General features: G+C 41.9%; 6 protein-coding genes across 7 annotated transcripts in view; 2 read left to right on the forward strand and 4 right to left on the reverse strand.

Annotated features, from left to right (window-relative positions):
• mpnd (MPN domain containing) overlaps window positions 1-18,726 on the reverse strand; it is a 20,694-nt gene extending 1,968 nt beyond the window's left edge. Inside the window, exons 1-12 of the mRNA XM_017725461.2 lie at window positions 18,251-18,726; window positions 14,489-14,691; window positions 12,856-13,077; window positions 11,293-11,404; window positions 11,061-11,142; window positions 7,424-7,520; window positions 6,337-6,409; window positions 5,848-5,924; window positions 4,156-4,324; window positions 2,378-2,448; window positions 2,154-2,243; window positions 1,312-1,404 (exon numbers count right to left, since the gene is read on the reverse strand). Coding sequence (XP_017580950.1) covers window positions 1,312-1,404; window positions 2,154-2,243; window positions 2,378-2,448; window positions 4,156-4,324; window positions 5,848-5,924; window positions 6,337-6,409; window positions 7,424-7,520; window positions 11,061-11,142; window positions 11,293-11,404; window positions 12,856-13,077; window positions 14,489-14,691; window positions 18,251-18,257 — 1,296 coding nt within the window. The 5' untranslated portion in view covers window positions 18,258-18,726. The remainder of the gene's footprint in view (window positions 1-1,311; window positions 1,405-2,153; window positions 2,244-2,377; window positions 2,449-4,155; window positions 4,325-5,847; window positions 5,925-6,336; window positions 6,410-7,423; window positions 7,521-11,060; window positions 11,143-11,292; window positions 11,405-12,855; window positions 13,078-14,488; window positions 14,692-18,250) is intronic.
• A 654-nt stretch (window positions 18,727-19,380) lies between these two features.
• Window positions 19,381-51,328, forward strand: stap2b (signal transducing adaptor family member 2b). Its single transcript, XM_017725443.2, has 14 exons — window positions 19,381-19,799; window positions 28,929-29,000; window positions 29,902-30,021; window positions 32,072-32,128; window positions 34,733-34,929; window positions 36,192-36,323; window positions 37,205-37,274; window positions 39,261-39,363; window positions 45,229-45,339; window positions 45,439-45,489; window positions 46,419-46,484; window positions 46,747-46,800; window positions 48,191-48,301; window positions 50,889-51,328. Exons 1-14 carry the CDS (start codon window positions 19,707-19,709, stop codon window positions 50,942-50,944), a joined length of 1,293 nt encoding a protein of 430 aa, XP_017580932.2. The 5' UTR covers window positions 19,381-19,706; the 3' UTR covers window positions 50,945-51,328.
• A 4,853-nt stretch (window positions 51,329-56,181) lies between these two features.
• fsd1 (fibronectin type III and SPRY domain containing 1) lies at window positions 56,182-84,634 on the reverse strand. Its single transcript, XM_017725462.2, has 13 exons — window positions 84,476-84,634; window positions 82,410-82,505; window positions 80,944-81,075; window positions 77,962-78,063; window positions 75,497-75,519; window positions 73,278-73,399; window positions 71,419-71,628; window positions 65,696-65,794; window positions 63,799-63,952; window positions 62,437-62,519; window positions 59,571-59,822; window positions 58,740-58,828; window positions 56,182-58,105 (listed from the first exon to the last, which is right to left on the reverse strand). Exons 1-13 carry the CDS (start codon window positions 84,608-84,610, stop codon window positions 57,995-57,997), a joined length of 1,608 nt encoding a protein of 535 aa, XP_017580951.1. The 5' UTR covers window positions 84,611-84,634; the 3' UTR covers window positions 56,182-57,994.
• A 1,331-nt stretch (window positions 84,635-85,965) lies between these two features.
• ccdc181 (coiled-coil domain containing 181) lies at window positions 85,966-100,781 on the reverse strand. Its single transcript, XM_017725444.2, has 8 exons — window positions 100,594-100,781; window positions 97,701-97,830; window positions 96,391-96,547; window positions 95,566-95,798; window positions 93,735-94,223; window positions 92,232-92,378; window positions 90,274-90,431; window positions 85,966-90,023 (listed from the first exon to the last, which is right to left on the reverse strand). The coding sequence occupies exons 2-8, from the start codon at window positions 97,800-97,802 to the stop codon at window positions 89,852-89,854; spliced, it is 1,458 nt and encodes a 485-aa protein (XP_017580933.2). The 5' UTR covers window positions 97,803-97,830; window positions 100,594-100,781; the 3' UTR covers window positions 85,966-89,851.
• Window positions 100,782-104,393: 3,612 nt separating this feature from the next.
• Window positions 104,394-121,424, forward strand: cpox (coproporphyrinogen oxidase). 2 transcript variants are annotated; one of them, XM_017725449.2, is made up of 8 exons: window positions 104,394-104,785; window positions 105,438-105,642; window positions 108,589-108,732; window positions 110,232-110,342; window positions 113,253-113,394; window positions 114,393-114,611; window positions 118,260-118,364; window positions 119,766-121,424. In XM_017725449.2, exons 1-8 carry the CDS (start codon window positions 104,525-104,527, stop codon window positions 119,848-119,850), a joined length of 1,272 nt encoding a protein of 423 aa, XP_017580938.1. In that variant the 5' UTR covers window positions 104,394-104,524; the 3' UTR covers window positions 119,851-121,424. The 2 variants fall into 2 exon arrangements, with proteins under 2 accessions (XP_017580938.1, XP_017580939.1); XM_017725450.2 differs by having other exon boundaries at window positions 104,525-104,785; window positions 105,441-105,642.
• Window positions 121,425-128,899: 7,475 nt separating this feature from the next.
• Window positions 128,900-137,243, reverse strand: prrg1 (proline rich Gla (G-carboxyglutamic acid) 1). The gene is made up of 4 exons (XM_017725459.2): window positions 137,186-137,243; window positions 136,570-136,611; window positions 133,933-134,093; window positions 128,900-131,448 (listed from the first exon to the last, which is right to left on the reverse strand). Exons 2-4 carry the CDS (start codon window positions 136,577-136,579, stop codon window positions 130,975-130,977), a joined length of 645 nt encoding a protein of 214 aa, XP_017580948.1. The 5' UTR covers window positions 136,580-136,611; window positions 137,186-137,243; the 3' UTR covers window positions 128,900-130,974.
• Window positions 137,244-142,790: the final 5,547 nt, after the last annotated feature.

Raw genomic sequence — 142,790 nt, forward strand, 5'->3', positions numbered from 1 at the left:
GGACAACCAATAGCTACTTTCCTTACTGGGGAGTTGGCAACACTGGCTGAGATTTGTTTTTTGCTGTTTTTACCTGATGTATTCACAGCATAAACATCTCTTAAGTAAAATCCCTGATTGTGTTTCATGAGGGAGGGCGCTGCGCGTGTGGAAGGCTGCAGCACGGCTTTATCGACAGTGGGTGATTTCTACCTCGGACTGCTAAAGAAGGTCCTGAAGTCAGAGAATCAGGGCTGGTTTCCAGACTTCTGGTTGGTAGCGTATGAAGAAGAGTAGGCAGCCACGAGCTACATGCTAATTATAAGCTGAACCAAAGTGGCCACGTGGTACCACATTTGCCATGAAACAGCAATAACACACACCGATCAGGCACAACATTAACACCACCTCCTTGTTTCTTCACTCATTGTCCATTTTTTCAGAACTTTGTAGTTCTACAGTTACAGACTGTAGTCCATCTGTTTCTCTGATACTCTGTTACCCTGTTCTTCAGTGGTCAGGACCCCCATGGACCCTCACAGAGCAGGTACTGTTTGGGTGGTGGGTCATTCTCAGCACTGCAGTAACACTGATGTGGTGGTGCTGGTCTGAGTGGATCAGACACAGCAGCGCTGTTGGAGGTTTTAAACACTGTGTCCACTCACTGTCCACTCTATTAGACACTCCTACCTCGTCGGTCCACCTTGTAGATGTAAAGTCAGAGACGACAGCTCATCTGCTGCTGCACAGTTTGTGTTGGTCATCCTCTAGTCCTTCATCAGTGGTCACAGGACTCTGCCCACAGGACGCTGCCCACAGGACGCTGCCCACAGGACGCGCTGCCCACAGGACGCGCTGCCCACAGGACGCGCTGCCCACAGGACGCGCTGCCCACAGGACGCTGTTGTCTGGATATTTTTGGTTGGTGGACTGTTCTCAGTCCAGCAGCGACACTGAGGTGTTTAAAAACTCCAGCAGCACTGCTGTGTCTGATCCACTTGTACCAGCACAACACACACACTAACACACCACCACCACGTCAGTGTTACTGCAGTGCTGAGAATGACCCACCACCCAAACAGTACCTGCTCTGTGAGGGTCCATGGGGGTCCTGACCACTGAAGAACAGGGTAACAGAGTATCAGAGAAACAGATGGACTACAGTCTGTAACTGTAGAACTACAGAGACCAGCTATACAGTAAGTGGAGCTGATAAAGTGGACAAGGAGAGTAGAAACAAGGAGGTGGTCGTGATGTTCTGCCTGATCAATGTACATATACAGCATAAGATGTACTGTTGTAGATCCAGTAAGAACAGATGTTTGGACAGACCTTGATTTTGTCGAGTATTGAGGTATCAGGAGACCACATCTGACTGAAGTTCACCAGGTCAGGAGCCGCTCGATAAAACTCCACCAGCAGCATCTACAGAGACCACAGAGTGAGATTACACACACACACACACACAGACACACACACACACAGTGCTGAGCAGAAGTCAGAGACCACCGTTCATTTATTTCATCTGCAGTCATACAGCTGTTATGCGCAAGTTGTTCCTAATAACTTGTAATGGCTGTATGACTCCTCACATAGTCTACAAGACACATATAGCCATTTTATTTAATAACCAAAAGCACCAATAAACCTACACGTGTCTTCTGAGCTTTTATATGGAGTGCTGATGATGGTGAACTAGTGGAACATCTGGAAAAAAAATGCCTGGCATGTATTCCTAAGCCATTATTTGATTAAAAATGTTTTAACATTTTAGGCCTAAACCTTCCCTAAAGCTCTCATAGAAGATGTCATAGACATCAGGCAGCATATTTCTTTTCATGTAGGACATTTCTGTGAGGGAGCTTTTAGAGGAAGACGTCTGGTTCCTGTCACCACCACTGTGAATAACTGTATCTCTGTTATGATGGAGTGTTTCACACCAAACCACTCTGAATGACTCTGTTGACACCTTAACCATTTAATTATGCTTTTACCCCTTTAAGAAAAAATGTGAAAACTCTTTTTCCACAGAATATGATGGAATAATAACCAACATGGACTAATTTAACATCCAGTAATGATTACGTTACTAACCCTGTCTGAATACTATGTGGTGACACTAGTATTTTAAAGATGCAATAAGCATTTAGTCTCTCTTCCTATTTCTTTCCTACCATTTCATTGAGGACGTCTGTAGTGAGGAAGTTGTCTTGGACGTATGTCACCTCCACAGCCACTGGGATGCCGTAGTCGTTCGGCCTTTGCTGAGAGAGAAAGAGGGAGGACTGTATTTCCACACAGATGCTGTCTCTCACGTAAGGGAAGGCAGAAAGAGACCAAACTGCATTTTGTCTTTTGTGGGTTTTTTTCACAATTCTGAGATGATCGTGTTAGATACCTCTGGAGGAGGGACCACCCAGAACGGAGTGATGGTTGATGCTACGCCCTGGTTGCCATGGTAATATGGTCCTGTAACAGAAAAGGTAAAACCTCAACAGTCAAACAAGCTTCTTTACAACATTGTTCAAAAGAGAAAAACTCAGAAATTGGAGTGACTGAAATCTTCACCAACAGCAGGTGCAGAAAATGTTACAGACTCATTTATACCGAAGTTACACTTCTTAAGCCCTATTATTCAGTCACTACTATGAATTCTACTATCTACTATGAATTATTCAGTATCCACCATGAATTATTTAGTATCTACTATGAATTATTCAGTATCTACTATAAATTATTCAGTATCCACCATGAATTATTCAGTATCTACTATAAATTATTCAGTATCCACCATGAATTATTCAGTATCTACTATGAATTATTCAGTATCCACCATGAATTATTCAGTATCTACTATGAATTATTCAGTGTCCACCATGAATTATTCAGTATCCACTATGAATTATTCAGTATACTATGAATTATTCAGTATCTACTATGAATTATTCAGTATACTATGAATTATTCAGTATCCACCATGAATTATTCAGTATCCACTATATTCTGTATCTATTATAAATTATTCAGTATCCACTATGAATTATTCAATATCCACTATGAATTATTCAGTATCCACCATGAATTATTCAGTATCTACTATAAATTATTCAGTATCTATTATAAATTATTCAGTATCCACTATGAATTATTCAGTATCCACCATGAATTATTCAGTATCTATTATAAATTATTCAGTATCCACTATGAATTATTCAGTATCCACAATGAATTATTCAGTATCTACTATAAATTATTCAGTATCCACCATTAATTATTCAGTATCTACTATAAATTATTCAGTATCCACCATGAATTATTCTGTATCTACTATAAATTATTCAGTATCCACCATGAATTATTCAGTATCTACTATGAATTATTCAGTATCCACCATGAATTATTCAGTATCTAGTATAAATTATTCAGTATCCACCATGAATTATTTAGTATCTTCTATGAATTATTCAGTATCAACTATAAATTATTCAGTATCCACCATGAATTATTCAGTATCTACTATGACTTATTCAGTGACATCCCTGTTTACACCCTGTATTAAGATGCTTTGAGTGCAAACAATATCTGGCTTACACTTTCAGCAAACTGCATTTCCAGTTTGACCAGATCAGATCTGATCGTTTCTGTTCTACTGTTGTTTACATCTCGCCTTGTTATGAGTCGACAAGCTCGGCTTGGAGTCTTTCATCAGCCCACAGTGCCTGGAGCCTATTTGTTTGGGGAACTACACACTTGCATATCCTTCTTCTTTCAATCCCTCACAGCAGACGCATTTCTCAGCCACACAACCGTATCCGGATAACGAAAACGCATTCCGCCTACGTTTGCGTTAAATGCGGAAAAACATCAGCTGAAAGTAGTTTGAGTGATCCGGTTGTAATTGGGGTGTTTACACCTGGTTTTACATGCAGTCAAGTGAATAGCAGTCCTGCAGTTCTGAGCGTGAGGAACTAAAGTGTGGATCCACACACACCCTCAGAGGTTAAGCGGTTAAACATGCATGTTGCGCATTGTGTGGAAAGCCTTTTTCTCTTCCTGTCAGCGCGGCCAGAGTGAACTCAGCAGTGCTCTGATTCAGCAGCTGGTGTTTCTCACTTCTCACAGCGAGATGAACTCCTGCTCCAGTTTTTTTTCTCTAATTGGAAAATCGTGTCTCACCGCAGATGATGCCCAGGCAGGGCTGGAAACCATTGCTGCTTCCCTGGAGGCGGAGCTGATGGTCCATCTGTGAATCGATATCCTGTAGGGACGGGAGGGCGGGGCCTCGAGGGTGACTGTGGTACCAGCCCACCAGTGACAGCCCTCGCATGAACAGATTCTGACAAATCTGCAGAGACAGACACGATTACACTGCCTGTGAAGAGACCTGGAAACACGTTCCTTCCTTTTTTGAACTGAAATTTTGAATCTTCTCAGTTTTACTTCACACAACACTATTAGTTCAATAGTAAGGCCTTATGCGCACACACACACACACACACACACACACACACACACACACACACCCACACATTTTTGAGAACAAGCGGCACTGGGCTGCTTTTATAGAGCAACGACAAAGTACAATAGGATAAAAAGCACTGAATGAAAACGAGAACTTTCACTCACGCTGCAGTCGTACAGTCATGAACACATAGTAATATAATAAAACAATGTTTAATGCAGAAGCCTACGCCTTTTACCACCACAACAGTACTGCTATCATCTCTATGGGATTTCCTATGTTGTGTTAGCATCACACTAACAGTGCCATGCATTTTCCCGACACTGATTTTAACAATACCTATGGAAGATTGACTTAAAAACACTGACATTTGGACCTTGTCGGACATTGAAGACATTGATATATTCTTTACTTTTTCTTTCGCAGTTTTACCATGACTCCTAGTAAATTCAATGCCTAAGAAATAATGTCAATAAAGGAGCCTGTTAGCTCTCCGCTGAGTTGATCAGACTAGCTCTAGTTGTTAAGAAAATATATTTAACCAGAACCGGGTTCTTATATGGCATATGTTTAGTTTTGAGCTGATTACACAATTACACTGTCTGTAAAAAGATCCTTCTTTTTTTTTTTTTTACGCTGAAATTTTGAATCTTAATAGTTTCACTTAACGCTACATTACTAGTTCAATTCATTAAGCCCTGTGCATAAATATACACATATCTAGCATCTCTATGGGATTTCCTGTGTTGTGTTAGCACCACCCTAACAGTGCCGTGCTTTTTCCTGCATTGGTTTTAACGCTATCTATGGAGGACGTACTAAAAACACTACATTTGAACCCTGTAAGACATTCAAGTAACATATTTTACTTTTTTCTTTTGCAGCTTCACCATGAATCCTTCCGTAAATTTAATTCCTAACAAAGAATGCCAACAGAGGAGCCTGTTAGCTCTCCGCTGAGTTGATCGGACTAGTTCTAGTTGTTAAGAAAGTATGTGTAGCACTGTTTTGAGCCATTTTCTTCATGCACATGTTCACTGGTCCATGCAAGCAACAAAACGGTGCATTAATACAGAATCAAACTGTAGTGAGGAGGTCGTAGACATGCGTATATTGAGTTTAACAGCTTAAACACAGATCAGCCCATCAGATTTTAACGTGTATTATGGGTTAGTAGCACGAGGCTGTTATATGGGTGATGGGTGCACAGACCTGGTCTAAAACCGTCCTGGAGATCTGTCCAGCTAAAGAGATTTTCAAATTAAACACACTAGGCTGCAAACCTTCATAAGGCAGATCAGCTGTGTTAGAGTTCAGATTAGACTCTACAGGACAGAGCACTCTTAGACTCCCTGCATTACCCCATAATAAGGTCAGGCATGTCCAGGTGTGGTATCTGAACTGACCTCTTCCTCCACAACAGGTGCTGCTTCTCTGTCGGCCAATCGCGTGCGACACGGGAAAGCTCGCAAGACGGTGAGCACTGAGGGAGACAGAGATGAGATGATATCCGGACCATGAAAGGAGTAAACCAAAATAGTGGGGGTGTCATTTTAAGCCCGCAGGGTCTGGGTGAAATTCCACATTGCAATTATAAAGCTAAACTTTACAACATGTAAAAACACAATAACAGTCAACCTGTACTGTTTCAACATTCTGACAAAATGAACTTCTGCTGGATAACGGGTTCATCCAAACACACAATAAAACGTTCCGTGACTGGTTTGGAGGCCTGTTTGTCTTCTGCTATATCAATATTCTAAATGGGGCAATATTAGGATAACAATTAGTGCTGATAGGAAGATAAATAGGGCTGTATTATTTATTGTTTACATCATGTAATCCTAGTTATCTTACTAGCTGCACTGGAAAAGTCACTGAGAGGTAAAGCCTACGCTGTGTTGTAGTGTCCCATCGGCCTCCGAGATAGCCCACCACCTCACTTGTGGTCAAGTGACAGTGGAAATCCTGAGGAGGAAGATTAGAAAGGGGTTTAAATTTCTGTTTTTTAGAGTTATCGTGAAATGTTTAATTTCTTGAACTGCAGGCTTTTTTCAGTTTCCCCTCTTAATATGTATTACTGAGTATTTACTATGAAGTATTTGCTAACTACTATGAATTATGCACTAACTACTATGAATTACTTAGTATCTACTATGAATTACTTAGTATCTACTACAAATTACTGAATATCTACTATAAATTATTCTGTATCTACTATGGATTATTCAGTAAATGCAAATGGACTAAATACAAATATTATTCAGTATCTATAATGAATTATACAGAAACTACTATAAAATATTCAGTTTTGACTATGAATTATTCAGTAGCTACTAATAATTATTCAGAATCTACTATGGATTATTCAGTAAATACAAATTGAGTAAATATTATTCAGTATCTATAATGAATTATACAATAACTACTACAAAATATTCAGTTTTGACTATGAATTATTCAGTAGCTACTAATAATTATTCAGTATCTCCTATAAATGATTCAGTATCTACTATGGATTATTCAGTAAATACAAATTGAGTAAATATTTTTCAGTATCCATAATGAATTATACAGTAACTACTATAAAAAATCCGTTTTGACTATGAATTCTTCAGTATCTACAAAAAATATTAACTAATTATTCAGTACCCACTAGGATTTATTCAGTATCTACTATGAATTATTCAGTATATGCTACAAATTATTCAGTAAGTACTGCAAAAGTAGTATGTTCTGTAATAGTGAGACAGAGGAACTGAAGTGTGGATCCACATGTAGACTGTTTAACAGGTTACAAAAGCGCAGAAGAGCTAAATACGATTCATTTTCAAGCATATTTATTCTACCAAACTAACAGTGCTAAAAAGTAAACAACAGAGAATGGAAATGAAATCCCACGATATCAGCGGAAATATATGACCAGAGTATGTCACTCATACTGTATGTTCCTTTCAATCTCTGAACAGAAGCAGTATTTACCATTAGCAGCAGGACGTTGCTGGACACAGCGACGTTAAACGGCTGGAAGCGGTTGATAGCGGAGAAGGCAGACAGCTCCACGAGCGTGTGAGGATCTCTGAGGAGAGGAAACTGAATTTAAATTTTAAAAATGTACATTTTCTTATTATGTGCAAAACAGACATTGTCAGAACGACACACCCTGTCCACTCTCGCTCTGGACACTCGGTAACAGACTGTATCCCAGCCACAGTCAAGGTACACACTGAGATTCAATCCTCAAGCACTTGACTGAAGTTGAAAAAAAACGATATTAGGCCGATAAAGAGCTCAGCAAGAGCCTCTGCACCTTTTTTAACTCTGCTCTTCTATACCTGCTTGTGTTTTAGCGTAAACACTAAACGGTCATGGTAATGGTCAAAACACCAAATCAGTAATCAGCAAATTTATTGTTTTTTTTTTGCTTTTTCTAGTTTTTTATGGGTTTTTTGCTATTGTTTTGGCTCAGACTGTCCTTCTTATTATTTTTCCTCTCCTGAGAAATGTGCTGTGGAGAAGAGACCGTAAGTCCTAGAGACACCAAACTTGGTGGGTAGGTGTAGTCTGTGTGCACATAGTCAGACAACAAATATTACCCCGATTGCCCAAAGGCAGGTGCTACAGCACACCAAAATAGGTTTTGCTTCATAACTCCTAAACCAAATTTTTTAGAGACAAAATTCTTTTTTTTTCCTGATTTCTTGCATCAAAATGAACAACTCTGCAATCTGACGTGTTATGTCAGAAATATCACTCCTGGTCTGGTATTGTGGCTTAGATTTGTGTGGCACACTGTACTTTTCACCATGGTGGCCTATTAGGCCTAATTAGCCTAATGCGCGCTTGGACCCACTCATTGCTGCATGCAGCTATATTTTAGATTGATCTGTGATGCAGTTTTATGACGTAAATAAGGTGAGGCAGGTAATTACACTCACACTGTACTGTATTTGAGTGCTGCTGCTACACCTGCACCTGCACCGAAATGTCATAGCACTGTCAGTTCCTTTGGGGAAATACCTGTTACCACTGCATGCTGATGAAGCACAACTCACACAGTAATCTCTAATGCATGATGTTCTCAGCTAGCAAACAGGCTTTCAGTCAGCACTTCTGCACAGTATAGTGGTGTTATTACAGCCTTTATTACAATATCTGACCCTTCTACATCCCTAACAGACATATATGCCATATGGGTATGTAAGCATATGCCTTATACGCCTCTTCGAATACTTTACGGGAACACCCACACCGTGTTTGTGTTTTTAAATAAATTCATAGGGAGGATTCTTTGTGCTAAATAGCCAGTTGCCTCTTATTTTCAAGATAGCAGTGTAAGTCATGTTATTTAAATAGGCAACTGTTTTCACACGGACACAGTGTGAGCCATGGGTTAAAAAAGGCTAAAATGACCAAAAAATGCCAGAATCAGAATCAGCGATAAAAAATGAATGATCGGTGAATCCGTAACTTAGTGCATAGGTGTTGCAGGTTTGTTAAAATACATAAATAAACAGAAAATGTCATGTTCCGAGCAGTTGCAGTTAAATAATCCTAAAATTTAGGGGTGCTGCAGCCTCTCCCTGGTCCCTGCCAGGCTGCATGCTGATTAAGCAAAAAGCACATATTTATCTGTAAAGCGTGATGCTCTGAGCAAACAGGCTTTCAGTCTGCACTTCTGCACAGTATAGCGGTGTTATTACAGCCTTTATTACAATAGTCAACCCCCCTACATCCCTTATAGACATACATGTTTCATAAGTATATAAGCATGTGCCTCATTGACCGATCAGGCATAACATCATGACCACCTCCTTGTTTCTACGCTCACTGTCCACTTTATCAGCTCCACTTACTGTATAGCTGGTCTCTGTAGTTCTACAGTTACAGACTGTAGTCCATCTGTTTCTCTGATACTCTGTTACCCTGTTCTTCAGTGGTCAGGACACCCATGGACCCCCACAGAGCAGGTACTATTTGGGTGGTGGATCATTCTCAGCACTGCAATAACACTGACGTGGTGGTGGTGAGTTAGTGTTAGTGTGTGTTGCGCTGGTCTGAGTGGATCAGACACAGCAGTGCTGCTGGAGTTTTTAAACACTGTGTCCACTCACTGTCCACTCTATTAGACACTCCTACCTCGTCGGTCCACCTTGTAGATGTAAAGTCAGAGACGACAGCTCATCTGCTGCTGCACAGTTTGTGTTGGTCATCCTCTAGTCCTTCATCAGTGGTCACAGGACGCTGCCCACAGGACGCTGCCCACAGGACGCTGCCCACAGGATGCTGCCCACAGGACGCTGCCCACAGGATGCTGCCCACAGGACGCTGCCCACAGGACTCTGTTGGCTGGATATTTTTGGTTGGTTGACTATTCTCAGTCCAGCTGCGACACTTCTTCTTCTTCTTTTCGGCTGCTCCCTTTAGGGGTCGCCACAGCGGATCATCTGCCTCCATCTTGCCCTATCCACTGCCTCCTCTACTTTCACACCAACCATCTCCATGTCCACCTTCACTACATCCATAAACCTTCTCTGAGGTCTACCTCTTCTCCTTCTACCCGGCAGCTCCATCTCCAACATTCTTTGCCCAATATATCCACTATTCCTCCTCAACACATGTCCAAACCATCTCAACCTGGCCTCTCTGGCTTTATCTCCAAACTGCTCCACCTTCACCGTCCCTCTGATCTGCTCATTTCTAATCTTGTCCATCCTTGTCACTCCCAACGAAAATCTCAGCATCTTCATCTCCGCCACCTCCAGCTCAGCCTCCTGTCTTTTAGACAGAGCCACAGTCTCCAAACCAGACATCATAGCAGGAAGCACTACTGTCTTGTAGACCTTCCCTTTCACTCTTGCTGCTGTCCTTGTGTCACACATCAGCCCTGACACCCGTCTCCACCCACTCCATCCTGCCTGCACCCTCTTCTTCACCTCTTTTCTACACTGTCCATTGGTCTGGATGGTTGACCCAAGATATTTGAAGTCATCCACCTTTACGACCTCTACTCCTTGCATCTTCACCTTTCCACCTGCCTCCCTCTCATTCACACACATGTATTCCGTCTTGTCTCTACTGACCTTCATTCCTCTCCTCTCCACTGCAAACCTCCACCTCTCCAGATTCTCTTCCACCTGCTCTCTACTCTCACCACAGATTACAATGTCATCTGCAAACATCATGGTCCATGGAGCCTCCTGCCTGACCTCATCCGTCAACCTGTCCATCACCATTGCAAACAAGAAGGGGCTCAAAGCTGATCCCTGATGTAATCCCACCTTCACCTTGAAACCATTTGTCACTCCAACTGCACACCTCACCACTGTCTCACTATCCTCATACATGTCCTGCACCACCCTGACATACTTTTCAGCTACACCTGACTTCCTCATACAGTCCTGCTGTGACACTGAGGTGTTTAAAAACTCCAGCAGCACTGCTGTCTGATCTACTCAGACCAGCGCAACACACAGTGGGGGCTAATAAAGTATGTAGAGAAACAGATGGACTACATTCCTGGTCAGTGTACATTTATGTGTATGTATTCCGGTTCTAGAGAAACGTTAATAAATCTAATGGACAACTATCACCACACCTCACATTAGATGTTCGTTACCTGGCCACGTCTCTGGTCCCGAGTGTGCAGTATCTGACGGGGATTCTCTCCCGGTCTCCTCTCCTCTGCACCAAGCTGATGTCTGTCACACATTAACAGTCCAGCCTCCTATTAGTGACCACTCACTCACACCATCTCATTCACATAAACCTGCCTGTCTGCTTTTAGCGCACACTTCACTCTCTGATACGGGACGAAACTGAGGTGTGTATGTGATCCAGCATAGCCCCACCGTGCAGTTCTGTTTTGGACTTCCTGTTTTTCTCCTCCGCTGGAACAGCTGTCTTCCCTTCCTCCTCTTCGTCCTCGCCCATCTCATCTTCCTCTCCCTCACTGGCCAGGCTCTGGAACCGCAGAGACAGAAGTAGCTGATCAGTACGTGTAAACATGCTTTCAGTAACATTCCCCCCGATCCCCATGACGTACACGCCTCGTCCCACATTAGTCCTGGATCACAAACACCACGCCAGTTCATTCCTTCTATTTATTTGAATTGTACACACATAGATATTTACATAGGTTAAGATGCAAACAAAGTTCAGAGAGGTTTGGTGTGAAACGCTCTGTTCTAGAGAAACTTAGTCTTGTTCAGCTTTATTACAATATTCGACATATTTGCTTAGAAGCTTACAGTACTGTGTGAAGGTTTTAGGCATCTAAGCAAATGTTTAACCAGTTGACCTCAGCAGTGAGTTTATCACAATATACATTAGAATAAAGTCGTATTTATAATTCAGATAAACAGAAAAACAATAAAAGTAACAAGAATTTCTTGGGTCCATATTTTTCCTGGACACCTTCACAGCCGCCACAGAGACTCGTTAATATCATCAATGACATCATGAGCTCAATTTACTGAGCACTGATTGGTCAAACCAGGAGCTGCTTTATAACTACATATAATACTGTAATACTGGGCTTCCTCAAGGAGCGGCTTGGAAATGGGTAAATAAACAAACAGAAAATCCAGAAAATGTTATATATATATATATCATTATTAATTAATATTCTCTAAATTTTATTCAAATATTAATGCTTTTCTCAGCAAATAAACAGAAACTACACAAATAAATAGATTTTGAAAATGTGTCTTGGGTACCTAAGACTTTCGCACAGTGCTGTATAAGCCTCATGTATGTCTCTTCTTATATTTTATATGAATTATTTCTCACTCGTTAATTAAAACAAGCTGTGAGATTGTGTGGAAAGTGCAGTTGCTCAGTGTTCAACTCACACTGTGTGTGTTTTTAACTAAAAGAGGTTTTTTTTATTTCATAATTCATAAATATTAAAGTTATTGTTCTCTGTACAGCCTTGTTTCGCAAATAGAAAAACAAGTTTGGTTTTTTTTTTTTTCATTTTTGCTGGTTTTCTCATTTTTTTGACATTGAAACAAACAGAAGAGTCAGGTGTGCAGACTCGAGTCCGTCCATCAAGAATGGACATCAATCGTAACCGTAATTCATTATGTAACTTTACATTTATGTCATTAAAAACAAATATTTATGTCAGATGCACACAGTGTGTGGAGGAACAGCATTAATAACTCTTATGGTTAACTAAGGCCACACCTCATATTTCATGTGTGTAGCATGGCCACGCCTCTGGTCCCAAGCATGCAGCATCAACACAAGCACAAGCAACTCAAAGGCTAAAGAAGTGTGTTGTTATAACACATTTTATTGATGTGTAACAATCGTGTAAGTTCAAAGCAATTTTTCAGTGTAGATGTTAGAAGTCCTGCTTGTTTCGTTCGTGTTCTGCTTGTCTTTACTGTGCTGTTTTTTTCTCTCACCATATCAGCAGTGGGCTGGTACTTGCGGAGCCAGCTGGTTTTGTACTGGACCAGTTTCTCTCCGCGGTAGCGCACCGATGCCCAGCCGCAGCCGGACTTTTTGGCTGGATTCACCAGCCGCTTGCAATGTGTGGCCCAGGCACTCGGAGAGTTGAAGATTTGCCCTGTTTCCACCCAGCGGATTTTTCCGTCTGTCAGTAAATCACCCACAAAATTCTTCCCCTGGGGAGAGAGAAGGAGTGCGAGAGAGAGAGAGACAGAGACAGAGAGAGAGAGAGAGAGGGAGAGAGAGAGAGAGAGAGAGAGAGAGAGAGAGAAAGAGAGGGGTCAGGGCTGCAGAAGTGGAGAAGATAATAACAGAGCAGGAAATGGGAAAAGCTCTAGGAATCACTTATAATATTCAATGTAATCATTCATTTACAAGCAATCGCAACATAAAAGCACAAGCAAATAACCTTTATATGTCAGATTTAGCCCCTCTAGACCCCCACTGACTTCTACACCATGAAACACCTCTTCTTAGAGTTTGCGTTACTGTTTGTCACTTGTAGCCCATTGAAACAAAAGAAGCTCTAAGCTTTCAGTCCATACCACTCAAACCTGTCCATATAGAAAGCAAATATCATTTATTAAGTAATTATATAACTACATTTAATTAGTTTTGCACTGCATAACAAAAATGCAATCATAACACCACACTTCAAAGGGTTTGAAAGAGCAATAAAGAGACTCACAGCTATCAGAAAGGTTAAATCAGGTGTTTTAGATCAGGGAAAACGCTAAACTCCTCTGACATTTCTGTCATTTTACATGGCCGACCACTTCGTGGCTGAGTTGCTGTCGTTCCTAATCACTTCCACTTTGTTATAATCCCACTGACAGTTGACTGTGGAATATTTAGTAGTGAGGAAATTTCACGACTGGACTTGCTGCACAGGTGGCGTCCGATCACGGTACCACGCTGGAATTCACTGAGCTCCTGAGAGCGACCCATTCTTTCACTAATGTCTGTAGAAGCAGTCTGCAGGCCTAGGGGCTCGGCTTTATACACCTGTGGCCACGGAAGTGACTGGAACACCTGGATTCAATGTTTTAAAAGGGTGAGTGAAAACTTTTGGAAATACAGTGTAGTTCCAAACTACCTCTGGATTCACATCAGCACAAGAACTGAGCGTCAGGAACTTCATGAAACAGTTTTCAGTGGTCGTGCAGCTACACACATGCCTAAGATCACTATGCGCAATGCCAAGTGTCGCCACTAGACTCTGGAGCAGTGAAAACATGTTATCTGGCAGTCTGATGGATGAATATGGGCTTGCTGGACGCCAGGAGTACACTACCTACCTATAAGATTGACTTTTGATAAAATTGTGAAATTTTGGACTATTGGTATTGATCTATTTATCATGAGAAACAAAAAGATTTTAACAGCAACAAAATATATAAACGCAAAGAATTGAGACTGGACTTCACTTGGCCAGGACATGTCAGCAGGTCACAGCTTCTATTCCTTAGTCCAGAACTTAAAAATAACTTGGTTCAAACTGTTTTGCATGTAAATGCCGAATAGTAAGTTTTGGGCTGAAACACGACTGAGAATATCAGGGGTTTATGAACAGACGGTCAGCAGTACCAGGTAGTGAATGGACAGAACTCCGTCTCCAGGCTCCACCAGGCCGTCCTTCAGCAGCACTCTGAGCGTGATGCCCCTGCGGGTCAGAACGGACCCCCGTCCTGCAGATGTTCTGAGCTCAGCATCTTCTCCTCCACTCAGTTCTTCATCCTCCTCATCACCTCCCTCCTCCACCACCTGAGGAGACGAAGGTGGCTCTGAACCTGAGGGAGAACGAACACAGACACTCGTGAAGCTGGATACTCACATTATCCTGGTTACAGATTACAGTTTTTCACATTAGAGACACTATATGTGCAAAAGTATCCAGGTGGTCCTTCTAGTGAGTGAACGCACGTCCACCCACTGCTGATACAGCCGTTCCGTCCTTCCATGTCCAGTGGCCAAGCGTGGGCTAGAGGGTTATAGAGCCCTCAGCGTTGGGCTTTGGAGCAGTGGAGCTGTGTTCTCTGGAGTGATGGAGCTCCATCTAATACCACTGGGATGAGAGAGTGATCCAGAACATCACCTCGCTAATGCTCAATCAACTCCTTACAGCAATGTTCCAACATCTAGTACAAAGTTTTCCCAGAAGAGCAGAGGCTGTTACTGCATTACCTCTCCATTAATACCAGGGCTGTCGCTATTGATCAAATTAGTAATACATGTAGTAATCTAAATTATTATTATATTTGTTATTATTATTATTTTAATCACTTAAACATGTAAGCACATTTAAAACAGAGAACAATTAGTTTGACTTTATGTACATAAAATGTGTAACAACAAATATGAATGCACCTGCTGGTGTGGGTTTCCTCTCCAAAGCAACCTGAATGCTAACAGCACCCTCTTGTGGAGAACTTTCAGACTCTTACTTTATCGCTCAAACTAAAACCTAACCAACACGTCGATTCGCATAAATGTACATTTTAATCTTTTCATTCTTTCGGCGAGTGCTCGATTTTAATCAAGTAATCACGACAGCCCTAATTAATAACCATCACTTTCAGACGAAATGCTGGACAAGCAGGTGTCTACAAACCTTTGGACATACAGGGGTCATTCTACAGTAACGTCCACTGTTGTGTCCCTACCCTTTATAGATATATTACACTTAAACATGTTATGGTTACAATTTATTTATATTTTAAAATAAAACATCTTATTTTAACAATTACAGCTTGTTGAGCCTCAATTTAGCAACACTGGTTTATAAATCAATCATCTAGAACTCCAAGCACCACAGAAGAGCTCGTCCGCACAGTCAAGTGTGAAGGCGGAGGACATATTTTGAAAAAAAAAGAAGTTTTTCTTCAATTTTAACTACAATAATTCTCATATTCATGACTATGAAATATAGTATTTAAATTACATTAAGAAAACAAAAGTAAATAAATAATATAAAATATTGAATAAAAGTCCCCCAGGAGTCGTGTCACTGGTGTCACCGCGTAACAAAAAATCTCTTATTTTGAAATAAAAGTCACACCGATGACGTCACTCGACCTCCTTTGACCTGTTTTCTGAGGATCTATGGAGAAAAGCTCATGGTGAGTCCACTGCGTCTCTCAGTTCTCAGAGATCTTCTCACTCAGCTCATGATCTCATATGAAGCTTCTAGCTGACGTCACTGGTGTGACCGACTTTATTCTCATGGTAACTGTGAAAAAATAGAAACTCAAATGGATTAAATTCCACATTTTAGTGGAGATTTCATGACTGACCACATGTGGTCTGATCCTCTCTTCGTTAAAAACGTCCCTGGTGTTTCCTTTATTATGTGTAACGCCAGTGAGGATCAGTAACACCAGTGACTCCTATGGAGAGACGTTTCTGTAGAACGACCCACAGTTTAGAATGGGCCGAGCCTCTGTGCTGTAAAGTGTGTGAGAGCAGTAAATGTTGAAAACAGTGTGAAAATGAAGAACGACTCAACAGGAAAAGCCACAAATGGAGCAGGAGATCGGCGGAGCAAGAGAATCATGGAGCAGGAGAATCACGGAGCTGGAGATTGGTGGAGCAGGAGAATCACGGAGCAGGAGAATCACGGAGCTGGAGATTGGTGGAGCAGGAGAATCACGGAGCAGGAGAATCACGGAGCTGGAGATTGGTGGAGCAGGAGAATCACGGAGCAGGAGAATCACGGAGCTGGAGATTGGCGGAGCAGGAGAATCACGGAGCTGGAGATTGGCGGAGCAGGAGATCGGAGCAGACCTGCAGCTGGACTGACGGCGCGTAAATGCAGTCTGCTCTGTAAAAGTGCACTGAATAAAACGTGTTACATCCACTAAACTGCTGTCTTTCTTTTATTCGTTCATTTTGAAATAAAAGTCACACCGATGACGTCACGTGACCTCCTTTGACCTGTTTTCTGAGGATCTAACAATAAACTGACAAAAATAATCAAATAAATAATAAAAAACTAACTTTTCCAAAATTTAAGAAGATAAAAAGAACGATAGATAGAACGATGGATGGATGGATGGATGGACGGACGGACGGACCGACGGACGGACCGACGGACGGACGGACCGACGGACGGACGGACAGACAGACAGAGATATAGACAGAGAGAGAGAGTGAGACAGACAGACAGACCGACCAACCAAGATATACAGAACAATAGAACGACAGATAGACAGATAGATAGACAGACAGACAGACAGACAGGCAGATATAGATACAGACAGACAGATATAGATGGATAGACAGACAGACAGAGATATAGATAGACAGAGATAGACAGATACAGACAGACATATAGATAAACAGACAGACAGATATAGATATAGACAGACAGACAGATATAGACAGACAGACAGACATAGACAGACAGACAGACAGACAGATATAGACAGACAGACAGACAGATATAGATATAGACAGACAGACAGACAGACAGATATAGATATAGACAGACAGACAGACAGATATAGACAGACAGACAGCCAGACAGATATAGACAGACAGACAGATATAGATATAGACAGACAGACAGATATAGACAGACAGACAGATATAGACAGACAGACAGCCAGACAGATATAGACAGACAGACAGATATAGATATAGACAGACAGACAGATATAGACAGACAGACAGATATAGATATAGACAGACAGACAGATATAGACAGACAGACAGATATAGACAGATATAGATATAGACAGACAGATATAGACAGACAGACAGACAGACAGACAGATATAGACAGACAGACAGATATAGATACAGACAGACAGACAGACTTTATTTTTCTGATCATTTCTCTTCCTTTAATTTTTTTTTCTTTCTAACAAAAACTAATAATTAAAGGGGAAAGTCGCTTTTCTCACTCTGTACCGAACACACCTGACTCGCGCCCTGACTCGCACTGACTCGCGCCCTGACTCTCGCCCTGACTCGCGCCCTGACTCGCGCCCTGACTCTAAAGTGGGCGCTGGAAGTGGAAACAATAAGAGAAACGCGGCGGTCTGGAAGTTGGGAAGTTGAGTCGGGCTACTTTCCGATCTGCCCCCCGCTGCATGAGCGCGGGTGGTCGCGCCGGCGAACTTCGCTCAGCCGCAGAATAACGCGGTTATTTTTATCTCGGAGCGGCACGAAAACCCGAGAAACGCCCGGAGCGCGCGCGGCGCGAGCTTTGTGTGAGGAGCTCCGCGGTGCCATCTTTGTTCTCCTTCCCTGCTCGCGCTACTCCTCGCGCCCCGCGCGGCCTGCTGATCATTAATTTCGTCCGGTCATCAGAGAGAGCCACAAAATCACTGAGTCCGCGGTTCTCACCCATCATCTCCCGCGAGCCGTCGGGCGGCGCTTGGACGTGTAGGAGCTCCACGGCTGGGACGCTGTTTCGGCCACTGTGGTCAGCGCGGCCGCGGATTTCGGGGCTTTATTTCTGCGAGGACACTTCGCTGAGCTAGCCAGCAGGCTATTATTCAAAAGCATCAAATGCAGGCGTGTGTGTGTGCGCGCGCGCGCGTGTGCGTGGAGTTTCCTTGTTGTGTCAGTGTTGCTTTAATGTCACTCTCCTCCCCTTTTCTCCCTCTGCCCGTCCCTGTCACCCTCGCCTCAGCGCACGGTCGCTGCTCGCGCGTCTTCGCGGCCGTTCTTAAACCCTTCCGCGTTGACCAGCCCCACTTAAGCGTGGACATTATGTGCTCGTGAGATAAAAGCATGAAGCAGATTTAGGATCCTGCGCTGTGTCTTCTCGCCAGCGCCGTTTTTGTCGCCCTCCTTTCCCGTGGTTAAATGAGCAGCCGGACGGGAGAGATTAGTAGAGGGATTACGGTAATGGCGCCAACGCGAGTGCGGCCGCTAGAGGGCGACAAAGCAGCGCATTTTATATAGTGTTTACTACACACGGGTAGAAGCACAAACTGGGCGGAATGTTAAAAGGCCAAACTGTCCAAATGTTCTCACTGTTTGAGGTGTAAACAGATGGTTCTCCACTCACTGTTCACTCTATTAGACACTCCTACCTTGTCGGTCCACCTTGTAGATGTAAAGTCAGAGACGACAGCTCATCTGCTGCTGCACAGTTTGTGGTGGTCATCCTCTAGTCCTTCATCAGTGCCCACAGGACGCTGCCCAGAGGACGCTGCCACAGGACGCTGCCCACAGGACGCTGCTCGCTGGATGTTTTTGGTTGGTGGACTATTCTCAGTCCAGCAGCACCACCCAAATAGTACCTGCTCTGTGAGGGTCCATGGGGGTCCTGACAACTGAAGAACAGGGTAACAGAGTATCAGAGAAGCAGATGGACTACAGTCTGTAACTGTAGAACTACAAAGAGCTCCTCTACATCATTAAATAGTAAAATAAAATGTTTTTTTGTGTTTTCATTTTTCTGTCCACTTGGTTTATTTACGGTTTCCTCATAACTAAAACAGTCAACAGTGAATTTGGGGACGTCTTTCTTACTCACCTCTGTCTCGTAAAACCACGCCCTCCTGCGCTCCGATTGGCCAGAAGTTCATTCTCAAAAACAGCAGCCAATCGCCTCACACAAGGGGGCGTGGTTAGAGCCTTGCGTCACTGCCCGCTGCCGCCTGACTCACCTGCGGTGAGAGGTGTGGGTTCAGCGCAGAGCAGCTCAGACTACAGGACCTGCAGACGAGTTCCTCCACAGAGAACCACGCAGGTCCACGCAGAGAGGGACTGGCTAGCATGTGATACTCAGCGGCGTTTGTGTTCCTGACCATTCAGCAGTGAAGTCCCACAAGAGCAGCGGTCAGGTCAGATGGCGACCCCCAGGAGAGCTGGACGCCCAAAATCTCTGCTGCCCACCTGCTATCACGAGGGCTTCCTGGAGAAGAGGACGGCCAAGGACAAGGTGAGCGTTTGTTCTGCTCTGATCTGAAGCCACTGATTCACAGGAGAGAGCTCTATTAATGCTGTATTAACATTATTATTAATATTAATAATAACACATCACTGGTATTAATGAACATTAACAGGCATTGTTGATTCTTCACTGTTCGGCTCTGGTCGCACGTGAATAGTTTGAGTGACTCGGTTCCAGATACATTCAATAACATACGGTTCTTCAAGGGTTCTTTAGTAAGGACAATGGATCTATATAGAACCATGAAAAGGGTTCTCCTGTTGTTACAATGTCCAGCTTGTAAGGAGAAGCTTTTTTGATGGTAAACAGAACCCTTCTCAAAAACGTTCTGCACTCTTAAAAGGGACGGTTCTTCAGAGGAATATTGTTCTTTAAAGAACCATGAACACTCAAAGAACCCTTGGGTATGGCTAAAGGGTTCTTTGCATTGTGGAGAATGTGCTGTCTATGCTTCTATATAGAACCTTTTTACATTACATTACATTTAGCAGACGCTTTTATCCAAAGCGACTTACAAATAATGAGGTACATAGAACAGACATAGTCAGGCCTTAAAGGAGGCCAAGGGGTAATAGCGGGGTAGAGAAGGGAAGGAGGGCAAGAAGGAGATGAGGTTGGTAGTGGTTAGAGTGCAAGAAGCGATTAGAGCAAGTGCTCCCTGAAGAGCTCCGTGTTCAGGAGTGTCTTAAAACCCCTTTGTCGGGGAGAGTGAGAGTGAGTCGATGGTTATGGTGAAGTTGTGTTGAATGCTGATTAAGCAAAAAGTGGTGTCAATGTGGGTCAGTAAACTGTGGTTTATAGACGCTTGTCTGTAATACTGGCCTTCTGTGAGTCCACCTGAAGCTGATTGTGGGGCCTGACCGATATGTTTTTGAGGCTGATACCGATTTTATAGGGCTACAAATTCTGATAACTAATAATATCAGCTGATATTATTGGATTAAGAGACCCTTATTAGTCCCACAACGGGGAAATTTCACCTCTACATTTAACTCATCAGTAAAGTGAAACACCACATACACACTAGTGAACACACACACACTAGGGGGCAGTGAGCACACTTGCCCGGAGCGGTGGGCAGCCCTATCCATGGTGCCCGGGGAGCAGTTGGGGGTTAGGCGTCTTGCTCAAGGACACCTCAGTCATGTGCTGTCGGCTCTGGGGATCGAACCAGCGACTTTCCGGTCACGAGGCTGGTTCCCTAACCTCCAGCCCACGACTGCCCCCAACTTAGTTAGTTAGTTAGTTAGTTAGTTAGTTAGTTAGTTAGTTAGTTAGTTAGTTAGTTAGTTAGTTAGTTAGTTAGTTAGTTAGTTAGTTAGTTAGTTAGTTAGTTAGTTAGTTAGTTAGTTAGTTAGTTAGTTAGACAGACAGACAGACAGTGCTATGACTCTCAGTTCTCTGCTGCCTCAAACGTCACATCATTAAAACATAATAAACAGCAGAAACTCTTAAAGGCCCATTTCATGGAAAACTATATATGTAAACATTGAAGTTTCAAAACATTCTCCAGGGTTCGTACAGCCCATATATTGAAATTATACTCCAAAACCAGCACTTTCGAATTCATTGTTTCTGTGATGTCACATTTACGTATGTCTGTCTGTTCAGCCTACAGCTTTCTGTTCAGGCCTATTTGGCCCCTCTCATTATTTAAGCAGCAGAACCCGAGAGGGAGTGTGTTAATGTGAAATAACATCCCGGCTGTGATCTGGTGGCCGTAGATCATCAGAGCCGTGATGTTATTGGTGATAACTCCCTCCTCGAGTGCTCTACTGCTTTAATACAGTGAAATAAATACAGTAAGAAGTTAATAAACTGGCCGTGAACGCCGCGTTTAATATGTTTTAATGTTCAGCTCCTTCACCAAATTATAGCTCCTTAACGAGCTACTCGTCAGAGTAACGAGCTCCGCCCACTCACTGCTCAGCCGGCAGTTCGTTCTCCAGCTCCTTACACTAAATTCCCAAACTGTCGTCTCCACTGAGCAGCTTCTCTGTTCTTTACTGGGTCAGTTTTACGGCTCAGTCTGATTTGGTCCGACTCTGAAGATCAGACACGTCTGGCGAATGGTGTTGGGTTCATTTCTGGCTGATTCCAGGTTGTTCAGCTGATCTTCTGTCACAGCTGCCGACTGAAAAGCTGCTCAGTGGTGACGACAGTTTGGGAATTTAGTGTCGTCTCGTCTTCAGAGTCGGACCAAATCGGCTGTCGGTCAGATGTGACCTTAACAGCGTCTGTTTTCTGTTTGGGGCAAAGTAAGAAGTAAAAACGTTCAAATGGCTTGAGCGTCTCCTACAGCTGTCAAAGTCGTTGCTTAGCAACAGCGTCTCAGTGGAGTGATACAGTGTTGGTGATAAACCTGTGATGGCCAGAACTAACTAAACTAACTAAAATGTAAGATTCATTTAGATGAGATAACAACATACATGCTGTTGCACTTTTACCCAGAATTGCGGTTTTAGTTTCTTTTGATGACGTGTTCTATTCGTATTTGAGGTGGCACAGTACCACTCATCCATTCTCATCCGATACCGATATTGATGTTGAAACCTCCAATGCAGCTATTAAATCAGTGCCGTCTGTAGTTCTCTTCATAATTCTAACATTTGTATTCTTATTCTAAATGGTGATAGTTCAGCCTGTATTATGCATATAGATACAAAGGAGGTGACCTTATTGGGTCTCCCAGTGGCCGATACCAATAAAACTGAAATTCTTCAATATTGGCCGATATTATCAGTCAACCAGTATCAGTCTTGCTTTAGCTGAGTGAGTCAACAGGTTTGGTGTGTTTTAGAGCAGATTATGAGTGGCAATAGTTGAGCTATGCTGCTTATTACATTTTGAACAGTGACAAAATTTACATGAATCAAATGTGTCACTCGGTAACATATGAATAAAATATGACCCATCAACACAGTTGACTGAAAACAATGATTGACGAAGCATCATATTTTTTCTGTATAGCCACCAAAAATGTTGAGCCCCTTCAAGAACGGCGTTTCGGTTTACATAATGCACCACAGAAGGAAGAGCGCCGAGCCCTGTAGGCCAGGAAATTGTAGATGAGGAGTTTTATCATCCGCTGGACTGGAAACCAAACTGGGTGTGACCTGTATGAGCACTTTGGTTGAACTTTGAGAAACAAACAGGTAGATGAGATGAGATTAGATTAGATTCGTTTAGGTGACACACCGGCAGAAATGCAGGAGTTTCTCTGCTGGGCTGGTTCCAGCACAGATGACCAGACAGTGACCAGGCACTTCCCACCAGTGCTCTTATGTGTACTGGCCACTGTTCACTGTAACGGATGTGTATCAGGAATGTCCAAAGGGCCACTGTAGAGCAGAGCTGGACGCTGCTGAAACAAATTCAGTACTTGTCCAAATGGATATTCAGTGAACCCTGTTTTCAGAACCTCAAACCTCACTTTCTGAGTTTAGCTACATCTCAGGGTGGTAAGAGTTCAGTAAATTCGAGGAAAATGATACTATATTCGTAAGTAGTAGGACTGCGTAAAGGGAGTCTGACCTCACCGGCATGTGCCGAGGTCAATACTAATACATAAACATTCATAAAATGTAGAAACTGGGACTGCATGTACCTTGATTAGCACTGCAGAGAAAACCCATATAGATAGATAACAGTTATTTGTAGAGGGTTTCGTATCGTGACTATACAAAGAAAAGCTATTACCTCCAAAATGTTGAGTTTACAGCAGACAAAACGCTCTTACTGGGTCTCCCAGTGGCCGATACCAATAAAGCTGAAAGTCTTCAATATTGGCCGATATTATCAGTCAACCTGTATCAGTCGTGCTTTAGAGCAGATTATGAATGGCTATATCATATAGCTATATGAATCAAATGTGTCAGACGGTAACATATCAATAAAATATGATCCATCAACACAGTTGACTGAAAACAATGATTGAGAAAGCATCATATTGTTTCTGTATAGCCACTATACAGTGAAAAGCTATTATCTCCAAAATGTTGAGGTTACAGGAGACCAAACGCTCCTTCAGGCCAAAACACTCTGTACTTTCAATGTAAGTGAACACTGAGAGTTTTTATTCAAAGCAATTTTAGAGCATTTCTGTTGCTCCATTAATCGTGAATTTTTTCATACAATGTAAAGCGCAGCTGCTGTTCTCGAATGCCTGAAAAAGGTGATGAAATGCAATAAAATGAGTAAAGTACAGATATTTAGTGCAGTAATACAGCATCAGTTTGAAACATCAGTTAAGACTAAACGTTCATCCAATGCACATCAGTTTTTTTAAACAATTGTCTGCCAACACGGATGTGATTCCAATACTCTAGGTGTTCTAGGTAGAGTTCTAGGTAGCTTAACTTCCAGAGCACTTTTTGTTTAATATCTAAAATATGAATATATCACTGTTGTCAGAAGAAAACATTTATATATAAATTTTAACATTAAATCAAAAACTGACAGTGGTGGAGAGTAACTGAGTTACTGAGTAACTGAGTAAATGTAATTGGTTTCTGTACTTTAGTATTTTTGGTGTATCTGTACTGAAGTTTCTCCGTTCTGGGCGACTTTATCCTTTCACTCCACTACATTTCAGAGTCTAATATCCGACTTTTTCCTCCTACATTCTGAGAAATCTGTCGTTCCTTTTGGTTTCTGTGTGTATAAAAACGTAACATGTCAAAACGAAAGAAGCGCAAAGCCAGAGCACCAATCAGGGCCCAGCGGTCACTTTGTTTAGAGCTGGTTTTGACCTGTTGGTCATACCGACCCAGTGCAGCACGCGGTTCAACGTCAGCGCAGCAGCGTAAAACTTTGGGAGAATCTGTTCAACATAAATGATGAACTAACCTAACTTTGTGTAAATAGAGCTCAATATAGAAATATGTCCACATATGCAGTCGAGACTGACGCGGCTTTTTTCTGAATTTCTACAAACACCATTTCATTTTATAGTAAATGAGTTTGGGCTGGTTTATGTTTATGAACAGACGCCTACAGATCAACATAGTAAAGGAGCTCATCTGTGATCCTGAGTTTAAAGCCAGTTTTTATTCAACTTAAACTTGGAACTAAGTTGTAAATAAATCTGAAACTGAAACTTTGCTTGTGTGTAAAAAGTGATTTCAGAGCCACTCGGTTCTCCCTGATGGAAACTGTTTACCTTCAGTGTTTTGTGCTTCTGATCATTTTAATAGACGTCAGCGTCACTAATTAATGACGTTCTATTAAAAGACTGGTTTACCAAGAGAGACGCTGGAGGACTTTCACCTGAAATGAGTTCATGAAGCCAGTCTGGTTATAAAAATGATAACAGGACATCAGAGCCAGAATTCCTCTTTTAGTACTTTTACTTTATACTTAAGTACATTTGAAGGTACATACTTTAGTACTTTTACTCAAGTGGAGGTCTAAAGGGAGGAACTTCTACTTTTACTGGAGGAATATTTTACCTTGGGTGTCTCTACTTTAACTCAAGTACATGATCTGTGCACTTCGTCCACCTCTGAAAACTGAAAAACCGCAGTGATATATAACGCTTTCGGCCAGTATTCGGTTTTCTGGGTTATTGGCCTCCTTATAAATGGTATCATATCATTGTTGGTCACAAAACGTTCTGATAACCTGCAGTTTGTAGCCTGTGATGAACGACCTTGTGAATGATTCCCTGAACTTATCTATATTGCGCTGTAGGTCACCATGAAGGTTCCTCCAGTATATCACTCCAACTCTGAAGGCCCAAAAGTACACAGAGAACACGCGGCCTGTGAATTCTTTTCGGGATAATGTTTAACACGAGCGATTACAGTAAGGCGCACTGCTCATAAGGAAGTTGTGAATGCAGTGGTGCCGTGCGGCTGTTACGAGAAAAGCATCTGGCGCAATTTGAGACGAAGGCTCTGGACTTTACTTCTAAAGCAGTGACATCAACAAGAACTGGTTTAACAGCTTCCCCTGCCCCACACACACACACACACACACACACACACACACACACACACACACACACAGACACACACACTGCTTTACATAGCTGAGTGATTAGAAGAGTGAGGTGTCAGAGATTTTGATTCTTCATTCATTTCCATATAAAATGCCTGCAAAACGTCTTTCACGCAGGTTTAGAAATGAAGCTTAAAGAGAGTTCCACAAATATGCGCTTCTAATGTTGTGCAGGTCCTAAAGTTTAGGTTTTCTCAGTGTTGTTGGGTCAGAAGAGGATGGAAAGCAGAGCAATAATACAAACAGATACGTATATCTAGGCACACATTATATCCAGATGTTTACAAAGGTAATAACCCCTGTGTGGTGTTCAGGTCTGTGGGTCCCATTTTCAGTGTTTACCAAAAGAAAAACTGATGTGATTTATTATTATTTCATCCTCAGATTCTTGTCCTTTGCTCATTTTCTGTGAAGAACATATAAAATAACCCATTTTCAGTGTCTTCACTCTGTTCACCCCCCACACCTCTATATTACACATGTGGTGTTGGGCTGAACCCGCAGGGAGTAAAAGTGTGGAGGTGCTGTGTCCTTCACTCTGTTCTCCTCCTACATGGCCTGCTGTTAGAGAGAGTGTGTGTGTATATGTGTGTCTGTGTTTGTGTGTGTGTGTGTGTGTGTGTGTGTGTGTGAGGGTGGACAACATGGACAGGCTGCTGACTGGCTACAGCTGCTAAAGTAGAACCCTAACCTGGCCACTTGTGATATTTTAAACACCTGGTATTTTTACATAAATTGTTGTGGCTGTATTGATTTAATAAATAATAATGTGGTGGGTCCAGCAGACCACTGAGTAACAAACACATCAACACCACACACGGGTTAAGGATACAAATACACAGTTTTCATGGCTTTACTTTACTAGACGTCAGCTGTAAAATACAGACACTTGTAGTAGATCTTAAAACATGACATGAACACTTATTCAGAACTGAGACGTCTCCAGGTGCTCTGTGTTTTAAACCTGTCCGTTTGCTTGAACTAGACTCCTGACGTCCTTTCTTTACTGCAGGTTCATTAAGACTTGGGCTCAGTGTCTGAGCTGCTGAGCTGATATTGGTGTATACTGTATATAATATGTGTGTATGCTGTGTGTATAATGTAGTTGAACTGCAGTTGAAACGTAGTTAGTGTGTTTGGTGATATGACTGCTGAGGAATTGTGTAGAATTGAGGTGTAACCCCATAGACTGCAGTTGGGGTAAGAGAATCAGAGCACATTACGCTGCAGTGCATGCTGGGGATTGTAGTGCAACTGTGAAACGGGCTAAATTAAACTACTTTTGCAGGCCGGTTAGGATTGTGTGGCAGGCCTGATCTGACCCACAGGCCTTGTGTTTGACATTCGGACCCGCGGACCTTGTGCTTGACAGTCTGTGTCACTGTTTAACATTATGAGTAGAATCAGTGACACAAGCAAGGCAAGCAAAACAAAGCGGTTATTGGAACTGTGTCTCCCTCACAAGTTAGATTTTTATATTTTTCTTCAGTTTTTTCTTCATTTTTTCCATTCAGTCTTGGTGTTAATCCAGTGAATCAGTTCACTTTGCCTTTCAGTGCTGTTGTATGGCTAATTCTGACAAGGAAGTGAAACCGTTTCTTTTGTTTGACAGTTGTGGCTTGTGGAGTTCATATAAACTTAAACATCCCAGACTGATTACGTCCTAATGTTTATTGCTCTGTAATTACTTGGACTACAGCGCAAACCACCTGAGTCATTCCTAAGCTGTTACAGTGAGTAATGTAAGACTGGGCTCACTGGCAGCCTTTGGCCTAGGTGTGGCCTCCTAATCTGTGGTTGCTGGCATGGACCAAAGCCACACTCCATTGCAGTGTTTGAGTGGTCCGGGAAGCTCGTTCGGCAGTTTCTCCTGCGTGATATTTGCGACAGCAGGCGACAGAGGTTTTGTGGAAAAATTCTAAAGAGCAACGCCGTGAGTCTGGCACACTGCCAGGTGTAAACCCAGGAAACCTTTTTTCATTCTCATTCTTTCCATTCCTCAAACCCGCTGAACTACTTCACCTGCCAGTGGCTACTATTGGCTGTGACACATTAACCCAAAACTGGAAACAAGGAAATTTAGGAACTATTTTTATCGATTTTTCCATTGTTTTTTTTAAATTGGATTCCAGTTCATTTTTGTCAGAAGTCAGATCCTGAATTTTATCTCAGTATAAATCAAATAATCTGTGAAGAACAGCAACCTGGGGCCGTTTTTAGAGATAATACAAACATTGCTAGTGATAACGTTATTTGTAGATTTAATTTTGTATCCCATTAGTTCTACAGAAGGACTGCTTATAAATCATTACTGTCCAAAATAAAAACTACAGAAGTATCTCCCCAAAAAGGCAACTTTACAGGAGAATATATATATATATATATATATATATACTCCTCTAAAGAATATATACATTACGTTTGGTCCATTTTTTTTATTTACACATAATGAAAAGTGCAACAGGTAAAATAAATGTCTGAAAGACTGAAAAATAAAAAATAAATACATTTTATATTCTGTGTCTCCTTTTTTGTTTTTCAGTTTTTGAGATCATTTGAAAACACCCCTTGCCCTTTACATTGTATCAAAATTTCATAATGTATGGACTAAAATAAACAGCCCAAAATTACTTGGAAAACATTTTGGTTCCATTGACTTACATTAAAAGTAAAGTAGGTTTTTTATATACATATATATATATATATATATATATATATATATATATATATGATTGAAGATAAATACAAATAAAATCTAATAAATTTTAAAGTATACATTTATTAATGTATTTATTAATGTCGCTGGTTTAATCACGGGTCAGTTTAATCACGGGTCAGTTTAATCACAGGTCAGTTGGTCAGTTGTCAAATGTTCTTCCTTATGTTTGGTTACATCATTTTCACACAAATAACATAAATCAACACGATTGTGTCTTTCAGTTTATGTACTCTTGCCTTAAGTGTGTTGATGTAAGTGGAAATGAACACATTCGAATCCAGTAAGTTCAGTGCAGCGTGTTTGTCAGTGTACTGAATACAAACAACGGTGTCAAACAAGCTTAACCCCCCTTACTTTGGTTACCACTTATTTTATTTATTTATTTATTTTTTATACAGGCAGCGCAGAAGCTTTGGACCTCCTTGTGCGGGAATTCACTCTTTTTCTACAACAACAGCAAAGACAACGATGTGAGTCTGAGTGCTGTTTGTTTGTAAGGTGTTGTATGTGTATCAATGCTTCTGTTAAAGCTGAAAGCTCTTCTCTTCTGTTACCTCTTGTATATAATGCAATTCATTGAGTGTGTGTGTGTGTGTGTGTGTGTTGCAGTACTGTGCAAAAGTCAGAGACCATCCTTCATATCAATCATTAGTTACAAGTTATTCATTTTCCAGTATAAGAGGGAAAAAAGCAGAGAACAACTAATTCTAATCTCAGCTGTGTTCAGTCAGTGAGCTTCCCTTTCCCTTCATTCCAGCTTCCGTTCTTCTCAGGAGCCTCACTTTCAGCTCCTCAGAGAATCTGCAGACACCCCTCCAAAGTTCAATCTGAGAAGCTGGTTGATGATTTTCTGAACTAATCAAACCCATTCAGTGTTGCTGAGGTCTGGACTCTGGGGTGGTCAGTCCATCGTCCAGCTTCTTTGTTTGATGTGTCCGTCTCCTTTTCTCAGTGAGGTTCTTCTTGATCAGCTACACGTCCTTTCAGACCCACAGCGCTGAATGGTCTTCTCACAGTGGATGGATGGACAGAAACACCTGTGGATGTTTTCAGATCTGAAGCAGCTTGATGTTCTCCTCTCTCTCAGAGATCAAAGCTTTCAGTGCTGTTTATCTGATGGGGGCAATTTTGGTGTCTACCAGCTCTTCCAGGTGGTTGTTAGGAGGCCCATTTTCTCTGGAGCTTTTAATCAGTTTTTCCGGCTCCTGTTTTTTCATTTATTTTCTTTTGAAGTTCTCCTTCCTTTTGCACGTGGATAGGCTGATTTCTAGTCTCTGACTTTTCCACAGCACTGTGTGTGCGCGAGCGTCTGCATGTGTGTGAATATGCAGTTAATCGTACGTCTCTCTCTGGGTCTGTTTCTGAGAGCAGTATGTGGAGAAGCTGGAACTGTCTGACTTTGTCTCTCTGATCGATGACTCCAGTCAAGACCGTAGCCTGGAAGCAGGAAGACTCCAACTGCACTTAAAAAGCGGAGATGTTCATCTCACTGTGAGTGCTAACATTTTAGCATACTATCGTTAATCATCTGTTCACTAATTAAAATGCTCTGTTCACAGTGCAGTGTAATGTAATCTGTAATATCTATAGAACAGTACGCTGACCTATAAGTGGGACTTCAGAGACCACTGTAAAAATAACATTTTAACATTTACAATCCAGGTTTTATTGAACGTTTTAAGTTTCTGTACTGAATAATGCATTACCAGCATTTGACATGTGGATTACGGTTCTGTGAATTTAGTGTTGGAGGTTTAACAAGCTCAAAATGTTAACGCTAGCTGCTAGACTAACTCATTTTAAAATGACTGTATTAATGCAGCAGCACATTCATTTTTATTATTAAATAATGTATACAATTTTATTATTTATTTTTTATGGACAGTGGTGAGCACAGTCAGTAGTTTAACTCAATACACAACACTAACGGTGAATAATTCATGGAAGACACTGAATAACTCTTAGTAGCTGCTGCAGGCAAGCAAAGTTTATGTATATAACACTTTTTACAACGGGTGTTGTCACAAAGCAGCTTTACAGAACAATCAGTATCACAGAAAGAAAAAGAAAAGGAAATCCGGGGTCAAGCCCCCATGAGCGCCACCAGTGGGGACGGTGGCAAGGAAAAACTCCCTAAGAGTAAGATGGATAATTCATAGTACATACTGAATAATTCATAGTAGATACTGAATAGTTCATAGTAGATACTGAATAATTCATAGTACATACTGAATAATTCATAGTACATACTGAATAATTCATAGTAGATACTGAAAAACTCATAGTAGATACTGAATAATTCATAGTAGATGATGAGTAATTCATAGTAGATACTGAATAATTCATAGTAGATACTGAATAATTCATAGTAGATACTGAATAATTCATAGTACATACTGAATAATTCATAGTAGATACTGAATAGTTCATAGCAGATACTGAATAGTTCATAGTAGATACTGAATAATTCATAGTACATACTGAATAATTCCTAGTAGATACTGAAAAACTCATAGTAGATACTGAAAAACTCATAGTAGATACTGAATAATTCATAGTAGATACTGAATAGTTCATAGTAGATACTGAATAGTTCATAGTAGATACTGAATAATTCCTAGTAGATACTGAATAATTCATAGTAGATACTGAATAATTCCTAGTAGATACTGAAAAACTCATAGTAGATACTGAATAATTCATAGTAGATACTGAATAATTCCTAGTAGATACTGAAAAACTCATAGTAGATACTGAATAATTCATAGTAGATACTGAATAATTCATAGTAGATACTGAAAAACTCATAGTAGATACTGGAAAAATCATAGTAGATACTGAATAATTCATAGTAGATACTGAATAGTTCATAGTAGATACTGAATAGTTCATAGTAGATACTGAATAATTCCTAGTAGATACTGAATAATTCATAGTAGATACTGAATAATTCCTAGTAGATACTGAAAAACTCATAGTAGATACTGAATAATTCATAGTAGATACTGAATAATTCCTAGTAGATACTGAAAAACTCATAGTAGATACTGAATAATTCATAGTAGATACTGAATAATTCATAGTAGATACTGAAAAACTCATAGTAGATACTGAAAAACTCATAGTAGATACTGAATAATTCATAGTAGATACTGAATAGTTCATAGTAGATACTGAATAGTTCATAGTAGATACTGAATAATTCCTAGTAGATACTGAATAATTCATAGTAGATACTGAATAATTCCTAGTAGATACTGAAAAACTCATAGTAGATACTGAATAATTCATAGTAGATACTGAATAATTCCTAGTAGATACTGAAAAACTCATAGTAGATACTGAATAATTCATAGTAGATACTGAATAATTCATAGTAGATACTGAATAATTCATAGTACATACTGAATAATTCATAGTAGATGATGAGTAATTCATGCTATATACTGAATACTTCAGAGTAATTATGGAACACTTCTTAGTGTTTATGAAAAATGTATTTATTTATCCCTCATAATTATAACTCTCGTTCCCCCTCCAGGCTCCGAGTCTTGAAGCACGAGAGCTGTGGAAAGGCTTCATCTTCGCTGTGGTTGAGGTTAGTAAGGATTTCTGATTCAGTTTCCTGGTTCTTGACGTCACAGGTGCATTCTGCTGCTTTCTTGACGCAGTGATTGAGTTTCCCTTCGGAGAGCCTCGCCAGCATTCTTCTGATAGTTCAGAACCAAAATGATCCAGTCTGGACTCTGAGTCAGTGAGACAGTCTGTCTGATGGTGTGTGGGATAGATTTTTTCACGCAGCTGAATTACAAAAAGCTTTAAAAAAGTCAAGAAAATTGAGATTTGTATATAAACTGAGAATTTCATTGTCATTTTCTTTTTTGATAATGTTTTTACTGCCAACACAGATTTGTAATGTTTTCATGTTTATCGTTTTGTTGGGTTTAAGAAGTATTGAGAAAATTGTTGTTCTGGAATTGGCATCAAGGTTTACTGTCAGTAACACATTCCAGCTGTGCAAGTCAGCTGACTCAGCACTCACTGTATTAAATACTTCACAGTGCCTCAGGTGTCTTGAGCTCATCTCATTCCTACTGACTCACTCATGACGGAACCTTTTATTTACGCTTGTGTATCTGCGTTCTTCACCTTTGTCTTAGTTGGGAAACCACACTTATTCTACACACTTAAAAAGGTTATTCATCAAGGGTTCTTTAGCAAAGACAGTGGTTCCATATAGAGCCATGAACGTTCAAGGAACCCTTCGCATGATTAAATGGTTCTTTGCATTGTGGAACGGTTCTTCAGATTGATGAATCAATCTTAAGAACCCTTTCACAATGCAAAGAAACTTTTCGCTGCATTGGGAGCAAAACTGGTAACTTTACAAGTGAACGAAAAACATACTTTACTTTCAATGGAAGTCAATGGAACCAGAATTTTTTCTAAGTCAATTTTGGCCGTTTATTTTGGTCCATCCTTCATGAAGTTTACACACAATATAAAGGCCAACATGAAAATTCAGATTAGGTCAAAAACTGAAAATCACCAAAAATGGAGATACAAGGTTTTGTTCTGACAGCAGCGATTAGATCATGCAAAGGGTGTGCTGACTGTTCATGGTTCTATAAAGAACCATTTCCTTTACTAATGAACCCTTGAAATTTAACCTCTTTTTTAATTTAAGTAAATCTAAGTCAGTATTTCATGCTTTTCATGCTGTTAAATTGAATTTTAAGGTAAATTCTATACATTAATTACCTATTTATAATAGCTGTTTATCATGTTTTCTACCACAAGATTGAACCTTTTATTTACGCGTTGTTCACCTGCTTTTGCGCGCTGAATAAATCAAATCAAATCAAGTCAAATTTATTGCTTTTTACAGCTGATGATGTCACAGAGCAGCTTCACAGAATTCCAGTAAAGACGACGTTTTAACATGAATGTAAAACCCCCAGGTGGGCAAGCCGGGGGGCGACGGGGGCAAGGAGACCCTCCCTCAGAGCTGAGGAGGAAACCTTGGGAGGCTCACTGGGGGGTCCCATCCTCCTCTGGTCAAACTACCTACAGATTATTATACTACTAATATTAATAGCAGTAGTGTTAGTAGTAGGAACAGCTAGGAGTCCATGAAGACATCAGTGTAGACGTCCTGTAGCAGGACGTAAAAACCATAACATGAATTACTGCAGAACTAGAGGATTCCTGTGGTTTAGCTTTGCCATCATTGTTTTATGATTTACTTTATTATTTAAAAACCTATTATTGTCATATTTATGCCTCTCACGTTGCTCATTGCCTTTTCTCTTAGATGGGAAATCACACTTAAAAAAGACGGTTCTTCAAGGGTTCAAGCGTTTAGTAAAGACAAGTAAATAGTTGTTTCCATTGTGATAGTGTTCTTCAGATTGATGGAGAACATGTTGTACATGGTTCTATATAGCACCTCTTTTGAAAAGGGTTCTGTATAGCACCAAAAAGATTTCTGTAAATGGCACCTATATAAAGTTGTCATTACAACAGACATACATACTACTTAACTGTTTATAAAGGCCTATTATAACAGGCGTCAACTGTCATGAAGGCTACTTTAGCCGACTTTGACCAAACCTGGGAAATGGAACCTTTATAGCGAATGGCGCTTAGTGGAACAAGCATTTATAAACAGTTATGTAAGATCATGTCAGGTGTCATGACAAGCTTATGTATGTCATGTTGCCTTATGAACAGCACCCTACAGTAAAGTGTTACCAAGATTTCTTCTACCTTTTATGTCTGATCCACTTGTACCACCACCACCACATGAGTGTTACTGCAGTGCTGAGAATGACCCACCACCCAAATAGTACCTGCTCTGTGAGGGTCCACTGGGGTCCTGACCACTAGAACAGTGGGTAACAGTAAAAGGGGGTAACCAAGTATCAGAGAAACAGATGGACTACAGTCTGTAACTGTAGAACTACAAAGAGCAGCTATACAGTAAGTGGAGCTGATGAGTGTAGAAACAAGGAGGTGGTCATGATGTTCTGCCTGTTTGGTGTAGATTAATGATCAAAAGCCTTTTGCCTGCCAGACAAGGATGAGGACGAGGTTATGCCTTTGAAAATATCATCTGTTTTTACCTTTCAGAATATTGTTAGGTTGGTAGAAGAGGTCCGATCAAGGGTCTCAGTAGAGTGAAACTGTTTGTGTCCCTCAGCTGGCAGTGCCCACCTCCCTCAACCTGCTGCCCGGCCAGATCCACATGCTGAGGGAAGTTGTGGAGAAAGAGAAACTGAGACGCAAACCTCTTCCTTCTACTCCTGCAACTGCACACGCTACTATAACCGTGCCTTCAACCAGCGCTCCGGCCGGCCTCCACAACGTCTACGTGACCACGCTGTCCGAAATGCCAGCGTAAGTTCACAACGTTCACACGCGTTTTTGTTTAGGTTTGTGGTCAGACACTATTGGGTGTGTGTGTGTGTGTGTGTGTGTGTGTACGTGTGCATTCACATGCAAATGTTTGGGCACTCCTGGTCAAATTCCATGTTGTGTTGATTTTCTAAGTGTAAATAAGTGACCACGTCCTCTACAGAGACACACTTCTGTGCATTTAATACACAATTACTCTTTATTAGCTGAAATTAACATGTTGGCAAAAACAAAACATAACAGAGTCAGCGCAAAAGTTATGGCACACGTAAAATATACGTATGTATGGTATATTTTACGTAATATTTATTTCCCAGCAAATGAACAGTAATTGTGTATTAAATGCACAGACGTGTGTCTCTGTAGAGGATGAGTTCACTTATTTACACTACAACATTAACACAACATGGAATTTGACCCATTTGTGTTGTCATGTGCTGTAATAATAATAATAATAATAATGATGAGAAAAAAATACATAGAGGAGTGTGGGTCAGTATGACTGTGGATTAGAGCTTGAGGACCTGCCCTGTGTGAGGACAGGCATTTTGGTGGCTGTCAGTCAAAGGAAAGTATATGTCTTGTTTGTGAATGGGAGTCTATGGGAGGAACAAGGGATGAAAAAAATGACACATAGAGGAGTGCGGGTCAGTTTGGCTGTGTGGTAGAGTTTGAGGTCCCACCCTTAGTGAGGACATGTACATGGTGGCTGTTGGGCAGTGAAGTAATAGAGTTTGTGTGGTGGCGAGAATGAATGGGACTCTGTAGGAAAAACAAGTGATGGGAAAAAATGACAAACAGATGATTGCGGGTCAGAACAACATTAAATTTGTGCTCAGGGGTCTGCCCTGAGATAGTGTATGCGAAATGGTGTCTTAGATGGTTGTGGAATTTTTCACCCCATTCATTTTCTATGGGAAAAAATGTCGAATTTAACTAACAATAACAATAATAATAATGATGATATGCTTGCAATCAATTAAAATAATCACAATTTATTGCATTACTTTGTGTGGTTAATTGCAGTTAATCACATTTGTCTTATTTGCTCTAATTTGACCATAAATAAAGAATTTTCCCTTTAAAATGACTAGAATTTATTGTATTATTTATTGTATTATTGTTATTAAGGACACCTAAAGGAACCGTATTATCCTGAGGGTGAGCAGGACGCTGAGGACACTGTAGTCCTCGTCATTGTTCTCAGCTGAGTTTGTATGTATGAGCTGTGTTGGGTCACGTAGGTGCTACCAGCTGGTGTCCCGTGCTGAGGCTGAGCTCGTTCTGGAGAGGTATCAGGAGAAGGGGAACCTGCTGCTCCGACCGGGACGAGACGGCTCCTCTTTCGCTGTTTCAACTCGTCAGGACCTCAACGGGTAACAAATGTGTTTTCTGCAAAGTAATTGCACAGTAAGGTACACCGAACTTTAACCCTGCTGGTCACCATAGCAACACAGAGAACAGTCTCGCCTAATTAGTAGCTAACGAAATGGCAAAGAGAGAGATTTAAGACGAGTATTGATCATTTAGAAATGAATGGACTTGCATTTATAAGCACTGGTTATCTATAAGCTGGTTTCCTGATATGTTTAATCTGTAACGGGAAACTGTCAAACGCTAAAAACTCACAAAGCTGAAGTCACTTTCTCGTTCGAAGTGGTGGAGCGGGAAATTTCAGAGAAATGAGGGAGAATGAGAAGCGACTTCAGCCTCGTAAAAAGTCGAACATCGAGAGACGTTTTACAAGAAACTGCTCTACTTTTCTGGAAAAGTTTCCTGCTGAGTCTGCGTTTTTCGTTTAGCACGTCGGCACATACTTACACATATTTACAGCCGAGACGGTAAAATTGACATAACATGCTGTGGATTTTTTGTTGAAAGGACAAAATAGCTCTTCTTAACATTTGCGACCCCTGCACTATGCTATCTGCTGCTAAGCTTCCATTACTTGTTAGCTAGATAAGAGCCTCACAGCTCCATTGCGAAACTTCTGCCAACCTTACCACATTACAGGAAGTCCCATCGGCAATACAAAGGTTCCTGTTACAGGACAGACTGAAGGGTATTTGATGTAAAGCTGATAGATGACAGAAAGAACCCTGAAGGCCTCTCTTCTCCTCCAGGAAGAAAACCTGACACTCGGCTATGAAGAAGCTATGCAGACTATTCTGGTTTCTCTCTGAATGCTGTGGTTTCTTGTGGTTCTTTATGCAGAATGATGAAGGATCACTACTCTTTCTCTCCTTCCCCCCAACAGACCAGTGTACAGACACTACCGGGTGACTCGGAGACATAAGGGCGGATTTGACATCGCTGTGGAGAACCCTGTGAGTAAGACACCCAGACACAAGCAGCCCCCCCACTCTAAAGCATCAGCACTCGTTTGAAGGGGATAATTCAGTTGTTGAGATTTAACCAGACGTTCAGAGTGATGTTCATTATAGAGAAACCCGATGATGATATCTTGCTGGTGAGAGGAACCAGGGGCCACCACATATAGCCATTTTATTCACTATCCAAGACCACCAGTGAACCCACACGAGTTTTTATACAGCCGATGATGGTAACAGTGGTACATCTGATAAAAAAAATAGTCCCCAAATTTTTGCCCTACAGCACCCTGCATGTACCCCTCAGCCATGAATTGTTTAAAATAGAAGTAATTTAGGCCAAAGTTTTGTCAAAAGTTTTATAAAAGGTGGCATTTCAGGTTTCAGGTGGCATGTTCAGCGTATTTCAAGCATAACTTTCTGTGAGGGAGGGAACTTTCAGAGGCATTCATCTCTTCAGACGTCTGGTTCCTATCACCACCACTGTGAACATAGCGTAACATTTTTAATGAAACAACTGATGAAGAATAAGCTTATAAGCTAATTAACAGAAAGCAGTAAAACGGCAACATACGCTTGGAAGCTCCACCTTCTGTGCTACGATATTTACATTGTTTAAGATTTGTTGAATGCCTCCTGTTACATTTACCACTTGTGAAGCACTGATTGGTTATTTGTATATATATATATGGCTACTTAAAGTCAGTACCGGGCAAACCCACCTTGTAGCTGCATTTGTTGACCAGTTGACCAGTATACATTTATGTTTATGCATTTGTTAGATGCTCATATCCAGAGCAGCTTACAGTTTTTTTAACGTCAGTGTACAGAAGAGGGTGAGTGTGGCGTAAGGAGTTGTGCCTAACAACTCTGTTGGTGTAGTTACCCGATGGGGGAATCGAACCCCAGTCTGCTGCATGTACTGTACGCTCACTATACCGGTCACCAGTTTACCAATCATCATATAAGTCCACTGTTTAGGTGTTAAATTACACATATTGCAGCCCCACTCTGCTCTGTTCACCAGTGGAAATGGACTACCGCTGACCATCGATTGCTTGGATGGTGGACCATTTTTAGCACAGACATTTACATGGCTTTTTTACATTTACATGGTTCCTCTACAGGGAACAAAATGTGCCATCTTTCTGGTAACTTGTAGTGCATCGTTTCTGTTTATTTGCCAAGTTTAATTTATTGGAAAAGCAAAAAACATAAAATTCCCTCATATCTTTTGGTCAGGACCCTCTTTATGTTCATTTTGTCTGTTAAATTCAGCAGATGAACAGTAATTGTGCATTAAAATAGGCTAAACTGTGTTCTCTGCAGGGGATGTGACTTAGAAAGTCAACAAAACATGCAACTTTTGCATATGAACAAAGTGCTATGTGGTGTTTCCAATACATGTAGCCAGTGAATGGAGTGGCCATCTCATGTTTAGCTACGTTATATAGGCGTTTGTGTTAACAGTAATACCCAGAGTAACACGGGGAACTCATGAACAGGCATAATATCAGGTGTCATGTTTTTACTCCATACTTTAGATGGGATTTATGAAGATGTATAAATTATGCAGGGTTTTTACAAAAGCAAGAGGGAAGTGGAGATAAGGAGGGCCTCTGCGAACTCCCTTGTAAAGTTCATCAATGATCAAACAGGAGTTTAGACAGCCACCCTGCTCAGAGCAGTCACTTGGCTGCCCTTTTATAATTCTGAATTATTTTATTGTTCCTTCTCTATTGTGTCCTGCGAACACAGAGGAATTATATAAACCATGGTTTTGTTGTCTTTGTTACGCAATTTCATGTAATTGGCTTCGGCTTGTAAAAGTAATAATAATAATAATAATACTGTTAGTAACGTTTATACTATTAATACTGTATATTATCAATAATCAGCTAGTGGTTGCCAAAAGTGCCCACAGTTCACCCTTTTACTGTGCAAATGAATGCTGTATAACTCACGGCTGCCTGTTTGTTTCAGATCCAGTGCGAGACGCTGCACGATGTTATAAGCTGTTTGGTGGAGAAGACCGGAGGAACCCTGAAGCCTTTAATACTGGAGGGGGCTTATGAAGAAAACATCAGTAAGGAATTCATCACATTAGTGTCACGTATAAACAGGCAAATATGATAAACGGGATTGTCCTGAGCAGTACTCTGGCAGTTCGTCAAGCTTTTACCAGCGTGTGGATGTGATTAGTGAATACTGGACTTTGCCTTTCTTACGACTGCTTTATAACTGGCTGAACATCAGGCCAACGTAGCTCACTTGCCAATCTGAAATTAGGATATATGAAACATGCTCCTACATTCCCGCACTGGTTACACGCAAAACATGGGAGCGCTGCCTGTCAAAAGTTTGGGGACACCTGCTGTCTGTTCCAGTTAAGTGAGAAAGTGTTAGAACAAAGCAGCCAGTCACTTGAAAGAGAATTCAAAGAGAGTCAGAACTTTCTAAAAGGCGTGTCTTCCAAGCATGTGAATCAGTTATCTACTAGAAAAATATATCGCTGTTGTCAGAAGAAAACCTCGTATCTCCAAAATGGTAGCTTTACAGGAGTTTAAAAAAAAAAAACTTACTTCACTTTTAATGGAAGTCAGTGGAACCAGACGTCTTTCCAAGTATTGTTTTATGATTTCTTTTTGCTCATCGTGAAATTCACACACAGCATAAAGGGCAACAGGCATTTTCAAATGATGCCAAAAACTGAAAAACGAAAATGGAGATACGAGGTTTGGTCCCGAGATCAGTGATATGTAGAGATTTAGTTAGCATAAAGCAGGGGTGTCAGACTCAACCAGTAAAGGGGCATATTAAATAATTCAAAAATCTCATCAAGACTGAGGGCCAGAGAAAAAAAAAGTTTTTATTTTAATTTTAATCAATCAATGTTGTGTTATTACCCAAACCGGCCATTGTTCATTCAGAATGCACAGAAACCTCAGCAGTAAAGTATAGACACTTGTAGTAGAGCTTAAAATATTACAGAAATACTTGAAATATTCAGAATTTAAATTCCCCCCAAGGAGCTCAGTCTTTTAAACCTACCCATTTTCTTGACCTAGACACCTGGCGTCCTTTCTTTACTGCAGCTTCATTAAGACTGAGCTGATGTTCAGTGTTTATGTTGGTTGAACTGCAGCTGAAATGCATTTGGTGATATCACTGGTGTAGAATTGTGTAGAATTGAGGTGTAACCACTATCTCATAGACTTTTGCTGGGGTCTTAGAGTCAGAGCACACATTACATTGCAGTGCATGCTGGGGACTGTAGTGCAGCGCATCGTGAAACTGGCTAATGTTAACAGAAAGTGAGGGTCAGATAGGATTGTGCGGGCCTGATCTGACCCACGGGCCTTGTGTCTGACACATGGGACATAAAGCATCTCTGTGTTAATGCTTTGTGTGTATTTATCTTTAACCCTCAGCTTCATGTTCATCAAAGTATCTTCTTGCTATGAAGGGCTGGTTCTACCTACATAATTCATTTGTCAGTTTTCTTTTCTAAAATACCGTAAAAATTTTGGAACACGTTTGGTGGGTTAAACCTGTGTTTGAGTGCTGACATCATGACAAGGAGAGAGAGAGGACCACCCTACCCACCCAGAGACAGCAAGAGAGAACAGTTGTACTCCTTTGGATGCCCAGACTCTGACGGCTGGGGCATCGCCAGGCAGCTGTGCCACTCTGACGCCTCTTAACACATGATTATTTATTAAAAACGCAGAGCTACTCTGTAAAGGAGTGCCCCCGATGAATTGACTCGATTCCAATGTGTGCATCATTTCCAAGGGAATAAAATATGATAACAATAATAATAATAATAATAATAAAAATAATAGTGTTGAATTTATTCAAGTGCAAGTGATGTGCACATTTGAGTTGAGTAAATTCAACGCATTGTGGTTTGCAGTGTAGTCCCCAAACTTTTGACTGCACGTGTGCTGTATCAAGTCGTGCGTGAAAACTTTGGTTCAAATGACGTTTTGTTGATTTTTTTGAGGGTAAATAAGTGACACATCCACTACTGAGAACACACCTCTGCACATTTTAATAATTACTGTTAATGTGCTGAATTAAGTAACACATTTAGGGAAAAAAATTAAACGTGAAGTGCAGCCAGTGCATCTTCTAAGCCGCTTCTCCTTCTGGGTCGGGGGGGGGGGGGGGGGGGGGGGTTGGGGGGGTGCTGGTGTCTCTCTCAGCGGCCATCAGGCAGACGGCAGGATGTACCCTGGACAGGTCGCCAGTCCATTGCAGGGCAGACAGACAGACACATTCACTCACACCTGAAGCAATTTTACCCTGTCCAGTTGGCCTGAGTGCATGTCTTTGGACTGTGGGACAAAACCGGAGAACCCAGATGAAAACCCACACAGACACAGGGAGAACATGCCTCTGTAGAGCCTGCTTGTCTGCCTGTGATGGCCTCGTTCACGACAGCGTTATGAAACACCTCATCAGCTCAGCGCTGTGAAACAGGTTTATGGCAGGTGAAGAGAAGTGAAGGCACGTATGCCTCAGCTCAGCCCACCCTTTTCTCAGAACGCTTTTTAGCACTTACACACTGAAATATCTCTGGGAAACAAACGACTGGCATTGTTTTAGTGTCGACCTGTCCAGGGTGTATCCTGCCTTCCGACCAATGACCACTGGGATTGGCTCTAGCACCCCCACCCCCGCGACCCTGAGAGAGAAGCGGATTAGAAAATGTGTGTGTGTGTGTGTGTGTGTGTGTGTGTGTGTGTGTGTGTGTGTATTTTAGTGTCAGCAGGGTAATCAGTTTAAACCTCGAAGGGAAATTACACCAATTTTTTTTTAAATTCCTGCATAATTCATTCACTGAGATGTTTACAGAGCCATTCAGAGTGGTTTAGTGTGAAATGATTGATTATAGAGACAGTGGTGGTGACAGAAACCAGGGGTCGCCATGACTACAACATGGGGGGGGGAGACTGTTTTGCCTTATTGCATGTACATGAATGAAAATAATTGTTTTAGGCCCAAATTCTCAAAACTGTCATAAAACAATGTCTGAGGCAGCGTATTACATGTAAACCTTTCTGTGGGGGAGCTTTCAGAGTCATTAAATACTTAAGACGCCTGGTTCCTATCACCACCACTGTGAACAAATCTGACTTGTGAGTTTCTTTCGACCGGAGCGTTTCACGCCAAACCGCTCTGAATGGCTTTGTTGACGTTCCAACAAATAATTCATGTCGAATTTTTTGAAAATCAGTGGAGTTTTTCCTTTAAGGATGGAACCCCAGGGCTGCAGATGATTTTGAGTGGAGATTTTCCATTGAAAGGGAAATATAGTGCATGAGGTTTAACTCCTGCCTGGGCAAAAATGCCGTTAAGTTACTGTCGTCTTGCCCTTCTGATTTCATTCAGGTAGATAATCATTACTCATAACTCATTAGATTGCATAATTAATTAGGTTATACTGTTTTTTTCTCCTGACAAGACTGTGCGATAACTTTTCATTAAATTCAAATCAGATTAACACACAAATGTAATGTGGCTTTATATGGCGATAAAGTTTAGAATCTGCACTCTCCACACAGTTTCTCCACCTGTTTCACTGAGCTTTGAGTCAGAAATGATCGTAAAACTACAAGCAGACAGATATGCTGGTCGCATGCCTTGAGTTCCAGTTTCATGTCGTGATTAAAGCAGCTTACAGCAGTTTTCACTGCTCATAGGAGATCATTTGGGAGGGGTCGGTGTCTGGCATGTTTACTGTTCATGGACACGAATGGCTGGGGCATCCTCAGGAATCATACCACTCAGATGCTTATTAACACGTTTATTTACTAAAAATGCAAAGCTACTCTGTCAAGAAGTGGCGCCATGAATTGTGTCCATCATTTCCATGTTGGATACAATATGATAATAATTTGCTGTTGTCGGAAGAAAACCTCGTTATCTCCATTTTTGTCCATTTTTCAGATTTTGATAGGATTTGAAAAAGCCTGTTGCTCTTTACGTTGTCTGTAAATTCCATGGCGAATGGACAAACAGAAATGGCCAAAAATGACTTGGAAAGACGTCCGGTTCCATTGACTTACATTCAAAGTAAAGCAAGTTTTTTCCTTCTCCTGTAAAGTTACAATTTTGAAGATACGAGGTTTTGTTCCGACAGCAGCGATATGAATTCATTCATGTGAGTTCATTCATCAATTGAGTGAATTCAACACATTGTGGTTTGCAGTGTAGTCCCCAAACTTTTCACTGTGAAAAAGGGTGCCGTAAACTTTGGGTCAAATGACATGTTGAGTGTAAATCAGTGACACACCCGCTACTGAGAGCACACCTCTGCACATTTTAATACACAATTACTGTTTAGAAAGTTTAGAATCTGCACTTTCCCCACGGTTTTCCACCTGTTTCACTGAGCTTTGAGTCAGAAACGCTCATAAGCTTTCCTTACTGCCGATTATAACTCAGAGTGTGGTGGTTAAAGCCAGCAGTGTTCATTCTGCTCATAGGAAATAATCTGAGAGGAGTCAGTGGGCAACTCCGGCATGTTTACTGTTCACGGCTCTTTCCTGAGAATTTTGGTACGGTCACTTCCCCAAAACTCGCCTCGATTGGTTTCCTTCTTTTGTTTTGATGAAGTGAATCATGAGAAAATCACGTCCTTTCAACACATGACAAATCTTCTGTTTGAAAATTCGTTGAAAATGCTTCGGCTGCTGCTGATCAGTGCGATTTATTTAAAGGCTACAGACATAGGGACTTCATAACACAGGCATAAGCAATGAATAACATTTAAAAAGCATAATTTATGAAGATGTTAAGTCACTTGTTCTGTTTATAACACTGTTATACCATCATTCGCAAGTCATTCCAATTTTTTAACACAGAAGCACCATATCTACAGAATGTTTAGATCGGTTTCTCTGCATGCTGTTTTAGCCCCCTTTTAGCCTGTTCTTCAGTGGTCAGGACCCCCATGGACCCTCACAGAGCAGGTACTATTTGGGTGGTGGATTATTCTAAGCATTGCACGTGGTGGTGGTGGTGTTAGTGTGTGTTGCGCTGGTCTGAGTGGATCAGACACAGCAGAGCTGCTGGAGTTTTTAAACACCTCAGTGTCGCTGCTGGACTGAGAATAGTCCACCAACCAAAAATATCCAGACAGCACCGTCCTGTGACCACTGATGAAGGACTAGAGGATGACCAACACAAACTGTGCAGCAGCAGATGAGCTGTCGTCTCTGACTTTACATCTACAAGGTGGACCGACGAGGTAGGAGTGTCTAATAGAGTGGACAGTGAGTGGACACAGTGTTTAAAACTCCAGCAGCACTACTGTGTCTGATCCACTCACACCAGCACAACACACACTAACACACCACCACCACATCAGTGTTACTGCAGTGCTGAGAATGACCCACCACCCAAATAGTACCTGCTCTGTGAGGGTCCATGGGGGTCCTGACCACTGAAGAACAGGGTAACAGAGTATCAGAGAAACAGATGGACTACAGTCTGTAACTGTAGAACTACAGAGACCAGCTATACAGTAAGAGGAGCTGATAAAGTGGACAGTGAGGGTAGAAACAAGGAGGTGCTCAGGATGTTCTGCCTGATTGGTGCATGTTTTTCTTAATGACATGATACGAGGTTTTGTTCCAACAACAGTGATATGAATGTTTACGTACAAACACAGTCTGTATGTCCCGAAGTTTGTAGACCACTGCGTCTCTTCTGAAATGAAGGGTATTAATTGTGCCTTTCTGCTGCAGTAACAGCCTCTACTCTTCTGGGAAGGCTTTACATTAGATGTTGGAACATTGCTGGGAGGATTTGATTGCATTCAGACAAAAGAGTATTAGTGAGGTGTGGTACTGATGTTGATGTCTGCATCACTGGATGCAAATGAGTAAGAGGGTTATATGTATTATATTTATGTGCTCAGTACTGCTGTGTTTTGTCTCAGTATTTGTGGAAAAAAATAGAGAAAGTGGGGAGAAGAGTGTAATCTGTGCCAACAGCTGCCCTGGACCATCTGCATCTTCATCTCCACCTGTACCTGAGACCCCCAAACCAGGTACCACACACACACACACACACACACACACACACACACACCTATCTCCACAGTCAAGCCCTGAATGCAGTGTGTGAGCTGTTGTTTTTCTCTCTTTAGAGAAGACAGTGTCCAGCCCTCAGCCTGAGAATGACTACATCAGTCCCTTCGGTCAGTCCATCTCTGTCTCTCTTCTCCCCTCTCTCTTACTTTCTCTCTCTCACTTTCTGGCTCTCTGTCTCTCTCTCTTCTCCCCTCTCTCACTTTCTCTCTCTCTTCTCCCCCTCTTACCTTTTCTCTCTCCCTCTCTCTCTCTCCCTCTCTTCTCCCCTCTCTCTCTCTCTCTTCTCCCCTCTCTCTTACTTTCTCTCTCTCACTTTCTGGCTCTCTCTTTCTCTCTTCTCCCCTCTCGCACTTTCTGTCTCTCTTCTCCCCTCTCTTACTTTTTCTCTCTCCCTCTCTCTCTCTCTCTCCCTCTCTCTCTCTTTCTCTCACTTTCTCTTCTACCCTCTCTCGTTGTCTCTCAGTTTCTTTCTTCTCCCCTCTCCCTCTTTTTCCCTCTCTTTCTCTCTCCCTTCACTCACTTTCTTTCTCAGCTATTTGTCTCTCTTTCATGCTCTCACTTTGTCTTTTTCTGTTTTTTGCCTTCTCTCTCTCGCTGTTTTTCTTTCTCATGCTCTCTCACTGTTTCTTACTCTTTTTCTGCCTCACACTCACCATCTCTCATTTTCTTTCTTTCTGTCTCTTTCTCTCATGTACTTCTTTCCCTGTAGTTATTATCATCTTTCTGTCTCTTACTCAGTCTTGCACTCATTTGCGTTCTCTCCCTCATCCCTTACTTGCTTTTTCACTATCTTACTCTCTCTCTCTCTCTCTCTCTCTCTCTCTCTCTCTCTCTGTACACTCACTTTCTCACTCATCCCTTTCTTGCTTTTTCTAACTCGTTCTTTCCCCTACCTCCGTCTCACTCTCTCTTTCCTTCTCTCACTCTCTCGCTCACTCTGCCTCTCTCATACTCACTTTCTCACTATTTCTCTCTCTCTAAACCTTCTCTGTTTCTCGTTCTCACTGTGTCCTGTTCACTTTTATGTGTGTTTCAGACGTGGATGTGTACAAGGTTGATAGAGGTGCTGGACCTCCGCCCCCTGTACAGCCTCGTGTTCCAGGTAAAGAACAGGAACAGGTGTTCATCGAATATGGCCTAAACATACAGTCCAATAAAGCAGCCTCACCAAGACTTTTTTCCACCCAGTGCCATTCCACTCAAATTTTTACTGAAGAATGCAAATATTTGCTCATGAAGTGCCTCAGAGCAACAAGCTCGACTTTAGGAGTGAAAGAGAGACCAGAGTAGAGAAAATGAGCTGTTGGATCTAAAATCTGGATGTGTATCATATAATGATAAGAATCATTCTTCTGCTTTGGCAGTGCGAACCTTGCCTCATCAGACTGTTGTTCCTGAAGGCCTGACGATGAGCCCAGGTGAGCACCTTTATTTTATCCTTTGTCAAATTTGTCAAATCACTTTTTCAAAATTTCTGCATTCTTAAATTTTTACGTAATCAGAGAGATTCAGAGCGGTTTGGTGTGAAATGGTTCAGGTGTCTTTACAGTGGTAGTGATGGGAACCAGGCATCGTCATGACGACAACACAAATATAAAAATTTTATTTATGTCCAGAACCACCAGAGAACCTACACGAGTCTTGTGAGTTTGTTATTTAAGTCAAGTGTCTTTTATTGTCATTCCATCTCTGTACAAGTACACAGTGGAGTGAAATTACGTTCCTCCAGGAACAACAAGGAACAAAAAGTACAAAGTGCGAACCTGCAGACATCGTGTGCAAACAAAAATGAAACTATAAACAATAAAATAAATACGATAAATTAAACAGACATAAGAGACAGTAAACAGACGGTGCAGCGCACTGCATGGGTATACATTTTTTGGGGACTCTTTGGCCTCACAACACCTTATATGTACCTCTCCAGCCCACCCTTTGCAGCTATAACAGCTTCAGCTCTTCTGGGAAGGCTTTCCACAAGGGTTAGGAGTGTGTTTATGGGAATTTCTGACCGTTCTTCCAGAAGGGCATTTATGAGGTCAGACACTGATGTTGGACGAGAAGGCCTGGCTCACAGTCTCCTCTCTAATTCATCCCAAAGGTGTTCTGTTGGGTTGAGGTCAGGACTCTGTGCAGGCCAGTCAAGTTCTTCCACACCAAACTGGCTCATCCATGTCTTTATGGACCTGCTTTGTGCACTGGTGTGCAGTCATGTTGGAGCAGGAAGGGGCCGTCCCCAAACTGTTCCCACAAAGTTGGGAGCATGAAATTGTCCAAAGTCTCTTGGTGCTGAAGCTTTAAGAGTTCCTTTCACTGGAACTAAGGGGCCGAGCCCAACTCCTGAGAAACAACCCCACACCATGATCCCCCCTCCACCAAACTTTACACTTGGCACAATGCAGTCAAACAACAAACACCCCGCTCTGTCATTTTACGTGGCCGACCACTTCATGGCTGCGTTGCTGTCGTTCCCAATCGCTTCCACTTTGTTATAATAAATACCACTGACAGTTGACTGTGGAATTTTTAGTAGCGAGGAAATTTCATGACTGGACTATCAAGGTACCAGGCTGTGGCCATGGAATTTATTAGTACTGAAATGAAGTGTCCAGATGTGCAAGACATGCGATAAGGTGTTCAGAAAGTGCAATATGTACAGTAACGTGCAGATAAATAAATATTTTCATATGCAACCAGTTTGCATGTTTAAAGCAAGTACATTAAAAGGCAGTTTTTCAGTTTATACTGTTTACTGTTTATAAGAAAACACTATAAAACAAAAGTCATTTGTACTCTTCTGTGCTGCAGGGGGCGCTCTGCTTCCACCTGGCCGCCAGATTCTACGACGAAATAGTATGTCAGAGATGCCAAATACGCGCACTCGGTGCCCACAGCCTGACGCAGACACCATCTCAAAGGGTAAGGGGTCAAGCTCGATTAAAACACGCATAACTAATAACAGAGTTTAATATCCGGGTTATAACAGATGGAGTATTACTTTGTTCTTGTATTGTATTTTTTTTCTATGCACTCCACTAATGTGATGTTTATGGTTAACATACCAAGAGAATAATTCTTGCCTTATACAGTGGCGTCTCTGGCACAGAAAGCCTGGTGGGGCAGCAGCAACTTGTCAATGAAACCAGATACAAACCTGATCCAAACACAAACGCACTCCATCAAAATATATATATATAAATAAATAAATACATACATAAACATAATGGTGCAGGAGTTGGTGGAAGTGGAGACAGGAATATGAACATGATAATGACAGATCTCACAGAACCTGCTTATACAGCACTGCATTACAAATCCAACGTTATCTAGCACTAAACGTTCCCTGTGCTCTGCTACTGCATATCCAAATCTACGGCCCAGTCCCATTTCTACTTTTTACCCATACCCCTTGTTTTCGAGTGTAACCCTCCCCTTGAAACGGAGTTACAAGGGGAGGTGGTTGAAATCTATGAACCTATGAAATGGGACGACCCTTTAAGAACGTCATCAGTTGTCATCAGCAACTTTTACGTAAACTGGCGAGACCAGGTTTTCTGGCCATTTCCAATACGCTACCTCCAGCTGTGGTGATCTCACTTGTGGGTCACGTGACAGGACAGGTGAATCATATTTAAAATAGCCTGGCAAAAATAATCAGGACGTGTTTTCCTGCTTTGTCTCCAGACTATTGCAATAATGGTCCATCACACTGACATTTGCTGTTTATCCGAAGCTTCTGTTTATTCACAGCATCAGTTTCACGCATCAATCAATCAAACAAGTCACAGAATAGAAAAGAGCACGAACAAAAAAAACTACATCACTTCATTAACAGGGACAGCAGAGGAGGGGAAAGTTCAGCTCCTCACTGCTGGGCTTTAGTTACATTTAGGGATCATAAGCCTTCAAAGAGGGGGGCAGTTATTTATTATCACCCACCCCAATTCTTCAGTGATATGAAGCTGAACTTAGCTTTCTAAGCGCCAGCTTCATGATCGAATTTTCCCGTTCCACCTTAAATGGTGCAGCAACCTCAGGTACCAGAATGTAACTGCTGCACCATTTAAGGTGGAACGGGAAAGTTCACCAGGCAGAGGCCGAGACATCAGCACTATTTTTATTCTTGTTATGAAGCAAATGACCATAAAACGCTGTTACAATGGTTCTTACAGCACAGCGGCTTTTACCAGAGAAATACTCACATTTATGTGTCTCTTTGGTCGCTTGGGCAGTCGTCTTGCCGATGATTCGCAGGGCATTCTGAGAATTTTCTCATAACCTAACATAACATAACATAAACATAACATAATCATAACATAAAATGTCAGTTTGAAGGGCCCTAACACAAGGGCAGGGTTACACCCTGCCCCTTCATCTCAACATCAATCGGGACAAGCCTACCCTAGACGTGGACGAGCAAAACGGAGGGGTAGGGCTAAATGTTAGGGGCAAGGGGTGAAATGGGATCAGGCCAACATATCAGAGCAGAGCTCTGCTTTCTGGGCACTGGGAATAACACTGTAATGCAGAATGACTCTCCAGTAACGTTCACTGCTCAAAAAGACGCACAACGATCTTTCATCTGGGCAAACCTGCCAAAAACATTTCTCTCAAAGGCCACCAGTCCATGACTGAATTCAACTGACAGCATAGCAAGGGCAGAGTGTTTTTAGCGACGCTCACAGTTAGCCATGGTTTTCTCTTGAACCTCTCTGGACTGAAGGGGCCGTTTTTTGTCCTATCGAGACTGAACGATGTTTAAATATTCTGGCTGGTGTGTCCCAAACATTTCATCTCTAACTTCTGCTCTAACGGCTGGAACTGAATTAAACTCATTCCATTCTTTACTTGACTTCTGCCTTGCTATGAGTGGCTACCACAACTGATGAGAAACAAAGGCTAGCTGCATAGCAACGCTATGGCTAAGGCAAACAACGTCTACTAAACGTCTGGTCTTTTTTATCGGCTGCTCTCTGCATGAGGCCAACGTAATCGGGCCTCACAACTGGTTATTGAAAGTGCATTAAACATGCGCAGTGTTTTCAGGCTGACCCCATGCTCATCAAACGAAGATATGCATCTCTTCTTTTGGGACAAAACAGTCCATTTTTGTTTTTTTGTTTTTCAGTTTTTGACATAATCTGAAAATGCCTGTTGCCCTTTCCATTGTGTGCAAGTTTCATGATGAATAGACCTTGGAAAAATGTCCGGTTCCATTGACTTACACTAGAAGTACAGAAGGTTTTTTCCCCTTTCTGTAAAGTCACCATTTTGGAGATTTTATTTATTTTCATATATATAATCTGCTTCCATGACATGTGGCCTTTAACAATGCTGGTCTTAAGGTGAAGTGAGTGAATGCACATGGATAAACTGTCTGATTGGACCAAATGCAGTAACATTAGCCTCATGCAGTTGTGAAAAGGCTTTAGTTCAGCAGCATTCCCTCCTGTTCCTCTTCCCTGCGAAACTAAGCGCTGACCATCACTGTGCTTGTTCCACACAGATCTCGCCGAAGAGCTGAAACAAAAGTTAAAGCGGAGGCAGGTTACTGTAGACTGATCCCTGACCACAGACCACCTGGTTCACCCTCACCTCGTCTGAACAAAGGAAGGAATGAGTGAGAAAAGGAATGAGAGACTCACTGAGCCGCTCTCACACAATAAAAGCGGAATCTGTCCTGTTGTTGGCCGCCAGGACTGGGCACGCCTGGAAGAGACTAATCAGCCATCTGTGGGTGTTGTCCAGCTGGCTGGACCAGCACGGAGATCTGTAATCTTGAAGATTGACTCTTTATTGATCCTCCCTGAGATTCCGCTGTCTCATCTAGTGATTACGCATTGTAAATTAGCACATAACAGCGAAAAGCTGTGCATCTGCTTGTAAGTGCCACATCGTCTTCATCGCCTGTGTTCCCTTTGGACAGTAAATCACTGTGTGCCTGTATAGCATTGTTGCTAATCCAAGTGGTGACCCTTCATTTGAAGGAAGACATATTGGGGCTTAATTAAGGTCATTCTTTTAGACCCCCAAATTCGACCCTTCTAAGTGGTCTGTTGACTGTGCATTAGGCTTTCTTTGTTATGGCCTGTATTAGTACATAATTAGAGATCTGTGTGAAAATCACAAAAAATTGTAGTTTTAGTTGTAATAATGTAAATATTTATAGTTAATAATATAGTTATATAATATAATATAATAATAGAGTTAAATAATAATTATAAAACTATATCAATTAAATTCCCATAGTGTCAACGTCAGGGGTCGGCACAGCTTTTTCACTGCCCTGTCGCGGCTCCACAGCTGAATCAGATCAGTAGGTAATAATAAAATAATCCTCCTCTACAGTAAAATAAAGCTCTGCTGATCCTTCAACCCAGTTTAACAGTAAATGGTCTTAAACGCTGGAGTTAATGTAGAACTGCTGATTCACCCTTTAACCCTGAAGACCAGCGCAGACGGCTGGTCACCATAGCAACACAGACGACAGTCTCGCCCAGCTAGTAGCTACGAAACGGCAAAGAGAGAGATTTAAGACGGACGTCGATAATTTGGAGACAAATAGACGCATTTATAATCACTCCAGCTGGTTTCCTCATATGTTTAATCGCAACGAGAAACTGACCAACACTAAAAATTCTGAGACTTAAGTCGCTTCTCGCTCACCAGCTACTCGTTCTGATTTTCCAGTTCTACCTTAAATGGTGCGACAGCTGCAACATTTAAAGTGGAACAGGAAAATTCACATAAGAAGCTGGCGAATGAGAAGTGACTTCAGCCTCATAAAACATTGACCATTAAGAGACATTTTACAAGAAACTGTTGTACTTTTGAGGAAAGGTTTCCTGCTAGAGATGCGAGAAAAGCAGCTATAGAGCAGAGCAACGTGAGTGTGTTTTCGTTTATATTTCTTAGCCTTCACTAGTATATCAGCACATACTGAGGCATATTTACAGCCAAGATGGTGAAACGTTACTTCAATAAAAAGGTCCTAAAATGTGGCTCCTAAGGTGATTTTTGTTGAAACTTGACAAAATGGCTCTTCTTAACATTTGGGTTGCCGACCCCTGGTCTAGGTCATGACTTCTGCAGGTTGTCATTAAAATATTGAACACTTCTTGAAATATTAAAGTCGAGTTTCAGTCATTACTTATTACAATGCTTCGGTAAGTCAAGCTGTGTTTCGTTTTGGTAGCAATATGCAAAACATTCTTGTAACAACCAACTGAGGACAAGTTCAATTCTTCTATGAAAGAGTTTTTAACATTTTTTTTTTGCAATTATTATGAACAGATGTTGAATTTTGGTCACAAATTGTGCATTATTATAAGGGATTTTCCCAGAAACCTCTATATGTGCTAAATAAAGCTTAAATTGCAGTGAACAAACCATTTAGAAGTGTCGAATTTAGGTTATATTGATTATAGTAGCCCCAGTATGTGCTCCTTGAAATAGTGTTACCATTTAAATCCATTTTCCTTGTTTTTGTTTCCCTCTTATTGTACCTCATTTTATTATTATAATTTTTTTTTTTTTACCAGTGTTGTAATGTACAGTAAGAATGTGGCTGAATTGACATACTTCTACTTGTTGATTAATCATTTAGGTCTAATGTATTGGCTGTATTTGTAACAGATGTAGTGCTAAACCCATCCTTTTACTGCTGTGCTGGTGCAATATTATGAACAGCGTATATTACGCGTGGTTAAGCTGCCGTTCTGGACTGTGAGGGGAAATTACAGCCAAAGAAATGAAGTTTTACTGTGATTTTCTGTAAAAACGAATCAAATGAAGCTGATATGGTAAAACTGATGCGTCCCCTGTATTCACTCACCACAGAACAACTGTTTTCTTGTTTATTATTGTGTTTTATTATCTTACTTGGGATACACAGTGGAAGAAAACTGAAGACTTTACAGTGTGGATTCTGTGCTGAAGGGGAAATACTGTTTAAAATACTACGGTTTCAGCTGAAAAGCATTGCAGGTTATATTCACAGAGAAATGCAGCGGAGTGCAGTAGCGTGCCACGGAGGCAAACTAAACAAATACTGCCTCACCGTCCCATCAGTGGGATGTACAATAATAGCACCACATAAACCGAAAAACATGAAGTCTTCCCCTTCTGCCTACAGGACTATGTGCAGTGAAAACTAGTATGACCTGTTTTAACTGGTTTACACTGTCATTCGAAAGGGAGGCCTATGCTTTTCAGACCTGGTTGATGTTGTTTATGCTTTCCACTCCTGTTTTTTGGACTGTTGCTGGCGCTGTAACGCTGAATACATTCTATAGGAAGTGTTTACTACTCTAACATCACCGTACAGATTAGGTTAGTGCGCTACTCTGGTGCTGAAGATAAAGCAGTTATTTTCTTGAGAAGCAGCTGGCAGAATTAGAGGCATATGATGAACGACATTCGGTGTGAAGATACAGTCTTGAAATGTCACCACGACAGGGTACTCGTACTTCGACAGGTGCGGTGAAATCCAGGGATGGGCATTTTGTTATTCAAATATCCGCATTTTTAATATATATATATATATATATATATATATATATATTTTAAACATTGTTTTAACTTCAGTAATGTGCAAAAAGCAGAGACCACCATTCATTTCCAGTCTAAATGGTACCAAAAGTACCAATTCCAGCCTAAATAACGAACATCATGTTCTCCAGACCCAAGAAGAAACAGCCCATTCAGGTGAACAGATTCACAAAAGTATCTTAAGAAAATCTTCTTAAATGTTTTTTCTTAAATTAATTTATATAAATGATATGTTGGCGGTCGTGGGCTGGAGGTTAGGGAACTGGCCTTGTGACCGGAAGTTCGCCGGTTCGATCCCCAGAGCCAACAGTCCATGACTGAGGTGTCCTTGAGCAAGACACCTAACCCCCAACTGCTCCCCGGGTGCTGTGGATAGGCCTGCCCACCGCTCCGGGCAAGTGTGCGAGTGTGTATGTGTTGTTTCACTTCACTTTGTTTAAAAATAATTCTAAGAACACTTGGTATTCTTGAAAATATTATGTGCTTAAATGTTTTCTTAAACTTTCAACAGACTCCTCCTGCCCATCTTCATCCGTCACCCCACAATGATCATTTTCCCATGAGAAATTTTGTTCCTGGTGGAGGTTTCTTCCAACATTGGCTCCTGTTCTTGTTTGCTAACATTGTTTTAAACACTTGGTTTGATATTTTTCCTCTATTTTACTGTGTCTGATGCCGTTTTTGGTACATGGTAATATGCAACGCAACATTCATAAGAAAACAATGAAGACTTTCTTAAGAAAACTCAAAAAAAAACTATCCAAGCACTGCACTTAAGAACATTCTTATGAACTTCGTAGTGTTTGTCATGAGAATCTTTATTTTTCTCAAGAAAGCTTTCGTGAATCCGCCCCCAGGGACTGTTACCAACATAAAGTCAGGGGCCAGATTCACAAAAGTGTCTTAAGAAAGAAAATCTTAAATGTTTTTTCTTAACTTCATTCTTAAGAAAAACGTTATGAAAATTTTTTTCTTCAAATAACTTTGCATGAAATAGCATTATCTTAATTGATCTTTTCTTAACTATTTTCATAAGAGTAATTCTAAGTGGTTTTATGAAAATGTTCTTAAATGTTTTCTTAACCTTACGACAGCCTCACAATCATCTTAGGCTGTAAGAGTTGACTAGGTCGGCATCTAAATGTATCAATTTATCTACTCTTGCTCGTCCACGTCTCTTGCTGGCCGCCGTCACCCCAAAATTATTGTATTTTTAAGGAGGATTTTTTCCTGTTGGCTGTTTCTTCCGCCATCACCTCTAGGTCGTGTTTGCTAAAATTTATTTAAAACACTTGGTTTGATATTTTTCCTCCATTTGCTCCTCTGAGTGGATTAAACTAAATAATGGAAATAACTTCATACCAATTCAAAATGTATCCTTTGTCATTTATGGTGAGGGGCAAAACGCAACAGAGCCTACATTTGAAAACAAAGATTTATTAATCTTAAAATAATTGTAAGATTATTTTAGTAATAATAATAATAATTATTATCTTTAGAGAATATTTAAGAACTTCAATTTTTTTCAGAAAATTGTATTATAAGAACTTTATGACCTTCTCTGTGTTAGTCTTAACCTTCACAAGTTGTTTCTTAAAAAGAACTTTCATGAATCTGACCCCAGGACTGTTACCAGCATAAAGTTAAAAAGTCAGGATGTGTCATATTATGGGGGAGTGTTAGTGGCCATAGCATGGGTAATGTGCACTTCTGTGAAGACACCAAGATACAAAATATCGTTGCTGTTGAGACAAAACCTTGCCATTTTTCATTTTCTGACATAATTTGAAAAAGCCAGTTGCTTTTTATCTTTTGACAGAATTTCATGACAAACCAACAGAAATGGTCAAAAGCCACTTGGAGAACAATACATCTCCATTGACTTCCAATAAAAGCTAAAAATATGTTTCCTTTTTGGAGATATGATGCTTTGTTCGGGCAGCATTTCGCTACTGTCATATAGTCAATGCTGTTTTCAGCATCATTATGTCAAAATTACACCAAGACCTCAACAACTAAATATCAAAGGTTGTCCACTCTTTCCCTTCATTCCAGCTTCCGTTCTTTTCAGGAGCCTCACTTTCAGCTCCTCAAAGAATCTACAGACACGCCTCCAAAGTTCAGTCTGAGAAGCTGGTTGATGATTTTCTGAACTAATCAATCCCATTCAGTGGTGTTGAGGTCTGGACTCTGGGGTGGTCAGTCCATCGTCCAGCTTCTTTGTTTGACGTGTCCGTCTCCTTTTCTCAGTGAGGTTCTTCTTGATCAGCTACACATCCTTTCAGACCCACAGCGCTGAGTGGTCTTCTCACAGTGGAAGGATGGACAGAAACACCTGTGGATGTTTTCAGATCTGAAGCAGCTTGATGTTCTCCTCCCTCTGAGAGATCAAAGCTGACGGTGTTTCAACGCTGTTTATCTGATGGTGTTTTTGGTGTCTACATAATGTTAGTGATTCTTTTTGCAAACAGCTCTTGCTGGAGGACACGGCTGAAACATGTTTGGTTTTAAGATTGTGAGGATGGAGGAGTGAAACAGGTTCAGTAGGTGCGCAAAAGGAACGAGTGAACAAATTAAACACTGATAGTTTTGATATGTTTTGATATTTAAGTGTTGAAGCTTGTGTAATTTTCCGTTCAGTGTTCAGTTTTTTTCTGACAGTGAAAAATGGACTGGAAACTAAATAAACATATGGGTGGTCTCTGCAGTTTGTACAACTGGCATAGGATCCTTAACCTGATCATTTGGCCGATTCAGCGACCAACCGCTGTGATTCAGGCCCAATCCCATCCTTATTTTTATCCCTACCCCTTCTCACCTTGCCCCTTGGATTTGAGTTATAAGGGGTAGTGGTTGAAATCTTCCTCTATGAAATGTAGGTGCAGGGACAGCAGAGGAGGGGAAAGTTCAGCTCCTCACTGCTGGGCTTTAGTTACATTTAGGGAATCATATGCCTTCAAAGAGGGCGGCAATTATTTATTATCACGATTATTTGAATTCTCCTGTTCCACCTTAAATGGTGCAGCAGTTATATTCTGGTGCCTCTGACGTCAGAACCACTTAAGGCGGAACGGGAAAGTATGGTAGCTAGCTACCAAAACATCAGCAAACTACTAGCAATTTTTGTGCTTGTTATGTAGAAAATGGTCATAAAACTCAGGCATTAAACTAAGGTAACAATAGTTACTGTAATATTTAACAGAGAAAATCCTCACATTTGTGGGTTTCTTTGGTCTTCTGTTCAGCCGTCTTGTCGGTCTTTCTTTTTTCTGATAATACTCTGCTTGAAGTCTCTGAAAAACCACAGTTTGGAGGGCCATATAGCCCTAACACTTCGCCCTAACCCTCTATCTCAAAAAAAAAACAAAAATTGGGACCCCTACCCCTCGACGTGAATGGGCCAAACGGAGGGCTAAGGGCTCAGTGGTTGGGGTGAGGTGTGAGATGGGATTGGGCCATAATTTACTCCCTATGGAACATTATGTAATGGCACAAATCTGTCACGTTTTGTCATGTTAGCTCTGCTTAGATGTGTCTATTCGGCTTGGCGCACAACGCAGTATCAGCTGCTTGAGTCGCCACATTCTCACACACTCAGTCAAAAACACAGACGAGATTATTAGTTAACTATTTAAATACCTGATTAATTAAACCTAGACAAGCCAGAGATGGCATAACTGTATATTCGAATAAGCACACCCAACCCTAATGAAATTGTCACACTTTTGAGGTGAAATTCCAACTTGTCGGGAGCTGGAATAAAAAGAAAAACTCTTACAGGAGAATGCAGTGCCATGTTCTGGCCTGCAGTGATTCACGCAACTCACTGGCTGTTTGTGAAGCACGCTTGTCCATGGCTGGAGTCAGAAAGCTAAAGGCACAGGAAGCTGAGCTGCAGGATGCCACAGCTCTCTCACCAGGGCCAGATGCATTGTGGGTGGGATGGACTACCAGGCATGTTCCAGTTCAGGCGACTGGTCACTTCAGTTGCTAAAAGCCTGAGCTCCAGGCCACAGTTCTACAGCGGTGTAGGGGTCTGGCAGAGGCTGGAGTGATGGAAGGTTAGGTGAGGCTGGCGTTAGAGCTGCTGGTGTTGCTGTTCCTTTTCTGCCCACACTGGACGATGCTGGGCACCTGCAGCCCTGTCTGCACAGAGAAGCTCCCGTTCCACACCTACAGGGGGCGACAAAGGGAATTGCTGATACAAGGGCTGACAGCAAAGAACTAAAAAAAAAAAAGGCTTTTAAAAAACAAACCAGTTTTAGGCAATGACCACCAATCCTGCTTCTGGAGATCTACTTTACAACCTTTAGGAGAAGGTCTGGCTGCAGGCATGCACTCTCTGCCAGCCGATTGATGACGTCAGTGTCGCTCTGCCACCAGAGTTTTTGTCAGTTTTATGAGGAAAAGCAGCGAAACGCTTACTGTTTCGATTCCCTCAGCCAACAGTACATGGCTGAAGTGCCCTTGAGCAAGACACCTAACTCCCCGGGCGCAGTGGATAGGGCTGCCCACTGCCCACTGTGCTCACTGCCCACTAGTATGTGGGTGTTTCACTGCACAAATGGGTTAAATGCGGAGGTCTAATTCTTCTGTGTGCAAACACAATCTTTCTGAATTCTATTAACTCCGTCATACTGATAATAACGTAATTAAATCTGGAAAGAAAATATAACCAGCCACGACGATATGTCGGATTTATTAGCAGGGGAAAAAAAAAGCCTAACGTTACTGCGGAAACTCATGAAAGCCAAGCTGAAGACCATTAGAAGTGGTTATCAAAACCTGTAATATACTGCAGTCTCACCATGAAGGCTGGAATGACCGGCTGCTGGAACTTGGTCCTAAAAGTATGCATGAGTGTTTTGGTTCTGGCGTTGTAGAATGACAGAGTGCCTGGGAAAAAAATAGGAAATCACACCCATACAATGAAATGCATTACTGTCAATTTCCAAATCTTAGACCTAGCACACACTCTACACTCTTAAAAAAGATGGTTCTTCAAGGGTTCTGTAAAGGGGATAAAGGGTTCTTTCCATGATTAAACAGCTCTTTAGGTTGATGGAAAATGTGCATGACTGTGTCATGGACGGTTCTACATAGAACCTTTTTGAAAATGGGTCTATATAGCACCCAACAGGGTTCTTCTATTGTTAAAGGTTTGACACATTCTCCATCAATGTAAAGATAACTTTCATGATGCAACGAACCCTTTAATCATACAAAGGGTTCTTTGAGTGTTCATGGTTCTATATAGAACCATTTTCTTTACTAAAGAACCCCTAAAAATAAATCTTTTGAGAGTGTATTGTAGAGTGTCTACTCTAGTTCACATAGTCCAGCTCACATAATCAGCTCAAAAGATATGCAGAGTTTAACCCCCTTAAATTCTAGCAGTCTGTCGGTTCACTCAAAATTCACAGTAAATGCCAAATAATTCAAGTAGGTAGTGAAACATTCATAGTAGATACTGAACAATTCAGTATAGTTTCTAAATAATTTACAGTAAATACTGAGTAACTCCTAGTAGATACTGAATAATTGCTAATAGTTACTGAATAATAAATCTTTACATTAATATCTGAATAATAAACCTGCTTAATTTGAGTAAAACAGGGATTAAAGCAGGTCCTCTCACCCTCGTCGTAGTTGCAGTAGATGCCGATGCGGTCAGGGATGGGGCAGTCTAGTGTGCGGGCCTTGTTGTTGTGCTTGGCTGTGAGGCTCTGCTGGAGCCAGTTGTTCAGGTGGACGCACCAGGACGCACTGGTCTTCCCCAGCTGGTCAAATCGGCCCAGAGAGCGCAGCGCTATGCCAGCGGCGAAGGTTTTACTCTCCTTATCAAACCTCACCTCCCAGTACTGCTGTCCTGCGTCTATCATAGTGTCAGCTGTGAACAACAGGCAGGAGATAGAAACAGTCAATGGGTTCAAATGGGTAGGAAACATGGCGATACAGATGCACTCCCCAGTCTATACTGTCCAGTCAAATTGCCTGTTTTGAGGCAAAGTCAATCAGAACAGACTTCATTTATATATCGCTGCAGTCAGGACAAAATCTCGTATCTCCAGTTTATCACATAATTTGAACATGGCTGTCACCTTTTACATTGTCTGTAAATTTTGTGATGATTGGACTAAAAGAAGCGGCTCAGAATGACTTAGAATAAAGTCTGAATTCCATTAAAAGTATATTTTTTCCTTCTTCTGTAAAGTTACTGTTTTGGAGATAAAAGCTTTATATATCTATATCTATACACACACACACACACACACACACACACACACACACACAAACACCACTTTATTAGGTACACCTGTTCAGTTGCTTAATAAATAGCCAATAATCAGCCAATCACACGGTCGCAACTCACTGCATTTAGGCATGTAGACAACTTGCTGAAGACAACTTGCTGAAGTGCAGGCCGAGCATCAGAACGGGGAAGAAAGGGGATTTAAGGGGCTTTGAACGTGGCGTGGTTGTTGGTGCCAGACGGGCTGGTCTGAGTATTTCAGAAACTGCTGATCTACTGGGATTTTCACACACAACCATCTCTAGGGTTTACAGAGAACGGTCCAAATAAGAGGAAATATCCAGTGAGCGGTCAGTCGTGTGGACGAAAATGCCTTGTTGATGTGAGAGGTCAGAGGAGAATGGGCAGACTGGTTCCAGATGATAGAAAGGCAGCAGGAACTCAAAGAACCACTTGTTACAACCAAGGAATGCAGAACACCGTCTCTGACCACACAACACGTCGAACCCTGAAGAAGATGGGCTACAGCAGCAGAAGACCACACCAGGTGCCGCTCCTGTCAGCTAAGATCAGGAAACTGAGACTAAAATTCGCACGGGCTCACCAAAATTGGACAACAGAAGACTGAAAAAAACGTTGCCTCGTCTGACGAGTCTCGATTTCAGCTGCGACGTTCAGACGGTCGGGTCAGAATTTGGCGTAAACAACATGAAAGCATGGATCCATCCTGCGCTGTATCAGCGGTTCAGGCTGGTGGTGGTGGTCTGATGGTGTGGGGGATATTTCCTTGGCACACTTTGGGCCCCTTAGTACCAATTGAGCATCGTTTAAACACCACAGCCTACCTGAGTATTGTTGCTGACCATGTCCATCCCTTTATGACCAGTGTACCCATCTTCTGATGGCTACTTCCAGCAGGATAATGCACCATGTCACAGAGCTCATATCATCTCAAACTGGTTTCTGGAACATGGCAATGAGTTCACTGGACTCCAGTGGCCTCCACAGTCACCAGATCTCAGTCCAGTAGAGCACCTTTGGGATGTGGTGGACCTGGAGATTCTCATCACAGATGTGCAGCCGACAAATCTGCAGCAGCTGCGTGACGCTATATGACGTCAATATGGACCAAAATCTCTGAGGAGCGTTTCCAACACCTTGTTGAAAGTACCCCACGAAGAATTAAGACAGTTCTGAAGGCAAAAGGTGGTCGAACCTTTTACTAGCAAGGTGTACCTAATAAAGTGGCCGGTGAGTGTGTATATATATGTATAGCTGCTGTCAGAGGAAAACCTTGTATCTCCATTTTTCAGTTTTTGACATCATTTGAAAATGCCTGTTGTTCTTTAAATTTTATGTCAATTTCATGATGAATGAACCAAAGGAAACAACCCAAACCTCCATACAAACAGCTTAAGATGGCTTCAGTGAGAAAATCAAACTGCATGCATTATTAGAAAGCAATCAAAATTAGTCCTGTTTACCGGATATAGCGCAATGCAGTGTGTTAAAATTCAATAAAAATAGTTGCTTTTATAGTTTATGCCAGTGTTTCAAGTGCGGCACTACTGGTGCAATGATGCACATCCTGTATTGTGAAAATGTCTTAAAATATCTGAATGTCATCTTCAGAAACATGTTTTGTTTTGGCTGAATGCATCTGGGATACAGGGAGGTAAACCATGTAAATTTGATTTTAGGTCAAACTTTCGCTTTAAGCTGCAAGACACTATTCTGAACTGTAAACCCTTAAAGGGCCCATATCACAGAAAACTGAACTGTCCCTGTTTTTGTTTTTTTTATTTTTATTAAAAGAGTATGTAAACAATATAAAAGTTTCTAAACACTTCCCAGTCCATATATGGAACTGAAGCAGCAGAAACAGCTCATTTTGCATTAATTGCTTCTGTGATGTCACAAAAAAATATCCATGTATTCCACCCTACAGCTACAGCTTAGCACCACCCATTCACACTGAAGTAAAAACAGACTATTTAATTCTAAAGGATAAAGAAATGTTGGAAAATATTCACGCAGACGATATTTATGGCTGTTTTTGGTACATAAAGTGACTGGAGTCAAAATACGTGAGCAAGCCAATAAACCAACTCGGTCCACAGAACGCATGAAACTCTGTTGTGCAGTACTCACAGCATTAAAACTGCTACTAGAAGTGATGCTGCTTTCTCGTTTGTCCTTTTCCAAGGATCTTATTAGTATGGATGAAGAGAAGTTTCCCCTCCAAACTCACCTAGAACCGTGTAGGACTCTGCTGTGAAGCGATCGCGACCCACCCGAGCAGATGGCGCTCTCTTCGGAGACATCATGGCCGTTCTGAGGAGAGGAACGCATAATGAAAAGTCAAACAGTGGAGCAATGCAGATCAAATGGATAAAAACAGGCAGGGCTTTAACATGGCTGCTGACAATGTTCTGCACTTTTGTCCATGTTTCTAGACATCAGTGTGTGGCACAGCATCAGAAACCACATAATCAAGTCTCTTATCTAACCAAATCTGTCGTATTAAACAGCTCCGCATGGTTTGAGCCAAGTGTGTGGTGATTTAGGCAGTTAGCAACTTGCTAGCTGGTGGGATATAGGCGTCCGTTGATTGTTGGCATTAGCCTCAGAGCTACAGTGCAAAACTAAAAACACACTTCAGAAACTTCAGACTGATTGACTACATTTGCATTACTCGTTAAAAGACCAATAACCTAGTTTTTTCCCCATTTTTGGTCCATTCAAGATGTTTGTGTAGTTTTACGTATTTAATTCAATTTCACTTTTCTAACCCCTTTCGATTAAAGTCTTTTTATTACCGTGCCTTTAAGACTGATGTGTTTCATTGAGCTTTATTCTGATTGGCTGCCCTGCATTTTGACTTATAAATCGAGCATGAATAAGTGGGGCTAAGCTGCTGAAGCCTGAATACATCACCCAAACACTGAACTCAGGCTACGTTCACATTACCAGGCTGAAGTGGCACTAATTCAGATTTTTTGCCATAATGTGACTCAGATCTGGTGTTTTCAGGGCTGTGTGGACACAAATCTGATCTTTCCAAATCCGACCTGAGACACTTTCATATGCGGTCCTAGATCAGTTACGGATCTGATTCGTGGCCCTGTGACCTTAACGTCTGGCTCTAATAATGAAGCTGAGAGCTGATCAGAGTTAATGATCTTCTCAGCGAAGCTCGTTCAGCTCGTTAGTTTGTGCTGATGATGCAGTGATTCAGTCACGTGACGTTACTGAGTAGGAGGAGCTCATGAGGGTCATTTCAGGAGCCGGTTCATCACATTAATGACGGATTTGAGTCTCTTACCTAAACGAGTGTGAACCATCGAGTCAGAGAGATCAGATCTGAGCAAAAAATCTGATTTGAGCAACGAGGCTTGTAATGTGAACGCAGCTCTAGTGCCCTAACATGGCCTATATAGACTGTATTCATATATGGACTGAGAACAAATAGTATATTCTGAAAAACTGTTTACGTACTACATCTCACATTTCTATTAAAAAAGAAGAACAGAATATTAGTTTTTCCATGATATGGGCCCTTTAAACTCTCTGTAGGGCGGTTTGTAGATGTGGTAAAACTGGGGAAGCAGACCTGGCGGGGGAGTGCATGGGGGAGCTGGTTCGGTTCTTGTCTTTGCGGATGTCTTGAACCGGAACCTTTCCTCCGCTGCTGTCCCACTCTACGCTCAAATCCTCCACCTTCAGGTTCTGGTGGGATGAACCTGCGTCCAACTTGAAAACAAAAGCTGTTTGGAGAAAGACAGAAAGTCGTAAAGTTCAGCTTAAAAGTGAAAATCCGCTCTACTTGACAAAATCGACCTTCCACTGTTTAAACATTAATGTTTACATCTGAACTCCGTTCTAAAGAAATGTACGCTTCCTGACTTTCTGAGACTTTGTTTTATGACAGTACAGAGACGTTTTTGGCCTAAACTTATTTGTAATATTCATTCATGGAGGAGGAACAGGAGAGACAGAATAGGTGTATATATATATATATATATATATATATATATATATATATATATATATATATATATATATACATACATACCTATAAATATATACGCACACACACACAGATCAGGCGTAACATCCTGACCACCTCCTCGTTTCTACCCTCACTGTCCACTTTATCAGCTCCACTTACTGTATAGCTGCACTCTGTAGTTCTACAGTTACAGACTGTAGTCCATCTGTTTCTCTGATGCTCTGTTACCCTGTTCTTCAGTGGTCAGGACCCCCATGGACCCTCACAGAGCAGGTACTATTTGGGTGGTGGATCATTCTCAGCGCTGCAGTAACACTGATGTGGTGGTGGTGTGTTAGTGTGTGTTGCGCTGGTCTGAGTGGATCAGACACAGCAGTGCTGCTGGAGTTTTTAAACACCTCAGTGTCGCTGCTGGACTGAGCAACACAAACTGTGCAGCAGCAGATGAGCTGTCGTCTCTGACTTTACATCTACAAGGTGGACTGACTAATAGAGTGGACAGTGAGTTCACACAGTGTTTAAACACTCCAGCAGCACCGCTGTCTGATCCACTCAGACCAGCACAACACACACTAATACACCACCACCACGTCAGTGTTACTGCAGTGCTGAGAATGATCCACCACCCAAACAGTACCTGCTCTGTGAGGGTCCATGGGGGTCCTGACCACTGAAGAACAGGGTAACAGAGTATCAGAGAAACAGATGGACTACAGTCTGTAACTGTAGAACTACAGAGTGCAGCTATACAGTAAGTGGAGCTGATAAAGTGGACAGTGAGGGTAGAAACAAAAAGATAACATGCAGGTTGTTGTGAGGCAAAATAGTCCTCAAAGAGAAGTTTTGTAGATTTTCCACTATTTTCCATCATCAACATTCCATATAAACTCAGAGTGTTGTAGTCATGGTGACCCCTGGTTCCTATCACCACCACTGTAAAGAAATCTGAGTCTTGTATTAAGTCTTGAGTCTCAACCAGCGAATAATGTAGATGTTTTTAAAAAATGGATGGAATAAATAAAATAAAAATTTACATTTTTATATAAATTTGCAGTTTTGCCTTAAGATTTGGTCACGTAAATTTATATGGACAAACCAAAATATACCCTGGAGAATAAGAGGCTAAACTATGCATGTGAACTTCAGGCTCGCCCCAGTCAGGACATTTATATGTGTTAATAATACGTGATAAAATATATAAGGAAACTGACATATCTGTTACTTTAACCTGTGTATTTTTCAACCAATAAATCCTGAAGCCTTTTTTTTTTTAAATAAAATGCAGTGCCGTGTTGAATGTTGTGCTTGGGCAAGTCTGTAATTGTAGGCAGTCAACCATTACTCACACACGGGCTGTGGTTGGTTACTGGTCTTAAGAATTTGCCACACTAGCTCAAGCACTATGCGTGACTGCTGTCTTCAGCACATCAGCTCACATGTTTTACCCTCAGTCAATAACATCATGCCCCATTGGCCTTTATGGGTATGGGTGTCTTACCATGTGTTTCCAGAGTAACCGGCTCAGAGAACTCTCCAGCCACAGCCTTGTTACACGCCTTCACCCGGAAGGTCATGTAGCGCGTATCAAACCGAAGGCCTGCACGAACACACAAACACAGTAATTACACAGGGGATGGTCACGGTGGTGAAGACTGACTTACCAGCCAATAACAGAGGCCAGCCAATGTAAATACATACTGGTAAACATCACATCCACCACCTTATATGTAGGCTGATTACTGATATGACCTACAGCCAAGACAATGCAGGATATCTGATGTGTTACACAATATCGTATGCAAAGTTTGAGCACCCCAATGAAATTACATGTTTTGTTCAGTGAAGTGGAAAAAAAAAAAGTTAACACATCCTCCACAGTATGGCTGCATGATATTGACATAAAATGCAACATTTGATAAAGCTGTCGGATTACAATTACAATTACAATACGAGAAGTGTAACTATTAAAATAATGTGTCTCTGGCTGGACGTAACGCAAGTGCAGACACTGGGATGCACTTTGGGATCTGTGAACAGAAATCTAACTAATCTCTCTTTAAACAAACAGCAAAATATAAAATATTAAAAGCATTGTTTATTATTCTGCAAAATGAAAAGAAATAAAACACTTTCGGCATTACTTTCGGCACAACTGCGAGCACATTTTTCGTGTGCTGAGAAACAGCATTATCTCAACAGCTTTTTCCTATAAAAGCTACAAAACCAAATAAATGTGTTTTTTTTATTCAGGCACACAATAACAAATACATATTCTTGTTTCATTTGATTTTTTGTTTAGTTTTTAAAGACTGTGGCTTCAGACACACCGGTTTGTGTTTAGTTTAAAAGTAAGGTTGTTCTTGCTTTTGGTTTGACACCGTGTTCCTAGGTGGTCTGGGACTCTTATTCTGAAGGATTCTGAGGGCTTAAGTAGCCCAGCTGGCTAACAGAAAAACAGTAGAGCCTGAGCAGCCTGTGTGCCGTGTGTTTCCCCTTTGCTGCAGCTGTTTTAAGTTAAATTTGCATTAAAGCTGAGTTATGGGGACATGTTAAGGTCTCAGTGTGTGTTTTGTAGTTGAATTTCCTTTAAAGCTGAGTTATGGGGCATTTAAAGCTGAGTTATGGGACATTTAAAGCTGAGTTATGGGGACATTTAAAGCTGAGTTATGGGGACATTTAAAGCGGAGTTATGGGGACATTTAAAGCGGAGTTATGGGGACATTTAAAGCTGAGTTATGGGGACATTTAAAGCTGAGCTATGGGGACATTTAAAGCTGAGCTATGGGGACATTTTAAGGTCTCAGTGTGTGTTTTGTAGTTGAATTTCCATTAAAGCTGAGCTATGGGGACATTTAAAGCTGAGTTATGGGACATTTAAAGCTGAGTTATGGGGACATTTAAAGCTGAGTTATGAGGACATTTAAAGCTGAGTTATGGGGACATGTTAAGGTCTCAGTGTGTGTTTTGTAGTTGAATTTCCTTTAAAGCTGAGTTATGGGGCATTTAAAGCTGAGTTATGGGGACATTTAAAGCTGAGTTATGGGGACATTTAAAGCTGAGTTATGGGGACATTTAAAGCTGAGTTATGGGGACATGTTAAGGTCTCAGTGTGTGTTTTGTAGTTGAATTTCCTTTAAAGCTGAGTTATGGGGACATGTTAAGGTCTCAGTGTGTGTTTTGTAGTTGAATTTCCATTAAAGCTGAGTTATGGGGACATTTAAAGCTGAGTTATGGGGACATTTAAAGCTGAGTTATGGGGACATTTAAAGCTGAGTTATGGGACATTTAAAGCTGAGCTATGGGGCATTTAAAGCTGAGTTATGGGGACATTTAAAGCTGAGTTATGGAACATTTAAAGCTGAGCTATGGGGCATTTAAAGCTGAGTTATGGGGACATTTAAAGCTGAGTTATGGGGACATTTAAAGCTGAGTTATGGGGACATTTAAAGCTGAGTTATGGGGACCTTTTAAGGTCTCAGTGTGTGTTTTGTAGTTGAATTTCCATTAAAGCTGAGTTGTGGGGACATTTAAAGCTGAGTTATGGGGACATTTAAAGCTGAGTTATGGGACATTTAAAGCTGAGTTATGGGGACCTTTTAAGGTCTCAGTGTGTGTTTTGTAGTTGAATTTCCATTAAAGCTGAGTTATGGGGACATTTAAAGCTGAGTTATGGGGACATTTAAAGCTGAGTTATGGGGACATTTAAAGCTGAGTTATGGGGACATTTAAAGCTGAGCTATGGGACATTTAAAGCTGAGTTATGGGGACATTTAAAGCTGAGTTATGGGGACCTTTTAAGTTCTCAGTGTGTGTTTTGTAGTTGAATTTCCATTAAAGCTGAGTTATGGGGACATTTAAAGCTGAGTTATGGGGACATTTAAAGCTGAGTTATGGGGACATTTAAAGCTGAGTTATGGGGACCTTTTAAGGTCTCAGTGTGTGTTTTGTAGTTGAATTTCCATTAAAGCTGAGTTATGGGGACATTTAAAGTTGAGTTATGGGGACATTTAAAGCTGAGTTATGGGGACATTTAAAGCTGAGTTATGGGGCATTTAAAGCTGAGTTATGGGGACATTTAAAGCTGAGTTATGGGGACATTTAAAGCTGAGTTATGGGGACATTTAAAGCTGAGTTATGGGGACCTTTTAAGGTCTCAGTGTGTGTTTTGTAGTTGAATTTCCATTAAAGCTGAGTTATGGGGACATTTAAAGCTGAGTTATGGGGACATTTAAAGCTGAGTTATGGGACATTTAAAGCTGAGTTATGGGGACATTTAAAGCTGAGTTATGGGGACCTTTTAAGGTCTCAGTGTGTGTTTTGTAGTTGAATTTCCATTAAAGCTGAGTTGTGGGGACATTTAAAGCTGAGTTATGGGACATTTAAAGCTGAGTTATGGGGACATTTAAAGCTGAGTTATGGGACATTTAAAGCTGAGTTATGGGGACCTTTTAAGGTCTCAGTGTGTGTTTTGTAGTTGAATTTCCATTAAAGCTGAGTTATGGGGACATTTAAAGCTGAGTTATGGGGACATTTAAAGCTGAGTTATGGGGACATTTAAAGCTGAGTTATGGGACATTTAAAGCTGAGCTATGGGGCATTTAAAGCTGAGTTATGGGACATTTAAAGCTGAGTTATGGGACATTTAAAGCTGAGCTATGGGGCATTTAAAGCTGAGTTATGGGACATTTAAAGCTGAGTTATGGGGACATTTAAAGCTGAGTTATGGGGACATTTAAAGCTGAGTTATGGGGACATTTAAAGCTGAGCTATGGGGACATTTAAAGCTGAGTTATGGGGACATTTAAAGCTGAGTTATGGGGACATTTAAAGCTGAGCTATGGGGACATTTAAAGCTGAGTTATGGGGACCTTTTGAGGTCTCAGTGTGTGTTTTGTAGTTGAATTTCCATTAAAGCTGAGTTATGGGGACATTTAAAGCTGAGTTATGGGGACATTTAAAGCTGAGTTATGGGGACATTTAAAGCTGAGTTATGGGACATTTAAAGCTGAGTTATGGGGACATTTAAAGCTGAGTTATGGGGACCTTTTAAGGTCTCAGTGTGTGTTTTGTAGTTGAATTTCCATTAAAGCTGAGTTATGGGGACATTTAAAGCTGAGTTATGGGGACATTTAAAGCTGAGTTATGGGGACCTTTTAAGGTCTCAGTGTGTGTTTTGTAGTTGAATTTCCATTAAAGCTGAGTTGTGGGGACATTTAAAGCTGAGTTATGGGGACATTTAAAGCTGAGTTATGGGGACATTTAAAGCTGAGTTATGGGACATTTAAAGCTGAGTTATGGGGACCTTTTAAGGTCTCAGTGTGTGTTTTGTAGTTGAATTTCCATTAAAGCTGAGTTATGGGGACATTTAAAGCTGAGTTATGGGGACATTTAAAGCTGAGTTATGGGGACATTTAAAGCTGAGTTATGGGGACATTTAAAGCTGAGCTATGGGACATTTAAAGCTGAGCTATGGGACATTTAAAGCTGAGTTATGGGGACATTTAAAGCTGAGTTATGGGGACCTTTTAAGTTCTCAGTGTGTGTTTTGTAGTTGAATTTCCATTAAAGCTGAGTTATGGGGACATTTAAAGCTGAGTTATGGGGACATTTAAAGCTGAGTTATGGGGACATTTAAAGCTGAGTTATGGGGACATTTAAAGCTGAGTTATGGGGACATTTAAAGCTGAGTTATGGGGACCTTTTAAGGTCTCAGTGTGTGTTTTGTAGTTGAATTTCCATTAAAGCTGAGTTATGGGGACATTTAAAGTTGAGTTATGGGGACATTTAAAGCTGAGTTATGGGGACATTTAAAGCTGAGTTATGGGGACATTTAAAGCTGAGTTATGGGGCATTTAAAGCTGAGTTATGGGGACATTTAAAGCTGAGTTATGGGGACATTTAAAGCTGAGTTATGGGGACATTTAAAGCTGAGTTATGGGGACCTTTTAAGGTCTCAGTGTGTGTTTTGTAGTTGAATTTCCATTAAAGCTGAGTTATGGGGACATTTAAAGCTGAGTTATGGGGACATTTAAAGCTGAGTTATGGGACATTTAAAGCTGAGTTATGGGGACATTTAAAGCTGAGTTATGGGGACCTTTTAAGGTCTCAGTGTGTGTTTTGTAGTTGAATTTCCATTAAAGCTGAGTTGTGGGGACATTTAAAGCTGAGTTATGGGACATTTAAAGCTGAGTTATGGGGACATTTAAAGCTGAGTTATGGGACATTTAAAGCTGAGTTATGGGGACCTTTTAAGGTCTCAGTGTGTGTTTTGTAGTTGAATTTCCATTAAAGCTGAGTTATGGGACATTTAAAGCTGAGCTATGGGGCATTTAAAGCTGAGTTATGGGACATTTAAAGCTGAGTTATGGGACATTTAAAGCTGAGCTATGGGGCATTTAAAGCTGAGTTATGGGACATTTAAAGCTGAGTTATGGGGACATTTAAAGCTGAGTTATGGGGACATTTAAAGCTGAGTTATGGGGACATTTAAAGCTGAGCTATGGGGACATTTAAAGCTGAGTTATGGGGACATTTAAAGCTGAGTTATGGGGACATTTAAAGCTGAGCTATGGGGACATTTAAAGCTGAGTTATGGGGACCTTTTGAGGTCTCAGTGTGTGTTTTGTAGTTGAATTTCCATTAAAGCTGAGTTATGGGGACATTTAAAGCTGAGTTATGGGGACATTTAAAGCTGAGTTATGGGGACATTTAAAGCTGAGTTATGGGGACATTTAAAGCTGAGTTATGGGACATTTAAAGCTGAGTTATGGGGACATTTAAAGCTGAGTTATGGGGACCTTTTAAGGTCTCAGTGTGTGTTTTGTAGTTGAATTTCCATTAAAGCTGAGTTGTGGGGACATTTAAAGCTGAGTTATGGGGACATTTAAAGCTGAGTTATGGGGACATTTAAAGCTGAGTTATGGGGACATTTAAAGCTGAGTTATGGGGACATGTTAAGGTCTCAGTGTGTGTTTCGTAGTTGAATTTCCATTAAAGCTGAGCTTTGGGGACATCTGTATGTATGAGGTCATTAGATCTTTTCTGTCATCGCTGCTCTAGCAATGCGTTTATTGCGGAAATTCATATCTCAATATTGATAAGAAATACCACTAGCGGAGTCCTACGTCACAGAGAGCTTACTGGGAAACTCATTCAAACATCTAGCTGCATTCTTGTGTAGTCATAGTCTCAACAGAGTGAGTAGTAGTAGTGCTGCTGTACCTGTCAGTGTGTACTCTGTCTCTTTAACTCCCTCCATCACCATCCAGGGGTAATCTTCTCGGGCTCTGGGCGGTCCCTCATGGTTGGTCCGCCGGTACTCAAGGTCAAAGTGGTCGATTTTAGAGTCAGGTTCTGGTAGCGTCCACACCACAGTGACCGAATTATCACAAACCTGACACTCGGACACCTGGATCTCTGGAGTAGCAGGAACTGAAGACAGGGACAGAGGTTTTAACATCAGAGTCAATATTGAATACACACTGAGTTTATTCGATATGTTAGGAAATGATTCAACGCACATTGTACTCATCTTTCTCCCAATTTAGCTGTTGCTAATTCCCCTCTCAAGCTCAGTCCCCCTCCTCACTGCACAATACAGTACTTGTCTAAAGTTTGGACACCTACACACTTTCTTTTTTCACTATTTTCCACGTTTTAGAATTACCCTGAAGATTTTTAAAATCTGGCGTTACTACAACGACCCATTATATCACACAACACCGCTACAGCTCATGGCTCAAACATGTTAATGCAGACCAACGTTCTACTAATTAACTTTTAATGAGGCACCCACATTTTCTAGGGTGATGTGATGCACTGTTTCCCTCGGATTTGAAACATACTTGGTACTGAGCAGAAAGTGGGGCAGACAGACTGTAAAACATAAATAAATTAAAAAATATTGCACCTGCAATTTAAACTTATTTTAATAAATTGAGATTCAGGCCTGATTTTATTTTGGCCAAGACCAGAATATCCACCTTTTCTAGCTTGAGTCTTCACCCCTGAAAGCAGTGTGCCAAACAGCTGGTAAGTTGTGGTTGTGATGTCACATCACATGGAGGTTTGGCTGACTCTGATTGGTCCACCTTATCTACACGCATTTCCCAAGCTCTTTCTAGGTTTAATTCCCCCTCTTAACACTTTAAACAACATTTTTGCATGTACACACTTAGAAAAAGATGGTTCTTTTGGGTTTTTAAGGGCTATTTAGTAAAGGCAATGGTTCTATATAGAACCATAAACACTCAATGAACCCTTTGCATGCTTAAATCGTTCTTTGCACAGTGAACTGGTTCTTCAAACTGATTGAGAATGTGTTCTATATGGTTCCAAATAGAACCTTTTTGAAAAGGATATGACATTTTTGTGCTCTTCTTGTTTCAAGACTGACATTGTAACAATAGTAGAACCCTTAATGCTATACAGAACCATATACAACATATTCTCCATCATTGTGAAGAATCACTTCACTATGCAAGAAACCATTAAAGCAAGAAAATGCAATACAAATATAAATAACACTAAGAGAGTTTGATCTAATGTCAGTCCATACAGTCTATATACGGATAAATAACACTAAGAGATCTTTATTAACAGGGTACATTTATTCCTTTATGTCTTCTTTGAGTGATGTTTTCCTGTTAAACTACAGAAACTGATGTTCTGATCTGGTGCTTATTTGCTCTGTAGAAGGACTCATACCTGTACTATGAACACAGCAATGAAATGTCATGATATTAAGTTAGACATTCACTTTAAGCTGTGTTCATTCTTTTTTTCATTTCTTCTTCTTCTGCTTAGGTCTTACTTTTTCCACCTACCTCCCTCAGTTTTTTCTCTTTACCACACATTTAGCTCATTTTTTTCTTGGTTTTATCTCTCTTAATATATTTATACTTTAACACCTCTCTGAGGCGCAATCTTCCTACTGCTAACAGGAACAACTAGTACACACACACAAGAGGCTCTTTTACATACAATTTTCTCTGCCTTTTTGCATGTTGTCCTCAGTTGGGATCTTTGTGAATCTAAAAGTCACGTTAAAACTCTGAGGGTCTGTTTACTGTGAAACTGACCTGGGAGGAATTTGATGGCCTGCAGCATCTGCCTCTCCTGAGTGAAGTCCACCATCAAATGACTCATACTGTCACTGGCTTTAGCCTTTAGAGAGAGCCGAAAGGCTGGCGCCATGGTAACACTGCGCACACACACACACACACACACACACACCAAAAACAGTTCAGTACAACTTCTGAAGTCCATGAACTCATTTACTGAACATGCAGAGCAGAGTGATCAAGATGAACAGAATTTCTGATTTACACCCATCAGGCAAAACATTCTGACCACCTCCTTGTTTCTACGTTCACTGTCCATTTTATCAGCTTCACTTACTGTATAGGTGCATCCAGCAACACAGCAGTGCTGCTGGAGTTTTTAAACACTGTGTCCACTCACTGTCCACTCTATTAGACACTCCTACCCTGTCGGTCCACCTTGTAGATGTAAAGTCAGAGACGACAGCTCATCTGCTGCTGCACAGTTTGTGTTGGTCATCCTCTAGTCCTTCATCAGTGGTCACAGGACGCTGCCCACAGGACGCTGCCCACAGGACGCTGCCCACAGGACGCTGCCCACAGGACGCTGCCCACAGGACGCTGCTGGCTGGATATTTTTGGTTGGTGGACTATTCTCAGTCCAGCAGAGACGTGTGTTTAATGTGTTTAAAAACTCCAGCAGCACTGCTGTGTCTGATCCACTCAGACCAGCGCAACACACACTAACACACCACCACCACGTCAGTGTTACTGCAGTGCTGAGAATGATCCACCACCCAAACAGTACCTGCTCTGTGAGGGTCCATGGGGGTCCTGACCACTGAAGAACAGGGTAACAGAGTATCAGAGAAACAGATGGACTACAGTCTGTAACTGTAGAACTACAGAGTGCAGCTATACAGTAAGTGGAGCTGATAAAGTGGACAGTGAGTTTAGAAACAAGGAGGTGGTCAGAGTGTGACGCCTGACTGGTGAATAATAAATCAATGTAGCACAAAACACATAAAATCGAGACTAAAAAACAGCAACTAAGACGACAGAAAGTAAATTTAGCCACATACAGTGAGGATCTAGCCAGAGGAAGATGAGTGAAGAACGAGCCATGAAGAAAATGATAAGGCAGTTGCTAGCATTCAAAATGACGACAACAATGATGACGGTGTGAGAATGTGCTGCTCTAAACTCTTCACTTCTCTAAAACCAGAATCTCCCGCTGACAGTCTTAGACCACCACAGCACTGCAGTTGCATGGTTTATTTTCCCAGGTCAACTCAAAATGGCCATAATGGACAAAATATGTTGCACAGCTAAAAACAGTAGCAGCTACTATGAAGCATGATAATCTACCTGCACTTTCACCCATGTTTATATAGAGAGCCATATCTTAAATACATTTTGTATTTTCACAAACAACAAAAAATGATTAAATTATGGTAAAAAAAGAACATTATTATATAATAAACTGAAATTAGTTCTAATGATTTCTTGACTTAAAATTACTAGAAATATCTCCCTGATCACCCTAATTTGGTCACTATTTTAAACAGTAATTTTACTGAAATTTCATTCTTCATGCAGTTTATAGCTTTCTACAAATTTTTTGAAAACTATGGGATATTCGCATCATATTAAAATCATTTTATTCATGTATCTGCAAAAAAATGTGTATATTTGTTTTTATATGATTGATTAAGTGGACTGGCGACCTGTCCAGGGTGTATCCTGCCTTCCGCCCGAAGACTGCTGGGATAGACTCCAGCATCCCCCCGCGACCCTGACGGAGAAGCGACTTAGAAAATGGATGGATGGATGGATGATTGATTGATTAAGACCAGTGATTCTAAACTTTTGAACGGTAATATGTGGACAAAAGTGGGACACGGCTTCACTGTTTTTAGCTATGCTAATGCACTTTAGTCCATGTCTACAGATAATAGTGTCAGAAACCACATAAATCAATTCCATTAGAGATTATTCAAACCGTGTTTTGACTTAGGCGTGTAGTTCGCACCAAGCTAACTGGTGGACGATTAGCTTCCATTATTTGCAGCTCCAAAGCTAAAAAAGCTAAATCACTTAGCAGATCACTAACATTTGGGGTAAAGGTATCACTTTAAAAAGCTTTTCCAGAGCTCAGAAAAAGGAAACAACTAAACTGCGGAGTGCTGTGGCCCCCTAGGCTGACACGGGACACCCTGGTCTAAATACACAGCTAGGTGTGCACAGGTGTACTGTACCTATCCTTTATGTCTTTGGCCGCCTGAAAGCAGAGGAGGAAGAGAGAAGGAGGAAGAGAAAGGGGAATACAGAGGAGGGGGGAGAGAGAGAAGTGAGTCACACCGAGACACAATAAAACAATACATCAGTCATGCATGCATGGGTTAGCTGGAGAGGCAAGCAGGGACAGCAACAACCGCTGCATTGTTAGAAGCCCCAGTTACAAAACCAGAACAAACATCACACAAAAGCTGCAGCCCCATTAACTGATGCAGACATATAAGGACATCATAATAATCCTCATTTACCATAATGGGAGTCTTTATTCAAATACCTGGACATCTGAACTTATCTTAGTATTCTTTGAATTAACTCAATTTAGGTACGTGAAGCTTAAAGAACCTCCATACTTTGTTTTTTTCCCACCATTTGTGTCATTTGTTTCTATACTTTATGTTTCTTTCCAATGTCCACATGACATTTCCGCACATTTATGCATAAAAATGATCCACAATTAATTTCTACATGACTTTTTCTAACATTTCCTTATCTTTTACAATTAAACAGGCTGCTTTTGTTACCGTGCCTTTAAGACTATTACATGTAAATGACCTATATTCTGCATAACTTTAGTGTGAATGGGCGGAGCTAAACTGAAAGCTGCAGGCTGAATAGGTTGATGTATGCAAATGTGTTGGGTAGAGCTAGACGACCAATCGAAAAATAATCGAAACCGACATTCAGAACCTCTGACTAACGTAATCTTGCCCGTGTCGGTTATTTCGATTTTTTATTAATTCTTTTAATCCTTTCTCCACTCTGTGTGTTCATGTACTGTCCGTTTATAAACGTATTACCGTGCGTGCATCATGTGACTCCGCCACATTCAGTCTGCGTCTGAAGTCTAAGGCTACGTTCACACAGCAGATCAGCTGCTAAACCGACCCATAAAGATCAATCAATGCTGCATGAGGCTCATCCAGAGGTAAACAATCACGACTGTCAACGAACGCCAGTCGCTCCCGGAGGATCAGCTTCATCTTCACCAGCATCACAGGAGCCACCATGAAGCTTCACTGACTGACAGCTGGGCTCGTCACTCAGAACGTGTTCGAGCCGTAAAAAGGGCGCGGTCACTTCTTTGGTTCGCGTCCTCGGACTCTTTAAACCTCGTCCTCCTGCGGCCGCGTTTGGACGTTTCTTTCCAAATCTCTTTAAACACGGAGGTTTTGGAGTCTCTTCTGATGTTTGTACAGAAATATCAGCCCAATTGTTTATCAGGTGTCAGCAGCGTGAAATTATGACGAATGTCGAGTTGGATTGACATCAAAGTCGCGTGAATTCCAATCTGGCTTTTCAGATGATCTGCATATACAGATATACAGAGAATACTTACAGTACAAACCTTGTTGGTGAACTATGAGGGCAAAATAAACTGTTCATTAAGATTAAGTGACCCTTATTTGTCCCACAACGGGGAAATTCCACCTCCGCATTTAACCCATCCGTGAAGTGAGACACCACATACACTCTAGTGAATACACACACTAGGGGGCAGTGAGCACACTTGCCCGGAGTGGTGGGCAGCCCGATCCGCAGCGCCCGGGGAGCAGTGGGGGGTTAGGTGTCTTGCTCAAGGACACCTCAGTCATGTGCTGTCGGCTCTGGGGATCAAACTGGCGACCTTCCAGTCACGAGGCTGGTTCCCTGACCTCCAGCCCACGACTGCCCCCTAAATTAATCGTAACCAAGGAAATATTTTCAATCGTGATACTGACTTTAGGTCATATCGCCCAGCACTATTTACAAGCATCACATACAGCAGAAGCTTAGTTTCCATACATGGACTGCGTGGACTGCTGAGTGAACGGTATGCTTTGAAACTTTAGCCGTGTTTATATGCAACATCAAACTATTTTACTTCAAAAAAGTGAGGAAAGTTCAGTTTTTCATGATATCAGCCCTTCAAAACAGTCATAATACACCTAACAGGTTGCTCTGCTACTGTGCCTACAAGTTTGATAAACAGAAATGACCTCCGTTTCGATTGGCTGCCCTGGTTTGTGCCTCAGTGAAGGCGGAAGGGCTCCTTATAACTTCAGGGGCTAAGATGCTGCAGGCTAAATATGTAGACATACGTAAATGTATTTATTACAAAAACACCTCATTCAAAACGAGTCAATTCTGCAACCACGTTTCCAAACATGGACTGCAAGGTCTGTGTGGGGAGTGAGCCGTACATTTTGATTACAATGTTGATTACATACTACATCAAACTTTCGTGTCATAAAAGGGATTCATTTTGGATTTCTATAACGTGGGCCCTCAAAAACAAGAATATATGCTGTGATATTCCAATACCATTCGTTAAAAATGCAGATATTCAAATATTTACATATTCAACACAACTACATAAATAAAAAAAGCGAAAAACCTCAGAACCTCCTGATGAAAGTGAGTGTATAAGATAAGATGGGGGGGGCACCTGAGTAAAGCCGTCAGTCTCATTCGAGCAGAGCGTCTGATTGGCCAGTTCCAGCAGCTCCTCTGAACTCTCCAGGGCTTTGGTGCAGGCACTCAGCTGATTCTGAGGAGACACAGCAATGCAGCACAGAAGTCATCACTGCACAGGGGAGTTTACTAGCAGAACCCTAAAAGGGTCTGTATGCAGATCCATATTTCAACCCCCCACTCTCAAAACTTTTCACAGCAGTTACTGAACAACACACAGATGAATAACTTAAGTCTTAATAAGCCACTTAAGATCCTAGGCTACAAACACTTATTATTCAGTATCTTTTTTGAAAAGAGTACCAATAAAGGGTTCTGCTATTGTGATGATGTCAAGCTTGTAACAATACAAAAACCCTTTTAGAACCATTATAAAAAAACTTCTATCTACAGAACATTCTCCATCAATCTGAAGAACCCTTTCACGATGGAAAGAACCTACTTATCATTCAAAGAGGTCTTTGAGTGTTCCTGGTTCTATATAGAACCATTTTATTTACTAAAGAACCCCTGAAGATCTTTTTAAAGAGTGTAGATGAAAAATCTGCAAACTGACTGAGCCACAGGAGTGAGGATTGGAGGCCTGTTGGCGGCCCCTGGACAAGTTAAGGGGTTCAATGATCTTGTGCTACAAGCATATTTGGACACTTTAACCATTTAGTCATTGGTAAACATCAGTGAAGTTCTTTAGTTTACTTCATAAAATGTTTAATAAAATGAATCGATCCAAAGAGAAACATTAAACTGACGATCACCTGGAGAAAAATTCCTACCAGACTGCACTAAGGGTTCCGTAAACCTCGAAGCCTGGGGCTGGTTTTCCTACAGAGTCACTAAGATAGTGCTCAGTAATGGGATCACAAACTCAGATGAGTACAAGGACAAAACCTGCAGGCATCTGCAAAGAAACCGCTGAAACAATAATGATCTAAAAGGCCCGCAGATTTAAAGCTGCACTATGTAGGTTTTGGGGAACTGGAGACCTCTCTGGTGGAAAAGTGTAACTGCACACATGTGGAAGAACATTTTGTCGCATGGGTTGTGCTTCGGAACACTTCCCTGAGTGGATAAATCTGTTGATTGAAAGAGAATCCAAAGAGAAGTTGAACTAGAAGGACGAGATCCAAGGATACGAGTGAATTATTTACCAATATCATCAAGTCTTTATCAGTAAAACGTTGATATTGGGATCATCTGGGGCCTAAATATCAAGCCAGACCTTCTTTTTGAGCCTGTACGCATGATGTTAATACGTAAAGATGTAGAATGTGGACAAAAAAACTCACTGGTAGAGTGACATATCATGATTATATATATATATATACATACACACATATATACACACATAACCATAACAGTCTGTGTTCAGACAGGCCTGGAGGGCTATAAAAAGGATTATACAGAGACTGGATAATCCCAGAGGATCCGTTCCTGCCCACAACTCTGTCCAGCTCCCAGCTGAAGAGTACAGAGCAGTCTGAGCCAGCTGAGGCCTTTTTCATTCTCCAGGTGTGCATATTTAACCACTTGCATATAAAAAGCCCTGGCCTATTAATGATGAATTCATCAGATGGATTTTAATTATCTGTGTTATCAGAGTACATTCAGATGCACACACAAGTGCATACACACCGAACAGGCATAACATTATGAGCACCTCCTTGTTTCTACGCTTTATCAGCTCCACTTACTGTATAGCTGCACTCTGTAGTTCTACAGTTACAGACTGTAGTCCATCTGTTTCTCTGATACTCTGTTACCCTGTTCTTCAGTGGTCAGGACCCCCATGGACCCTCACAGAGCAGGTACTATTTGGTTAGTGGGTCATTCTCAGCACTGCAGTAACACTGGTGGGATGGTGGTGTGTCAGAGTGTGTTGTGCTGGTACGAGCGGATCAGACACAGCAGTGTGCATCCTCATGCTACCCTCAAGCTAGTTTAATCTGAATTGCTTCAGCGATCTTTGGAGGAATAGAACACCTAAAACAAAGCAGGATGGAGCAGACATCAAGCATCTTCCTAAGGAATGAATATGTTAGTGAAAGGTGAGGCTACAAAAATATAAGTTCGCTATACTTTAAGAAATGAGATACGACATGCATCACTATATTTAGCTTTGTTAGAGGTCTGATGAGACAAAAAAACAACCTGAAATCATAGTAAAAACTATGAAAACAGTCAGTTTATTCAACATTTTAAGATTAAGAGACCCTTATTAGTTCCACAATGGGGAAGTTTAACCTCTGCACTTAACCCATCCGAAACACCACATACACACTAGTGAGCACACACACAGTAGTGGGCATGAAGACACTTGCCCGGAGCGGTGGGCAGCTCTATCCACAGCGCCCGGGAAGCAGTTGGGGGTTAGGTGTCTTGCTCAAGTGACTACATGTTACATACTCATACTGTCGGCTCTGGGGATTGAACCGGCGACCTTCCGGTCACAGAGCTGGCCCCCTAACCTCAAGCCCATGACTGCCCCATTTTCCAGACTGCACTGCACTAAATCCAGGTAAACGTGATTATGTTTACAACTGTAATGAAACATATAGTTGGTCAGTGTTCATTAAACGCAGATGCAGATTATCACAATAACGAGCACCATCTCTGAATACTGAAGACTAAATGGTGAATATTGTCATCGTTCCCGCCCTAAAATCCTACCTGCTGCACCAATGTGTTTAAGAAATCTGACATCACATCACAAATACTACAAAAACAACTATATGTCATTATTGACATATATATGAGGACCAGATATAAGAAATGCCATTTCATTACTTCTAGCCATTTTACCAGTATCCAAGTCATCTGTAGGCTTGGAAATTGAGATTTCATGATTCCCTGAGTTTTCCAGGTTTTCCAGGACTGTGAAGAAAGCTGTGAATCGAGTCCTGAAGCCTGGCACTCCAGCAACAGATGCGCAGAAACACTGTTACACAGAACGTCTCACCTGCAGTTCATACGTGCGGCTGGCCCTCTCCTGTTTGATTCGGGTCACCATGCCCTCCTTCAGCTCGTCCAGCACAGCATGCAGAGAACTGAACTCGGACTCCAGATCCTCCTGGACACGCGTGGAGTTCGCCTGCAAAATGTGCACACACACACACCACGACAGCAGCATGGGGCCAATTAGAAAAGCTTTGGCTCTCAGCCAGGCATTTTAAGCAGCTGATCCCATCACACAGGACAGCGTTCTGGACAACCACTGCACTCAGATTTTAGATTTAGATGCTCCAAACCACCTAATTTAACAAGAAAGGCGAGTTGTGGGACAAAGAACTGATTAAAAGCTGCAACTGCACTTCAGGTTTTGAATCTAGGAACTCTGTGGTTCATTAGTCCTCTAGACAAGCATCTGCACCACGCCCATATTCCACTGATTCACACAGACTAGAGAGACACGGTACGTCTTGCTGTCCTGAAATGTATTTATGCGCTTTTATGTACCAAAAAGAGCAAATTAGCCGAGTAAAACTGACCATTTTCCAACCTCTCTTTACAATTAAACAGACTGGCTTTTTTGCTACTGCACCTTTAGGACTGATATACGCAAATAGGCTCTATTCTGATTGGCTGTGCCTCATTCAACTCATTCAAGCACTCAGAGCTGAAACACTCCTTATAACTTTAGCATGAATGGGATGGGGCTTAACTGCTGATATATGTAAACAAGTTGGCTCTCATGACATCACAGAAATGCTGATCTCCAAATGGGCAGTTTTTGCAGTTTAGCTCCACATACAGATTGTTTACATATTACTTTAAGCTTCTTTTATTTAAAAAAAATGAGGGAAATTAAAGTTTCCATGTGGCCCTTTAACAGGCCAGAGCTGGCTGCATGAGCCACGCAGCATTTAGCTACTGGAGACACCGTGAAATAAACTATGAAATCAAATTAAAATGAAACGGAATTGAAACAAAGAAATACGCTCTTTAATCGGCTGCCATCAAATATTAGCAAAAATGGTTCTATATGGAACCATGAACACTCAAAGAACCCTTCGTATGGTTCTCTGCAACATTAAAGAGTTCTTCAGACTGACGGAGAATGTGCTGTAGATAGTTCTATGTAGAACCTTTTGGAAAAGGGTCTTACATAGTGCCAAAAAGCATTCTTCTATTGTAACCCTTTTCTGAGCTACACAGAAAGGTTCTACATAGAACCATAAAAAACACATTCTCCATCAATCTGAAGAAGGCTTTAAGGATGCAAAGAACCCTTTAATCATGCAAAGGGTTCTTTGAGTGTTCTTGGTTCTATAGAGAACCGTTTTCCTCACTAAAGTGCCACTTTTAAGTGTGTAGGTCTTCCAGGCATGAAAGCTGTCCAAGGTAAAAAGATGCACTGGATTATCAACAAACCGTGTACGGTCAAACAGCTGACCAGAAAGGCTCTTTACTCATCTCCTGATGTACCTCTAAGTTCTGCAGACTCTGCTTCAAGCAGCAAATGAAGTTCTGGATCTCCTCATTTTTAAGGGCCAAGGTGGTGACGATCTTCTGGAGGGATTCCTGAAACGCACAAACGTAAAATCAGGCCCAGCTCGGTTCCACACACACACAGCAAGCCTGTCATGTAGCTTAAGCTCTGCAAGACTGATTGTTTAATTGGTTCATTTCATGCCATTGAGAATTGGCAGGCAAATATTCCACAAAAAATGACTATGCATATTAAATTATAATGGAAAAACTAACTATCCTGACTTTTTTGGAGGAGGATATGCCCATTATACTGAATCTTTTACTCCTAGCATCAGGTAAGGCCTAAAGTTGAATTAACAATAGATTTTCAATGGTGAATCAGTACTGGAGCTACAAAGCTTTAAACCCATGTCTGAAAACTGCTTTGTGCACTGGAGAAAAAGTCCAAACTGCTTTGATATGAAAAAATATTTGCCTAGTTGTCAAAACTGACTAGGCATTCTGAAGCAGCCTGGGAGCATTCTGTCGGTGTGGACAGAGTCTGCATTCATAATTTAATAACCTTGCTTTCACCGCTCTAACACGGTGGAGTTGACTCATGAGGTCATTCATAAGCCCGTCATGATGTTAAAATGGGTGATATATGATCAGGCCTGAGAAACAGTGGCGCAATACAGAGGTATGAACCTCAGCTGCACAAACAATAATATCTGTTATTAGAGCTGGGCAGAATACACCCTGGACAGGTGGCCTGGACATCGATGGGCAATATGCCATGTTACAGCGATACATCTGATAATAATGTGAATTATATGAATGATCCAGCAGTTTGTGCAATACGGCTGCCCTCCACACAGCAGGCTGGGGTTCGATTCCCCGTCCAGGCGACACCACACTACACCAATAAGAGTCCTTGTTACATTCACCTACATCTATAACGGACTACACTGTAAGCCAAAATGCATAAATGTAACATAAATAGACACAATAATCACTGTTCCTGCTACTGAGTAGTTTGTTTTTAGCTTTTTAGGTCTATTTTATGCACTTTCAACCATTACTGCCAGGAACTGACAATTATAGTCACTAATAGGTGGACCACGCCCCGAGGCTGGACCCAGACGCTGTCTTATGCGGACAAGTTGGGTGGTCCTATTTTAATCAGTGTAACTTTCTAGCCTTTATGGTAGCTTTAGCTGGCCAGGGACATTTACAGACCAATCAAATGCGTTGTAAATAACACGTGACGCTACTCAGCCAATCAGATCTGTGCATTACGATGAGCGCTGAGACTCGTGTGAGTGACGCCAGGCAAAAAACAGCAGTCAGAGAAGAAAGTGAGGCAGATTATTTTACATGAAGTGCTCTAAAAAGAGAAAACTGACAATACTGTATTTGATTTGACATTCAGTTGTTGACTACGTACGATGTAGATATAAGTACTGCTGCGGTATAATATCTATATATATAATAACATCTACTGTGTGCCTCAGACTGTTTTGATAGAACAGTTTAAAATCCATATAAGTAAAAATAAACAAAACAAGCAGTAGATTTCCTTTCTGGAACAACACTGTAAGAAATTTTAACAGAATAAAAAAGGCTTGTTAAATGTCCTTTTCGCGCAAGCAGGACTCTAAATATCTATATATATATATATAATATAAATATCAGCCGATATCGTGATAGCGTTGGGAAATATCGCGATACTGAATGTGATCCAGCTCGCCCAGCCCTGAGCCTGGTTTATGGATTTAATAATCATATCTGCAGAGGGCCATGAGGCGCCGTGTTCAGCAGCGGGAGCTGCCACTTCTCCGCTGATGTTCACTGAAGCCAAAGCCTTCAGACGTTGCTGTTCATCGGTGCTGACCATATTAAAGCGCTAACGATGAAAGCGAGCCCTTGTTTTCGCGGTGTCGCCGGACTAGCGCGCTCTTTTCCGCTGCCACACAGGGCGTGTGCGGGGAAACCGAGCTCGGCTTGATTTCTTTGTTACCCACGAAACCGCCGAGAGCCCCGCCTGTCTCCTCTACACGGTCCAAAAGCTTTTGTTTTACCTTCTGCTCGTCCATGCTGGCGCCCCCGAGAGCCGGTGTGGGAGGTGTTGTTGAGGTTTTTCCCCAGGTCGTCGGTAACCGCGCAGCTCCGCTCAGTCGCCCCGGTACTGATGCTGCTGCTACAGAGCACTGCATCTTCTACAGAGGCCACGGGGAACGAGGAGCGCGCATGCGCGATGGAAAGAGGCGTCCTGGGTAATGTAGTTTTTCACGATGTTGACGTGCCTCGCTTCAAAAGCACCGCTAGTGTCACTAGCGAGGAGTCTGAGGTAAAACGGGTCACTGTAGAGACACCCCGCTGGTGATAAATAAAAATAACGCGTGGCCACGACTTAGTAAGGCGTGGGAACGGGATCATAATGCGTTCCCACGCCTTACTAAGTTTTGACCAAGCATTAGGATCTCTTTCCCATATGTTAATAAGGCTTGCTAAACTTAATTTATATTATTGTCCATCTTATCAGCTCCACTTACTGTATAGCTGCTCTCTGTAGTTCTACAGTTACAGACTGTAGTCCATCTGTTTCTCTGATACTCTGTTACCCTGTTCTTCAGTGGTCAGGACCCCCATGGACCCTCACAGAGCAGGTACTATTTGGGTGGTGGGTCATTCTCAGCACTGCAGTAACACTGATGTGGTGGTGGTGTGTTGTGCTGGTTCGAGTGGATCAGACACAGCAGTGCTGCTGGAGTTTGTGTGTTCACTCACTCATGAAGAATTTTATGATTGGGCTGCTAATGATGCAATATTCTCCAACACGTTTTGACTTTTTAGTAAAAAAATATATAGATATAGAAGACTGATTGTTCCTTTAATAACAAGTGTGATTTGCACACAATCAGAGTCCAATTACCTGCTAAATATGTGTGTATAAGGGCTGATTATTACAGTGACACATTAACCAGATAAATCTGTCACACACAAAGAATATTATCTTCTCTGTTTCTCACCTGCATAAATATATAATGGTAATGTAATCTATAGTACAATAATAAAAATATAATTTATGTTTATATCAAGTCTCACAGTGGTTCAGTAAATAAACTGGTACAGGCCTCTGTTTCTACAGCACCCCTGGATGACACTGACAGATGGAAACTCACAGACACAGGAAACTCACAGTTTCAGTTCTGCCTGCTAGGCCTGATACACCTCTGAAAGGCATTGGTTTTGAGTTACAGTTAAACATGTAATGATTTCCAGCCACAGTTTCAGCATTTCATCACACTTGGTCAGTTTTTGGATATGTGCGTGATTTGACGTCAGATTAATACATACTTATGGCATTAGTGCGGCACACGGTGGTGAGTTTCAAAAAGGCTAATGGGCAACTAGATAAGAAGAATCACCTGATGAAATCATCACATGCTGAGCGATTAGTTAAAGTGCTTAAAGCCTCTCAGAACCTCTGAAAACAGCCTTTCCTGCCTGGATCATTGTACATCAACAAAAGATGAATGGATGTGAGATGAAAGAGTGGAGTCGCTCATTTGTTCACGTGCTTGACAACCAAGCACTTTAATCTCTGCCAACTATGAAGGGACAATTTGGAAAAAACGTGGAACTAGAGGAGCTCAGCTATAGCCGTGGTGACTGCAGAAGTGGAGAATTATAGTAGCCGTGGTGACTGCAGAAGTGGAGAATTATAGTAGCCGTGGTGACTGCAGAAGTGGAGAAGTTTGGTTATAGTAGCCGTGGTGACCGCAGAAGTGGAGAAGTTCGGTTATAGTAGCCGTGGTGACCGCAGAAGTGGAGAAGTTCGGTTATAGTAGCCGTGGTGACCGCAGAAGTGGAGAAGTTTGGTTATAGTAGCCGTGGTGACCGCAGAAGTGGAGAAGTTTGGTTATAGTAGCCGTGGTGACCGCAGAAGTGGAGAAGTTTGGTTATAGTAGCCGTGGTGACCGCAGAAGTGGAGAAGTTTGGTTATAGTAGCCGTGGTGACCGCAGAAGTGGAGAAGTTTGGTTATAGTAGCCGTGGTGACCGCAGAAGTGGAGAAGTTTGGTTACAGTAGCCATGGTGACCGCAGAAGTGGAGAAGTTCGGTTATAGTAGCCGTGGTGACCGCAGAAGTGGAGAAGTTCGGTTATAGTAGCCGTGGTGACCGCAGAAGTGGAGAAGTTCGGTTATAGTAGCCGTGGTGACCGCAGAAGTGGAGAAGTTCGGTTATAGTAGCCGTGGTGACCGCAGAAGTGGAGAAGTTCGGTTATAGTAGCCGTGGTGACTGCAGAAGTGGAGAAGTTCAGTTATAGTAGCCGTGGTGACCGCAGAAGTGGAGAAGTTTGGTTACAGTAGCCGTGGTGACCGCAGAAGTGGAGAAGTTCGGTTACAGTAGCCATGGTGACCGCAGAAGTGGAGAAGTTCGGTTATAGTAGCCGTGGTGACCGCAGAAGTGGAGAAGTACGGTTATAATAGCCGTGGTGACCGCAGAAGTGGAGAAGTTCGGTTATAGTAGCCGTGGTGACCACAGAAGTGGAGAAGTTCGGTTATAGTAGCCGTGGTGACCGCAGAAGTGGAGAGGTTCGGTTATAGTAGCCGTGGTGACCGCAGAAGTGGAGAAGTTCGGTTATAGTAGCCGTGGTGACCACAGAAGTGGAGAAGTTCGGTTATAGTAGCCGTGGTGACTGCAGAAGTGGAGAAGTTCGGTTATAGTAGCCGTGGTGACTGCAGAAGTGGAGAGGTTCGGTTATAGTAGCCGTGGTGACCGCAGAAGTGGAGAGGTTTGGTTACAGTTGCCGTGGTGACCGCAGAAGTGGAGAAGTTAAGTTATAGTAGCCGTGGTGACCGCAGAAGTGGAGAGGTTTGATTACAGTAGCCGTGGTGACCGCAGAAGTGGAGAAGTTATAGTAGCCGTGGTGACCGCATAAGTGGAGAGGTTCGGTTATAGTAGCCATGGTGACCGCAGAAGTGGAGAAGTTAAGTTACAGTAGCCGTGGTGATCGCAGAAGTGGAGAAGTTAAGTTATAGTAGCCGTGGTGACCGCAGAAGTGGAGAGGTTCAGTTACAGTAGCCGTGGTGACCACAGAAGTGGAGAAGTTTGGTTATAGTAGCCGTGGTGACCGCAGAAGTGGAGAAGTTTGGTTATAGTAGCCGTGGTGACCGCAGAAGTGGAGAAGTTTGGTTATAGTAGCCGTGGTGACCGCAGAAGTGGAGAGGTTCGGTTACAGTAGCCGTGGTGACTGCAGAAGTGGAGAGGTTCGGTCATAGTAGCCGTGGTGACCACAGAAGTGGAGAGGTTCGGCCATAGTAGCCGTGCTGCAGAACTGAAGAAGGACTGGTTCAGAATCTGTAACTGTCGTTGAACTGGAAGCACTGGATCTTGTTGACGGTGCCCCTGACCCACTGCTCTTCCAACACCAGCCTCCTACGACGCTCTTGAGCGGCCTGCTGCTCCTCTTGCAACTTACTATGGAACTGGAGGGGCTCAATTAAGCCATGGTGACTGCAGGAATGGAGAAGCTCAGTTATGGTAGCCGTGGTGACTGTGGAACTAGAGGATCTCAGTTATGGTAGCTGTGTATTGCACAAGTGCAGGAGCTCAGTTGTGGAAGCCATGGTGACAGTGGTGTTGAAAGAGTGCAGTTATGGTAGTTTTGGCAACTGTGGAATCAGAAGGGTTCAGCTGTTGTAGCCATGGTTAGTGCAAAACTGGAGGAGCTCAGTTATGGTAGCCGCGGTGACTGCGGAACTGGAGGAGCTCAGTTATGGTAGCCGTGGTGACTGCGGAACTGGAGGAGCTCAGTTATGGTAGCCGCGGTGACTGCGGAACTGGAGGAGCTCAGTTATGGTAGCCGTGGTGACTGCGGAACTAGCGGAGCTCAGTTATGGTAGCCGCGGTGACTGCGGAACTGGAGGAGCTCAGTTATGGTAGCCGTGGTGACTGCGGAACTAGCGGAGCTCAGTTATGGTAGCCGTGATGACTGCGGAACTGGAGGAGCTCAGTTATGGTAGCCGTGGTGACTGCGGAACTGGCGGAGCTCAGTTATGGTAGCCGTGGTGACTGCGGAACTGGAGGAGCTCAGTTATGGTAGCCGCGGTGACTGCGGAACTGGAGGAGCTCAGTTATGGTAGCCGTGGCGACTGCGGAACTGGAGGAGGTCAGTTATGGTAGTTGTGGTGACAGCAGAACCGGAGGAGTTCAGTTATGGTATTTGTGGTGACAGCAGAACCGGAGGAGCTCAGTTATGGGAGCTGTGGCAACTGTGGAACTGGAGGAGGTCAGTTATGGTAGCCGTGGTGACTGCGTTATTAAAGGAGTTCAGTTATGGGAGCTGTGGCAACTGTGGAACTGGAGGAGGTCAGTTATGGTAGCCGTGGTGACTGCGTTATTAAAGGAGTTCAGTTATGGGAGCTGTGGTGACTGCGGAACTGAAGGAGTTCAGTTATGGTAGCCGTGGTGACTGCGGAACTGGAGGAGGTCAGTTATGGTAGCTGTGGCGACTGCGGAACTGAAGGAGTTCAGTTATGGTAGCTGTGGCGACTGCGGAACTGGAGGAGCTCAGTTATGGGAGCTGTGGCGACTGCGGAACTGGAGGAGGTCAGTTATGGTAGCTGTGGCGACTGCGGAACTGGAGGAGCTCAGTTATGGGAGCTGTGGCGACTGCGGAACTGGAGGAGGTCAGTTATGGTAGCTGTGGCGACTGCGGAACTGGAGGAGCTCAGTTATGGGAGCTGTGGCGACTGCGGAACTGGAGGAGGTCAGTTATGGGAGCTGTGGCGACTGCGGAACTGGAGGAGGTCAGTTATGGTAGCTGTGGCGACTGTGGAACTGGAGGAGGTCAGTTATGGTAGCCGTGGCGACTGCGGAACTGGAGGAGGTCAGTTATGGGAGCTGTGGCGACTGTGGAACTGGAGGAGGTCAGTTATGGGAGCTGTGGCGACTGTGGAACTGGAGGAGGTCAGTTATGGTAGCTGTGGCGACTGTGGAACTGGAGGAGGTCAGTTATGGTAGCCGTGGCGACTGCGGAACTGGAGGAGGTCAGTTATGGTAGCTGTGGCGACTGCGTTATTGAAGGAGTTCAGTTATGGTAGCTGTGGCGACTGCGGAACTGGAGGAGGTCAGTTATGGTAGCTGTGGCGACTGCGTTATTGAAGGAGTTCAGTTATGGGAGCTGTGGCGACTGCGTTATTGAAGGAGGTCAGTTATGGGAGCTGTGGCGACTGTGGAACTGGAGGAGGTCAGTTATGGGAGCTGTGGCGACTGTGGAACTGGAGGAGGTCAGTTATGGGAGCTGTGGCGACTGTGGAACTGGAGGAGGTCAGTTATGGTAGCTGTGGCGACTGCGTTATTGAAGGAGTTCAGTTATGGTAGCTGTGGCGACTGCGTTATTGAAGGAGTTCAGTTATGGGAGCTGTGGCGACTGCAGTACAGGAGGAGCTCAGAATCTGTAGCCGTAAGGGTCGTTGAAGCGAAAGGACTGGATCTCGTTGACAGTGCAGAGGAGGTCCCGCATGCGCCTGGCCTGCCGCTCTTCAAACACCAGCCTCCTGGAACGCTCTCGAGCAGCCTGCTGCTCCGCCCGCTTCTCCTCCCGCTTCCTCCTCAACCACCTGCAAGAAAGCACAGGCTGTTTCAGAGCCCGCCAACTCTCTGCCAGTGAAATCGACAAAAACATGACAAATAAGTAAGTCATCAAATTATATCATGATGCACTACTTGTCCAAAAGTTTGTAGACACCTGCAAATCTGTTTCTTCTGAGTGAAGCACAAATTTTCCAAAATAATACTTCAGTTCAGCAAGAAAGTACAAGTACTCCAGTATTTTCCACCCTTGTTCTCCACACTGCAGTGGTGACTCACAGTCTGAAGGCTTTCTCGGACTCCTCTGGTCGGTGGATGTAGATGCTGCTCTCTTGCTCCAGCCTCTTCATCTCCTCCAGCTGCTTCTCCTTCAGCTGCTGCTCATGCTTCCTCTGTAACCACAGCTTAAACGCCTCCTCTGGATCGCAGCACTCCCGCTGCACACGTGCAGAGACAGACAGACAGACAGACAGACAGAGCCTCAGCTAATCTCATCCAGCAATAAGCATGTAACCTTTTTTAAGCCAAAATAACATTTTCAGGATACGCCAAAGGACCCATATCATAGGAAACTGAATTTTCCCCACTTTTTGAAAGATTAGTTTGAGGTAGAGTGTAAACATTGCTTTGTGATGTCACAAAAACCAACTCATTTACCTCTATACACCTGTTCGGCCTACAGCAGTCAACAGCCTCATCCATTCATGCTGAAGTTATAAGTAGTGTTTCAGCCTGGACTGCTTCATTATTGCTGCACAATACAAGGCAGCCAATCAGAACAGAGCTCATTTACATGTATCTGTCTTCAAGGCACAAGAAAAGAAGCCTGTTTAATTCTAAAGGATAAAGGGAGGTTGTAAAAATGAATTACGACGGTTTTTGATACAATCATAAAAAATCTCAGGGGAAATTATATATAAAATACAAGAGGAAAGCTGGATACGGGCCCTTTAAGATCATCCTCCTTGTTCTGCATATGAAAGGAGCGATTTCTTTTTATTTATGTGGAATATTCTACCAACAAACACTTGTCAGGAAAAAAAATCTAAAGTCACATTTCTTTACCTTTAGCATTGAAGTAGCTTTTAATGGCATGCTATTTACTTTTATATTACTGTAATTGTACTTTTTTCTGTTTTTTTACACTTTTTAACCTTTACTATTTTGTGTTTTTAAATTTGCGGTTCACTTTAATTTGTTGCATTACTTTTTTTTTCTCTCTTTAGTTTATTTGTCTTTATTTCACTCACTTCTGTTCCTGTTTTTCACTTCACCATGAAAATCTGCATTTTAAATGTACAGAAGTTATGCACATACACTCTGTGTTATTATTACTATTATTACCCCCCCATTCCAGCCCTGACCAACACAGACAGGACTTACAAACAAAAACCGATCATAGACGCAACATAAGACACATGAAAGTTGAGTTACATCATTCACAATGTAAGCGAGCTTAAGGGTTTTAGATACTCTTTAAATCCATGTATCCAGCAGCACTGCTAATTCTTACAGATGATAGTTCAAGACATAAGATATCCAATAAGGTATGGAGTCACCAGTGGTGGACAGTAACTGTAAATACTTTAGTACTTTTACTCAAGTGGAGGTCTAAAGGGAGGAACTTCTACTTTTACTGGAGGAATATTTTACCTTGGGTGTCTCTACTTTAACTCAAGTAGATGATCTGTGTACTTCGTCCACCTCTGGGAGCCAGTGATGTCTATACAGGTCGTGAGGGGGTAGCCAAAGATGGTTCTTCAAGGTTCTTCTTTAGTAAAGACAATGGTTCTATGAACCATGAACACTCAAAGAACCTTTGCATGGTTAAAGGATTCCTCACATGGTAAAATGGTTCTTCAGACTGAAGGAGAATGTGACGCAGATGGTTCTTTATAGAAGGTTTTCTATTGATATGATGTCAAGCTTGTAACAATAGAAGAACCGCTTTGGCACTATATAGAACCATTTTCAAATATGTTCTATATAGAACCATACAAACACATTCTCCATCAATTTGAAGAACCATTTCGCCAGGCAAAGTTCCCTTTAATCATGCAAAGGTTCTATATAGAACCATTGTGTTTACTAAGGAACCTTTGAAGAAGCATCTTCAATAAACCACTGTCATATGTACTGTAGTTTTTCTGTTAAAACAGGTTGCCATTGCTCCTGGAGGAAAGAGAAAGGTGGACTGTGTGGGTTGTTAATGTGCTGGTGCCCCCTGCTGGACACACCTTGCAGCTCATCTTCTCCATCTCCTGAGCTCTGTGCACTCTCCTCTCCTCCTGCAGCTGCTGCCTCTTCTTCAGCAGCCACGCCCGGAAGGCCAATTCATTGGTCTGACGCTTCTGCTCCTCTTCCTCACGCCTCCGCTCCTCCTCCTGCCCGCTCGAGAGAGAGACAGAGAGAGATAGAGAGAGAGAAAAAAAGAGGGAGAGAGAGAGAAAGACAGAGACAGAGAGAGAGACAGAGAGAGAGAGAGAGAGACAGACAGAGAGAGAGAGAGAGAGAGAGAGACAACAGAGAGAAAGAGAGAGAGAGAGAGACAGACAGAGAGAGAGAGAGAGAGAGAGAGAGAGAGAGAGAGAGAGAGACAGACAGACAGAGAGACAGACAGAGAGAGAGAGACAGACAGAGAGAGAGAGAGAGAGAGAGAGACAGACAGAGAGAGAGAGAGAGAGAGAGAGACAGACAGACAGACAGACAGAGAGAGAGAGAGAGAATTTTAGTGGGATGGTGGTAGATGTGAGCATTAGACTTGCTGGGCAGTGCTTTCTGATCTGACTTACATTTGAACATGGTTACACAGGCACAGTTGTGTGCAAAAGTTTGGGCACCCCTGGTCCAATGACATTTGGTGTTGATTTTCTGAGTGTAAACAAGTGAACACGTCCTCTACAGAGACACGTTTCTGCACATTTTAATACAAAATTACTATTTATTTGGTGAATTTAACATTTTGGGAAAAAAATACAACATAAAATGTGGGCAACAAATAAAAATGTGTGCAAAAGAAAATCATATCTGATTTTCTCCAATATGTTAAACTCAGTAAACACAGATCAGCCTTGTGCTTGTTTCTACGCTCACTGTCCACTTTATCAGCTCCACTTACTGTATAGCTGCACTCTGTAGTTCTACAGTTACAGACTGTAGTCCATCTGTTTCTCTGATACTCTGTTACCCTGTTCTTCAGTGGTCAGGACCCCCATGGACCCTCACAGAGCAGGTACTGTTTGGGTGGTGGATCATTCTCAGCACTGCAGTAACACTGATGTGGTGGTGGTGTGTTGGTGTGTTGTGCTGGTCTGAGTGGATCAGACACAGCAGTGCTGCTGGAGTTTTTAAACACCTCAGTGTCACTGCTGGACTGAGAATAGTCCACCAACCAAAAATATCCAGCCAACAGCGTCCTGTGACCACTGATGAAGGACTAGAGGATGACCAACACAAACTGTGCAGCAGCAGATGAGCTGTCGTCTCTGACTTTACATCTACAAGGTGGACCGACGAGATAGGAGTGTCTAATATAGTGGACAGTGAGCGCAGAAACAAGGAGGTGGACTTAATGAAGGGGCAGGTCAGCGCATTTTCACTTCAATCAACAGAACATGTCATTTGACTGGGGTGTCCAACTGTATGTAAATGCAATCTGACCTTAAACTCCTTCATTACAAAACAAAACGGGCCCTTTAACCATAATCACTCCATATTGTTCTGTCCATAGTTGTGCCCACCTCTCTAGCCTGTCTCTCTCTCTTCTGCTGCTGTTTGGTCAGGAGCTCTTTCTGCTGTGGTGAGAGGGTGAAGGTGGCGTGTGCTGGAGCTCCGTTAGCGGACTGGACCCTGCGCTTGCTGTCCGGCCTGCCTGCTGTCCTGTGCGTGTGGCTGGCTGAGTTTGGCCGCACTCGGGGCTGTGATGGAGGTTTGGGGACGTGTAGGGGTTCGGGAGCCGCAGGTTTCGGGGAAGAAGAGGGGCTTTTGCTGGTTTCGAGTCGTGGGGATCCTCTGGGACCATCGCTATGGGAAACAGACAGAGGCGGCAGCAGGCCCTGGCTCTCCACCTCCCTTAGACTGACCAGGTCAAACTTTCCATCCTTCTCCACCAGCACTCGTCCCTCTCTCGCCCCCTCTCTCCCTACATCCACACCCTGGCTCTCCTCCTGCGGAGAGATCCTCAGCTTCAGCATCTGATCGGACACGACCCCGTCCACTTCAGAGTCCACCTTACAGAGAACAAGATGACATGAATTCAGTTTAGGCAATGCAACAGCAAATGAACTGGTTCACTCTCTCTTGCTGGCATGAGAGCACTCAGTGCAGGTGACTGTGGATTTAATGAGCCCTCCAGGGGCATTTATAACATTTGTGTGGTTTTACTATACTATGCTGTTTCCAAAAAGTTGGTATGCTGTGCAAAATGTAAATAAAAACTGAATGCAGTGATGTACAGTACGAGTGCCCCCTCACATTTCTGCAAATATTTTATATCTTTTCATGGGACGTCACTTGAACCTTGGATATAACTTAAAGTACTCTGTGTGCAGCTTGTACAGCAGTGCAGATTTACTGTCCTCTGAAAAGAACTCAACACACAGACATTAATGTATAGCTGGCAACACAAGTGAGTCCACCTCACAGTGCACAGTCCAAATTGTGCTCAAAGTGTCAATATTCTGTGTGAAGCCAACCTCTGGATATAACACTGAACATGTGGACTCAACTTCTGTGGTCGACCCTGGCGAGGTCTGTTCAGAGTGGAACCTGTCCTGGAAAACCGCTGTATGACCTTGGCCACCGTGCTAAAGCTCAGTTTAGGGTGTTAGCAGTCTTATATCCAAGTTTCTTTTCTATACTGTCGTCCCATGAAAAGATATAATAAAATATGTGAGGGGTGTGAGATACTGTACATATTAAATGAAAGTTAAAGCTCTACAATACAAAGAAGAAACCATACATGAACATGATCCAGAAACGCTGCCGTGTTCTCTGGGCCTGAGTTTATTCAAGATGGACCGAGGTGAAATGGAAAGTGTCCTGTGGTCCAATAAATCAAAATCTGAAATTCTTCATGGAAATCATAAAGACTGTGTCCTCTGGGCCAAAGCGGAGGGACCATCTGGCTTGAGTTCAAAAGCCAGCATATATGATAATGTGTTAATAATGAATAATAATTAAATAGTGAATTATGCTGTCATTTACGAAGTGTTTATTTCTTTCTTTTCTAACTGATGTGGTCATTTTTTTTTCTTATTTGCTTCAACTGTAAGTAAATCAATTAAAAAAAAAAAAGTCTAGACTGAAATCCTGCAATGATCTATCTGCATCCTGACGGCCAGGAACAGAATAATGTTTAATCGTTTTCCCACATCTTCCACTCCAATACCATGTCACTCCGCACCATGTCAATGGGAATGGGTGGGGCTAAACGGTTGTGCGCTTCATCGTCTTGATTAATTAACCACAGCTTAGCTTTTGCAGCTTAGTTTTGAATTTGTTAACTTGTACACCAAACACTTTTATTATAAAAAGTGAGGAAAATTTGCTTTTGCTTTTTTGTCTTCTTACCCCCAGCACAGGACTGGAGTCCCCATAGGGGGCGCTCTGCAGACTGTTTGAGCTGTAGTCCTGAGCTGGCACTACCAAGTCCACCAACGTGTCTTTAAACTGCAGCCGTCTGCGGCGCGTCTGGTCAGGAGCCTCCTGATCCTGCAGCTGCCTGTTGGCCTGTTCGATCTTCTGCAGCATCATTTTCTTTTCTTCCTCCAGCTCGTCATCATCCTCAGCCTGTATTGCAGCAACTAGACAGACAGATAGATAGACAGATAGATAGACAGATAGACAGACAGACAGTTAGATACAGAGACAGACAGACAGATAGATAGATAGATAGATAGATAGATAGATAGATAGATAGATAGATAGATAGATAGATAGTAAATAAGTAATAGACAGACAGACAGACAGACAGACAGACAGACAGACAGACAGACAGATAGATAGATAGTAAATAAGTAATAGACAGACAGACAGACAGACAGACAGACAGACAGATAGATAGATAGATAGATAGATAGATAGATAGATAGATAGATAGATAGATAGATAGACAGATAGCTAGATAGATAGTAAATAAGTAATAGACAGACAGACAGACAGACAGATAGATAAGTAATAGACAGACAGACAGACAGACAGACAGACAGACAGATAGATAGATAGATAGATAGACAGACAGACAGACAGACAGACAGACAGATAGACAGATAGATAGATAGATAGATAGTAAATAAGTAATAGACAGACAGACAGACAGACAGACAGACAGACAGATAACCACCATTCAAAGAAAAAACCTTCATATACACAATAACTTCAATCTGAAACATTCACCGTCAGAGTCCTCCAGCGGCTCCATTGGTGTTGGCCATCTTTCTTCTTCTCCATCATCCTCTGCGACCCTCTCAATCTGCCCTTCATCACCCTCCCTCACTCCCTCCTCATCCTCTCCTAACTCTCTGTCTATCTGAGCTTCAATGTCTTCATCATCCTGTAATGATGACAACAGAAGTATTAACCCTTTAAGGTCTCAGAGCTTTAAACACAAATCCTCACTGTCACAACTACAGAACTTATGCATTAGTTAAAAATAGTTACTGAATAATTCACAGTAGATACTGAAAAACTCATAGTAGATACTGAAAAACTCATAGTAGATACTGAATTCATAGTAGATCCTGAATAATTCATAGTAGATCCTGAAAAACTCATAGTAGATACTGAAAAACTCACAGTAGATACTGAAAAACTCATAGTAGATCCTGAAAAACTCATAGTAGATACTGAAAAACTCACAGTAGATACTGAAAAACTCATAGTAGATACTGAAAAACTCATAGTAGATACTGAATTCATAGTAGATCCTGAATAATTCATAGTAGATCCTGAAAAACTCATAGTAGATACTGAAAAACTCACAGTAGATACTGAAAAACTCATAGTAGATACTGAAAAACTCATAGTAGATCCTGAAAAACTCATAGTAGATACTGAATAATTCACAGTAGATACTGAATAATTCATAGTGGATGCTGTATAATATATAGCGAGTATTTTATAATTCACAGTAGACACTAAACAATGAATTTAAGTTGCTGAGTAATTCATAGAAGTGACTGAATCATTCACAGTGGACAATAAATAATGTATAATAGATACTAAATAATTCATAGTAGTTGCTGAATAATCCACAGGAGAACTGTACTGTTGCACTGTTACCCCAAACGCAGTTGATGACGAGAAAAGTCCTGTTTGTTGTCTGTCTGATTTCATTTTGCCCTGGAACTAAAACAGCTAACAAAGGTCTATTAGATTATCATTGTCGTTCCACTGCACAACTAAAGAAGCAGCTTCAGACACCAAACATGACTCGGCTGATCGAGTACACATGCAGGGTTTTACTCCTTTAACTGAATAAAAATCTTGCAGATCAAGGCGTTAAGTGGCACGATCAAGGCAGGAGTGATATGAGGCACAGTGTGGGCTACTGAGTGAGCGCAGTGTAAACAGAGACAGATGCATAGAGAGAGTGTGTGTGTGTGTGTGTGTTTAATAATGTATGTAATAGTTGTGAGTCTGAGTGAAAGTGTGTGTCGGCAGGATGGATTTCACACACAGCACGGCATGTGCTCAAACACACTCACCTGCTCCTCGCTCTTACTCTCCTCGCTGATCAGCCAGTCCAGATCTTTCTCAAAGTCGTCCTCATATTCCTCCTGAGCGTTACTGCTCACCACCACACTCATCCCCTCTCTCCCCCTCTCTCTCCTCTCACTAAAAGAAATGAATAAAAATGTACAAATGACAATTTTCTGCATAATTAAACGGTTAAGATGTAAACAGAGTCATTCGGAGCGGTTTGGTGTGAAACGCTCTGTTCTAGAGAAACTTACAGACTCAGAATAGTTCACAGTGGTGGTGATAGGAACCAGACGTCCACCTCTAAAAGCTCCTCACAGAAAGTTCCTGGTTATGAATTCACTGACTAATGAATGAGATGCTGTTTTATGACAGCTTTGAGAAGATTTTGTTCAAATAGTTCCCAAAGAAAACTGATTATTCCAGATTTCCCACTATTTTCCTATTTTCCATCATCAACATTCCATATAAACTCAGAAGACTCGTGTAGGTTCTCTGGTGGTTCTGGATGGTAAATAAAATGTCTATATCTGCGTTGTAGTCATGGCAACGCCTGGTTCCCATCACCACCACTGTAAAGTTGTCTGAACCACTTCACACCAAACCCTCTGAATCTCCGTTTACACCTCACACATTGAACTATGCAGAGATTTTGAAGAACCAGTGAGATTCACCTTTAACCCCCTTCAAGGAAGAAACTGTATTTATTTACCCTTTATGGATTTAACTCGTTCTTTAAATCAGTCAGTAAAGCTTTATGGAATAGCTTGTTATTATAATGCTATTTATTATCAATACCGTGTGACACCAATACGCACATTATACCCCTCGGCATTCAAAACGATGAGGTCATAAATCCCACTGTGGTTAATTCAATAGACATAAAGATCCATCTTTGTACCATTTCACAAAGAGTAGAGGTGCCAGCTGCTTTTGTATGAATGTATAAAAATCACCATAAACACAGTTTCAGTTTGTTGCTCTGCAGAAAAAAAGCTGCGGCACCTGCTGCCATGTGTTGTACTGATCTAGTGACCGACACTCACACGTAAACACTGCAGTGTGAGCGTGTCAAACTACAGAAGCCCATTCTGACCAAGCACCACAAATATCTACTGTTTCTGACAGAAATATGTCAACAGATTGACTTAGTATAAGAAACCATGACTTATTATATCAAAATATTGACTTAATAATGACTTACAACCCCAAATCCAGTGAAGTTGGGACGTTGTGTAAAACGTAAATAAAAACAGAATACGATGATTTACAAATCCTTTTCAACCTCTATTCAACTGAATACACTACAAAGACGAGATATTTAATGTTCAAACTGATAAACTTTATTGTTTTCTGCAAATATTCACTCATTTTGAATTTGATGCCTGCAACACGTTCCAAAGAAGTTGGGACAGGGGCGTGTTTACCTCTGTGTTACATCACCTTTCCTATTATTCCTATTATGTAGTGTATTCAATTGAATACAGGTTGAAAAGGATTTGCAAATCATCATTTTCTGTTTTTATTTACGTTTTACACAACGTCCCAACTTCACTGGAATTGGGGTTGCATTATATTGACTTAGTATTCCAAATAATGACTTATTATATCAAAATATTTAAGTACTACTCCAAGTAATACTGACTTCCTTTGAGTAAACAAGGACTTATTATGTCCAAATAATGACTTCGTATCTCATTATAATTACTTATTTTCTCAAGTTTTGACTGAGTATTCCAAATAATGACTTACTTTCTTGGGATTTTAAGATACATTATTAGATAAGATACATACGTTATTATTTTGAGATACTAAGTAAAGATTCTTTTGATATGCTGTCAGTAGTTTGAGGAATTAAGTATTATTTTGACATAGTAAATCAATATTTTGAGTAGGTAAGTCGTTATAATGACATTATGTGGCATCACTTTAAAAAATAAGTCTTTATTCTGAGATTCTTTTCCTTCTAATGAAGATAAGGAGACCAGATAAGTCATCATTTAGAGAAAATAAGTCATTATTTCGAGATACTAAGTCAATATTTAAAGTACTGCCATCAGAAACAGAGAAGGTGAAGAATCCACAGGTGATGCTTTTTCTCCTCCACTTGAAAGTGGTGGGCTTCCATACACAGACCTCTTTGGGGTCTACATTCTACCCGTGTGTGTGTGTGTGTGTGTGTGAGTGAGAGAGAGTGTGTGTGTGTGTGAGTGAGAGAGAGTGTGTGTGTGTGTGTGTGTGTGTGTGTGTGTGTGTGTGTGTGTGTGTGTGTGTGTGTGTGAGTGAGAGAGAGTGTGTGTGTGTGTGTGTGTGAGAGAGAGAGTGTGTGTGTGTGTGAGTGAGAGAGAGAGTGTGTGTGTGTGTGAGTGAGAGAGACAGTGTGTGTGTGTGTGTGAGTGAGAGAGAGTGTGTGTGTGTGTGAGTGAGAGAGAGTGTGTGTGTGTGTGTGAGAGAGAGAGTGTGTGTGTGTGTGTGAGAGAGAGAGAGTGTGTGTGTGTGTGTGTGTGAGTGAGTGAGAGAGTGTGTGTGTGTGTGTGAGTGAGAGGTGTGTGTGTGTGTGTGTGAGTGAGTGAGTGAGAGAGAGTGTGTGTGTGTGTGTGTGTGTGTGTGAGTGAGAGAGTGTGTGTGTGTGTGAGTGAGTGAGTGAGAGAGAGTGTGAGTGAGAGAGAGTGTGTGTGTGTGTGAGTGAGAGAGAGTGTGTGTGTGTGTGTGTGTGAGAGAGAGAGAGTGTGTGTGTGTGTGTGAGAGAGAGAGAGTGTGTGTGTGTGTGTGTGTGTGTGTGTGTGTGTGTGTGTGTGTGTGTGTGTGTGTGTGTGTGTGTGGACTGTTTTGACCGAACTGAACGCGCTCGCGCACTCAGCAGACGCTCGCTCGAGCACTGCGGGGTGATGGACTCACCTGTCGAGGTGACGCCGCTCTGGAGTCTCACGCGGAGTTCTGAGGTGAATCGGTCAGTTCTTCTGATCGGTCAGTTCTTCTGATCGGTCAGTTTATCAGCGGCTCTGTTTGCACGCGCGCTCTTCTTTTCCGCTCACCTGTGCGCGCGGACACTTCACCTTTAATCCCCCACAAGCCGCCCGGAGCAGGTGTCGTCATGGAGACGTACAACACGGCCCGAGCACGCATGCGCTGCGCGCAGGCTGAGGCCGCGTTCACAGCGGCCGCGTGTTTTCAGCAGTTTCCCAGAGTGAGCAGCGCCATCCACTGACCACTGACCACCGACCACTGACCACTGACTTCCCCGTGGGGTGTTTTCCTACTGCTTCTGTCTTGACCTCTACCTAGACTCCCAGAATTCCTCTTAAAAGTCTCTTAAAATACTTTTTATTTTTAACGACCCTTTATTTTACTTATTTGCAAACTCGCCTGAACCAAAACAACTTCTGTTACTGAGGTGAAGCTTTTTGGTGGTCTTAGGACTCTTGGTGCCCGAGGACTCTTATTGGTATAGTGTATTGAACCCCACTGTAGACTGTAGACCCCCCTACACTACCAATAAGAGTCATTGGGCAAGACTCCTAACACCACCTTGGCCTCCCTGTGTAAAATGATCAAATTGTAAGACTCTCTGGATAAGAGCGTCTGCCAAATGCCGCAAATGTATATTTAGGCTGGTCTTTGCTGAATCCTATTGTGATTGTGTAACTGTATAAATAAAAAATAAAATAAAATAATAAACTCTGGCGTCGACTCAGATTCCAACTGATGGGCAACGATTGGTATTTTGTGAATCCAAAAACCTAAAATTAGTAAAGCAGATCTGCCCAAATAAAACAAATACTTAAGCAGCAGAACCCGAGAGGGAGTGTGTTAATGTGAAATAACATCCCGGCTGTGATCTGGTGGCCGTAGATCATCACAGCCGTGATGTTATTGGTGATAACTCCCTCCTCGAGTGCTCTACTGCTTTAATACAGTGAAATAAATACAGTAAGAAGTTAATAAACTGGCCGTGAACGCCGCGTTGAATATGTTTTAATGTTCAGCTCCTTCACCAAATTATAGCTCCTTAACCAGCAGCTTGTTGCTACGTCAGAGTAACGAGCTCCGCCCACTCGCTGCTGCCCCAATATCAGGTTCAGCTCAGCTTGGTCAGTTTCTCCAGATCAGTATTAATGTTGTTTTGTTCCAGCCGGTCTGTAAAGCTTCTTACAGCCCGTTTAGTTTGGCGAATGGTGTTGGGTTCATTTCTGGCTGATTCCAGGTTGTTCAGCTGATCTTCTGTCACAGCTGCCGACTGAAAAGCTGCTCAGTGGTGACGACGGTTTGGGAATTTAGTGTCGTCTCGTCTTCAGAGTCGGACCAAATCGGCTGTCGGTCAGATGTGATCTTAACAGTGTCCGTTTTCTGTTTGGGGCAAAGTAAGAAGTAAAAACGTTCAAATGGCTCGAGTGTCTCCTACAGCTGTCAAAGTCGTTGCTTAGCAACAGCGTCTCAGCGGAGTGATACAGTGTTGGTGAAAAACCTGTGATGTTATGGTGAAACAACAGCACAGTTAGAGCACCTCTCAACCAATCAGCTCGCGTGGCCGGAACTAACTGGTGTATAAGATGGGATAATACACAATTACCATAGACATATTTAAGACAGTACTATTGTACAGAGGCCAACATATTGTACATTGCTATAGAGCAGCGTTATACAGCATTATAGATCTCTTAAAGTGTCTTCAGACACTACAGACCTTCATTATAATCCCAAACGGCTCTCTGTAGTAAACTTGGCTGTAGAAGCCATTATTTTACGTAGTGCGCTGTATATGAAGGCTCGATTTCAAACCACTCCCTGTTCCCTATATAGTGCACTACGTAGGTCTCAAAATAAACCTTTTACAACCTTTTACAGCCAAATAACACAGTGTGTCCTGCAGGGAGGCAATTTGGGATACAGCCGCTGGTTTGTTCAGGTCACTCACTTCCCTGCCATAGAAAGTAAAGTTACTCTGTAGGGAACTAGGGGTGAATTTGGGACACAGCCGTCTGTTTTTTGTTAAACAATACGATCACAAAGGAAAAAAATCAAACCAAACACATTCAGTGTGCGTCTGTGTCAGACAGAGTGCAGGAGATCGCAGTGCCTTTTCACAGGAAGCCAATTAACCTAAACATCTTGCTTATAATCCCAGATTAGCACCATTTCCTGAGCCTTGTAACCATTTTACATAATATGCAGAACCTTTAGCCTCATTTAGAGTTGGCCTGCATGTCAACATGTAGCACTGATTTTCTCATTGAGGCAAATAAATATTAATACATGTAAAGAAATCACAAAACAAACACCGTTTTAAGGCCCATGTCGGTCAGTTTTCCTCACTTTTTAAAATAAAAGAGTTTGTTCTAATATGCAGATACTGACCATTCCCTCCCCAGGCTGGAAACTAAGGCTGTTTTTGTGATGTCGCAAAAAAACGACTTTTTTACAGATATCCACCCATTCTGCTTAGCCCCGCCCATTCACTCCAACACTAAGAGGAGTGTCTGAGAGGACAACACAGGGCAGCCCATCTGAACAGGCACAGACTCTTAAAACACGCGTTAAAAACAACACATCCTGTCTCTGATTAGACGCATCAGCGTGATCAGTGGGAGACGACACAGTCTGTGTTCATTTAGATATTTCTATATCCAGCTACACGTTTTGGGCTGCTTTCAACACAGAATGACTGGATAGTGTAGTGGGTAACACCTCTGCCTTCTGTGCTGTAGACTGGGGTTCAATCCCCCACCTGGGTAAGCCCCCTACACTATACCAATAAGAGTCCTTGGGCAAGACGCCTAACACTGCCTTCAACCCCTGTGTGAAATGATCAAATTGTAGATTGCTCTGGATAAGAGCGTCAGCCAAATGGTGTAAATTTAATATGAGGACATCAGTGAAGTAAAAATGAATTATGAATGATTTCTGGTACATAAAACCCACAGGACCTCTGAGTACAGAGCCCCTAAAGAGCTTCTGCAACCCCCCTCCCATATAGAATATATATATATCTGTCTAGATATGTGTGTGTGTGTGTGTGCGCATCACCAAATGGAGCCCTGCTGGGCTGTATAAATAAAAATAATGCATGGCCATGTCTTCTTAACAAGTGGGAACAAGATCCTAATCATCTCATTCCAGTGGCCACGACTTAGTAAAGTTGCAATCTTGTTCCCATGCCTTACTTAATCATCACGACTTAATCATCTCATTCCCATGCCTTACTCGCGGCTACACATTAGGATCTTGTTCCCACTTGTTAAGAAGGCGTGGCCACGCATTATTTTTATTTATACAGGATGTCACCAGGGCGGCTCCAAAACTTAGTAAGGTGTGGGAGCCAGAAAATGAAGTCAATCGTCTTTGTTAGGTGTGACAATGCCTTGACCACAGCTTAATAAGGCATGGTCTCGTTCCCACATCGTACTAAGTTGTGGCCACGACTTAATGATCTCATTCCCACACCTTACTAACTCGTAGCCATGCTTTAGGATCTCGTTCCCACTGATTATTTTACTTATACAGGATGCCACCAGCAGAGCTCCGTAGGCGTTCCCTCACAAATGTTTATTTATCTGCAAGGACATGCAAAACCTTTGCGAGGGAACGCAATGTCCTTACCTCTGGTTTGAGGGCTTTATTGGCCAGTTAAGAAAAACGATACTGGAAGAACTCCATTTCCCATCATGCAGCTCTACGCCGAGCATGCGCAGAACGCTAGCGAAAAGTCACTCCTCCGAAAGTGGAACGCGAGACAGATACGTGCAAAATTACACGAGTGTCTGGAAGTGTGTCCGTCTTAAAGAGGCGCGGGACGTGTGGACAGGGTCATTTGGGCTTTAAAGCCGAAGGCATGTCTTCGTTTGTCTTGTACACCTTAAGCAGGGCACTGCGGTCCGCGGCGCGGCTGGGCACGGCGGGTAAAGCGGACGTAGCCTCGGTTCCGTGGAGGTCCAGGGCTGTGGGCAGCAGACACTTGTCATATGGGAGGACAGTGAATGGACCCAGGGTGGTCTGGGTGGCCGGGGGAGCCGCGGCGGTGGCTGGAGTCGCAGCGGCCGCGTTCAGTCACTTTCAGCGGGCTGAGATGGCGACCAGGACGGGGGTCGTGAAGGTAGAGCTTCGCGTTCAGTGGATGTGGATGCTTTATTACCTTCTGCGACTGTTTTGGGCTCGTTTGTGTTGTTTTGTGCTGTTCTGTGTTGTCACTTTAAAAAAGATGGTTCTTCAAGGGTTCTTTAGTAAAGGGAATGGTTCCATTTAGAACCACGAGTCCTGTTTCATGCTGGAAGGGTTCTTTGCACGGGGAAGGGTTTCTTCAGATTGATAGAGAATGTGTTGTATATGCTTCTATATAGAACCTTCTTAATGGAAATGGTTCTGTATAGCACCAAAAAGGGCTTTGCTGACACTGTAACAACAGCAGAACACTTTTTGGTGACCTATAGAAAACAGGTTCTAGATAGAGAAGGTGTTGTATATGGTTCTATCAGTCTGAGGAAGACGTTAATCATGAAATGGTTCTGTATAATTCTTGCTTCTAACTTGCACCATTGTCTTCTGAAGAACCCTTGAAGAACCATCTTTTTAAGTGTAGGGCTGTGCGATATTAATCAAATTCCATATTGCGATAAATCCCGATATTTTCCAAACCTTTCGTGGTATCGGCTGATGAATAAGATAACATTAATAAGGTTAATGAACCTTCTCTTCCCGAGTACGGATGAAAGCACATTCCTAAGAGGGATTTTGATTCTGATTGCGAGGAGGACGAGAAGGGCGACGTTGCCGAGCGGTGCAAGGCGTTCATGTCTCCGCCGGTCACCTCCGTGGAGCAGCTGGAGAAGAAGAAAGGAGAGATGAGCTCCCGGATGGAGATGCTGATCATGCAGACGCAGGCTGAGTTCTGCCGGGCGCTGGAGGAAGTGGACGGTGGGAAGTTCAGGGTGGACCGCTGGAGCCGAGAGGAAGGTGAGGAACACAACCTCACGTTAGTGAATTCACATGGGAGATTTGTCTCCGCCTTAGTGTGCCTTTCTAAAAGCCTTTCATCTGCTTTACAGGTTGAAAGATCAAAGAAAAAAGATGTTTTACTCTGAAGCAGGAAAGAAATTTGTGTTGAGTAAAGAACAAAAACTTTAGTTGAGTTTAAAAGATGAAACCAAAAGCCAAACACGAACACTACAGTGCTAAAAATGTAGTAATATATATATAATCATATAAACATATAATGCATATTGACACCTGCGTCCATTTATTTCTGTACTCCATTTCACATTTTAAGGCATTTGGCAGATGTTCTTATCCAGAGCGACTTACAGTTTGATCATTTTACACAGGGAGGTGAAGGAAGTGTTGGGAGTCTTGCCCAAGGACTCTTATTGCTGTAGTGTAGGGCGTTTACCCAGGTGGGGACCTCAGTCTACAGTGCAGAAGGCAGCAGTGTTATCCACTACACTACACCAGTCTACTCCAGACGTTGTCCCATAGCAGCACTTCTAAAGATTAGTTTTTTTGGCCCCCCAGTAAAGTCATATTTACATGCCAGAGATTCCCGCACATTAAAATGTATTGAAACTATACTTTACTATTACAATAAGGTGATGCTTCCCTACAGCTGTACAGCACAATATATCAACGCAATAAAACCTTGTATCCGCAATATAGCAACTTGTACAGGAGAAAGAAAAAGACCTTCTTAATATTCAATAGAAGTGAAATGAATCAGTTATTTATAGTTTTTCTGTTCATTATGAAAGTTTAACAGATTATAAAGGGCAGCTGCTGTTTTCAAATTCTGTAAATGGAAAGTTTTATTTATTTATTTTTTATTCCGACAGCAATTTACACAGAACTGTATATCGCTTGTCGAGAAAAGGGTACGTTTATAGAAGGGGGGGGGGGGGCGGGACAAGTTACTTTTAATGTAAGTCAATAGAACCAGAGTCCCCCCCCCCCCCCCGAGTCATTTTGAGTCGTTTCTTTTAGTCCATTCATCCTGAAATTTACATACAGCGTGAAGAACAAGAGGCATTTCAAACTGAAAAACATCAAAAACGGAGATACGAGTGATCTACAGAATTATAGGCAGAAATCTGGATGCAGATAATACTAAAGAAGGAGGTATTAATATTATTAGATGGGAATAAACATGCATGTGTACAAATAAACATAAATATGCATAAACAGTGAATAAATGAGCATCATGTAGGGTAGATTTCTGAATGGAACCAAGACTCAACATTAAAAGCCCCCTAAGAGCATAAGGAAGAACCTTCATAGTGCAGTTAGGATGTTCTGCCTTGAGCGGGTGCCCACTGCTCACCAGCCTTCTGGACCGGCTTGACCACCATTGAGCTTCTTGCTGTACAACGCTGTGCAGTCCTCACCATCAGATGCTGCTGCTGCCACTGCAAATCATAGACTAATTAACCGGTGCCCACCTGTTTTCCCACTTTGTACAAGAATATTTTATACTAACAATGTTTGCTGTCCAGTGTCGAACAGAGGAGGGTGGGTTCCCCTTCTGAGTTTTGGTTCCTCTCAGTGTTTCTTCCTCTTTAGGGAGCTTTTCCTTGCCACTGCCCCCGCTGGCGACGCTCATGGGGGCTCGGACCCGGATTTTTTGTGACAACACCTGCTTGCTTGCTTCTCCTTTACATTGACTTTAGTTGTAGTGCGTTAGTAATTTCACAAGAGGCAGCGTGGTCAGGGGTCATGGTCCAAAGTTCTGCTTGATACATGTTCAAGTTCAGATCTTCAAACAACAGTTGCTCTTATACCCACTAAGTCCAGCATGAATGACAGAAGGATTGTGCTATAAGTTTCCTCACACTGTACTCAAGACTGCCATTGTTAAGAAAAGGCCTGTAGTGAATAAGAAGCACTTTGAAATCGCATCTAATTGGTGATGCATGTTGTCACTGTGTTGGGTAATAATGACACAAGTCCCTGTAAATGGCTTCTTTATACCCATTGTCTTGTGTAATGACACCAGTTTCTGTAGCGATTTCAGCCGCTTTAAAGAGAAATTCCACCAACTTTCCAAAATTCCTGTGTAATTCAACTACTGAGGTGTAAACACAGTCTTTCAGAGTGGTCTGATGTGAAATGGTTGATTGTGAGAAACTTGGATTTCTTTACAGTGGTGGTGATAGGAACCAGGGGTCACAATGTCTGCAACACAAATATAGCCTTTTTATTTATTATCCAAAGCCACACATGAACCTACATGAGTTTTCTGAGTTTTATATGTAACGTTGATGAAGGCAAAATAGTAGTTAATAGTACTTAATCATAAAGTGCATTTTCTTTCTATTATGCCTTACAACACCCTGTATTGATATAATACATGCACTTTTATGAATAGATTTTGGCCTAAACATATTATTGTATTCATGTAGTCACTTTCTGTGAGGAGCTTTTAGAGGTGGACGTCTGGTTCCTATCACCACCACTGTGAACAGTTCTGACTCTGTAAGTTTCACTAGAACAGAGCGTTTCACACCAAACCGCTCTGAATGACTTTGTTTATCTTAATGATTTGGTGGCATTGTCCTTTAAGGTGCACCCACTGCTAATACGTGATCAAATGCGCACTCATGTGGCCACACATGAGCCATACTAGTGCCAAGTGTGTGGTATAAAGCCCCCATCGTTGGGCTGTGGAGCAGTGGAGCTGAGTTCTCTGGAGTGATGGAGCTCCATCCAATAACTTTGGGATGAGCTGGAGTACCTCCAACATCTAGTGTAAAGACATTTCAGAAGAGAAGAGGCTGTTATTGCATCAAAGGAGGACAACCTCACTATTAATCCTCTTCATTTCAGAAGAAACGGTGAATGACTAGAAAGGTGCTCGTATCATCAGAAAGACTCGTATCATCTACTGAAGCCCTGTAAATGGTCTGTGTGTTACAGGTGGTGGGGGGATCAGCTGCGTGATGCAGGATGGTAAGGTGTTTGAGAAGGCCGGAGTGAACGTGTCTGTCGTGTCCGGCTACCTGACAGAGGAAGCAGCCAAGCAGATGCGCAGCCGTGGAAAAGTGCTGAAAGGGAAAGATGGTGAGCCAGCGATGTCCTGCTCATTCTCTTATCCATAGTGTTAAATCGCAATTCCATCATTTCTGTAGGGGTTTGGATGTAAACAGAGAGATTCGATTTGATGTGAACTGGTTCAGATGTCTTTACAGTGGTGGTGATAGGAACCAGGCATCACCATGACTACAACACAAATAGAGTTCACTATCCAGGACCACCAGAGAACCTACATGAGTCTTCTGAGTTTATATGGAATGTTCGTGATGGAGAAAATGTTGTAAAGGCCAAAATCTTCTCAACACTACTATAAACACTATATTTAGGCATCAGGCAGTGAATTCATAGCCATTTCACGTAGGAACTTTCTGTGAGGAGCTTTTAGAGGTGGACGTCTGGTTCCTATCACCACCACTGTGAACAGTTCTGACTTGGTGAGTTTCTCTAGAGTTGGAGTTTCACACCAAACCGCTCTGAACCGCCCTGTTTACACCTGAACCGTTTAATTATAAGTGAATTAGAAAAAAAGAATCGGTGGTCTCTCTTAACCTTTTCAATCCATTGAGACCACCGGTGGTTCCAAACCGCTCTTGGTCATGTCCTTCATAACGTTCATATTCCATAAGCTCCATTCAGAAGCTGGGCGTCGTGTGAGGCTGTAGCTCTTCTCTCCAGTCTAATAGACGGTGACGTCATTTTAAACCCTTATAATAAAAGAAGCTGAACTTTGTTTTTCTACTGAAAGTCGACCCGTTTTTCCCCAAATCTGGGCTCTAAACTATAAACAGACGGCGTCTCTTCAGTGATCTGCTCTGGAATCATCACTTTTAGAAAACAACACAAAGAGCGGTGGAGATTTTTGGCTTTCAGCAGTAAATTATAAGCATATAGTGACATGTGGAGATCAGAAAACACACGTTCTGTTCATTTGAGGGGCTTTTACAAAATAAATAAATAAAATAAAAATTTACATTTATTTCATGCAGTGACTGAATAATTTTCCTTATTATTTGTTCACGAAAATTCAGATGGACAAACCAAAATATATATTGAGTGAGGGAGGGAGCATTTGTTAGCTACATTAGCCTTCTAGCTTCAGAGCTAAGACTAAAGAAGCAGACTACAGACACCAAACATGTCGTGGCTGATCACCCACATGTGGTGTAAGGGTGGTAGTTTGGTTTTTCTGTGCCAGGTTATTGCTTTAGTCTCAGGATTGTTGGTATTGCTCAAGCCACAGGGCTGATATTTAGTAAGGCTTTGTTCCACAGACTGGAACCCACTCACCCACTCCTTTCCTCTGAAACTCTCTTTTTTGTGTGAAACGGTGTCAAACTTCAGGGACAGTAAACGCCTCCACCCCGAGAAGAACTTTATTCTTTATTGGAATGTCGTCTTTGATGTTCCGCATGTGTCTCGTATATCAGTTTCTCTGTAAATTGGATTTGGCTGAGCTGCGATGTCTCTACGTGACTCTGGCGGCGTTCTGTCCATCTAACCGTTTTCTCTTTATCTCTTCGTCACAGGGAAGCTGCCGTTCATCGCGATGGGCGTCAGCTCAGTCATCCACCCCAAAAACCCCCACATTCCCACAGTGCACTTCAACTACAGATACTTTGAGATTGAGGAGGAGGACGGTGAGGGAGTTTTGCCGTCACTGGTCATTATGAGGATCTCTGGAAACAGATGCTGTTATCTGTTAACCACACCCATCTCTCTCTCTCTCTCTCTCTCTCTCTCTCTCTCTCTCTCTCTCTCTCTCATTGCCTGTCTCTCTCTTTCTCTCTCTCTCTCTCTCTCTCTCTCTCTCTCTCTCTCTCTCTCTCTCTCTCTCTCTCTCTCTCTCTCTCTCCCCTCATTGCCTGTCTCTCTCTCTCTCTCTCCCCTCATTGCCTGTCTCTCTCTCTCTCTCTCCCCTCATTGCCTGTCTCTCTCTCTCTCTCTCCCCTCATTGCCTGTCTCTCTCTCTCTCTCTCCCCTCATTGCCTGTCTCTCTCTCTCTCTCTCTCTCTCCCTCCCCCCTCATTGCCTGTCTCTCTCTTTCTCTCTCTCTCTCTCTCTCTCTCTCTCCCCTCATTGCCTGTCTCTCTCTCTCTCTCTCTCTCTCTCTCTCTCTCTCTCTCTCTCTCTCTCCCTCCCTCCCTCCCCCCTCATTGCCTGTCTCTCTCTTTCTCTCTCTCTCTCTCTCTCTCTCTCTCTCTCTCTCTCTCTCTCTCTCTCCCCTCATTGCCTGTCTCTCTCTCTCTCTCCCCTCATTGCCTGTCTCTCTCTCTCTCTCTCTCTCTCTCTCTCTCTCTCTCTCTCTCTCTCTCTCTCTCTCTCTCTCCCCCCTCATTGCCTGTCTCCCTCTCTCTCTCTCCCCTCATTGCCTGTCTCTCTCTCTCTCTCTCTCTCTCTCTCTCTCCTCATTGCCTGTCTCTCTCTCTCTCTCTCTCTCTCTCTCTCTCTCTCTCTCTCTCTCTCTCTCTCTCTCTCTCTCTCTCTCTCTCTCTCTCTCTCTCTCTCCCTCCCCCTCATTGCCTCTCTCTCCCCTCATTGCCTCTCTCTCTCTCTCTCTCTCTCTCTCTCTCTCTCTCTCTCTCTCTCTCTCTCTCTCTCTCTCTCTCTCTCTCTCTCCCCTCATTGCCCCTCTCTCTCTCTCTCTCTCTCTCTCTCTCTCTCTCTCCCCTCATTGCCTCTCTCTCTCTCTCTCTCTCTCTCTCTCTCTCTCTCTCTCCCCCCTCATTGCCTGTCTCTCTCTCTCTCTCTCTCTCTCTCCCCTCATTGCCTGTCTCTCTCTCTCTCTCTCTCTCTCTCTCTCTCTCTCTCTCTCTCTCTCTCTCTCTCTCTCTCTCTCTCTCTCTCTCTCTCTCCTCATTGCCTGTCTCTCTCTCTCTCTCTCTCTCTCTCTCTCTCTCTCTCTCTCTCTCTCTCTCTCTCCTCATTGCCTGTCTCTCTCTCTCTCTCTCTCTCTCTCTCTCTCTCTCTCTCTCTCTCTCTCTCTCTCTCTCCCCCCTCATTGCCTGTCTCTCTCTGTCTCTCTCTCCCCTCATTGCCTCTCTCTCTCTCTCTCTCTCTCTCGCTCTCTCTCTCTCGCGCCCCCCTCATTGCCTGTCTCTCTCTGTCTCTCTCTCCCCTCATTGCCTCTCTCTCTCTCTCTCTCTCTCTCTGTCTCTGTCTCTTTCTCGCTCTCTCTCTCTGTCTCTTTCTCGCTCTCTCTCTCTTTCTCGCGCTCTCTCTCTTTCTCTCTCTCCCTCTCTCTGTCTCTTTCTCGCTCTCTCTCTCTCTCCCCCCTCACTGCCTCTCTCTCCCTCTCTCTGTCTCTTTCTCGCTCTCTCTCTCTGTCTGTCTGTCTCTTTCTCTCTCTCTCTCTCTCTCCCCCTCCCCCTCACTGCCTCTCTCTGTCTGTCTCTGTCTCCCTTTCTCTCTGCCTCTATTTCTGTGTCTCTTGTTCTCTGTCTCTCTTTATTTGTCTCCGTTTCTCTCTCTGTCCTCTCTCTTGCTCTTCATTTATAAAGCTTTATTAACATCACATTTATTAACATTTATTAACATTTTATATAATGGCATCAGTTAAAAGGAAATTCATACAGCAGTATTGCAACAGTGGAAGTGGGTGTGGGTGTGGGTGTGGGGGGGGGGGGGGGGGGGGGGGGGGTGTGGGTGTGTGTGTTCTGAGTGCCATAGAAGAAACGCTTCTGGTTCCCTAAAGAAGCGTTTGTCACTTCACAGCTTTAAACATTCATGTAGAGTTTCTAGAAAGAACACCTAATTTGTTTCATTTACATTCTCATTTAAATACACATCTAATCTAGAAACAGACTTTTCTTAAGAACTTGTGGTTCTCTAAAGAACCACATTGGAAAAGTGTGAAGAAACCTTTAAATGCATTTAAACAACCTTCACATGATGTAATGTTCATGATGAAAAGACTGACTACTTAAGCGAATTAAGTAAAATTTTTAGAGCTTTTCAGTATCAGGGGTATTGAAGTGATTCAATCGGTACCAGACACTGTTTAAAAATTATGGTTCTTCAAGGGTTCTTTAGTAAAGAAATTAGGTCTATATAGAACCATAAACACTCGAAGAGCCCTTTGCATGATTGCATGAAGTGTTCTTTGCGTTGTTAAATGGCTGTTTTTCAGATTGGTGGAGAATCTGCTATAGACGGTTCTGTATAGCACCAAAAAGGGATCTTCTGTTGTTGTAATGTCAAGTCTGTAACAATAAAAGAACTCTTCTTGGTGCTATATATATATATATATATATAACCATCTACAGCAGATTCTCCATCAATCTGAAGAAAATTATCACAATGCAAAGAACCGTTCTTTGAGTGTTCATGGTTCTATATAGAACCCTTTAAGTGTGTACAGGTGTTGAATGTTGATACCCAGTGCTAGTCACTGCAGATTATATCAATTCCTAGAGGGAGTCCTGGAAGATACATAAGAATAAATAGATCATTAATGAATTAATCTCTCTCTCTCTCTCTCTCTCTCTCTCTCTCTCTCTCTCTCTCTCTCTCTCTCTCTCTCTCTCTCTCTCTCTCTCTCTCTCTCTCAGGCTCTAAGCAGTGGTGGTTTGGTGGGGGCACTGACCTCACTCCAGTTTACATTGACAAGGAGGACGCGGCCCTTTTCCACAGCGTCCTGCGGGAGGCGTGTGATAAACACCACCCGAAATACTATCCTGACTTTAAGAAGTGGTAGGACCCTCACGCTGCTGATTTGTGTGTGTGGATGGGTGTGTTTAGTGGTGTGAGTGCTGGGTGGATGCAGACTGTTCTACAGAGATAAGACAGTCCATTATTTCCAGCTGCAGTTGTGTGTCATTTAGATAGAATGAGGATACAGTGGGGTCGCAAGACACTGATCAGCCATAACAGTCTGACCACCTCCTTGTTTCTACACTCACTGTCCACTTTATCAGCTCCACTTACTGTATAGCTGCACTCTGTAGTTCTACAGTTACAGACTGTAGTCCATCTGTTTCTCTGATACTCTGTTACCCTGTTCTACAGTGGTCAGGACCCCCATGGACCCTCACAGAGCAGGTACTATTTGGGTGGTGGGTCATTCTCAGCACTGCAGAAACACTGACTTGGTGGTTGTGTCTTAGTGTGTGTTGTGCTGGTGTGAGTGGATCAGACAGACTGAGAATAGTCCACCAAACAATAATATCCAGCCAACAGCGTCCTGTGAGCAGGGTAAAAGGGGGCCAACAAAGTATCAGAGAAATGGAGATGGTTAATTTAAAGGGCTCATCAAAAGCATTTCATTGTCTGGAACGTTGTCTGAAACTAAGCTGAACAAGACAGTTTTACATTATGGCTGTGATGTCACGATGTGATGTCATGACTGCCCATTCAGCCTACAACAGTTTATGTTGGTGTGGAAAATATAAGAAAACTATTAAACGATGTGCTGTTCCTGGCTGTCAGGAAGCAAACGTATCATTGCGGCCTCCACAAGGCAGCCAATGAGAACAGAACTCATTTGCATGCGTCAGTCTTCAAGGCCCAGCCTGCTTTGTTTAATTCTTAAAGAGAGGTTGGAAAATACTCATGCGAGAATCACTCCATATTCAGTTTTGGCTCTTTTTGGCCCATAAAACCACACAAGTTACTATATTTAGAATTAACAGAGCAGTTCCTCACAGATTTGACCTAAAAATACCACAACGCACTTTTAAATCTCCCTCTAGGTGTGACCGTTACTTCTACGTCCGTCATCGTGGTGAGACGCGGGGCATCGGCGGAATTTTCTTTGATGACCTGGACTCTCCAAATCAAGAGGAGGTGTTTAGCTTTGTGAAGAGCTGTGCAAAAACTGTGGTGCCCTGCTACCTGCCCATCGTCCGAAAACACCTCAACGACTCCTTCACCCAGAAGGAGAAAGACTGGCAGCAAGTCAGACGCGGCAGGCAAGTTACAGATACACATATCTGGAAACGTCCGACAGCTTTTTAGTTACTCCATCACTCCAAATGAAGTGACACGTTTACTTGTATAAGCTGAATGACACTAAATCCGTTCCTGATACTCATCAATAAGTATCAGATGGCAGACGAGCTGTGTAGCTCAATAGCTAATAATCAGGTAATATTTATAAGGTATTAAAGTAAGCTGCTAGTTTACCTGCATGGCCAAGCTGCTGCACAACTACTGTAGTTACTCTCGCCCTGATTTGTCCGGTCAGGCTGTAGTTTAATTTCCTTGTACGTCCACATTTTTTGCCTAAGTATCAATGCATATGTGCATACGCCAAGTAGGTAGAGGCAAACCTTTATAAACCTAACTGCAGACCTATTGGAGCTGGATTAGTTTTAAATGAGGATGTGCTGTTTTAAATGAGCGATGACCGATGAGATCTGTGATTTTAATCCAGTACAAATCTGCCACGTATGTAGTTTTTTACAGTCTGGAGTGAATCCCCTCCATAATTCGCTGAACTCAGAGCTCCTTCCGTATTAGCAGCCCTGCATAAATCAATCTCAATGATGTAATAACAAAACTGGGTAAATGGACATGGGTGCAGTTTGACTTCGTATTCGCCGGCTTCTTGGCCAGATTTCCTGTTCCTTTGTAAATGTGGCTGCAGTTACAGGCACAAGGCAAATTCAAACAAGAAGCTGGTGAATGAGTAGCCAACTTCAGCTTAGTAGAAAATGCCACCTCCCTTTTTCTTTTTTATGACCCGAAGTCTAAAACCTAGAATGGAGCTCAGTTTCACCATTTTCAGTAATCAAGTTCAATACAACACTGAATGTGTGTGTGTGTGTGTGTGTGTACAGGGTGAGTCAAAAGTCACAGGACATGTTATTTTATTTTTTATTTCATTATCGACTTTTATCTCTGGGGTCATCTCAAACAAATTGTGTATGCTGAGAAAATCCGCAACAAACACCAACTTCAGCACCGCATCATTGAGGCTGATCATTGTGACAGCATAAAAAAAAATAAAACTGTCCTGTGACTTTTGACTCACTCTGTGTGTGTGTGTGTGTGTGTGTGTGTGTGTGTGTGTGTGTGTGTGTGTGTGTGTGTGTGTGTGTCTCTATATATATATATATATATATATATATATATATATATATATATATATATAATAAATTTTACATGTGAAAAATTTTTTTGTTTATTTCTGGAAAAAAAAGTGATTTAATTGCAAATAAACAACAAAAAAGTAACATTGTTTTACTCATGAAACAAAAGATATGAACAAAAATGCGTATTATAATGGAGGAAAACGTTAGGACACCCTACCCTCTAAAAACTAGTGTTGCCCCCTTCGGCTGAAATAACTTTAGTGAGATGCTTCTTGTAGACATCTACCAATCTCTGACATCGATCTGAAGAAAGTTTGCCTCATTCCTCAGCGCAGAATTCTTTAAGCTGTGAGATGTTTGAGGGGTTTCTTGCATGTACAGCCCGTTTTAAGTCACTCCACAGCATCTCAATGGGATCAAGATCCGGACTTTGACTTGGCCATTCCAGGATTCTCCACTTCTTAGTTTTCAGCCAGTCCTTGGTGGATTTACTGGTATGTTTTGGATCATTGTCATGTTGCAGGGTCCAGTTCCGCTTTCACATGTTCCTCATGCACCCTCTGATACACAGTAGAATTCATGGTGGATTCGATGATGGTAAGATGGCCAGGTCCTGCTGCAGCAAAGCATCCCCAAACCATGACACTCCCACCTCCATGCTTCACAGTTGGTATGAGGTTCTTTTCTGGGAATGCAGTATTTGGTCTACGCCAAACAGGTCTTCTGTTCTGGTGTCCAAATAACTCAATTTTAGACTCATCTGTCCAAAGAACATTATTCCAGAAGTCCTGGACTTTGTCTGCATTCTCTCTGGCAAACTTCAGTCTGGCCTTAATGTTTTTCTTTAGAGAGCAAAGGGTCTCCTCCTTGCACACCTCCCATGAAAGTTGAACTTGTGGAGTCTCTTTCTGATAGTTGAGTCTTGCACTTTCACATCAACAGTAGCAAGAGCCGTAGGTGCTGTAGGTTCTGTGATGAAACTTTAGGATTTTTCATGACTTCTTTTAGAATCTTACGGTCTGCTCTGGGGGTGAACTTGCTTGGACAGCCAGACCTGGTCATGGTCACAGTTGTTTTGAATGTCCTCCACTTGTAAACAATTTTCCGGATGGTGGAACGGCTGATGTCAAATTCTTTTGAGATCTTTTTAAATCTCTTACCAGACTCATAAGCAGCCACGGTCTTCTTTCTGAGGGCCTCTGGCAGCTCTTTGGATCTCACCATGGCGCTCACTCTCACTTCAGCAGTAAGGGACACACCAAACTGATTTTCTGAGGTTTAAATAGAGCAAACCTCATTCAGAACGCTGGGTAACGATGTTCTGATCATCTGCACCCGACGTGATACACCTGTGTGTGATCTTAACTATTTTAAGTGGGACAATATGTAGGGGTGTCCTAATTTATGCCTCACCAGAAATGGCTTTCTTTCTAAATAACATTTTACAGAAAATTGTAAAAAGGCCTTTCTTAATTTTTAATTGTTTAGTCATATTCCTTCAATCCCACAGTATTGTTAAAATTGATAGTAAATATCCACATGTCCAAATATGTTAAATATACAAGATTTCATAGGGTGTCCTAATTATTTGACATGACTGTGTGTATTATATATGTATAATATATATAGTGTGTGTATGTGTGTGGACCTGGGCTATTTGGGGTAATTTGGAAAAAGTATACAGATTCATTATCCCATACAGATCATGCATAGATTCCATTACTGGACCTCCTCTAGCAAAACTAATCCAGCTCCAATAGGGCTTATGATAACTAGCTAATTAAACAGTTGCACTATATTTTATAACAGTGTGTCTTTTTTATTGAATACAGCCTGAACAGAACATATTAATGTCAACAGGCTGCTAACCAGCTGCAGGCTGTACTGGTGATATCCAGAGACAGGCTTCAATTGAAACAGTTACTGTGAAACTACAACATATAAAGTAAATAAAATGTTATCTAAATGTTTGTTAAAAGCCTCTACTCTCCATGTTTAAGCGGTCATGTGTATATGCACACTTCCTGTCGCACATTCTGATGTCATGATCTGCAGACGGAAAAAATGAAACCTGATCTGACCGATCAAACTGAGCCACTTATCAATCCAGTTTTAGTCACATTCAAAACCAACTACAAATGTGGTTTGAATCCATTTGGGGGGAAAAGTCAGATTTCATGTGGCTTTTTGCTGTTCAGACTGCAGAAAATCTGCTGATTTGAGCTGCTGGACCTATTTTCCTGGCAAAATAGTTCTTTAAGATTTAGACTATATTTGAATGTTTTACAAACAGAGAAGAGGAAAAATCATATTTCATATCACGTCTGACAGCTTTACAGAAAACCAACTGTATCCCTGCTGTTGCACACCAACTAATGAGATGAGCGAGTTGCTTGGTGCTGGATGGTCAATGTTGCATGGAATAAATGCATATTTGGTTTGTTATTACAGTGTGTGTGTGTGTGTGTGTGTGTGTGTGTGTGTGTGTGTGTGTGTGTGTGTGTGTGTGTGTGTGTGTTGCAGATATGTGGAGTTTAACCTGGTATACGACCGTGGGGTGAAGTTCGGCCTCGCTACTCCAGGATCCAGAATAGAGAGCATCCTCATGTCTCTACCACTCACAGCAAGGTTAGTCATACGGTCTGAGTGTGAATGTCTAGATAAGCATTAATGTTCAGATTAAAACAACATAAGTGATAATGTATCACAGCACCTGGTCAGTCATCATGGATGCTGTTATTTCTGAAGACGTTTTATAAGAAACAATCAAACAAGACCTGTGTCTCAATACACAATACAAAACAACCCACAGATGTCTAAAGTTATCATTGTTATTCCACAATTATCATCATTATTATTATTGAGCTATTGTGCTATTCAGAAGACTTTAGTCACATAATTATTAGATTGTTCTTTATAGGGATGCACAACAAAATCACTTTAGTATCAACAGATAATGGCTTAACTATATTGTTATATATTATATGATTACACTACATGTCCAAAGGTTTGTGGACACCCCTTCTCATTAGTGAATTCGGCTGCACCCACTGCTTAAAACAGGTGTTCAAATACACACAGTTGGTATAATCTCTGAAGTAAAGCACTGACCAATGGAATGAGACACTCTAGAGCAGCTGCACATGAGCCAAAGGTCGCCATGCCCAATGTCAACATGCGCTAGAGGGGTATAAAGCCCCCCAGCACTGGGCTGTGGAGCAGTGGAACTGCGTTCTCTGGAGTGATGGAGCTCCATCCAACACCTTTGGATGAGTTAAGGTGACGTTTGTGATCCAAAACTAATCCAACATTAGTGCCTGATCTCTCTAATTATCTTGTGGCTGAATGCAATCAGATCCTCACAGCAGTGTCCCAGCATATATAAAGCCTTCCCAGAAGAGTAGAGGCTGTTACTGCAGCAACAGGAGCACAAACTCATTTTTTTAGTAGCCTTGGTTTTGAAAGACATACTGGATGAGCAGGTGTCCACAAACTTTTGGCCATATAGTGTATGTATCAACATGAGACAGATGTTTGGACTGATGTTGATGTTGGTTGATTAATTGTACTCCGTAATGGTTTTCACGTAGAGACACACACAGTCTGTATTGAAAGTTTAGAATCTGCACTTTCTCAACTTAAAAATGAATCATTTGAAACTCCCAGCATGCTTTTATGATCACTGGTGATAACTATGCTAAGTATGGCTCCGTTCACATTACCAGGCTGAAGTGGCACAGATCAGATTTTCTGCCCTGTTGTGACTCAGATCTGGTGTTTTCAGGGCTGTGTGGACGCAAATCTGATCTTTTCAAGTCCGGCCTGAGCCACTTTCATATGTGGTCCTAGATCGGATACGGATCTGATTTGTGGCCGTGCGACCTTAACGTGACGCTCCGATCGGAATTCATGTGTATTACATTAGGGCAAAAAATCGGATTTGTGCCACTTCAGCCGGGTAATATGAATGTAGCCCATGCCCATGAGTGTCTGTGAAGTACTTTTTTCTGAAATCGGTCCTCTTCTCAGGTGGGAGTACATGCACGAGCCACGCAAAGGCACCAAGGAAGCGGAGATGCTGGACGTTTTACGCAACCCTAAAGAGTGGATCTGAGAGAACATGCAGCCAGAGACACTGGCTTCATCCTGCTGCTGTGTAGTGCCAGTAAAGGGGATTTATAAGGTGGAAAAGCTCAGATAGCCCACTGGAACCGTCCGTGCCCCCCCCCTTAATGATTTAATTATTTTCTACTGAATTCTGAATCTGCTGTGAAAAATCACGATTCTTGCTTGTTTAAACGGACCACTGCTGCTTCTCTGCTGGCCTCTGTGGGGTGGCCGCTCTCTCCGGGGCTGCTGTCGGAGTTGCTGTGTTGTTTTTCTCTCAGGACGCGAGCGTTACCTGGAGACCAGCGAGTTTCTGCCTTGTCTAGGTTTCCATGCGCGACTGAGGACGTGCTTGCAGTCTGCTGCCTTACTAACTCGGCCTGATCGCGTGTGTTTATGGCCTTCTTGCTTTTTTTTGTAAGTGCTCTCTCTCGCTTCTTTAAAGGGCCCCCATATCATGGAAAACAAATTTTTTTTTTTTAATAAAAAGTTTGACTCTAGATTTAGTTTGTAAACACTGTTCCAAAAAGCATCCAGTCCACATTCGGCAGCTAAGCTGCGAAAACAGTCCGTTTTTGAATTCACTGCTTTTATGATGTCACAAAAACATACATAATACATGAGCTGTTACTACGATTGTTGTGTTGATGTTGTGTTGTGATCTTGAGCTAACAACTTTTATGTTGGGATCACAAGACAGTTGTCTTAAGATTGTTAGATAACACCTTTCATCTTGAGATCACAAGCTAAGTCATGATCTCAGAAAAACACATTTTATCTTGAGATCACGCATCATGATAACCAAGACCGCGCAAGATGACTAAGTTGTGATCTCAAAAGAAGAACTTTTAAAGACCACAATGTAATTCATTCATGATCTCGGGATAAAAAGTTATTCTTCTTTTGAGATCACGAGTCGTGATCTTAGGAAAACAACTTTATCTTGCGGTCACAAGATAAGTCATGATCTCTAGATAACTGCATTTATTCATAGACATTTACATGTGGGTCTTAAAGGCACAGGGACAAAAACAGTCTAAAGCGAACTAGACGAACACCATCGAACAAGCTGTTCTAGTGACTGATAAAGAACCCCCGGCCGCTGATTTGTGGAGTGGTCCAATCACAGTAAGCTGGACGTCTCCAAACAAAGGAAGCGGTGATGAGGATAAGCATCACATCGAACAAACTCATTTTGGACATCGTTTCTCTGTGATACATTTTATATCGAAGCTGCCGCCATGAAGAATGAAGGTTGGAAAATGGTTATATACAATTTGATCAACTTTTCTTGGTAAATAAAACCTCACGAATGCCATAAGTGGACCTGAGAGGAAGAGAAAAGAAAGGAAAAGGGCCCTTTCAGCCTTTTACTCCGAGCTTTGAGTGAGATTGCTGCTTGTTGCTTCCCTGCCTGTGTTTTGGTTTGTCCTCTTCAGCTTCTTTCACTTCTGTTTATCTGCTGTACTTCCAGCTGTTTTCCTTCAAACAAAGCCACTATATAAACACATGAATTGCCTGTATAGCTTAATCTGAATTTTGTATTGACAAAGACATTAAAGTATCTTTTGTAACACTATATTTAAGCAGTAGTGTATTGATTTCATGCAAATCTAACAGCTGGGAGTGTGGAAGCGTATTGTTGTAAAGGGTAGAGCAGCTCGTTGAGCTGTGATGGACTCAATGAGCTCAGTGACTAGACGACACCTCATTTGTGGAGCTGAAAATGAGTCACTGCATCCCTGAAAGCTTTTCAAAACAGAGTAGATTCTCATGTGCGCCGATTTGAGACTGGACAGCTTTCAGGTCTTGGGTTGAACTGGACAGCATGTAGTCTTGATAATCTCCCATTAAGAACCTGGTCGAAGATGATTATCTGAGATCTAATCTACGTTTGAGAGCACCTGCAGCTTTTTCTGTGCTGGAATTTGTATTGCACCTTTTAGAAAATGAATGACGGAAGTTTGAATATGTACAACACTGTGCAAAAGTCAGAGACCAACCTGGATTCAAGAATGTCTGAAGAAACTTGGAGCAATGACGGACCAACCCAGACTCCAGACCTCATCACTGAATGTGTTTGATTACTTCAGAAAATGAAATGAGAATGACCCACCACCCAAATAGTACCTGCTCTGTGAGGGTCCATGGGGGTCCTGACCACTGAAGAACAGGGTAACAGAGTATCAGAGAAACAGATGGACTACAGTCTGTAACTGTAGAACTACAGAGTGCAGCTATACAGTAAGTGGAGCTGATAAAGTGGACAGTGAGCGTAGAAACAAGGAGGTAGTCAGAATGTCATGCCTGATTCGTTAGGCCCAGAAATATTTGGACACTGACACAATCTTCCTGAATTGGGCTCTGCATGCCACCACACTGGATTTGAAATGAAACTACTGAGATGCAGTTGAAGTTTAGACTTCTAGGCTTAATTCAAGGGGTTGCACAGAAATATCCTATGAAATGTTCAGGAATTGCAACCATTTTCTACAAAGCCTCCTCCTTTCAGGGGCTCAAAAGTAATTGGACAAATTAACTTTACCATGAATAAAATTTTCATTTTTAATACTATGTTGAGAATCCTTTGCAGGCAATGACTGCCTGAAGTCTGGAACTCATGGACATCACCAAATGCTGGGTTTTCTCCTTAATGATGCTTTGCCAGGCCTTTACTGCAGCCGTCTTCAGTTGTTGCTTGTTTGTGGGTCTTTCTGCCTTAAGTTTTGTCTTAAGCAAGTGAAATATATGGTTGAACGGGTTGAGATCTGGTGATTGACTCAGCCATTGCAGAATATTCCACTTCTTTGCCTTAAAAACTCCTGGGTTGCTTTCTCAGTCAGTTTTAGGTCATTGTCCATCTGCACTGTGAAGCGACGTCCAATCAACCTTGCTGCATTTGGTTGAATCTGAGCTGAAAGTTTTCTCTGTACACTTCAGAATTCATCCGGCTGCTTCCGTCTTCTGTCACATCATCAGTAAACACTAGTGACCCAGTGCCATCGGAAGCCGTGCATGCCTGTGCCATCACACTGCCTCCACCATGGCGATGTGGTGTGCTTTGGATCATGAGCCGTCCCAAGCCTTCTCCATACTTTCTTCTTCCCATCATTCTGGTACAGGTTGATCTTAGTTTCATCTGTCCAAAGAATGCTGTTCCAGAAGTTCCAGGCTTCTTTAGACATGTTTTGGCAAAGTCTAATCTGGCCTTTCTGTTTCTGAGGCTGATTAGTGGTTTGCACGTTGTGGTGAACCCTCTGTATCTGCTCTCATGAAGTCTTCTCTTTATGGTAGACTTAGATCCTGATACACCTGCTTCCTGGAGAGTTTTCTTATCTTGGGTGGATGTTGTGAAGGGTTTTTCTTCACCATGGAAAGGATTCTGCGATCATCGACCACTGTTGTCTTCCGTGGACGTCCAGGCCTTTTTGAGTTCCTGACCTCACCAGTGGGCTCCTTTTTCCCCAGAATGTACCAAACTGTTGATTTGGTCACTCCTAACTTTCCTGCTCTCTCTGATGGCTTTTTTTTCAGCCTAATGATGGTCTGCTTCACTTCCATTGAGAGCTCCTTTGACTGCATGTTGTGGGTTCACAGCAACCACTTCCAAATTCAAATGCCACGCCTGGAATCAACTCCAGACCTTTTACTTGTCTAATTGATGATGGATTAATGAGGGAACAGCCCACACAGCCCACGAAACAGCTTTTAAGATAACTGTCCAATTACCTTTGGACCCTTGAAAAAGAGGCAGCTACACATTAAAGAGCCGTAATTCCTAAACCCTTCCTCCAGTTTGGATGTGAACACCTTCAAATTAAAGCTGAGTCTGCACTTTAAGCTCATGCTGATTATACAACTGTATCTTGAATATGTTTTGGTAAACAGCTAAAATACCAAAACTTGTGTCACTGTCCAAATATTTGTGGGCCTAACTGTATGTTGTGTTTTTCTTCATGACATGAACGTCTGACTGGAAATAAAAAACAAGGTTTGGTCTTTTACTTTGCACAGTAATTTATATTATCACAAATTTTTTTAGAACATTATTTGCTAATATTTACCTCACAGCAACAAAGCACTGAATGCATGGGTTGAAAAACATTTATTACAAACAAAATTCAAGCTCATAATTTCCAAAAAAAGTGTTTCATATGATCTATACACACATCCATACACGTCAATTTTATAAGGCATAATTAAAAAAAAACAAAAAAAAAAAAAAAAACACCCAAACACTCGAAGCTGCATAGAAATCACAACCAATCTGCAGTTGTTAATGCTGACCATCACTGCTGACCATGATTGCATTCACATTTTGCCTTACTCTCTAAACACAGACCACGGCAAAGTGAGAATGGATTGGTTTGCGGCTCAAACTGGCTGAGCAGGACAATGATGGAAGAAAAACCTAATAGAGAGAGAAAGAAAGAAAAACAGCTTTCGCCGTGTTATATATCATCATTAATGTTCCTCGATAAAGAAAAGTGCATTCACTCATCACATATCAGTAAATGTATAATCAGTAAACCTTATGCTCTTATCACGCTGACTCTCACGCCAACACAAACACACACTTAGAAACCTGAAGGGCAAATTTTTAGGCCTCCACAGGCTTTTTCTGAAGTAGTCAAATGATCTGGACTTGGCCACAAATTCTTCTCCTGACAGTATAAGAAGCTCTGGGCTTCAAATCTGAACAGTGAAGCTCTCCATGCCACTGCAGTCCTGCAGATGGCGCTGATCCCTCAACGCTGCTTTTTCTCAACTAATCGACCCTTATGAAGGAGGAAGCTGGTCACTCTAGAGCGGAAAACACCATTATGGTACTGCCTGTGCAGAAGCGATGGCTTTGAAAGATAGGAGCTGTCCTAAAGAGTCATCTGATTGTGTGGTTCATGCAGCTGATCTGCCTCCAGGCCTGATCTACATACCAGCCGTCTATACCACTGTTGATCAGCAACGCAACATCAAAGGTCACATCTCTTTAAAGGGGTCATATTCTACATTTTATTCCAATTTGTTTTCCCACTGAAGTCCACTTATGTGACTGTTTTCCAAACTTAACTCAGTGCTGTTTCTGTTAGTGCCCTTCCACTTCAATAACACTGCTATAAACTGTCTGAAACGACACTCCACAGCACCTGAACAGGAATGGGAGCACCTAAACTGCCACAGGCCAAGTGGGAGCACCTAAACTGCCACAGGCCAAGTGGGAGCACCTAAACTGCCACAGGCCAAGTGGGAGCACCTAAGCTGCCACAGGCCCAATGGCAGGACCTAAACTTGTATAGGCCGAATGGTTGGGGCTAAACTGCTGTAGGCTGAACAGGTGGTCAGATGTAAAAGTGTACACGGTCGCAATTTCACAACTATAGCAGGCTGTTTTAGTAGATCAGTTTCCACATATGAATTGCTGGGATACTCTGTAGAGTATATCAAACTCCTTTATAAAGATATGGCCCCATTATGGTTGATCAGGCCCAGTAGTCGCAATCATCAAACTCCTTTGCTTTTCTGAGGAAAAACTGAACTTGGAGCTAACTCTGAGATCCTTTGTCAAAAAGGCCCACGTTTCCTCACTGAGGCTCTTTTAATTAGTTTTTTTGGGTCCAATCCTAGTTTCCTGATCCAGAGCTAGCTGTACACTCTTCAGTGCTGCACGTCCAGGCAATTAAGTAAAACTAAACTGTTTCCTAGGAGCCAAAGTCATGAGAGAAGACCTGTTTACTTTGTGCAAGAGGGGGACATATAATGTCCAAACAACAACAACAACAACAACAAAAAAATCCCAGAAAAAAACAAAACAAAAAACATTGCAACAGATGTAAAACATCTTCATTAGTCCCGGGAGAAATGTAGGCTTCTGTATCACATTCACAAAAACACAAACTGTTCAGTCCTATGTAACAAACTCAAGCGTGTTAGTCCGTCTTAACATGCGCATCATTCTCAGGTTACTCACGTTTTAAAAAAGGGTTAGTAATCTCAGTCTGAATCTGAGAGAATTCCTGAAATCAGTCAGAAAACATGCCTAACGACAACACTTAGCGGTTGTCTTTCGATTCACTATTACATACACACTCCATTGTTTCTTGGCAATAATGAGTATACAATTTTTCACCTGATTTTTTTTTTTAAACTCGTAAACCTGCATGAGGCTGTATCCAAATTAATAAAAAAAATGCATAAGTGTTCACTTTGTAAAAATAAATTTAAAAAGAAGAATCAGTGCATAGCAGATTTACTTTCCTCCTGAACATCATAACTAAACCTCATTGTTAAACGGCTTCTTCAGGATTCTCACTCTGCCACAATAAAGAGATGGTGTTATTTTCCCGCCTCCATCGTCTTTCTTATCTGTAACAGCAGGATTCACCGCACGAGCACAAACGCGCTCGTCCAGCACGTGCGAATATTCAGGGATTTTACAATAATGGCACTAAAACAGTCACAAAGCTGACTCACTCTGCATAAACGTACAGGCTGTGTTCGAAATAGGTTGTGCATCCTGCTCACATACTGATTGGATCCCAAAGCAGTAGGTAAGTGTGACAAACACCGAGTTCTTCATTACACTAAAGACATCTGGATGTGATGTAACCCCTGATGTAAGCGCCTGGTTTTCTCTGAATAATTGAATGGCTGGGGAATCAGTTTTATATGGATACATTAAGGAAAGGGAAATTATTTGTTCTGCAGAGCGGAAGCCTCATCAGCCTTTTCTGCTGGCACACTGCAAAAAATGCTCTCTTGTCAAGTGAAATGATCTCGTCAATATATATAACAGTTCCTATTTTGCTTGTGCACTAATAAGATTATCCATCTTATTTCCAGATTTTTTAAACTTGTTTTAGGTCATTTTATCAAGTAAAATTCTCTCACTATACTGTGGTATAAAACTCAATTCTTACAACAAGCAAAATTATCTGCCACTACAGTGAGAGAATTTTACTTGATAAAATTACCTAAAACGGCAAAAAATGTCTAGAAATGATCAATTTAAGATTAAGCTGACATGAAGTTAACAATCTTAACAGAAGAAATATTACATTTATTGACTATATTTAGGATAATTTTATTTGACAAGATACCATGTTTTGCAGTGTAGTGAGGTGGGTTTGCTTACTAGCAAGTTAACTCAGGCTCATGTGTGGAGTCACACTGTTTATTATACAACCAAACTAGCTCATTTTACCAACTCTAAGCGTAATGAAAGTAAAAACTGACTGACCTTTTAGCAAAAGTAGGAAAACAGACCTCTGTAAACCACACAGGTTTACCTCACAGATTCCAAATAGATTTGTTAAAGTTTATTTTGCACTCTGGAGATGGGTAAAAATAGAGCTGGGTGACAATAAATGACATCACAGTGTGTCACCATAGACTTTTTTGAGCATATTGTAAATGTCAGCACTGCATGTTCGGTTGCAAAGCACAACTAGTCGTGTTTAATGGGATGTAGTGCAACTCGGGAAGTGTTTAACTCATAAAGCAGTTTAACTTCTATTTGTTGCAGCTGAGTGTATAAACAAATCACTGTATTTAGAACCTCCTCGGACAAAAAATGAGTGCATGTTTTAAGGTGGTAGTAACCAGGGTCCTGCAGACGGCGTTGCACACGGTTCATATGGCAGGGTGTGCGATGGGATTCATAGATTGAGAAAAGGTGGTATAGAGCAATGAACGTCTCGTTCAATGTGTGGAAAACGGGTCGCAAAGCAGATGTTATTGATTGGCAAAAAGGAGTGACAGCAAAGGCATAGTAAAGACTCCAAAGGCCACAGTATGAAGGAAGCAGCTGAGTTTGCAGGTGTATTGAAGCGTGGCGTCATATGGGTCGACCAGAAGTGGCAAAAATCCCAGTCTACAGGAAATTTTCGTTAGAATTGTGGCCGAAAGATGAAACTGACAGACCGACGTGTTTCAATGTGTTTCACGGCTTGTGAATAACAATTGCTTCCTTGCAAAATGTTCTTTCAGAAATTGGTTGTGAAGGACCTGCTTTGACTTCTAAAAGCAATTCTTGACTGGAAGTGAAGTGATTTTTATCTGCAGGAGCCTGAATTTACCACCTTAAACATATGAGGAGAATTTTTTGTCCAGGGAGCTTAGTTTTTTAAATACGGCACTACTTTGCCTGTTCCATCCTTGTCAACTGTCAGAAAAAAGATAACTGTGGGATATTGTGTAGTATTGTGATATTTCTTTTTTTAGGGCATATTGTCCAGCTCTAAGTAGAAAACACCCTCCAGTCTTGGTATCTTTCAAAACTCAGCAGGCACTTCTCTCCAAAATGCATTCACATGCTAAAGATCTGACCTGAAAAGTGGCCCATAAAGTGGCTAGTAAGCAGTAACTAGTGGGCTAACAAAAATTAGGCATGTCTTCAGGGTCTGGCTTTTGTTCTATACTGGATACCATACAGTATCTTACTGAAGAGAATTGTGCAGTGTACAGCATATACTGGTGCAGTACACAGTATACAGTACACACTATGCTATTTGGAACACAGCCACAGAAAATAAGAGTCACTTACAATTCACGGCCCTCAAACAGACGCAACGTGAGCCTCCAAATAAGAGCAGCAGCATCTTACCCAAAGTTAAAGAGGAGGTCTGGATCGAAAATGCTGATGTTGCTAAAAGTGAAGGAAAACATATAGGCACCAATTAGCATCATGACAAAGACATATTTGGTGGCGAATAGCTTCCATTCGTCATAAGCTACATTAGCATGTTTGGTTGAGCTCTCTCTTTAACACGTTACAGTTCTGGGCAGGACTGCACAGCAGGGATGCATTATACCGAACTGTCACAGCATTAAATATGCATGACACACAGGCCTGTCACCATCATAAATTTGTAGGTAACAATAAATTGCTATATACACACATAAAATTCTGACCACCTCGTTTCTACGTTAACACTAACCCACCACCACCACGTCAGTGTTACTGCAGTGCTGAGAATGATCCACCACCCAAATAGTACCTGCTCTGTGAGGGTCCATGGGGGTCCTGACCACTGAAGAACAGGGTAACAGAGTATCAGAGAAACAGATGGACTACAGTCTGTAACTGTAGAACTACAGAGTGCAGCTATACAGTAAGTGGAGCTGATAAAGTGGACAATGAGGGTAGAAACAAGGAGGTGGTCATAGTGTTATGCCTGATTGGTGTAAATCACTGCAATTACCAATTTGTCTTCTTTGTTCATTTTACACAACTATCAATGTACAACCCTCAACTGGCCAAACTAGCTGACTGACTTAACCTTGCTTAGCCACAGAAATGTCTTGTTTAGAAATCACGTGTGTTCTATAAGAATACATGCTAAAATGATAAAATTAGAAACAACAGCTTAAAAGCAATCAAACATTACTCACTAATCTAAAGACGTTAAAGCACCAAGTTATAGAACATGTGGCTTTTTAAAATTCCTGACTTCTCAATTTATTTACATTAATTTGCCTCAACCTGATTCACCCACTTCTCTTTGTTGTGTAAACCAACAGTCGTAGGCAAAGGTTTTAACACCCCTCGGGAATCACGTCTTGTTGATTTTCTGAGTGAAAATGTCTCAAAACATTGTCTACAGGGAACAACCTTAAATGTGACGTTTCTCTGTGAATTTAACACAAGGGAGGAAAATAAAAGCAGTTATATATATATATATATATATATATGGTAAACTCAGCAAATAATAATTGTCCATTAAAATGTTCTCTGTAGAGGATATTTAGAAAATCAACATGTTTTTGACCGGGGTGCCCAAACTTTTGCATATGACTGTAGAAAATGATGAAATCAACAACTGTGGCAAACAGTCAGCTTAAAGAATCGCAATCAGCTCAAATAATTATGTAATAATTTGTGACAGGCCTAATGACTCCCTATGCTAAGCAGCCAGTTTCTCTCTATTATCAATGTAGCACTTTTATTTGATTCGTGTTATTTAAGGAATTAAGGATTTAAAATGCCAATTTGGCTCGTTAAAAAGCAAATAAACTTATTTATATTGCAACTTTAGCTAAAAGTAAGTGCTGGAAAATAGGGCTGAGCAATAAACAACACTGATCAACTGCATGTTTCTTTTAAATTGATTAGATAGATTAAATAGATTTTTATGCACCACTGTGTGAAATGCTGGATAAAAATCATCTGTACATCAAGTTTTTGTTTGGCTCTATTTGCTCCTTCTTGAAAACAGAAAAAAAAAATCTCAGGACATCTCACGAAATTTCTTTAAGTATCGTAATATATTTTTCCACCTCTACTGGAAATGTGCTACTATATTATGTGTGAACTTTAAGTTAAAAAACAACTAAAAGGTTAATAAAATCAGCCAATGAGGCTGTAAGAAATCAGACTCGGCTATAAAACCTCATGATCGGTGCACCCCTGCTATGCAGTCTAGTGTTTTCTGTGTGCTCTGCTCTCACATGCCTGATTCACTTCATGTAGGGCTTCCTAATTATGGGGTTAGCTGAATCAGGTTATAGGAAGTGCTGTAGTGCTCTACTTGTAACTGGATCCACAGAGGTTTGGTGTTTGTCAGTATTGCTAGTGTTGCGCTATCTAATGAGGCGGAATGTTGTAGGTTAACAGTGCTGAATCATCATGGAGATGTAACTAGGGAAAGGAAAACAAACCCCTTCCACTTCAGTACCCGCTCGTATGACTCAGAGGGCAGCCAGGCTCTAGGCCGGGCCTGGCCTGGCTGGGGAGCTGAGGTTAACACTCGATTTCGAGGTATTTCTGACCCTGCAGCTGTCAAACAGGGAGACGTGACAGTGACATCGGCTGCATAAGCACTTTTACCAGGTTTGTTTTCTCTTAGTGAGCAACAGTGGGCGTTGCACTCACTTCCCTTTTTCTGCTGCGGTCATATTTAGACTCGTGTTAAACGTTAGGATGCGTTCAGAGTCACGTCACTGTTTGGGAAGTGACTCAGTTTTGTTTTCTCGGACACAAAAACTCTGCATCAGTAGTGAGACAGCTGGCCGGGCTCCAGTGTAAGGAGCGTAAGAAGGAAGACGGGCTAGGCAGAGAAACAACAGAAGCAGTGATGGGATTGGAATAAACCTTAAAAGTTAGGGTACATTAGCAGATTACGTGGTGGAGTACCCTTCACTTCCCTTGGCCAATCACAACACTGCTGGCAGGGTTATTGATGATGTCGTCATACTGTGGTGGAGCTTCCTCCTCAATACACACGTCCATATGACCCACAGCCTCCTCATAAGAGGGAGGCAAATCCCCACCACTGCCCCGCCCCGGGGTGATGTCAGCGCCCGGGTAGGCGGGGCTACTGTGTGCACTGATTTCCGAATGGGGGCTGAGGTCAGGCTGGTAGTCCCGTCCCCACCGGTCCATAGCCACCACCGCGAGGGCGGGGTCTCTCTGAGGCCGGCCAATAGCAGGGCTGCGCTGGGACCGCTTCCGTGAGTGACACCTCCAAACTGTGATGGAAATGGCAGCAATGAGGAGAACCACCAGAAGCAAGGGGAGGATCAGGTAGATGGAGTTGACTCCGCCCGCTATTGAGTCCAATCCGCCGGGTTTGGGGCTGCTCTCGCGCTGATACTCCTCCCAGAAACGTCTCTGCAGCCAATAACAAATCAGAACAAAGAGATCAGGAGACTACATGGACTGGTCTCAGATTACAAGACTGAAGCGGCGACAATTTGGCCTTTTTGCATAAAATAAGTGCTGGTAATGTTTACTATTACACTACTGTCTAAATGCATCACAGCATCAAGTTTGTTTCAGTAGTGTCACCTAAGAAATTTACATTTACTGCATTTGTGAGATGCTCTTATCCAGTCCGACTTACAATTTGATCATTTTTACACAGGTAGGCAAAGGCAATATTAGGAGTCTTGCCCAAGGACTCTTATTGGGTGTAGGGTGCTTACCCAGGCAGGGGACTGAACCCCAGTCTACAGCGCAGAGGTCAGAAGTGTTACCCACTACACAACACCAACCTACTCTTTTGGAGAACAAGAAATACGTCAATTATATCATCCATCCATCCATTTTCTAAGCCGCTTCTCCGTCAGGGTCGCGGGGTTATATCAGTTATGTCAAATATCAGTAAAATCTGAACATCTGTCTGCTGCTTATCTTATTTAAGCTAATGTCTGCTGATACTGTGTATGTACTGTGTACATTGTGCATCATCTGTAATGAGCTTGTGTAAAAAACTGAGTAAGCACAGTGTTAGTCACCCATTACTAAATACAGGCACTTTAAAAAAGTACTGGGTTGCCACACCTAACCATGTTCTAATCAAGTCCTTGCACGCTAGAGACGTTAAGAAAAATGAATAAATACAACTTGTGTACAAAACATTTGAACATAAAGCCGTGTAATACGTCCCTGGCATGCTACCAAGTACAATTAGACAATACACGTCTGTGTTCTCAGCCATGTAACTGTGCATGTAATTTTACACCTCTTGCACAATTGTGTCGTGTAATATTAGATTTTCCCTCTATCCTGTATGTGACCCTAAAGGCCTTAAACAACAGCTCCAACATTCTCACACGTAATCTCATATTTCATTTTGCTGAGCACGAACACCACAGAAAGGAAGGACTCAGTCCTTGTGGAGCTTAAAGAGTAACTCAGTAATTAATCTGACTTGTTTACAATGGTGGTCATGGGGAAGAAGGGTATTGTTTCCTGAATCGTAAGAAATAAGTCTTAAATGACCATTCCAGTAAAGCACAGGAAAGACGTCACTGTTTTGGTTAGCTCTGCGCACGCTCAATGTAAAGTTGGTTAGGCACCAAGAGCAAAGTGAAAAAATGCTTATTTTTGTAATTCCATATTAAAGAAATAGGCAGAATGTCCAAGTGGCAAAACAAATTTCACTCCTTACAAAAAAGGGTAAATGCTGGCAAAAAAAGGCAAAGAGAATCTAAATATTCCACCTTCTGGAGCAGAAATTTCTCCACCTCAACTTGAGCTGATTTTGAAGTACATGTAATGAAATAGAGGACAAATGAATGCTTTTGAAGTGGGACACAGCCGATCCATCATCTTGGTTGTTGCCATGCCAACACCAGAGGTACTCGTGACTGTTTAAGAGAGTTTATGTTGCCTGCTAAAGTTGACTGCCAATAAAATAAATATAAAATAAAAGAATGACGCATTTTTGCCATCAGAACAATCAGATTTGCTGTATATTATCAGTGAAACAAGAAAAGGTGAGCAAACTGGCAAAATTAATTTAATAGCTTAAACAATATGTGATCGGTCACGATATTAAGTTCTTCTGAAGCTTGAGAACTACAAGTACATCATTTGTATTCATTTCACCAACTGTGCTACCCTGAGTCCAATTAAACAGGCCTAATTCTTCTCTCATTGTAATGAATCATGCATTTGGTCAGTGCTCTTAAACTAAGAAAAGTGTGATAATGATAAATACGGTCATATTACCCAGCCTTATACACAAGCTTTTTAAGTAATTTACTAATGTAAGAGTAAATCATATGAATCAATCTTGCTTGGCGTGAAAAGGCTGTAACGTGACAGGAATGGAGTTCTTTTGTGAGTCCTTTTTAGAGACCCCTTAAACGGTCAGGAGAAATCCAGGCTTCTATTCCTCACTCCTCTAAGGTAAACATAACTCAGCCTGCATTGTTTTACTTGTAGTTACAATATAATAAGCCTTAAGAATGTAATAAACCAAGTATTTAACCATCAAAACAGCTTCTTTTTTAATTCATTTTCATTAAGCGAGCAATTTCTCTCCAGAGGAACATTAACTGTATTCCTGTCGGCCAAACTAAACAAGGTTCAAGATCAAGTGGTGAAGCGGGGAGCCGCTCTTTAACCTAAAATGAATTTGTATCACAATTGAGTCTCTGTGGGCCACTCTGAGGGAGGCGGCTACACTTCCTCCTGATAACGCACGTCCTGCTCGCAGGAAATTCCACAGCGCAACACATGCAACAGGAGAGAGGGAGAGAAAGAGAGAGAGAGACGCAGCGTGACAGTGAGAAAGAGTGAGAGAAACTGAGAGAGGAAGTTTTAATGTACGCATGAGTGTCTGAGCGCGCAGCGACTTGCCCTCACCGTTTTCTCATCGTTTTCAAAGGCCTCCCTGGCCTCCTCGTAGTTGCACACCTCCTCCCGGCATTCCCTCTGGATGTTGCCCTGCTTCATCTCCTCCAGAAAGAAGTTCGCTCTTGGGAGCCTCCTCAGCACAGCGTGGGCCGTGTCCGCTGGCAGGAATACTGCGGAAAGACAAAGCACCAGAAAACATAAGTTTTTAGGTAGGATTTTACAGCACGCCGCACAGCTAGGGTTGTCACGATTACTCGAATAAACTCTATAAAAACGTTTAAAATGCACCTTTGGCTATTTGTGTGATGGTAATACACGTTTTAAATTCTCATACTTGACTCTCGTACAGTACAGTGGAAAAAACAGTATCGTCAATCAAAATGATCTTAGATCGTCAATATATCTAATATTTCCCAATTTGAGATTTTTAAGCTTATATCAAGATTATTTAATATATTTCTAGACATTTTTACTTGTTACATGATTTTAGTAAGTCAATTCCTATCAACATTTGCAGATAATCTGCTTCTACAAACCAAAAAAAACATGAAACAAGCAATATTATCTGCCAATAGAGTGAGATAATATTATTTACTAAAATCAAAAAAATAAAAATAAAAAAAAGGCCAGAAATAAGCTAAACATTCATAAATCGACTAGATTTAAAATAACGTCACTTTTTTGCAGCATAAAAAACAGGGCCTTGTGGATACACTTGTTCATATGCAAATTTTCAAAGGTTTCACAACCTATTCACTTTCCAATAATGTATTCAGACACTTCTGAAAGGCTTTCATCTGTTATTATTCAGTCTAAGTACATTTTTGAATGTTTAGCCCTTTTTAAAATTCAGAGCAGCCAATCAACTGTCAAAATACAGGGTGAGTCAAAAAGATTAATCCAATTTCAAAGTGCCATATTTTTACAACCGTGAGGCGCCGAGGAACCAATCACAATCCAAATGAAAGAGGGGGTCACAGAGTTTCTGACTGTCAGTGGAAGACGGCTCCCCCTTCAGTCTGCGAGGAGATGCGACCCCTGAGCAGAAAGCGTTCTGCGTTCTCCACTTCGATAAAAGTCTGGATCCTTTGACTTACATTAAAAGTAAATAAGGTTTTTTCCTTCTCCTGTAAAGTTTTCATTTTGGAGATATGAGTTTTTTTAATATATGACAACAATAATATATAACTTTATATCTGTATATTTGAGTAAGAGAACATTGTTCTTAATACACATTCCAACAGTACTTTTTGAAACTTGCCTACCATATTTGGGTGTATCTTGTCTTTCTTTTTTGGCCCTCCACAAACAGCATCTTTGTCCACCTCTTATATACAAAAATGTGCCCAAAACACACATTTAGAGGCTTTAATGGCCGCAAAGGGCAGAAACAGACACATGCCTGCAACGCGAATTCCTATACGGCACAAAAGGTCCTTTGAAACGGACCGGCCTTTCTTGGTAAAATAGAGGCGTCGGGGCCAGTCTGTGTTTAAGGACAGAAAGACAGAGTGGTCCACTGTTCCTCTGCCCTGAGTGTCACTCGCACAATACAGGGCCCAAACTGTAACTCAAGACGTGCCAGGAATTGCTGGTTAGACACAGATTACACTTCAGACGGGCTGCAATTACAAAGATCTTCATCTATTAACAATATTGCTGAATTTCTTAGTCTACAGTCAGATTATCATTATGATCATTATTGCGATTAGTTATGTCGCAATATGCTTTTCTGAGCGCATCACAGACACCATCTGTACTTCAACAATGGTGAACTGCATGAGAAATCATTACTGTTTATCAGTCCTGTTTACTGTATTTAGTATAGTAGGTAGCATTAATAAGGCACTGCTGGGGATGTATTCACTTATTAATTAGATATTATGATACATATCATGTTGCACAACCTTTGAATCGATAATCAAAGCCTTTTAATGCCTTTTTAAGTTAAATAATAAAAGAAAAATACCATTTCCAATGCAGAAAAATGCACACAAGTCAAATACAGCATACATTCATGTGTATTTTACAGAAAATCACATGGACAGATGCTTGGTGGATTACTCACAACTGGTTTAATACAGACAATGACCGTTTTCACAGAGGCATCATCTTGGAATTAAATAAATCTGATAATGACCTTTTAAACATTTTATGACCCTTATTTTAAAGAAATAATAACATAAGACTTGATATGACTTCTTAAGGATTCCGTTTGAGTGTCCTAATATTATATTTTAGCCCAACTGCTGACCCTTGACTCAACAGCATGACTAACCATCAGCTGGAGTTACAGACACTCCGATTCCATTACAAACAGACTAAACTTGCACTCTTAAAAAGACGGTTTTTCAAGAGTTCTTCAGTAAAAACAATGGTTCTATATAGAAAAAAGGTTCTGTCATAAAAGAAGCACCCATTTTGGCCCACATAGAACCACAAAGGTTTCCATATATAAAACCATATACAGCACATTCTCCATCAATCTGAAGAACCTTTTCACCATGCACAGAACCATTTAAGCATGAAATGGTTCTATATAGAACTCATGGTTCCAAATAAGCCATTCGTTTTACTAAAGAACCCTTGAATAACTATCTTTTTAACTACACACTCATTTCTTTAGGTCATTATATTAGTACCTACCGGCTCCCATGATTCCTGCAGCTGTGTTTTACGCTGTCAAACCTGGAGAGGACAGAAAATTCACATTTAAGCTTCCAGATTTCGCCATTCAGCACTAGAGACCAGAATGAAACGAAGAATGAACAAACGAACCGCGAACAAACACAAACAGGACGAACGAAAGACTTCGGCTGCCTATTCGCCAGGCTCTAGTTCCAATTTTCCCGTTCCACCTTAAATGGAGCAGCCGTTACACTGGCGCTTCACCATTTAAGGTGGAACGGAAAAATTCGAACAAGAAGCTGGCAGACTTCAGCTTCGTACCGTTTTTGCCAAATCAATCATTTGACAATGGGGGGCAAAAAACACAGAACAAAACCTAAACACCCCACAAACGCTGAGTTTTGGTCGTTAGCTCAAAGCTAGCTAGTTACGACTTCATCCAGCAACTGAGATTTTAACCGCTTTTTTATGCCTTTTTAACACCGAGCGGCACGATTTACACACAAAACAAGCCACGGAGACTCCACTTTTGGTCGTTATCACAACGGAGCATGTCTTCGTATGTCCCACATGCGAAAGCAACGTGTTTAAACACGGCAAATACGCTAGAAATGACATAAATCAGCGTGTTTACCTGCTCTCTCCCAAACTGCGCCCTGTGCGATCGCCCCTGGATACGAGACCGCGCATGCGCACACATGCGCTCTGCCGCACGGCACAGAGGCGCTGCTGGGCGTCAGTGATGGAAGAGAAAGTGGGAAAAGGATTTAATTAAAAATATGAATTTCTTTCAAACAAAACACCTCATTTATTCCGTTTAGCAACTTTTGCATCCGTGGAGAGTGTAATATGTTACGGACACTCTTTGTATCACTCTAATTCCTTTATTTATTCTGGTGTAAACACGCATCTTGTTTGTAGACAGATGGATGCCCACACAGAAATCTGATATATGGCAATATGTGTGTTTTAAATATATGACATACACCGATCAGGCATAACATTCTGACCACCTCCTTGTTTCTGCACTCACTGTCCATTTGATCAGCTCCACTTACTGTATAGCTGCACTTGGTGGTCAGGACCCCCATGGACCCTCACAGAGTAGGTACTATTTGGGTGGCGGATCACTCTCAGCACTGCAGTAACACAGGTGTGGTGGTTGGATAGTGTGTAATGCTTTACCTTCTATGCTGTAGACTGGGGTTCAAACACCCTACACTATACCAATAAGGGTCCTTGGGCAAGACTCCTAACACCACCTTGGCCTCCCTGTGTAAAATGATCAAATTGTAAGTTGCTCTGGATAAGAGTGTCTGCCAGATGTTAGTGTGTGTTGTGCTCGTCTGAATGGATCAGACACGGCAGCGCAGCTGGAGCTTTTAACATACATTTTGTTGCACTTTATTTTTTCCTCTTTGAAGTCCATTTATGACATTTGTGTGGTTTTATGTACCAAAAACAGCCGTAATTCATATAAACCTGACCTCACTAATGCTCAACCAAATCCTCACAGCAATGTTCCAACATTTAGTGTAAAGCCTTCCCAGAAGAGTGGAGGCTGTTACTGTAGCAAACTCACGATTAACACCCTTCATTTCAGAAGAAACACTGGAGGGCCAGGAGGCTACAAAGACGTTTGGAACTACGTGTAAGCCAGTCAAGTCCCAAAAGCCCTTTAAGTCCAGTAAGAATGGTTTAAAACATATTAGACTGTGCAAAAGTATCAATATCTAACACTTTGATGCGTTTTATTTTTAACTCTTTGAAATCCATTTATGACATTCATGTGGTTTTATGTAACAAAAACAGTCATAATTCATTTTTACTTATTTTACCGTTTACTTCTTACAATTAATCAGACTATTTCTGTTACTGCCTTTAAGACCTCAACACCACTGAACGGGTTTGGTTACTTCAGAAAAGACTGACCAGCTTCTAAGACTGAACTTTGGAGGTGTGTCTGCAGATTCTGGAATAAATGGAAAGAGTAGCACATGAAATACTGAAGAAATTGACGTTATATGTAATTGTTGAGGCTTCTGTGTGATTATATATGTTTTCTGCTTTTTTGTCCTAATATATACAGAATATGAATGACTTTTACTTTAATGGCTGCTTTGGTGGCAAATTAAGCAAATAAAGTGTCAGAGTTTTGCACAAAACTGTACTCTTTAATCTCCAGGCTAATAATAATAAACCTGAGCTGCATGAATGTCACATTTTAATGCAAAGCCTGTATTGGAGCCACTTAAACTACTTGGGACCACCGGTAGTTCCATAGCGCACTCGGTCATGTTCTTCATAACGTTCATATTCCATAAGCTCCATTCAGAAGCTGGGCGTCGTGTGAGGCTGTAGCTCTTCTCTCCAGTCTAATAGACGGTGATGTCATTTTAAACCCTTATAATAAAAGAAGCTGAACTTTGTTTTTCTACTGAAAGTCGACCCGTTTTTCCCCAAATCTGGGCTCTAAACTATAAACAGACGGCGTCTCTTCAGTGATCTGCTCTGGAAACATTGCTTTTAGAAAATAACACGATTTGGTCACGGAAATTCAGATGAACAAACCAAAATATACCCTGGAGAACATTAATATGATAAAAGTTCAGCATGTGTAGGCCTAGGCCTTATAATATTCAGAAAAAGAACACACAAAAATGCGGAGCCTTTTTTAGTTCACCTACACAGCAGATGTTGTTTAGACGTCGTTTAGATGGCTGTTGGTTTGTTCCTGCGCATAACGAAGTGCAGGCTCCGGCGTGTGGGGGGGTCTGTAGACAGGCTCTCCTTCAGATCCTAGTGCAGAGTGTTGGAGGCTGGCCTAACGCTCACTAACATATTTTTGCCCCACAGAGCTTTTCTCTCTGATTGGAATCGGTAAGCAGTGCAGCTGCACAAAGACTTTGCCAGAGGACACATTCGACCCCACGTCCTGCTACACTGCGCACACTTCCACTCTGATACCCAGCATGTATCAAACACAGCATCGGGGATGTTCACCCAGACTCACATACCCAGTCGAGTGCAGAGGTTTGGGTGCCCCTTCTTACCAGATGCCGTGTTGTGCAGGTGAACACACATCCTTACTTTAATAGACTGTTCATTTACTGAAATGAGCATATCAAAAACGTGTGGCCTTGTTTTATAAAGTATGTCAAGCAGACACAAAAACAAGGAGGTGAACTCCTTCAGCTCCACTTACTGTATAGCTGCACTCTGTAGTTCTACAGTTACAGACTGTAGTCCATCTGTTTCTCTGATACTCTGTTACCCTGTTCTTCAGTGGTCAGGACCCCCATGGACCCTCACAGAGCAGGTACTATTTGGGTGGTGGATCATTCTCAGCACTGCAGTAACACTGACGTGGTGGTGGTGTGTTAGTGTGTGTTGTGCTGGTACAAGTGGATCGGACATGGTGGATTACAGTCTGTAATTGTAGAACTAGGGTCCAACTAGATGTTGGAACATTACTGTGAGGATTTGATTGAGCATTAGTGAGGTCAGGTGCTGATGTTGGATGGTCAGTTCTGGATCTCCAGCTCAACCCAAAAGAGCTCCATCACTCTATAGAATGCAGTTCTACTGCTCCACAGTCCAGAGCTGGGGGGCTTTATACCCCACTAACTCACGCTTGACACTGGGTATAGTGGCCTTAATCTCATGCGTGGCTGCCTCCGAGCATCTTGTTCTACTGGTCAACTCTTTTCTATGGATAGATGCTGTGTGCGCATGGAAAACCAAAATTTCCCAAATAAAATAAATGTAGGTAAATTAAAAAGCGAAGTGTTTCTGACTTTTCACAGTCCTGTATATGCATACGTTTCAGCTTGAACAGTGCGTGTGAGCCGGGGGCAGTGCAGAGGCAGATTAAAGCTCCTCCGATCTGTTCAGCTTTGGCTGCACTTCAAAGCCTCAGTAATGGACGCTTGTATACTTACCCACTATAGGCTCATATTCTGGCATTTCTTGCTGTTGTTCAGTAAAAAAAAATAATAAAAGTAAACAAAACAAGAAAAACTTGAATATTTTGGCGTTCTTTCAAAACCTCTGACATATTGGCTTGTTTTTAGCTTTGGCAGAAAATCATTTTATTTTGAAGAATTAATTCTCTGAAAGGTCGGCTCCGTGAGGCAGAACTGAACAGGCCACAAATGAGGAGCCGTATCTGTGCACATAAGGGGAATGACCTGTAGTGTAGGGCTCATTATGAAAGGAAGTATTTTTTTGTTGTCTTGGCACGCAAAACTATTCCTGATTCCCAGTGGCTGTGTTTAGATTAAGTGCATTACATGAACTCATGCAATCCAAACTATTTTGCTACCAACACAAATCCTTTTAGTTTATACTAAATCATTATATCGCTGCCTTCGGAAGAAAACCTCATATATCCAAAATAGTAACTTTACAGGAGAAGGAAAAACCTACTTTACTTTTAATGTAAGTCAATGGAACCAGAATGTTTTCTGAGTCATTCTTTTGACTCTCTCTGAGTTTCTTTTGGTCCATTCATCATGAAATTTACACAAAATCTATAGGGCAACAGGCATTTTCCCATTTTGCTAAAAACTGAAAAATGTCAAAAATGGAGATACAAGGTTTTGTTCAACAGCAATGATATGCCTTTTTCATTTCAGTTGCAACATTGCATGCTTATTGTACACTTCTAAAGGATCTTTATAGATTCATAGGCTGCTACAAACCCCCAACTACCAGCCAACTGCTGCAGCTGTCTACATCATACACCAGTATGTATTATTCATATTCGGTTTCAACAACAATCTGAACAATCTCAACATCCAAAACAAGCTCAAAAACTCCAACAACCCCAACAATCTGAACAATGCCAACAAGCCAAACAACCCCAGCTATCTCAACAACCCCAACAACCTCAACAATCTCAACAACCTCAACAATCGTAACAATGGAAACAATCTTAACAACCCCAACAATCTTAACAACCTCAACAATCTCAACAATGGCAACAATCTCAACAACCCCAACAATCTTAACAATGGCAACAATCTCAACAACCCCAACAATCTCAACAACCCCAACAATCTTAACAACCCCAACAATCTCAACAACCTCAACAATCTCAACAATGGCAACAATCTTGACAACCTCAACAATCTTAACAACCCCAACAATCTTAACAACCCCAACAATCTCAACAATGGCAACAATCTCAACAACCCCAACAATCTTAACAACCCCAACAATCTCAACAACCCCAACAATCTTAACAACCCCAACAATCTCAACAACCCCAACAATCTTAACAACCCCAACAATCTCAACAATGGCAACAATCTCAACAACCCCAACAATCTTAACAACCCCAACAATCTTAACAACCCCAACAATCTCAACAACCCCAACAATCTTAACAACCCCAACAATCTCAACAATGGCAACAATCTCAACAACCCCAACAATCTTAACAACCCTAACAATCTCAACAACCCCAACAATCTCAACAACCCCAACAATCTTAAAAACCCAACAATCTCAACAATGGCAACAATCTCAACAACCCCAACAATCTCAACAACCCCAACAATCTTAACAACCCCAACAATCTCAACAATGGCAACAATCTCAACAACCCCAACAATCTTAACAACCCCAACAATCTCAACAACCCCAACAATCTTAACAACCCCAACAATCTCAACAACCCCAACAATCTTAACAACCCCAACAATCTCAACAATGGCAACAATCTCAACAACCCCAACAATCTCAACAACCCCAACAATCTTAACAACCCCAACAATCTCAACAATGGCAACAATCTCAACAACCCCAACAATCTTAACAACCCCAACAATCTCAACAACCCCAACAATCTTAACAACCCCAACAATCTCAACAACCCCAACAATCTTAACAACCCCAACAATCTCAACAATGGCAACAATCTCAACAACCCTAACAATCTTAACAACTCTAAAAACATCAACTATCTCAACAGCCCCAACAATGTCAACAACCTCAACAATCTTAACAACGCAAACAATCTCAATCTGTGGTCATATTTCAAATTGTTTTTGGAAATCTTGGACGTTGTGTCCTCCGGGCCAAAGAGGAAAAGGACTGTCCGGATTGTTATCAGCGCAAAGTTCAAAAGCCTGCATCTCTGATGGTGTTAGTGCCCATGGCAGGGGTAACTTGCACATCTGTGAAGGCCCCATTAATGCTGAAAGGTACATACAGTTTTTGGAGCAACATATGCT

The sequence above is a fragment of the Pygocentrus nattereri genome, chromosome 28, assembly GCF_015220715.1.
Source record: "Pygocentrus nattereri isolate fPygNat1 chromosome 28, fPygNat1.pri, whole genome shotgun sequence".
Taxonomy (NCBI): Eukaryota; Metazoa; Chordata; class Actinopteri; order Characiformes; family Serrasalmidae; genus Pygocentrus; species Pygocentrus nattereri.

Bases quoted from the DNA above. Each gene is read 5' to 3' on its own strand.
- stap2b (XM_017725443.2), top strand. From the start codon at position 19,707: ATGGCGACCCCCAGGAGAGCTGGACGCCCAAAATCTCTGCTGCCCACC. The intron at 37,275-39,260 runs GTGAGTAAGACA...TGTTTGTTTCAG, and splicing joins ACATCGCTGTGGAGAACCCT to ATCCAGTGCGAGACGCTGCA. The intron at 46,801-48,190 runs GTGAGCACCTTT...TCTGTGCTGCAG, and splicing joins AGGCCTGACGATGAGCCCAG to GGGGCGCTCTGCTTCCACCT.
- ccdc181 (XM_017725444.2), bottom strand. From the start codon at position 97,802: ATGAGTGTGGTGGTGAGCAGTAACGCTCAGGAGGAATATGAGGACGAC. The intron at 92,379-93,734 runs GTGGGCACAACT...TCGAGCGGGCAG, and splicing joins GAGAGAGACAGGCTAGAGAG to GAGGAGGAGCGGAGGCGTGA. The intron at 90,432-92,231 runs GTGTGTCCAGCA...GCACGTGTGCAG, and splicing joins TGGAGAAGATGAGCTGCAAG to CGGGAGTGCTGCGATCCAGA.
- prrg1 (XM_017725459.2), bottom strand. The intron at 131,449-133,932 runs GTGAGGGCAAGT...TATTGGCTGCAG, and splicing joins TTGAAAACGATGAGAAAACG to AGACGTTTCTGGGAGGAGTA.
- cpox (XM_017725449.2), top strand. From the start codon at position 104,525: ATGTCTTCGTTTGTCTTGTACACCTTAAGCAGGGCACTGCGGTCCGCG. The intron at 104,786-105,437 runs GTAGAGCTTCGC...TCTGATTGCGAG, and splicing joins CCAGGACGGGGGTCGTGAAG to GAGGACGAGAAGGGCGACGT. The intron at 118,365-119,765 runs GTTAGTCATACG...TCCTCTTCTCAG, and splicing joins TCTCTACCACTCACAGCAAG to GTGGGAGTACATGCACGAGC.
- fsd1 (XM_017725462.2), bottom strand. From the start codon at position 84,610: ATGCAGTGCTCTGTAGCAGCAGCATCAGTACCGGGGCGACTGAGCGGA. The intron at 73,400-75,496 runs GTACAGTACACC...GTGTGTGCGCAG, and splicing joins GCCAAAGACATAAAGGATAG to TGTTACCATGGCGCCAGCCT. The intron at 71,629-73,277 runs GTCAGTTTCACA...CCCTGTCTTCAG, and splicing joins GGCCATCAAATTCCTCCCAG to TTCCTGCTACTCCAGAGATC.